This window comes from Monodon monoceros, unplaced genomic scaffold (genome assembly GCF_005190385.1).
Source record: "Monodon monoceros isolate NGI ecotype Baffin Bay Population unplaced genomic scaffold, NGI_Narwhal_1 Super_Scaffold_19, whole genome shotgun sequence".
NCBI lineage: Eukaryota > Metazoa > Chordata > Mammalia > Artiodactyla > Monodontidae > Monodon > Monodon monoceros.
The window spans coordinates 31,136,929-31,262,330 of NW_021703775.1; the positions used below are offsets into that span (position 1 = coordinate 31,136,929).

The 125,402-nt window shown below is 38.8% G+C and overlaps 3 protein-coding genes across 5 annotated transcripts; 2 read left to right on the forward strand and 1 right to left on the reverse strand.

The window, feature by feature from the left end:
* The first annotated feature begins 19,816 nt into the window (after nucleotides 1-19,816).
* On the forward strand, nucleotides 19,817-78,511 carry PPP3R1 (protein phosphatase 3 regulatory subunit B, alpha). 2 transcript variants are annotated; one of them, XM_029231760.1, is made up of 6 exons: nucleotides 19,817-20,260; nucleotides 52,479-52,518; nucleotides 69,083-69,259; nucleotides 70,324-70,383; nucleotides 71,927-72,111; nucleotides 76,390-78,511. In XM_029231760.1, exons 1-6 carry the CDS (start codon nucleotides 20,258-20,260, stop codon nucleotides 76,435-76,437), a joined length of 513 nt encoding a protein of 170 aa, XP_029087593.1. In that variant the 5' UTR covers nucleotides 19,817-20,257; the 3' UTR covers nucleotides 76,438-78,511. The 2 variants fall into 2 exon arrangements, with proteins under 2 accessions (XP_029087593.1, XP_029087594.1); XM_029231761.1 differs by lacking the exons at nucleotides 19,817-20,260; nucleotides 52,479-52,518 and adding an exon at nucleotides 68,232-68,307.
* Nucleotides 78,512-82,672: 4,161 nt separating this feature from the next.
* Nucleotides 82,673-92,644, reverse strand: PNO1 (partner of NOB1 homolog). 2 transcript variants are annotated; one of them, XM_029231757.1, is made up of 7 exons: nucleotides 92,325-92,644; nucleotides 91,941-92,090; nucleotides 89,230-89,313; nucleotides 88,976-89,036; nucleotides 88,622-88,739; nucleotides 84,119-84,189; nucleotides 82,673-83,424 (listed from the first exon to the last, which is right to left on the reverse strand). In XM_029231757.1, exons 1-7 carry the CDS (start codon nucleotides 92,529-92,531, stop codon nucleotides 83,357-83,359), a joined length of 759 nt encoding a protein of 252 aa, XP_029087590.1. In that variant the 5' UTR covers nucleotides 92,532-92,644; the 3' UTR covers nucleotides 82,673-83,356. The 2 variants fall into 2 exon arrangements, with proteins under 2 accessions (XP_029087590.1, XP_029087591.1); XM_029231758.1 differs by lacking the exons at nucleotides 82,673-83,424; nucleotides 84,119-84,189 and adding an exon at nucleotides 85,720-86,987.
* A 335-nt stretch (nucleotides 92,645-92,979) lies between these two features.
* WDR92 (WD repeat domain 92) lies at nucleotides 92,980-120,457 on the forward strand. The gene is made up of 8 exons (XM_029231756.1): nucleotides 92,980-93,235; nucleotides 103,771-103,871; nucleotides 106,377-106,507; nucleotides 108,811-108,912; nucleotides 111,653-111,768; nucleotides 112,488-112,622; nucleotides 115,254-115,351; nucleotides 119,508-120,457. Exons 1-8 carry the CDS (start codon nucleotides 93,053-93,055, stop codon nucleotides 119,713-119,715), a joined length of 1,074 nt encoding a protein of 357 aa, XP_029087589.1. The 5' UTR covers nucleotides 92,980-93,052; the 3' UTR covers nucleotides 119,716-120,457.
* The last annotated feature ends 4,945 nt before the right edge of the window (nucleotides 120,458-125,402 follow it).

Consider the following 125,402-nt stretch of genomic DNA (forward strand, 5'->3'; position numbering starts at 1 on the left):
TCTTTCATACTACCCAATACTGATGATCAAGGACCCTCTGTTATTTACTCTTGGCTAGGATCAGTGATTTTTTGGAAGACAAAATTTGGACAATGTATGTTTTTCTGACTCTTGACACATTCAATCTCTTTCTGTTTTTTAAAAGTCATACATCAGACTCCTGTTGTCAAAGTTTTATCTTTTGAAGAAGAAATCACACGAGGTGTTTATCAAAGCTAACTGAGTTGAAGTCATAATGGCTAATTCTGGCTCATTCTTCTAATCACAACTTACTTGGTTAAACCAGTAAATGTGCTTTATTAACTGAATATTTGAATAAGTAGCTGTGTATACACTGTGTTATCAATTATAAAACTTTCTATACTAGTCACTGGTCGATCTATAACTGGGAGGGGTATCTGTGTTTCAACCAGTAAGTCTTTACTGAGTGCCCTTTAAACACTCAGAAGAGGAGATTGTAAAATAATCTGTGGGTTACCTTACAAGTTACAATGTTGAGACAAATATCTAAAAGTAAAACCACAATAAACATGTAAATCACTTATCTGCTTAGGGAGAAAATCTTTTATTTTCTTTGTTGCTTTTGATTTTTATTGTTTTTATTAAATTCCATTCTTAATCCATTTATAGGAACAATCTGAAATTTACTAAGTAAATTTAGAACTCAAAGTTGGAAGTGTTAGTACTACCAACACATGATTTGTGATTGCAGGTCCTGGAAACAAATAGCTAACATTTTTGAGAGTCTCAGGAGGACACATAAACCACTTTCCCTCAACTATATCAATCTGAAGAGAAGCAGAAATGTTTTTATACGTAAGGAACGAGTCTCTTCTTAACTTGGAAACACACAGGGCTCTGATTCCAACCTTCTCTGATTCCCTTTTCTGGCTGGGCAACTTCTTCCACATATCCCCAGGGTAAGTCGCTTGGCCTCATGGAATCTTTGTTTCCCTGCCTGTTAAAAGGGGAGGAGGGGTAATAAAGCTGTTACCACAGGGTGTTGGTAAAAATTAATTAATATTTATAACGTGCTCCATTAATGTCCTCAGGTAATTCATAACTCAGAATTATATGGCACTTGATCACTGCTTAAAGTTTTTCAAACTGTCCTTGGTTTTTCGATTCAGGCAAAAAATATAACAAATCCTTATACTTCAAACAGTAGGGTTAAGCGTAGGAACACTTGTCTTTCCTAGGAACAATTATTTTCCTGAGGTGAAAATATTAGCATGTTACAAAAGCTTATTTCCTCAGCTTTAGACTATGAATAGAGTAGCTTTCATTTATAGCTGATAAAAGCCAAAGGAAGAAGGTTTTTTTTTCTTTATAAAACCCATTTTAATAGCTTATTCTGCCATCTTTGGGGATGTTTTCAACTACTTACTATTGAAAGGGAATTGGTTCGTCTATTTTACAGTGATTTAAGTCTAGCATTTAAAGGACATCCAAGGGGTCGTTTGGTTGATGTCTCCTGCTGCAGTAATGGTATTGAGCACTTACTCTGCAAAGCCACATTCTCGTATTAGAGATGAGGAAACCGAGGCTCGGTGAGCTAAATAACAGAGCAGAGATTGAAACCCGCACAACTGGACAGTCCATGCTCTTTTCACCACCTGAAACAGCCACTTCTAAGAAGTTATACCAAAAGTTCCCCTGCTCTGTACAGACATGCGTTTCTTCTCTGTCCCCATCTTCTCTCTGAACTTAAAAATTAAACTAAGATATTCTAACAGAACTTCAATCCCATCCCCAGAGAGCCCAAGAGAACCTCCAAATCATGTGGTAAAACTTACTTTGAAGGATAGACAGTTTATCACTTTAAAAAAGACACTTTGGGGCTTCCCTGGTGGCACAGTGGTTGAAAGTCCACCTGCCGATGCAGGGGACACGGGTTTGTGCCCCGGTCCGGGAAGATCCCACATGCCGCGGAGCGGCTGGGCCCGTGAGCCATGGCCGCTGAGCCTGCGCGTCCGGAGCCTGTGCTCCGCAACGGGAGAGGCCACAGCAGTGAGAGGCCCACGTACCACCAAAAAAAATTTTTTAAATAAAAAAGACACTTTTATACATTTTTATTGAAGGAAAAATAAAAGCTACCTAAATCCTTTCTTGAGAATTGACTTAGCCCACTCAGTCTTAGTAATTTCTTTTATCGGATCAAAATGCATGTTATATTATCAGTCTTTAAACTTTGTATTGAAGCATAATACACATATAGAAATAAAGTATACTTAATTTTTGAAATGTCTAAAATCCATCCCATCTTCACCTTGTGAAGACAAGATGCCATTTCACATCTCAGAAAAATGTATATAAGGAATAATGAGCTCTAATGATGTATAAATTAGCTCATATACCTAAGAGTGCTTTGAAAGGTTAAGCTCATTATTTATATTAAGGCATTGTTGGTAAAGCATTATTATAATTGCGATTATCACTTACATGATAATATATTTTCTTATGTCTTTGGACAGCAGGCAAGACAAGATAAAGATAATTAAACAGTTGTAGGCACACTATCACTATCTTTAAACAGTGATTAACAACCTATACAATGTATAAATACGCACAAAATTTACCTCCACATAAATGGAATAAATCATCTTCGTTGCCTATTATTGGAATGATATGGCCTTAAAGTGCAGAAGTACCTAAGAATTTGAATAGCAATTGAGAGAAGTCAGTCTTAAGTAGATATTCATCTTTGTCCTTTCCTTTTGACTCATATTCCTGTTTAATATTCACTCACAATTAAATGGGTGGAGAGCCTTTATCAAACTCACATCACTGTTGTAGGCTGGTAAATATCAGACCCCCAATTATGGAGACTCAGTGATGCTCCTGGACTGGGAACACATATTTATTGAAATATTACCCATGAGCAGAGGTCTTTTATTGTAGTTGGTTGCACTCCTCTTTTCTCTAGACAATGAATCAACTCAACCCTACCTTTAACTTAGGTAGAAGGACAATAGGCCACCAAATATCCTGCCCTATGCCAAGACTCAAATTAAATGAAAACAAAGTAGCCATTCCCCATATACTACCTTGAAAGATTGGCTTGGACTTAATCCCTATTCTCAGTGTCTATTGTGGCAGGTACAACATCTAAGCGGCCCTCTGGGTACCATGTCTCAGCTGTGCAGCTCCCTTCTGGTCATGGGGCTCTGGCACCATTAGCAGAAAACACCCCGAGGAGATCCTCTGAGGGCCTGAATTCATCTTTTGTCTGCCTGGTGAAAAACATAATTCTTCTCCAACAATTCCCTTAGGGTTTTCCCCAGGGAGTAACATATAACACTAAACCAACTCAATTTGAAGGACAAGTTAGCTAGATGAGAAAAAAAACAATGTTCCATAAACTTACTGACTGAAACCTCAGTAGTTTGAATTTAACCTGCTATTAGAAGTTGATTAATTATACTCATAACACTAAACCCTGGCTGTAAGATTTCAGGGAAAAAAATCATATTTTTGAAGAGTATTAAATATAAATGCAGGTATTTAAAAGATCATTAAAACTTTTTTATTTAAGAGCTTTGTTGAGAGTAACTTATTTATGAAATTTATAGTCCAATATAATGACTTATTTAAATCATTTGATATTCTAACTTCTCTTTAGAGTTGAAATTTTTACACTGTTTCAGTTCCCTCCCAAATTTATTTATATAGAAATAAGTTTGGGACTTCCCTGGTGGTGCAGTGGTTAAGAATCCGCCTGCCAACTCAGGGGACACGGGTTCGAGCCCTGGTCTGGGAAGATCCCACATGCCGCGGAGCAACTAAGCCTGCGAGCCACAACTACTGAGCGCACGCACCACAACTACTGAAGTCCGCGCGCCTAAAGCCCGTGCTCTGCAACAAGAGAGAAACCACCGCAAGGAGAAGCCCGCGCACCGCAACAAAGCAACAAAGAATAGCCCCCGCTCACAGCAATGAGAGAAAGCCCGCGCGCAGCAACGAAGACCCAATGCAGCCAAAAATAAATAAATAAAAGAAAAAGAAATAGGTTTAAAGGTCTTCATTTTGTAAACATTATATGGTCGCAGAATTTAAAAAATAAAACAAATAACCAATTTAAAAAAGAAGTTACGGGGTGAGGGTTGGAGAGGAATTAGAATTAATCCATTGGTCATATAATACGTCCTCCTGCTAAATCAGACAGAGGAATTCCGGGTCAGTGGATAAAAGCTATTCCAATTTCCCTTATAAATGCTTGCTATCACTTTAACAAATCCCGTGGTGGGAAAGTGCTTTCAAGTATCCAAAATCAATGATCAAGAATGAGGGGTCATTATCTGCATAGAAACACTGTATTTTTGGTACAATTAACTCAAAAATGAAATTCATAAAGAAACTAAAAATAAGTAAACAGAAAGTCTTTATGAATCTATTTCAGAGACAAGTCTTTTGACTAATTCAGAAAGTATTGGCCTTCCCTCCCCTTCCAACACTCACTTGATTTCCTTAACTCATCTAGTTACATAACTGATTCTAAGACTTGTAAACAAACAGCCCCATTGCTTGACAATTCTGGATCTGTGGGTTTGTACTGCTGTTTCCCTGTGGAGGTTGAGAGTTGTGTAATGATTTATTCTTTCCCCGCCCCTGCCTTCTTTTCCTATTTTGCTCCTTTTTTTTTTTTCTTTTCTTTTTTGTCAAAGTAGGTTAAAAAAAAAATCCAGGGGAACTAAGTAAGTGTGAAAACAAACCCTGGTGCTACAGGATTGAGGCCACCAATTTAAACACCCTAGGTGCAAGGAATGCAAAATGTGAGGGTCTCATACTCAGATGAGCTCCCCAGAAGGAGACTACTAATATGTAGTAATTTTCAGCATCCCCTGGACTCCAAATCATATGTTTTTGTATAAGGCAGCTTTAATTCCCCTGATTTCCCACGCATGAAGCTCTTACAGCTTCAAAGAGAGCTCTGCATGCAAAAGGTACATGGGGGTGTAGTTCAGGAGGAGAATGGGGCTAGTAGGCAGAACGTGGGTGAATTAACATTCAGGTCTATGCTTTAATTCCAGTGCTACCTTCCAGTGGTGTACCCCAGTTATAACACTGACTGCTGGCAAATTAGAAGTTTTCTATTTCGGTAATTAGACCTAATCAATTACCTGGAATTAAAACACACCTAATTCCACCATAGAGAAGTTAGATTCCAGATTGGTTCTTAGGTTGTGGATTCGATTTATGTTTGATAGCATCGGTTAAGAACAATTTATAATATGGCGTGTGTGCCATGCACACACTGTGTCACTGATGGAATCTTCAGGAAACATTTTCATTGCGTAATAATTTAATACAGATAAAATAAATACAGAATAAATTAAGTATTTTGAGTTTTTAAAAATCTAGAAATTTATGCAGGCTTAAGTGAAGGAAGACAACAGAGCCTTTAAATACCTTAAGTGATTACATGAAATTTTAACTAATTCTCCTTTTGTGTGTGTGCTTTTCTTAGGAGACCTTTATTTATAAAGATTTTCAAACTGTCTTCTCTCCCATTTATCACCTACTCTTTTAGTGGTACGGGCATTCTAAATTATTTCTACGCCAAAGATTCTCTTGGAACATTAGAGTCTAATCTACTAGTAGACTTCCTTCTTTAAAAAAGCTCCAGGGGACTTCCCTGGTGGTGCAGTGGTTAAGAATCCGCCTGCCAGTTCAGGGGGCCCAGCTTCGATCCCTAGTCATGGAACTAGATCCCACACGCCACAGCTAAGAATTGGTGCAGCCAAATAAATAAATATTTTTTTCAAAAATTATTTTATCATGGGAACTTTTTTCTATCAGTATATTCCCTAGCTTTAGTTTTTAAATTTATTTTCAGGTGTATATCCTGAATAAGAATGCCTGATTCTCTCTGACTTTGATCCATGTGATCCTGGTTGAAATGAAAGTGGCAGGTCCCAGTTTTGCAGTCACTAAAATGAGATTCTGAAGTGAAATAGTTACTGAGCCCAGGAAATAAAGAGGATCCTCTTTGTTCTCTCAGAGGCTGCAGTTGGAGTTTGCTGGGTTTTGTTCTGGCAGGTTCACAAGGTCTGTTAGAAACAATGGAAGCATAGACCTTTAGAGCTGGAAGGAATGAGGCTTAGTCCTCATTTATTCTAAATCCTTCATGTTAGAGATGTGAAAATGCATCCCAGATAGGGATTGTGATCTCGAGAGGCATGTTTTCTATTTTTATTTTTCTAAAGCCATTTTTAAAATTCCGGTTCAACAATATTTATACCCTACTAACACACAGGGACCCCCAAATTTGTTGTGATTACTCCATCCACATGGTGGAGGAATTGGAGGGAAGGACTATTTTGCTCCCCTGAAAAAAGTGAGCAAATGCAGAGCAAAACTCTGGACAAAACTTAAGGACCTGGATCTGATTCACCAACCTCCATATTAATAAAATACACTCTCTGATGTACTTTATATAATCACAAACTCCAAACATGAAATATAAAAATAAAACAGTATTATGGAGGACTACATGTTCAAGCAAGGAAACCATAGCTGGGTTTAAAATGAAAAAAAGATAGTTTAAAAATTCACTTTCTTCGTATATCTGCTTCCTGTGTATCTTGGAAACACATTTATTTACTGTATAAACAAAGTTGTGATTTTTTTAAAGTTTACTGTTACATATGATTATCTAATAGGTAGAAACACTAGTTGAGAAGACAGAGGAGAAGATTATATTTCTGCTATTTCTGCATAATACCCCATTCCAAATAAGAAAAAAATTCCAAATGAGAAAAAGTTGGTGAGTCTGTGGTCATGAATGTTCCCAAATGTATCCATGATTTGGCTGTTTTTACAAAGTCAGAGAAGTTGGACCATTGTCTTTTCCCTCATCTCAACTTCTGGGCTTGCTATCTGACAGACTAAAGGCTCAAGTCATTGGTAGCTTTAGTATGGCCTTCTGGGATGATTCTTTATGGAGGGAATTGACCTTTGTTTAAATATGCTTCTTAGGCTTAGGGTTGGGGCCCTGGAACCATTGTTACCAGAGCTCTCCAAAGCCTAGTGTGTTACATGAACAAAAGAGTTACAAGACAGAATGACCTTATTTTATTTGATTATTAGTTTTTAACTTTTTTATTGGGGTATAGTTGATTTACAATGTTGTGCTAGTTTCTGCTGTACAGCAAACTGATTCACTTATACATCTACATATATCCACTCTTTTTAGATTCTTTTCCCATATAGGTCATTACAGGTATTGAGTAGAGTTCCCTGTGTTATATAGTAGGTCCTTATTAGTTATCTGTTTTATATAGTGTGTAAATATAAATCCCAATCTCCCAATTTATCCCTCCCCTCCTTTCCCCCTGGTAACCATAACTTTGCTTTCTATATCTGTGACTCTATTTCTGTTTTGTAAATAAGTTCATTTGTACCATTTTTTAGGTTCCACATATAAGTGATATCATATGATATGTTTTTCTCTGTCTGAATAACTTCACTTAGTATGATAATCTCTAGGTCCATCCATGTTGCTGCAAATGGCATTATTTCATTCTTTTTATGGCTGACCATTGTGTGTGTGTGTGTGTGTGTGTGTGTGTGTGTGTGTGTGTATACATACACTGCATCTTCTTTATCAATTCATTTGTCAACGGACATTTAGGTTACTTCCATGTCTTGGCTATTGTAAACACTCCTGCAATGAACATTGCGGTGCATGTATCCTTTCAGATTACGGTTTTCTCGGATATATGCCCAGGAGTGGGATTGCTGGATCATATGGTATTTCTATTTTTAGTTTTTTAAGGAACCTCCATACTGTTCTCCATAGTGGCTGTACCAATTTACATTCACACCAACAGTGTGGGAGGGTTCCCTTTTCTCCACACCCTCTCCAGCATTTAGATCCTATTTTATTTTATTTTTTTGATAAATTTATTTATTTATCTATTTATGGCTGCGTTGGGTCTTTGTTGCTGCGCGTGGGCTTTCTTTAGTTGCGGTGAGCGGGGGCTACTCTTCGTTGCGGTGCACGAGCTTCTCATAGCGGTGGCTTCTCTTGTTGTGAAGCACAGGCTCTAGGGGTGCGGGCTTCAGTAGTTGTGGATAGTGGGCTCAGTAGCTATGGCTCACGAGCTCTAGAGCACAGGCTCCGTAGTTGTGGCACACGGGCTTAGTTGCTCTGTGGCATGTGGGATCTTCCCGGACCAGGGATCAAACCCGTGTCCCCTGCATTGGCAGGTGGATTCTTAACCACTGTGCCACTAGGGAAGCCTAGTTATTATTTTATTTTAAAAGGAAAATCAAACACATAAAAACGGTGAATGTGTGCATACACACACACATACACACACACACACACACACACTCACACAGGCATACACCATGGTTATGCACCAAACAGCAGTATAACATAGTGGTGAAAAGCTTGAGTTTTGGAGTCACACAGACCTGAGTTCTACTTCCAGGCCCAGAACTTAATCTCCACTCTTCTTAGACCCACACAATTATTTTCAGTCAACTAAAAAGATTAAAAATATGGTACGAGTTTCAAAGTGCTTAAGTTTGTATCTTTACAAATTGTTCATACTCATTCCCATGCCCTTCCAGTAACACCTATGATTCTCTATACCCTGCTAACCAGCCAAGCTCAGATCCCTTCTTGCTTCACCAACGCTTGGTACTGGAGCACTCTTTTGGGGTTCACAGTTCTTAAACTCAGTCTTTATAGGGCCTAATTCTTCCACCCACCACTGTGTAAACATCCTGCAGACCCTGCCTGTCCAACGCCTATTCATTCTATGACAGGAACATGCGCACTTCAGCCACTAGTTGATTTGAGTCTGCTGAGCCCCCTTTCCTGATCTCAACCCGCTAAGTCCTTACTCTTAAACACACACCCTTTGAGCACCAGGACCACTTTGTCTTCGTCCTCCAAAGACCAGTCTTTTCCTCAAGGCATCTGCTAAAGGCAAATGATGAATTTCAACATCTCTGGTGTCCCGATTAATGAGGTTTTATTCTACACTGAAAATATCCTTTACTAATCAGATCTTGACATATTTAGTTAACTTAAAATGACTATTATGCAAAAAGTTTTCATTTTATCAAACCCTTCTTTATCCTATATCATTAAGAAGAGTTTCCTGTATTGCTGCATAACTTAGAAAAGGTAAAAATGAGAGATATAGTCACAGTTTAAAAGGACCATAGGGTTTCAGCCTTCTCTGTTAGAAGAAAGTCTTTCTTCTATAGCATCAAAATTGTTTTGTAGTGAATAGCAGATTAAAATATATCATGGTGGGTTGTGCTCTTACTTTGCAATTTATTCAACTGCATGACGGACAGGTTCTGTTCAGTCATAGCCAAGTATTTCCCCAGCATTTAGACATTGCAATCAATTTTAAAGAAATTTCTGTAACCTGCTTTCTGCAAATAAAGCCATCCTTTGGCTCTTTGGTGGATACATTCTAATTGCTAATTTTAGTGTTTTATAGAATCCCATAAAAGGAAACAAGGAAACAGGGAGACCCAGGGACTGACTGTGGGTTGGAAGAGAGTGTAAGGTGAGGATATCAAAGCTCAGAGCTTGAGATTAGCGTAGGGGCGAGAAAGGAGGGGGTGGTGAACAGGAAGAGCACAGTTAGAATCTAGATTTCTGGGTGGACCTGGACGCAGTTGTTATGCTGGACCGGAGGCTCTACTGTTTCCTCCTTCTATTACTCTTCACTGTTCCCCACTGCCTTTTGCAGAGTCCTTTTGTTTCTTGGCAAACTGTGCTTCTAAGGCTACTGATTCTGACGCTGGGAGAGGACAAGGATCCTGCTAATTGTAAATGCTTTGATAGTGAAAGAGAGAGTCTTGTCTGCTGAGAAGAAGTAATTAATGATTATAGTAGTGTCTTGCAACTAATATGAGCAGCTATTTAAGAAAAAAAAAATGGAAAAAGCTAATTGAGACTAAGCACAATCATCATTGACAAAATTTGTGTCTAGGGTGGAATGGGCCCTGAAACTCAATTGCTTCTGGGCAAAGGTGATCTGCTTGTAGTTAACCTCTCTCTTCTTTTTGATTTGTCACTCAGAGTGGTTAAGAGAATGTTATCTGATTTTATGACGACCTGAAGTTGCTCTTTAAAATCACGGAAAACAGAATTCACTGGACGAAACTTATTTACCAAACATTTCAGCCTTACTCAAAAATATACAACATTTTAATTCAAACACTTTCCTAGAAATACAGTCAACTTCCGCAATCTGACAAAATGCATAAAATATATCTACACTGCAATTACAAGCTATGACCTTGAGAATTTTAACACTAGTTTAGTTTGCCAATTTTACGGAACAAGTTCCATTTTATAGTATTATAAATTTTTTGTACCTCATATATGTTCATAAATTCTTTTCAAAAGAGGAGATTACTTTTTAAAAAGCATACTCAATTTTTATGATACAGTCTTGAATATGCAGGCATGGTTCATTTACTGAATATTCTTAATTTACAACATTACATTGTATGTTTTTATTTCTTTAAAATATGCCTTTTTGGGTTTCCCTGGTGGCGCAGTGGTTGAGGGTCCGCCTGCCGATGCAGGGGACGCGGGTTCGCGCCCTGGTCCGGGAGGATCCCACATGCCGCGGAGCGGCTGGGTCCGTGGGCCATGGCCGCTGAACCTGCGTGTCCGGAACCTGTGCTCCGCGACGGGAGAGGCCACAGCAGTGAGAGGCCCGCGTACCGCAAAAAAATAAATAAATAAATAAAAATTAAAAATATGCCTTTTTGTTTACTCTTACATTTTCTGGAAGAACAGCATTATAGAGAATATGCTAGTGAAAAATTCAAATTTTTGTTCCAACCAGTTTGTCCTGAAAAAGCGAATTTCTATGATAAATTAATCATTACAAGGAAAACTGATATAACTAGTCAATTCTTTTTTTATAAAAAAGATATTTCTTTTTAAAAAAATTTATTTATTTATTTGCCTGCATTGGGTCTTAGTTGTGGCACATGGGATCTTTCATTGGGGGGCGTGGGCTTCTCTCTAGTTGTGGTGCATGGGCTTTAGAGATTAGTTGCGCCGCGGTATGTGGGATCTTAGTTCCCCGACCAGGGATCGAACCCATGTCCCTGCATCGGAAGGAGGATTCTTAACCACTGGACCACTAGGGAAGTCCCCAAAAGATATTTCTAATTTAAAATATTGCACAAGGAAGAACCCATTCCAGCAGAAAAACAGAATGCGAATTAACTACCCAGAATGGATCTTGGGCTTATGACTATATTTAGTTATGATGTTACTTTTGTTGAAGCAGATTGTTTTCATGTATTCATAAAATGTAAATGTAGAGGAACTATGTTGCAGTTACATTTATGTACAAATAATAGGCTGGTTTAATTTTCTGTAAGTTACCTTACTTAGGATACCATGGAGAGAAAGAAAAATATGATATACATTTTTGTGTAATTTTTTGAGTAGTGTATGTACTTGATAGAGAAGAAACATAAAGTAATGTGTATCCCACATACCATTTTATAACCATATACATTGTATAGGCTATGTGTGCAACTGATACAAAATTATGACAAAATAATTCACACAGTTGACCCTAGGTCATTGACAATTTCAGAAGGTATCTTCAGCTGTTTTCAGTCTCTGAAGATTTAATTTTTGGTTGCATGTATAGTTCATTACCTGGCTTTGATGCAACATTTTCATACGTTACTTTCCTCTTCATTGAAGAATATGATTGACAGATCAGTTTTGCTTCTCTTTAAGGTCAAATGAAGTTTTGAATGAATTGGATTCGCTATTCAATAGAAAACAGAGTAAGTAGCCACTGTCAAGTCAGCCTTAATTAACACATACTCTGTAAGTAAATAGTGGTTGGTAATTTACTAGATAGTCTACCTTCCAGTTTAACCATTGAATATATATTCTATAATGTTCAGCATAGGAGAGATAGATTAATTATATGAAAAAAGTTCTTACTTAACTAGAAGGATATTTATATATTAAAGGTATGAACTTTTTAATTGTCATCCACATGTTATTTCCCCCCCATATGCAGAATGGAAAAATCATCTTTAAAAATGCCACAAACAGAATCAAAATTCAAACTACAAGCTTGGGGGAAATCATCCTAACACATGATAAGGGGATCATATCCTTCATATACAAAAAGTTTTTATAAATCACTAAAAATGACAAATTTCCCCAAGAAAAGTGAGCAATGAACAGGTATGTCACAGGAATATATTCTCAGCAGTTGAGTTAAAGATCAAAACTTAAGAAAAATGTTCAATATTACCAGTAAACTAAGAAATGCAAATTATGATGAGGTGCCAGTTTTTTAAAAACCTACATTTAAAAGAAATCTCAGTACATAGTTTGTACAGTTGTTGTGCACTGCTGGTGGGAGTCTACAATGGGTACAAACTACAATGGGTACAAACTTTCTTGAGAGTAATCTGAGACTCTGTCTCTATGTCTCTCTCTCTATATATATATTGTACAAAACCTTTAAAATGTTTACACCCTTTGGTTCTATAATTCCACTACTATGAACGTATCCTAAAAAAACAATCAGAGATGTGCACAAAGATTTACAAAAATGTTTAATATACTGTTGTCTGTAATAGGAAAAACTGAAAACAACCAAAATCAAGTTTTAGAGTCATTAAATAAATTATGGCATACATTAACATTAGTGAATATATAAAAATTAAAAATCACATTCTTGAAGAATATGTATAGGTGTGGGAAAATTTCCAAAATAGTAAGTAGAAAAATATAAGACAGTAGGTCCCAATTTTTAACTTATATATTATATACACTTATATATTATACATACATAATTTTTTTCCTGTGTATATACATAGAAAAAAGATTGGATACACATCCAAATATAAATAATGATATCTCCTGCTAACATGATTACAGATGATTTTTCTTTTTTGTAATTTTCTGTATGTAAAACGTTTTCCATAATAACCATGTTACTGATCCAATGGTTTTCCCCCAGGGGCCATTTCGAATTAAGCTCTTCCATTTATGTCACTAAACAATTACCCAGGGTCCAGTGGCATGCAAAAGCGAGAACCAGGCTTGCTCAAAAGTGGACCGTTCAGAGTAGTTCCCTCTAGTGGAAACGATGGAGGTAAAGGACAGGTTACTAATGCCTCGTATTGAGCTTCAGAGTTCCCCACTCTCCACACATCCGTCTAGGAAATGCCATCCTAAGCTATGCCCCAGATATGGTTTACCATACCGTAAGGGCACGGTTTTCCCTTAATGGCACTGCAATGGCATTGCATTGCCTCCTCACTCCCAGGAGAAGTCTGGGGGCACTTCTGAGATCTGCCATCTAAAATGAGTAATCCCTAGTACCTGTGGGTTATAATCTGCAAAACACTGTTTCCTTTTCTAGGGCTTAGCCTGATCCTTGTGTGCCTACCTTTTCATATATCAGCTGGGTTAAGTCAGTGAATGGATATTCTATGCCAAACCAATCTTGTTTTGCCAGCTTACTCCTTTCCTTTCCTTTGGAAGCCAAGGCCTACCTTGAAAATTCCCTGAGAAAAACCCTGGTCATTGAAAGAAGAGGATTCAGTATGCTGTATGCTCGAAGTCCTGATTCAGCACTAAGGAATGTTATTTTTAGATGGAATATAAAACTGAAACCCTGATCCCTTATTTACTAAAGATCTCTTAGGAATCTCTGTGAGATGACAGGTTTCATACTTTATCCCTTATACATTCGCTTTGCATTTTAAAACTTCTCTATAGTGTCCTGATTGCTACCTGAAATCTGTATTAATGCTGTGGGTAAAATATGGAGATCAGATTACAGTAGAAAATAAAACTCTTTCGGGCTTCCCTGATGGCGCAGTAGTTAACAATCCGCCTGCCAGTGCAGGAGACACGGGTTCGAGCCCTGGTCCGGAAGATCCCACGTGCCGTGGAGCAACTAAGCTCATGTGCCACAACAACTGAGCCTGCACTCTAGAGCCCGTGAGCCACAACTACTGAGCCCATGAGCCACAACTACTGAGCCCATGAGCCAAAACTACTGAAGCCCGCGTGCCTAGAGCCCATGCTCTGCAACAAGAGAAGCCACCGCAATGAGAAGCCCGCGCATCGCAATGAAGAGTAGCCCCCGCTTGCCACAACTAGAGAAAGCCCACACGCAGCAACTCAGACCCAACTCAGCCAAAAATAAATAAATAAATAAATTTTAAAAAATGTCTTTAATGAAAACAAAGTAAATTAACTATTAATTCTATGCAGTTGCTAAAAATATTTTTATAACTTTAAATTTTTTATTATGTTTGTCGCAATCCAGTTAGATGTTGAAAAAGCTACGTTAAACATTTTAATATAGAATATATGCATTTTTTGTCAGTAAAAGTACTGACAATAATCTTTAAATTTTTAATTTTTCAGTCTCTCTCTCTTTCTAATATATCCACATTGCAGTTTTTTCCTGAGATTAGTACATTTTCATCATTTCATTTTCATCATTTCAGATATACTTTTCTGTTTTGTGTGTGTGTGTGTGTGTGTGTGTGTGTGTATTACATGTTTGTTCAAATGCCAAGGGCACCTAAGCTAGTTTCAATTAACTTGTATTTGAAATTTGCTTACCCTCCTAATAAACAAACATTATTTACTGGTTGGTGATGAATATTTTCAGGTAAAGGACTTCGATGAGTGCTGTTCGATAGGACTTTTTTTGATGGCCAGTATGATACCCATTAGATATACAGTTATCAAGAACTTGAAATGTAGCTAATGAGACAGAAGAACTGAATTTTAATTTTATTCAATTTTAATTAACTTAAATGTAAACAGCCACAAGTGGCTGGAGGCTACCACACTACACAACACAGACTTAGATTTAAACAACTATCCAAAATTCATAAATGGAAAATTCATAATTCATTCAGAAGTGGACTGGAGCCAGAGGTGGGATTAGAAGTAGGGTCTCACTCTAGTGCTACACATTGTCTTGTGTGGAGCATGTGGGGATAATGTGAGTGTGCAAGTATATATGAGAGTTAACAAGTATGACAAACAGGTTTTCTCTAGTGTGATATCTGTTTTTCATTTAAATCATATTTTCTGTTATGTTTAGGTAAATACTGTTTAGGTAAATGCTATAAGGTAAATACTCTTCGTAAACTAGTAAAATGGAAATACTATCAGAGTCCAAATAAATGGCTTTTTCTTGGTCCTCATTTTTATGTGTAAGAGAGCAAAGAAATAAGAGAATTCTAATTCAGAAAAACTATTTCAAGACACACTCTAGGACATCTCAATGGATATGCATGAATGTAAACCAATTCCCTGCGCTACTCCATCTGTCTTGGTCCTCTTTGACCACACTGCTGGACCACCCCTTTCTCTTGAACCCCTCTCCTTCGGCTTCCTGAGCATCCTTGCTGGGTCTCCTGCCCTTCTGCCTAGTCCATTTTCTTTTCTGTCACTTCTTTCTGTTTCAGCCGCTTAAGTGTAAATGTTATCTTTGGTTCTGCCCTTGGTCTTGCCCTATTGCTTCTATGCTTTCTGATTTCTGTCCTCTTTCTCATGGTTTCAACTGTCATCTTTATGCAGATAATTACTCAATTGTAATGTACTTATCATATAGAAAAATAATCAGTATAGAAATATAATAAAGTGCATCATGTAAAAGGTGTTAACATATTGCCTTTAAAAACACTGGATTTTTTGTTCAGCACATGGAATTAGATGTGGATTTAAGAGGTTCCGGAATAAATCTCTGGAAGCTCCTTCACCCCCTTTCCTTTTTTGTCCAGTATATAATACAGGAATAACTTATACAGCCAATTTACCACACAATTTTTGGAAACTTTTCCTAATTAAGAAATATTTCTAATCTGGATTTCATCTGAAAAGTAAAATAGAGAAGATTTTATTTTGAACAGATTCAATATTATTAATTCTCTTTACGGGAATTAGAAAAGTTGCATATGCTCCATAATTTAAAAAGTAGTTATGCTTAAAATTAAAAAAAAATATTCCATCCAGCACTTGGTATACATTTCCCTTAAACTCATTAATTCATAAAGCTATATATTTTTAACAGCACTGTTTTCTATCATTGTGTTTTTAATAGCAAATACAGAGTTTCAGCTACATTATAATTTAAGTAGGCTTTTGTTAAGAAGGCCATTGTTTATAGAACTCTCTGTGAAATGGTTTCTATGGAGAAATGAGTTTCCCAGATGGAACTCAGAATCCTTGGCTCAAACCTCTGCTGCTTAGCAAGAGGGGAGCTAGCCACTTCCCTGCCATCTCAGGTGCCAAGGAACCTTTGCTCAACCACACCTTGGAGCAGGGGGCTAGCTGGCATCCCTGCTTTCTTCTCAGTATAAAAAGGGATTCTGGGAAGGAAGGTGATTTCTTCCCCATGCAACCTTGGTGCCCACAGCAAAGAGAATTGTGTGTGAAACTAGGTGGCAGAAAGGTACAAAATATTCTTAAATCTTGGCTTCTTGAGCTGGGACATATATATTTTATCTAGGAGGAGAGGTAGACGTTTCCTCTAAATGTATGTTAACAGATGTGTACTAAAAAGGAACAGACATTACTGATAAGTTGTTTTAATTGAGTCTCTTTTTCAATTGGCATTTTCTTCCCATGTACGCGTATAAAATTAAATGTGGTTTCTCGTTAACATTAGTCAATATAATCATGAATGAAAGTAGGTATTTTAGGGTAATACTGCACTGGAATATCTTAAATAACTACAGAAGTGGTAATTTAGCTCCTCTGCCACTCTTATATACGATATATAAGTAAATAACAGCAATCAGACCTTTATTATTAGGCAGATTTCTGGATATCACAATGATCTGGATAAAATTACCTGTGACATATCTAACTTCTTAAAGATAACCATGGAGATACTGAAGCCTAAAGCTGCTGTGGTCAAATATGACTGTAAACATTACTCTCTCTCTTCCTTAAAACTTAAAAAATTTTTTTTCTACTTAGCAACTTTATTACGATCTTGGGGTCCTTTCTTTTTCTTATCACTAAGTGAGGGGACATTTGAAGATTTCAATTACAATCTCTATTTTTCAGTTGATTCCCACATCTCTCTCCCTTTCTACCCTGCACCTCCGGCTTCTTTCTACTTGGGTGCTTCCACAAAGATATCTCACCAGCAACACAGATTTAGCATTTTAAAATCCAATCTCATCTGTTTCACTCAGCAATCAAACTTCTCCTGATTTCTTTATTTTTCTCAATGGTAACACTATTTTCTGTCATCCAAACTAAAACTAGTCATCTTATATTTCTCCCTCTTCTTGTTCCCTACACCTGCTAAGTTGCATAGTCAGTCCATTTTTACTCCATGTCTTTCCTATTGACCCCTTCCTTTGTCCACCATTGGTACGTCTCATTACTGCATGCCTAGCTGTTACCATTCTTGTAACTGGTAACTCTATCTTAAGTGTCTCTCCTTCCAACTCACCTCCATAATGCTTCCCAAGAATCATCTTTTGGTTGCTAAGTTTTCTAGGAATAACAATCCACTTATTAGATATGTCCTTTGCCTCTTCACTTTTCTAATTATTTAAAAACATGTGCGTTTTTGGCAGGGCTATTTGGTACCTGTTGCCTTAGTGGAAAATGACAAAAAGGAGAGTGATAATTTATCATACTTTCTTTTTTGACCTCAGGGGAAAAACAAGGATATTAAAGGTGCATTTTGGATTTACCTCTCTTAATGGATTCCGAATAATTTGTTTCAGTGTCAGAGTTACCTGCTACGTGTCTGTATTTTATGCAGTATACACAAAGCTGGGAGAATGTAAGTGGTGAACTCTGGTACCTTTGCAGGATGGGAAGAAACAAGTGAACTGGCCTTGTGTCTCTTGCTTTCATCAGTCACAGAGGCTAACCAACCTTTCACAGTGCTGAGCTCCTGAATTCCTGATTTAGGTTCACAATAGATATCTGTTAAATGATTATACTCTGAATTGGCTCAAATCATGACAAAATTATGGGTTACTCTAAACCTACTGCATCCCATATAGCTCAAATTCCTTCTTAGTATTTAATCCTCAGTCAAAATGATAAATTTGATTTTCACTAAATATGTCTGAGGGACACACAAACGCAGTTACAGTGATTATATTATCTCTGAGATGTGGAGCTGAGGGGGAGGAATGCTTAAAATATTGCACTTTTAAAAAATGAGCCTGTCTTAATTATATGATGAAAAACTAATTAAAAATAATATACCTAGAAAACGTAAATGACAATTTGCCTTAGGGATTTCCCCCTGTTTTGGAATACATTTTAGAATCTAAATAGCAATATATCTAAGTCAAGACTCTTAGATTAAACGGTGGAAGAAACAGGGTCATTTCTTGGCCTTTCCTTGATACATTCACTGTGTGATACAGCTTGTCATCAAAGTTACTTTTCCTTATTTATTCTGACACGGAAACAAAGTAGTTCTTAAAGAAACGGGGGGGGGGGGGGGGGAGACAGCGCACATCACTGAGCTTCTGTTACAAAAGATGAGTGCTTATCACAGCGCATAAGAATAAAACTCTCACGTAAGGAGCTTTAACAGACTGCCTTTAAAAACACTATAGCTTTTTATAAAACTACTCAAAAGGATTTGTCGATAAGGAGTTTCTGACCACTCAGTAAACATCTCTTGCTCTATTTCACTCACACAAACGCACACACACACACACACACACACGCACGAGATTATCCAGACTTGAAAAGAAGTGGTTAAAACTGTTGCAAAATGTTTTCTTCATTATGTTTATCACACCTCTCCTGGCAGCTTTTTCATAACTCTCCTCCTTATGCTTTTCTGTACTCCATTTCCCACCGCTGTCTGAATTTTCCGGGAATGCTAATTGCCACCACAGTGGATACAACACGACTAAAGGGGCAAGTGGTCAATCTGTTTTATAGCGTTTTTCCAAAACAAACACTGCCTCCCCGCGTCAAAAGGTAGCCAGGAGGGTTTAAGGAAAATCCAGAGCTGGCTGACAAGGGCTTTGCGGCAGTGGGAAGCATCCCCTCTACTCGGTTGTCCTGTGACTCCCAGCGCCTCAAGCTGCGGCCAACTCTGGCTCTTCTGTCTTTCCAACCCGGCTCCTGACTGCCAACCCATATTGGAGTGTGGGCCTGCGGGTGCTGCACCGGGGTGACAACTGTCTAGATGCGACATGCATTCTGTAGGGGGTCCAAGCCATCCCATTGGTGCAAAGATACCTGTCTTCGAGTGCAAACTGATTCCCTCTAGCCCCAGGACCGGGATTGTCTTTTTTTTCTTTTTTTTTTTTGGTGAGGAACCTGGGTGGTTCCGACCTTAAGGCCGCTCATCTGCTCCTCCTCCCCAACGAGGCTCCCACTCCAGGGTCCAGGGCTCCCTTCGCCCGGTGCTCGCGCACCCCTCGCATTTCCTCCCTCCCCGGGCACCCTCGTATTTCCTCCTTCTGCTCCCGGCCCTGCCTCTCTCCCCTTCACCCTCCAACCCCGCCCGCCTGCAGCCACATGACAGGAAGGGCTCCGCCACACGACGTCACCAACGTCCGCGCCCCCGCCCCCGCGCTCCCCCCGCCCCGCACGCAGGGGGCGACCGGCGGAGGGCGAACGTGGTCGGCGCGCTCCGAGCTCCCCAACCAGAGCTCGCCAGAGCGCCGCCACGGCGGCCGCCGCCGAGCCGGCGCGCGGGTTCCCGGATGTGCGGCGCTCGCAGAAGCCCCGCCCCCGCTGCCGGCTCCGCGCGCGCCCCCGCCCTCCGCCCAGAGCGCCGCTGCGCTCCGCTTTCCCCTCCCTGTCCCGCCCTCCCCCTTTTTCGTGCCTTGAGGTTGCGGGTCAGCGCGAGCCACTGCAGTGAGTCCGTTACGGCTCCTGCGCGGGCGCGAGCACGAGCGCGAGGCTGCAGCCCCCGAGCCTCCTGGCCCCCTTTCCCCCCCGTTTCTGTCTCTCACCCTTCTCGCCGTCTCTCCTCCCGCGCTCTCCTTCTCTGAATCTCGACCTTAATTTCTCTTTTCCTTGCTCGATCCCGCGTGTGCCCAGTCACCCGGCCGGCGCGGTCTCCGCGGCGCCGCTTCCCCTCCCCCAGCCTGCACCCCCTCCCCCGCGGGCGTCCCGAGGGCCGCAGCCGCCCCAGCCGACCGTAGTTGGGCCGCCGCCGCCGCCGCCGCCGCCGCCGCTTCCTGCGGGAGCCAGTCTGAGCGCCGACACTCCTCCGCGCGAGCGAGCCGCCGACCGCCCAGCAAAATGGTGAGCCTTTGGCTTCCCCACGCACCATCGCTCCCCGCCCGCCGCTTCCAGGGGCGGGGGCGAGTCCGGACGCCCCGGGGCGGCTTCCCCCGGTGGAAAATTCGAGAGACCCGAGAGAGCCCCATCGGCCCGGGGGCGGCGGGCGGCCTATTGACAGCACGGCGGGGCCCCGCCGCCCGCCCCCGGGCCTCCGCGGGGCGCCCCTTCGCACCCCCCCCCGGCGCCCCCGGGATTCCGCCCCGGCCTCGACACCCCGCTGCCTGGGCCGTCCGCTCCGGACAGCCCTCAGATCGGCCTGCCTTCCCTTTCTCCGGACCCTCTTCCACGTGGAGCCCCCCCTCACCCCCAGACTCACTCTCTCAAGTTCGGGGAGATTCCGGAATCCTGTGGAAATCATGTGTGGCAAATGGCCCTTTATATAAGACCCACTTTCTCTCCAGGGCTGCTCTTTCTCCCACTCATACTCTGTTTTCAAGCAACGAGCCTTGGAAGGAATTCTGCCTTACTTCCCCCTCTCCAGTTCGTGTTTATTTCACTGCTGTTTGCAAACGTACGAGGTTTTTTGTTTTTTGGTTGTTTTTCGCTGCTACTTTACTCTGCAGTGGCGAACCGGAGAGGTCTAAGGTGTAGATTCATGAAAACAAGTCTAAATTCGGTTTGTGATAAACGGAGATACTTGTTTTTTAGTGCTTACTTACTGCCAAGGGTTTTTCGTTTTCTTTGTTACCTTCGTAAGTCTCTCCTGTGCTGATTGTTTTTGAATCATGGCGATTTAAATTTGTCTTTCCTTAGCCTCACATTAATCCCTAGGTAGAATTCACTGCTGTAGTGTTTCCGACCGACGCTAGGGGTGTGTCTCCCGCCTCTGTCACTGTAGCCAAGAAATCAACGACGCCCTTTTAGCCTGTTACCCTACCGGTTTTGTCGCTCCGGCTAGCCGGTGCAGTTTCCTCTTTGTAATCAAGAATTGCATGCATAGTAGAAAAAGTATGCAGTGCTTTTTCATCTATATCAGATATCCGAACAGGTGATTTGGTCGTTAGGCTTTTTCTACAAGTCTTTAAACAGTTGTCCGAAGATTTTTCGACGGATTGCTTGGCGTAATGTCTTGCACCTTGTAATTGCATTTATTTCACCTTGTGTGTAGATATTAAGCATTTCAAAATAGAGCGGTGGGTGAGTGAAGAGAGAAATTCTGTGGACTGCAACTTGGGATCAATTTGTGTGATTGGGGGGGAAGAAAGTGACATTAGTCAAGTAAGTCAGCTTTTATTTAAAACAGGACAAATGATTAAGTGCACCTATTAGTGTCCTTAAAATTCAGATTAGGAGCAGACTTAATAAACGATTAGTGGTTTTGATATGTAGAGAAAGTTTTACCCTGCCAACTTCGGAGGCAGCTCAGAGACGATTTTGGCCTTCCGAGTCAAAACTTAGGCTTTTCGAGACTTACAGAAAACAAGTTAGAGCGGAGCCATTCATAGTGCAGCCTTTTTTTTTTTTTTTTTGCATAATCTTTTGGAGTTATGAATTGAACTTTAGTGCTTTAATACAACTTCTCTATACATGTGTTTTACCTGAAGGTCCAGATCTTGAAGATCTTTGTCCAGTGTTTTTACCTTTATTTATAAATGATACGTTTTGAGGAACAGTGACCTAGTCTTGTTGTTTATGCAGTGTATAGCAGAATGATCTGCTTTACAAATAGTTTTTTTTTCTTGAACAACAGGCTGAATTTTGAAAATTCTCTTTTAGGTCTTAAATTTATCTTCCTGATACTCAGTGTTTCCTTATTTTTCAAAAATATTTTAAAATCACCGTATGAGATTTTTTTCTTCCAGGTCATTATTTCTCTCTTCTTTACAGTTTCCTTTTTAGTATTTATTTTCTGATTCACTCTTGGCTTTTTTTCCTGCCGTCCTCTCAATAACATTTCAGGACATAATTTGTTGTGACAGTGGCCCCTCAACTTTTAGGATTATGTTGGTCTGCTGAATATAGCACTGGTTCGAAAGTGTCAGGACTGTAGCTCAACTCTGCCATATGGAATATTGATTAATTCAAATAAATTGGACTTTGGAGTGATCTGGTTCATTTATCTTGTTAATTGGGCATACAGTTCTGAAAACTTTCATTCCCTTTGGAAAATCTTTATAACTTTTACTGAGTGTTATGGACGTATATTTTTGTCAACAGATTTTAATTTATGAATATCAGTGATTAATTCAAGTAAGGGGAAAGTAAAAAGGCTTAGAGATTGAATTGAGCCTATCAAGAATCTTTTTTGACAGGTACTAGTTTTACTTGCTACCTTAAAAGTAGCCTACTTCTTGTTTTCCTGTTATATCCCTTCATCTCTATTTGGGTCATATTAAACTGTTGAGCAGATGGGCTGAAAATTATGCATATGCATATAAAAATGTGAGTACTGAGCTCCAAAGAATTTTTCTTGAACCATTACTGGTCAGTTGTCTATGATTAAATAAATAAATGGATGTTTATTTATTGAAATAAATATATCATCACAATATTTTCTCTAGGTAGGTATGTATAGTTTTAGATAGAGTACTTAAGTGTTACACACAGAGGTAAAATAAGAATAAAATAATCAAGTAGAATGTTTAGATCGGTGTGATTGAAAATAGTCTCTCAGTAATTTTTGAAGGAGTAAATTTTGTAGGGGCATTTTTAGAAACAGTTAACTTTTTATGTATCAGATGTAGTTTTTACTATGTCATTACTGTAACTCAGAAATATGACCAGGTGTTTTGGTATCTTTTTTTCGTTGGAATAGGTAATACAAATTTTGTTTTGGATGCATATATGAACATAGTGCATAAATAATTAGCTATTCTTTTAAGTTTTGTTTCTTAGGCCAACCTTACATATCATAAGTGACCTTTTTTATGTTTTTGTGTTTTTAAACTTTGTATTACAATTATCTCCACCATCTGTAAATAGAACCTAAAACACATTTATTGCTGTCTACAATAACTGCACTTGGAGTTGTACACAGCATATTTTAGTTTGAATTCTCTGACCAAGAAAGGCTACTTCAGAAAAAAGCAAGCAACCTGTCTTATGGCCAGCAGAATTAAAATTCAGATCAATCATAAAGAGAAAATTTCTCCATTTACTATGTCCCATAGTGGTTAAGAAAATAAAAGGGTTTAGAGTACAAGGCAAAGAAGCTGACTAAGGGTCAGTCAGCAATGAGAGAGGGACAGACAAGTGTGCGAGGATCAGGCATCTGTCATAGGTTGTAAGGCAAGCAAAAGTACAAGGCAGTGTAAGAAGTCAGCTTGGGCCAGGAGGATTAAGCGAGTCAGACAGACCTTGGGCCCAGAGTCGGGGCAGTCTGCAGGGATTCGTTCAGATGAACAAATACTTGTAGGTTTCGTCTGCATTTCACTGGTTACTCTGCCAGGTTGTGGAGGATATCAAAATGATTAAGGCAGGTTTCCTGCCTTCATTTAAGTAGAGAACATGAGACAACTGCCAATAGGTGTGAAAGAAAGTTAGCATGTTACCATATGAATAATATACACAAAGCTGGACAGAAATTGAGGAAAGAGCAAAATCAGTTTCTTTGGGGATTAGGGGAAGTTTTATGAAGGAGGTGACAATTGAGCTGGGTCTAAAAAGATTAGCATTGCAGTAAGCAGAGTTGGAGGTAGCTAGGAAAAGACTCTAAATCCTGGAGCTAGGAAGAGAGAACATAGATTTGGAGCACTGACACTCAAAATGTGATTCCTGGACAGCATCAGCATCATCTGGGAACCTGTTACGTCCCACCCTGAACCAGCTGAATCTATAACTCCGGGGCTGGGGCCAAGCAGTCTAGATTTATATACCTCTGGGTAGTTCTGATCTATGCTAAATTTTGAGAGCCACTGTTTAGAGAATAGCATGGAATGCATTTATTTAAATTTTAGTTGAGTGTCTGTTAATATACCTAGCATTGACTATACAAACAGAAGACATAATTATAGTTTCCAAGGAACTTAATCAACTAGGTGAACAAGACAATTATTATGCAGTGTGATATGTGCTATTAACAAACTAAACATGGGGTCCTGTAAGAGCACATGGCAGGGGAGAGGTGTAATCCAAACTGAGGTGGGGATTGGATGGAGAGATGAATGAATGTCACTCAAAGAAAGCTTCATGGAAGAGATGGTGCCTGAGCTGAGGCTTAAAAGGATGAATATTTAGCCAGTGGGAAAGACACTCTAGGTAGAAAGCTTTATGTTTAAAGCCACTGAGGCATGAATATATAAGCCAGTTCAGCATGGCTGGAGGGTAGGGGGGTAGGGTGGAATGGAGAGGCAGAGTGGTCAGGTAGATTGATGCAGGATCCTAGAAGGGTTTGCATATCACATGAGGGAATTAATATTTTTTTCCTTAAAGCCTGTGGGAAGTTATTGTTTTCAAGCAGGAGAATGACATCGTCTCATTTACTGTTTTAGAGGGATCAATCTTATGGTCATGTGGATAAAATAGGATAGCTGAATGTAGACATGGGGACCAATTAAAAAATTATTACTGTAAAGTGAGATATTAAGGACCTGAAAGAACGTAATAACAGTGCAGATGGAGAGGAGGGACCAGGTATGAGACACATTTAGGAGGCAGAAGATAGGACTTGGTGACTTGGATTATGGGGAAGGAAGGGGTGAATCTTGCTGTGGCTTCTGGCTTGGGTGACCGGATAGATAAAACTGCCATCCACTCAGCAAATATTTATCAAGAGCGTATGTACTTGGGTAAGATTTGATTCGAGGGATACACTAGAATGCTATTCTGCCCTCAAGAAACATCCAGCTTTCTGGGTTGACTGTTGTTTCATCTCTAGTCTTCTCTCATCATTTGGTAATTAATGCTCAGAATGCTATGTTGCAAGAGTCTAAGTTCAATAAGATAGAGTGTTGTGAAATATTAACAGTGCCTGCTGCATAGATACCGTGGTCTAGGAGATAGCAGAAGGAACCTGACAGCCTGGAGGTAGGAAGAGGCAGCATATGTTTGAGCAGTGATTCCCAGAATATGGATCCTGAGCTAGCAGCATCAGCATCATCTGGAACCTTGTTAGAAATGCACATTCTCTGTCTAGGAGATACAGGAGAAGTAGATTTGGAGGAGTGGTGATGATTTCTACCTTGGACATGGTGAATTTAAAGTAGTCATGGGGGGACTTCCCTGGTTGCGCAGTGATTGGGAGTCCACCTGCTAATGCGGGGGACAAGGGTTCGGGCCCTGGTCCGGAAGGGCCCCACGTGTGGTGGAGCGGCTAGGCCCGTGTGGCATGACAGCTGAGGCCCGTGCGCCTGGAGCCCGTGCTCCGCAGCAGGAGAGGCCGCGGCGGTGGGAGGCCCGTGCACCGCGGCGAGGAGTGGCCCCCGCTCGCCACAGCTGGAGAAAGCCCATGTGCACCAATGGAGACCCAATGCAGCCGAAAATAAAAATTTATATAAAATAAATAAAATAGTCATGGGTCACCGAGGTGGATATGACCAACAGGTAATTGGCTATATCTGGATCTGGAAGAGAAATCTGGGCTTATATTAAAGACTTGAGTGTTGTGTGTATTTGTTCTAGGTAGTAATAGAAGCCATGAAGCTGAATGAAATCCCATAGAGAAAGAATATAAAACGATAAGAGAAGAGGACAAACCCTAAAGAACACTGCATTTAAGAGGCAGGTAGGAGATGAGGAACCTGTCAGTGTTGTCTGAGAATAAATAGGTATTTGGAAAATTAGCAGAGTGATGTCATATTTGAAGGAGTCAGCAGTGTCTAGATTTTGCGGAGATCAGGAAAGAGAAGAACTTAAAAGTGTCTTTTGGGGACTTCCCTGGTGGCGCAGTGGTTAAGAATCCGCCTGCCAATGCAGGGGACATGGATTCGAGCCCTGGTCCAGGAAGATCCCACATGCTGCAGAGCAACTAAGCCCGTGTGCTACAACTACAGAGCCCGCGCATCTAGAGCCCGTGCTCGGCAACAAGAGAAGACACGGCAACGAGAAGCCCACGCACCGCAACAAAGAGTAGCCCCCGCTCTCTGCAACTAGAGAAAGCCCACGCGCAGCAACAAAGACCCAATGCCACCAAATAAATAAATAAATAAATAGTGACTGTACCAATTTACATTCCCACTAACAGTGTACTAGGGTTCCCTTTTTTTTTTTTTTTTTTTTAAAGTGTCTTCTGGAAGGATCAGAAGAGTTCTGGTGACTTTGGCAATAGTACAGAAAAACACCATTTTGTACTGGTAGCAAGGAAAGCAAGGATGCTGTGAGTTGAGTAGTAAATGGGTGGCCAGAGATTGAGTATAGACTTCTTTAATGCTTTGACTTAAGGAGAGATGATGTAATCTAGAAAATTTAGGTTTGAGGAAGAATTTATTTTGGGGGTTAAGGGAACAAGCCAGGAAGGAGGGAGCAGTTGAAGACTCAAAGAGAAAAGATGGAATTCTTAATAGTTTGAGGGCCCCAGGGAGGTAGGAGGGTATATGAGTCTCCTTAGACAAGAGAGACTTTTCTCATCCATTAACATGGGAGAGGAGATAAAAATGAAAACTATTATAGAGGTTATAATCTTTGAGACAGCAACTTCAATTAAGTCCTAGGTAATGAAAATAAAATTGCAAAGAAATGTAAACTGAGAATGCAGAGGCCTTGTCTTTGTCTTTTCATTGTTATATTCCAAATACTTGATATATGATAGATAATTAAGTAGCGTTTGAAGAAGGAACATGTGGACAAATAAGTAGAATAAAGGAGTAAGTGCTGATGAGACAGTGGAGGCAGTGAGCGTCTGTTTTGAGACATTTATGGAAAAATGGACAAAGAAAAGTTAACTCTAGTGGTTTACAGTTGAGGTAATTCTTTGCAGGATAGGAGATGTCAGTATTTTTATTTTTATTTTTTGGCTGCGTTGGGTCTTCGTTGCTGTGTACGGGCTTTCTCTAGTTGTGGTGAGTGGGGGCTACTCTTCATTGCGGTGCACGGGCTTCTCATTGCGGTGGCTTCTCTTGTTGCAGAGCACGGGCTCTAGGCACATGGGCTTCAGTTGCTGTGGCACACAAGCTCAGTAGTTGTGGCTTGCGGGCTCTAGAGCGCAGGCTCAGTGGTTGTGGCACACGGGCTTTGTTGCTCCGTGGCATGTGGGATCTTCCCGGACCAGGGCTCGAACCCGTGTCCCCTGCATTGGCAGGCGGATTCTTAACCACTGAGCCGCCAGGAGAGTCCCAATGTCAGTATTCTTTAGAGTTAGAAGAGAAACAGGGAGAGGGATCTGTGAGGAAGAGGATGATTAGTGGAATGAGCCCTAGAAGTGGTAGAAAGAAGATGGGTAAAAGGAAAGGAGGGACATCAAAAAAGAGGGAAAAAAACAAGGTGAGGAGAGTAGGCCATGACGACAGGTATGTTTTAATAATGGAGTTCAAACTAGGTGACCTAAAATCACCTCAGCAACTGGGGATAGTTTGAGGCAAGATCATCTGCTGAAGTTGAGAATGAGGCTGAGGTGAATGAGATGAGGTTGAGGGTGAGGAGTATGGAAAACAAACGATTACAGTATAGATTTTGAAAGATTTGATAGGCAGTTAACAGGGTATTAAGTAAACCTTATTAAATAGTAGGTGGACCCAGGACTTAGGAAATTAATCTAGGAAACAGGAATTTTAACAAGAAACTAGCTTAATACTTTGTCAGTCTTTGCGTTAGTAATTTCTGATCAAATTACATAGTTCTAAAAGGAACTGTTTTCTGAGTTCAGGTTTTATGGTAAGGGGAACATCTAGTTGAAGGTTAATACTCTTAAAACTTTTGTAAAGTTCTAAGCACACAATACATTTGCTTAAAAAATAATACCACACTGAAAGGTATACAGTGGAAAGTCTTTCCTGGCCATCCATTCTCCTTGTGTTGATCATTGTTAAGTTTCTTGTATATTCTTCCAAGAAGTTTTTTTTGGTGTGTTCCCCCCATCCTTTTTTTTTAAGCTATGCCAGTGTGTGGATTTATTAATCTTTTATAATTTAGCTTTTATTAAGTAAGATTAAAAAGGTCAGACTTAAAGAGATTTTTAATGATGTCATGCTCTAGTTTACAAATTACAGGCAGTTTTATTCCAAGGTAAGCATTGAGTCAAAAACAACTCAGCATAATTTTTTAAATTAGCTAGCAATTTCATAATGGTTGAGGTTGATACTTCAGCTAGGGTCTGAACTATGTCAATATTCTTATGAAATTACTCTAGGGAAAATACTATTTTACTAGAACACTTTTTGTACTTACTTTTCCACTTAGCACCTTATTAACAGCATGGATAACAATTTTTTAAATTAAAAAGAGAAAATGATCTCTGAAGTGTAGTGGAGAAAGCATCTATTTTATTTCAAACTTGCCAGATTAAAATTTCTTCCTCACTTTTGCCCTTCCAAATAAACTTTTTATTCAACAGTCCAAATTCATTTTCTCCCTTTCCTGATTTTTCCTTGGACTCCCATATCCACTTGTGGTCATGGGTTGACAGTAATTATAGCTAATGTATAGATCTGGTGCAGGAATGAAATTTTGAAATGAAATGTGACTAATTAATGTTTCTGGGTTTGTCTTTGGTTTTTATAGTCTTGTACTATAAAAATATTTAAAACATTTGAAGATTTCGATAGGAAATCCTTTAAAGTTTAGCACAGGTAATTCAGCAAGTCATAGGTTCTTATAGGTTACTTTCTCAGAGTTTTGTTTTGTTAGTTAAAGCCCTTTCTTACCAGTATCATCAGGAGGGCCACGTGGTAGCCCCATTGCTATCCCAGAAAACATTTCTGTAAATGAGATAGCACTTTGACTTGTGTTCTGGGAGCATTATTAAATTCATCTGTGCTCTAGCCAGGTCTCTCTTGACTTTTGTGAACAATACAGAGAATTCATTTTTACTTGTACGTTAGAATTAGGTATGCAGGACTTCCCTGGTGATGCAGTGGTTAAGAATCCGCCTGCCAGTGCAGGGCACGCAGGTTCAAGCCCTGGTCTGGGAAGATCCCACATGCCACGGAGCAACTAAGCCCATGCGCCACAACTACTGAGCCTGTGCTCTAGAGCCCACGAGCCACAACTACTGAGGCTGCATGCCACAACTACTGAAGCCCGTGCACCTAGAGCCCGCGCACCGCAACGAAGAGTAGCCCCCACTCGCCGTAGCTAGCGAAAGCCCGCATGCAACAGCGAAGGCCCAATGCAGCCAAACATTTATACATACATACATACATTCATTCATTAAAAAAAAAATTAGGTATGCAGTTTAAAACCTAGGGATGAGAGTGTGAAGCACAGCCACCTACAAAAAGAGTCAAACCTTTACCATTGGCATTGTTAGAGCTGTCTGTTAGCACTTTTATTTATTTATACTTTATCTAGTTTCAGGGATGGTTTTCTTTCATATGCTCCTGAGTGCAGTGCCACAAGCAACCTCCTATTATAGGCATGCAGTAAGCTGGCATCCAGCTTACTGCATGCCAGATTGTAAGGCAGTCTTTAATTATTTGTTTATAAGGTAATCTTTAATAAAAATTAGAATGTCAGGAAAAACAAGTGCTAATAGGTAAATAAGGGAAATCTGTGATTTTATGTGTGCTCACGTTGCAACTGTTTTCCTAATAAATAGGATTTCATGAATTATAAACTAGCTCATAGTAATCTTTCTCAAATAGTGAATTTATGAATGAACAGGTATACTTCAGCTCTGCCTTCCTATCTAGCTGTCATTCTTTCGTTACCGTCATACTTTTGACTCATCTGTATTTGCTTATTTTCTTGTTTTTCAGTCTTCTACAGTCTAGATCTGTGATGTCCAGTTCAGTAGCTGCTAGCTACATGTGGCTATTTAAACTTTAATTTAAATGAAATAAAATTGTGAATTCAGTTCTTCACGATATCTGCGTTTCAAGTGCTCAGTAGCTGCTTATGACTAGTAGTTACTGCATTAGCGCAGATATAGAAGATTTCCAGCATTGCATGAATGTCTGTTAGATAGCACCGGTCTAGAATGATTTCGCATCTGCATTCCACTGAAACTTACTATGTTGGCAGTACTCTTCTAATTATCAGCATGAGTTTGGGAGTTGGGAAGATTTGACTTTAGATTCTGGTTCTGCCATTTTCTAGCTGAGTGACCTTGAACAAATGCTATAAACTCTAGACCTTGTTTAGTACATGTGTAAAATGGGAATCACAGCACCTGAGATAGTGGTGACAATAGAGAGTGTCTGGAAATCACTCATCAAATGTATTTGGTTCTTCATTCTTCTTACTTGACTTCTTTGTTATGTTGGGCCTTGTAGGGAACTCTTCAAATTCTCTCCTCTTCCGTTTTTTGTAACGTTTGCTAGTGGCTCCTCTACCTCTCTGACCATTTTTGATCTTTGTTGCTTGCCTCTCATCTGGCTTTGGTCCAGGGCCCTCTTAAATATGATTGTATCACTTTCCCATTTAAAATCTCATACATTGTAGAGACTAAATCCTTAGCATAGCCTGTAGACTTCATTCGTTCTACTTGCTGTTTACTTCAGCTTCTTCCACCATGTTCTGCTTTCTCTATACTGTAGCCACTTAAACCTTACATTTATTCAGTATTTTATGCTATGTTTGTTCTTCCATCTGTTTATTCTACTCTCAGAGCCTTTTGCATGGACTATGTTTGGAATGCCTCAAAAGTGCCTCAAGTAAGTGACTGAGCCTCCCACCCCCATGCCAGGTCAGGCCATGTTCCTGTGTTATACTCTTTTAGTACCTTTTATGTCTTTGTAGCACATGCTTAATTAGCTCTATGGGTGTTTGGCTGTTTTCTGTCTCCCCATGATATAATGTGAGTTCTGTGGGAGTGGGCATCATGGCTGTCTTCTTCCCTCTTATACCCCCCTAACTGCCAGTGTAGGCTCGTATATATTATATAAATATTTAGTGAATGAGTGAATTGAGTAAATGCATGAATTCTTTGTTTATTCTCAAAGTTTCATCATCTATGTACTGATGATTCATAGTTTCAGCCCACATCATTCTCTTCTTCTCTAGTCCAGAGCTCTAACTGCTTACTTTATATTTATCGAAATAAGGATGTCTGTAAGACGCCTCAAACTCAACATAACAAAAACCACATGCATTATGTTATCTTCATATTCATGCTTCATTATTCCCTAATTTTCCTTAATGGAAACAGTATCTGTCCATTCACTCCTATCTGGAAACCTGGTGCATATGTTTTACTCCCCTTCACTAGTACCTAAAGCAGTCATCAGTTACAGCCTGTACTAAAAGTATGACACAGAACACCTCCTGACCTGGTTTGGAGGTGGGAGGCTTAGTCACTCACTCGAGGGGCTTTTGAGGCATTCCAGTCTGGCTCACATACTGCCCGTAAAGAGGAAAATGTACTTAACAACGTTCCCAGCATATCAATGCTTCCTGCCGTAAGCAGTGGCAACTGAATCTAAAATACACCAACACAGGTGAAAGCAGCAAGCTACTGAAGAACAGAGTTCTGTGTACTCTATCCATACACCACATTCTTCCTCTTGACTGATTTTGGCCATTTATCTGTGTTGAAAGAATTTATTGCACATTTCCCCCAGATGTTTGTGCATTTTTTCTTTGTTTCTGTAACTTAGCTTCAAATACCCTTTACACTTTTTTCTATTACATTTGATCCTCGAACGACGTGGGTTTGAACTACGTGTGTCTACTTAATTAACACGTGAATTGTTTTCAATAACTACAGTACTGCGAGCGTGGGGGTTGGTTGAACCTGCAGATGCGAACCGCAGATACCGAGGGCCGACTATGGAGCTGGAGCATCTGCGGACTTTGGTGTCTGTGGCAGGTCCTGGAAGCAATCCCTGTGAATACTGAGGGACAGCTGTACTTTGTTTGAGCTGTGCCTTTAGAAAGTGCCAGGCTTATTAGTTACTTAGCACATCTTTAACTATGTTAATATGCTTATTAGGATTCTTGTTGGTTTTGTTAATGCTCTGGTTACAGAGTTGCACAGGTTTTGAGTGTCTTGCTTCCAACTCTTTTCCTTAAGCCATGTTATTTTTAATGTGCAACTGTTTGTTTTAATGTGTAGTTTTAAGAACATGGAGATTTTTCAGGAACATAAGTATCATGTTATGGTAAGTGTGTCCTGTCATTTAGATCCCCAAATATCTCTTGAGTCAAATTCTTCTTTATCCCCGCTGCCACTGGCATCATTGCAGTTTCGTTTATTACTCACCTGGACTATTTCTATAGCCTACTTGAGGCTTTGCTCTTTTTACCTCCCAAGTTCTCCTTCATTCTGTCTTCCATACTGCCACTAGGTTTTCTTCTGAAAAGGAAATCTAGTGTCACTACCTTATTTTAAAGTCAGTGACATATCTTCAGAATTAAACATTTAAACTCCTTTTCATGGCACTCATGTTCTGATCCTTATTTCTAGCCAGGCTTATGCTATAACCAAGTCAAACTACTTGGTTCTCAAATGCCTCATCATTTTTTACTTATTGGTGCCTTTGTATGTACTTTTTTTTTTCCATCTGAATGTCCTCCTGCTTGCTTTCTCTGTCTGGCAAACATCAAGATCCCGTCCCAGTTGCATTTCCCAGCTCCTCCAGGCAATCAGTGGCCATTTGTAAGTAACTGTCGTTATAGTACACCCCATATTTCATTGTGTTTCATTGCCTCCTCTGCCAAGCCATACATTTTTATTCATCTTGGTAAAGCCAGTTCCCTGTGTAGTATCTCTCATGGAATGTAAATGCTAATGCAGGATGGGTAGGTAGGCACTTGTCCTGGTGGCTTGGGAAGCTGAGGTGCAACTGAATTAGTTATATCTGTCGTCTAGGGATAGGGAGGTCTTTGAAAGTCCTGTGAATAAACAGTTAGAAAGCACAAGTGTGTTAGGCACAACGGGAAAGCTACCAAAAAGGAAATTGCTGTTGATTCTAAAAGTTATAGGACTCTTTTATGCTTTAAGATTCTTTTTACATATCTGAGTAAAGTGTCAGTTATATGTGAGTGTTACTTTCATTTGTTAAATGGTAAGCAAACTTTTTCATAAATAACACTCAAAATTTATAAAGAACGTTTAATTTTGTTTACTTAAACTGATTTATCTTAACATTTTCTAGATGTATTCTAGAACAGCTGGTAAAGGGGGGCTGAGACTCTAAACCTTTGATTTCTTAATCTAGCAAACATACTACATATATCAAACATAGTGTTAGGTGCAGAGATGTCAGGAAAAAATAAATAGCCCCGAAGACTTCACAGCATAGATTGAGTCAGGCATGTAGAGAGAAAATTTTTAATACACTGTAAGTGCTTCAGTAGAGCTATTAGAAGGTGCTAGATTTCTTCTGGTCACTCTGCTTGCCCAGTTTAAACTTAACATATAGCAGCTCTTTGGACATTTTATTATTCATTTTAGTCACTTTACTCATCTCATAGAGTTGTATAATGTCAAGCAGTTATTTAAGTGCTGAAAGAATACTGCAAGCCTTTTGTTGTTGATTATGGTGCTTTTTTTGAAGTGTAGTTGATCTACAGTGTTGTGCCACTCTGCTGCACAGCAAAGTGACTCAGTTAGACTACTCATATAGACATACTATTTTTATATTCTTTTCCATTATGGTTTATCGATTATGTTGCTTTTAATGCATTATATTTGATACTATGAGACATACTATGATGTGGTAGAACACACATGGGATATAGAATTGGAAGACCTATACTGGAGGATTATATATATATATACATCTGTAAAATAGCCACAAGACTGCCTGATTTAGAGTTCTGGTGGGTATTGGGTAAGTTAGTACCTAAGATGTTTGATAAAGTGCAAAATACTGTTTACATTTTTAAAAATCAAACTACTGAAAACTAGTATGTAGTGTTCTAGGCAGATCTAGCTTTCATAATCACTTCATTCTAATTTCTGTATAGCTCTGTCCATCCAGTAATGTGCTTATTGACAAAATAGAAAATGTATCAGAATGTTTTGGATTACGAGTAACAGTATCCTCCCATCTAAAAGTGGCCTAAATAATAAGGAATGTATTATTTCACAGAATAAGAAGCCCAGAGCCAGACAGTTACAGGGTAGTTTAGCAGTTCATCAGTTCCATCAGAGACATAAGTCCAGTGTACTTTACAGCTCTGCGTGTCAGGAGAGGGCTGTCATAATTTGACACTACCATCTGGCTGAAGAAGAGCAGGGGACACTTCCTCAAGTTCTCTTTATTAGAGAGGAAAAACTTTCTTGCAAGTCTCATAGCAAGTTCTTTCTTAGGTCTCGTCGTGTTTTTCATGTTTCTTGCATACCACAAAAAAGACCAAATTCCTTATTCAGGCAGCTGAGTTTTTATTAGCTGGCTAGCTTACTTTACATCACCAGAGGATAGGCCTTATAGTACTAAAAACAGCCTCATCAATATTTTATTTGGTACTCGGAACAAAAGTCGCAGATTTTTGATGGGAACATTGGCAGTGAGAATTATATCTGGCTTCTGATGTTATACTGTACCTCTTCCCTCACCAATACATAGCTGCCACCCCGTGTTGTCAGTCTCGTTAACACAAATATTTTCTGTACCAAGTTTACCATAATCAAAATCGTAGATCTGATAAGATACTTCTACCCAGAATATATAACAAATTCTTAAAACTAAACAATAAAAAGACAGCCCAACTAAAAAATGGGTAAAGGATTTGAATAGACATTTCTCCAGAGAAGACAAACAGATGTCCAGTAAACACATAAAAAGATGCGCAACATCCTTAGTCATTAGGGAAATACAAATCAAAACCACAGTGAGATACCACTTAACACCCCACTAGCATGGCTGTAATCAAAAAGACCAGGTAACTGTTGATGATGTGGAGAAATTGGAACCCTCATAACATTGCTGGTGGGAATGTAAATGGTTGTAGCTGCTTTAGAAAACAGTTCCTCAAAATGTTAAATACGGAGTTGCCGTAAGACCCGGTAATTCCATTCCTAAGTATATACTCATAAGACATAAAATGAAAAACACGTACACAAATGTTCCAGAATAGCCCCCCAAATGGGAACAGTTCAGATGTCCATTAACCGATGAATGGATAAATAAAATGTGGTATATCCATATAACGAAGCATTATTTGGCCGTAAAAAGAAATGTATTGATTTTTGCTTCAACATGGATGAATCTTGAAAATATTCTGCTGAGTAAGAGAAACCAGTTACAAGAGAACACATATTGTATGATTCCATTAATATGTAATATCCAAAATAGGCAAATATGTAGAAGAGACAGAAAGTTAGACTAGTGATTGTCTATGGCTGGGGTGAAGCTGGGAAATGGGAGTGACTGCCAGTGGATGTGGACTTTGTTTTTGGGGTGATGAAAATGCTCTAAATTTAATTGTGGTAATGGCTGCAGAGCTCTGTCAATGTACTGAAAACCACTGAATTGTACACTTTAGATGGTTGAATTGTATGGTACATGAATTATTTCTCAATAAAGCTATTATTTAAAAAAAACCCTTACAAATCTGTAGTAATCAAAACAGTATGGTGTTGGCATAAAAACAGACACATAGATCAATGGAACAGAATAGAGAGCCCAGAAATAAACCTATGCATCCATGGTCAATAAATTTATGGCAGAGGAACCAAGAATATAAAATGGGGGAAAGGACAGTCTCTTCAATAAATGGTGTTGGGAAAACTGGACCACTATCTTACACCATACACAAAAATCAACTCAAAATTGTTTAAAGACTTGAACATAAAGCCTGAAACCATAAAATTCCTAGAAGAAAACATAGGCAATAAGCTCCTTGACATCAGTCTTGGCCATGATTTTTTTGGATATGACACCAAAAGCAAAGGCAACAAAAACAAAAATAAACAAGTGGGACTACTAAAAAGCTTCTGCACAGCAAAGGGAACCGTCAACAAAACGAAGGAGACCTACCAAATGAGAGAAAATATTTGCAAATTATGTATCCAATAAGGAGTTAATATCCAAAGTATATAAAGAACTCACACAACTCAATAGCATAAAAACAGTCTGATTGAAAAATGGGCAGAGAATCTAAATAGACATTTTCCCAAAGAAGACGTACAGATAGCCAACAGGTACATGAAAATGTGCTCAGCATCACTAATCATCAGGGAAATGCAAATCAAAACCATAACGAGATATTACCTTACACCTGTTAGAACGACTGTTAGCAAAAAGACAAGAGATACCAAGTGTTGACAAGGATATGGAGAGAAAGGGACCCTTGTGCACTGTTGGTAGGAATGTAAATTGTGACAGCCACTATGGAAAACAGTATGGAGTTTCCTTAATAAATTAAAAATAGAACTACTGTGTGATCCAGCAATCCCACTTCTGTGTATTTACTCAAAAAAAATGAAAAAACTAACTCAAAAAGATATATGCGTCCCCATCCATTGTAGCATTTACAGTAGTCAAGACATGGAAGCAATCTAAGTGTCCATGGATGGATGGATGAAGAAATTGTGGTATATATATTTGTATATGCAATGGAATATTAGCCATAAAAAAGAAGGAAGTCTTGCCATTTGCAATATTATGGACAGACCCTGAGGGCATTTTGCTAAAATAAGTCAGAGAAAAACAAATACCTTATCTCACTTATATGTGGAATCTCAGAAACAGAAACAAAACCCCAAAACCAAACTTACCCATAACAGGTAAGAGTTGGTGTTTGCCAGAGGCAAGGGGTGGTGGGTGGGGGAAATGGGTAAAGGTGTCAGAAGGTACAAACTTCCAGGTATAAAATAAACAACTCATGGGGATGTAATGTACAGCATGGCAACTATAGTTAATACTGTGTTGCATATTTAAAAGTTGCTGGGAGAGTAGATCTTAAAAGTTCCCATAATAAGAAAAAAAAATTATTAACTGTATATGGTGTTGGGTGTCAGCTAGACTTATTGTGGTGATCATTTTGCAACGTATACAAATATCGAGTCATTGTGTTATACACCTGAAACTAATATAATGTTATATGTCAATTACTTATATCTCAGTTAAAAAAAAAATACTTGAGGTGGTAGGCCTGATTTGGCTACCTAACAGATTATTACTTCTAATTTCTCCTGCAGAGTCATTTCTTTTGACTGAACGTTCCTTATTTCTTCTCATTGTTATCATCTGACATCTTTCTGGATACTACAGTTTTTCATTCAGAATTTAAGTACCTGTGTCATATTGTCCCTCTAGGTTCCACTATCACTTTGTCTTCATGTACACCCTTGCTTTAGCAACATTAACCTCCATAACCCCATATACTTTCTCTCTACTAAAACTATATCCTATGGCCATAGGCAGGGTGGTCTCTTACCATAATCCAGAACTCTTCCACAGCTAGGACTTTATTTCCTCTGTTTTGAGATTATTTTCTCAATTATAATTACTGAAAATGCTATGACTTTAGAGTTTTCTGTTTTGGGATTGTGTGTGTTTTTAAATTAAAATATAGTACCAAATTAGTATTGTTCTCTACAAGAAGTTGTTGGACAGTTTGTTTCCATGTAAAGTATTCCATCCCTTTACTCCTCCTCTTCTCAGCTGTCTCCACCTATCTCACACCCTCTCATTGTCATGTTTCTGTGATTGTTACTACTGTGTTAGATATATGAACAACACATTTTTAAATGGCTATGTGTGAGTTGTCAGCAACAAGCCACTTGAATTTAAGTGTTCTAAGTTGGGATGAAAACAGTTTCACTAACTTACTTCTTCTCTTGTATAATACAGAAAGCGTGTGGCTTTATGATATATTGGTAAGAATACTATGGGAATTATATTAGCTTGAGTTCAAATTTGATCTCTACTACTACCAACCGTGTGACCTTGTGCAAACTGTTTAACCTTGACATCCCATTTACCCAGAAGATTGTTGGGAGGATAAATGAGAAGGTATATAAAGTCTCTAACAGAGTACCCAGCACATAATACTTTTTTTTTGTATTCTGTGATGTTAACTTTCCTTTTTCCATCCATGTCTATGTTCACAAAGCTAACTTTTAAAGATTGTTTTCTAGATCCATCAGTTTTTACCTTTAAAAAAATCTATTAGAACTTGACAGAGTAACAACATTTATTGTATTGCATTTTTAGTTTGTTTGTTTGTTTGTTTTCATGGAAAGGCATTTTATCAGCAGTGTGTACATGTCAATTCCAATTGCAGGGACCTCCCTGGTGGTGCAGTGGTTAAGAATCCGCCTGCAGTTAGGTGCAGGATGTAATTCACAGAGTCAGAGTGTTAGAGGTTAGCTTTGTGAGGGACAAATCTAGTTACAGATAATACAGACTAGTAACAGTTACAAGATAACTAGGATTGATTAACTCTTTCAGGCCAGTTTATGCTGCTTCCCTAGCCTGTTCACTCTTCCCTTTATTTTCCTTGTTACCAGGAGAGGAAAAACCTCATTTCTATTTTTTGTTGCAACAGGAGCATTCCTTCTTAGATAATGTTAAATGTGTAAGTGGTAACGTGAAATATTTTTAACAGTTTTTCTCAGAGTTTTGAAACAAGGATCATAGTGCAATAGGATAGAATGTTATTCCTTGAAAAACTTTGTATGTGTGTAGAGTTAAGAAGCAGTTGTACATTTATGATTTAATAAAATAATTCTAAAGGAAAAAAAAAATCTGCCTGCCAATGCAGGGGACGTGGGTTTGAGCCCTGGTCCAGGAAGATCCCACATGCCATGGAGCAGCTAAGCCCGTGCGCCACAACTACTGAGCCTGCACTCTAGAGCCTGCGAGCCACAACTACTGAGCCCATGTGCCACAACTACTGAAGCCTGCACACCTAGAGCCCATGCTCCGCAACAAGAGAAGCCACTGCAATGGGAAGCCCGTGCACCGCAATGAAGGGTAGCCCCTTCTCGCCACAACTAGAGAAAACCCATGCACAGCAACGAAGACCCAGTGCAGCCATAAATAAATAAATAATAAATAATAAATAATTTTAAAAGAACCAAAGTTAAAAAAAAATCCCAATTGCATGTTTAGTTTGAGCTAAAGTAGTTACTGAAATTTAGATTGGTACATTTAAAGTAGCTGAAGGATTTTAGAACTTCATGTAAATTGTCTTAATTTGAAGAAAAGTAATTTCATTGTTAGAATAAAACCAGATGAAAAGAGCCACCAATTAAGATCATTTTAGAGATAGTTTTGTAGGGCTAGTGTTGGTAATTACTCTTTGTGTAGCAATCTGCATAACTAAGAGTTGTTACTGAGCAAATTAAGGTTACACCTTGCCTTTTTAAAAAAAAAATGTATTTATTTATTTATTTATGACTGTGTTGGATCCTCGTTGCTGCGCATGAGCTTTCTCTAGTTGCAGCGAGCAGGGGCTGCTCTTCCTTGCGGTGCGCGGGCTTTTCATGGCAGTGGCTTCTCGTTGTGTAGCGTGCGCTCTAGGCACATGGGCTTCAGTAGTTGTGGTACATGGGCTTAGTTGTTCCGTGGCACGTGGGATCTTCCCGGACCAGGGCTTGAACCCGTGTCCCTTGGGGTTCATTGGCAGGCGGATTCTTAACCACCGTGCCACCAGGGAAGTCCTACACCTTGCTTTTAATAGTATGACTTACATAAAGTCTGAACCTACACCCCAAAATGGGAATAATTTTTATTTGTCTCCTTTGTGACTCTTAACTCCCTCTTAAAATTTTTCCTTGTATGCTTTCTAGAACAATATAAGAATATGATCCATAATAGAAACAAAATACTATATATGCTCTATTGTAGTCTAAGAAAACGTTATGGAATAATATAGATTATGATAAAGCCATAATGGAATATTAAACTATTAAAATAGATCCTTATTCTACTGATTCTCTTTCTGTATTTAATAATTTGCTTTATTCTTAGTGAATTTCTCATATAATTTTTTAAGTGTTAGTATTCTCCTATTTTTTATTTCATTTTCCCTTTTTTAATGGACTCTCCTTTTAGTGGTGAAGGCTGTTATCTGTATGCTGATAATTTCCAAAATCGTATCTCTTGTCACGATCTTGCCCCTGAACCCAGGTTCTGTACTTGCTGGATATATCTACCTGGATGTCCGTAGCCCCTTTACAGTTTCAAAATTGTATGTTTGGGGGACTTGAGAATCTGCTGTGTTTATACTTTGATCATGCCTAGCATGTTGTATGACACATGGATGGGCATTTCCCCCTCTCCTCACTAATTGTTCTGTTAAAGAGTATAAATAGCAGGCTCTTTACGTGCATAAAAATACTTCAGAATATTAATAAAGCAATATAAAAAGTTATAAATTCATATAGTAAAGCTATATTTATATTCAGACAGCTCAGTAAAAGAATAATCTGGTGTGTTATGAATTAGTCATAGTGTAAAATAAGAGATGAATAAGTTAGACTGCATTAAAATTAAGAACTTTTCTTCATCAAGTTGTACCATTAACCATTCTCCGCTAAAAGAATCTTGGGCTCCTTGGAGAAATAGCTGATTTCAGGACTGGGGCAGGGAAAGTACAATGTATACTTGGAACGTCTTGTGCCAGAAGGTTAGGAAGGCCCATAGAATGATGGGAATACATTAAAAGGACACAGGAACCAGCCTGAAGGGGAAGGTTCCCACTGGCCAAATGTGGGACAATTTAAACATCAAATTAGATAATGATAAAAGATTATAGCCCATTGAAATAAAATCCATTAAGTCCACACTGAAATACCTAAGTCCATATAGATAGGGAGGAAAAAGAAATCTTTCCCTGCAGGAGGAAGCCAAGTAAAAAATGTTGAAGGGGGCTTCCCTGGTGGCACAGTGGTTGAGAGTCTGCCTGCCGATGCGGTGGACACGGGTTTGTGCCCCGGTCCGGGAGGATCCCACGTGCCGTGGAGCGGCTGGGCCCGTGAGCCATGGCCGCTGGGCCTGCGCATCCAGAGCCTGTGCTCTGCAGCAGGAGGGGCCACAGCGGTGAGAGACCCGCGTACCACAAAAAAAAAAAAAAAAAAAAAAAATATTGAAGGAATGATGAAATTAGAAAACTATCATATGGCAATTGTATCAGTTGCCTATTGCTTTGTAACAAATTACCCCAAAGTGCAATGGCTTAACACACATTATTTCACAGTTTCTCTGGGCTTAACTGTGTTCTCTGCTTCATGGTCACTTGTAAGGCCTTGGGTTTGTGGTCTCACCTGAATGCTTGACGGGGAAGGATCTACTTCCACACTCATTCATTGGTTGTTGGCAGCATTCAGTTCTTTGTGGGCTGTTGGCTGGAGATCACCCTTCGTTTCTTGCTCTGTGAGCTTCATTAAAGTGTGCAAGCTGAGAAAGTTATAGAAAGACTTGTTGGCAAGATGGAAGTCACAGTCTTTTGTAACCTAATCACAAAACTGATGTCCCCTTGATATTGTCATACTCCATTGGTTAAAGGCAAGTTACACAAGGGAAGAGAATTATACAAGGCTGTGAATATCAGGAGGTGGGAATCATCTTAGAGGCTGGCTATCCCAGCAGCCATTATAATATAATTGATTCAGACAAGAATCATCAGTGGATGTTTAAAATGAGTGGATGAAAGTTTGAGGAGTAACTTGGATCTTTACATAGACTAAAAATATCTTCCCACAAGATGTATTAAATACAAAGAGGAAAATGCAACTTTATAATGGAGAAATCTGGCAGAGCTTATCTAAGTGATCAAAGTTAACATTACCAGTAATGAGAAAAACCAACATTATCTTTTTCCTGATATCTGGGAAGAACACATTACCACCTTTTTGGTATTTTACCAGAGGGGTATAATCTGAATCAAATCCTGAGGAAGCATTAGGTAAACCCTTTGAGGGACAGTCTACAGAATAACTGGCCAGTATTCTTTATAAATGTTGAAGTCATGAAAGATATAAACAGACTGAAGAATTGTTCCGATTTAAAGTATGCTAAAGAGAGCCATGACTATTGAATACAATACATGATCCAAGATTTGTTTTTTCTATAAAGAATGCTATTGGGACATACGTATTGTAGAATAATATAGAATATTATTATGGAACCATAATAAAGTATTAGAACAAATAGAAAATAGATCCATAGTCTACAGGTTTTGTTGCTGTATTGGATTGCTTTCTTTTTCACTGGTGAATTTCTCTTCAAATGCTAATACTCTCAATTTGCAAAATTTAAATATGATCTTTGGATTGGATCCGTAGTTTTCAGAGTGGTCCATGTATACCCGGGAAATCCCCAAGGCTCTTTCAGGGGGTCCATGAGGTCAAAATGCTTTCATTATAACACAAAAATAATGTTTGTTTAATCCACTCTGTTTACATTTGCACTGATGGTGCAAAAGCACTGGCTGGTAAAACTGCTGATACCTTAGCATGAATCAGAACAGTGACACAGTACTGTACCAGTAATCATTGTATTCTCTGCCATGCAATTGCAGTTTTAAAAAATACCAGTTTCACAATATCCTTGGTAAAGCAGTAAAAAGTATTAATTTTATCAAATCTAACCACTACATGTATCTTTAATACCCTGTATGACGGAATGATATGTATAAATCATCACTTCTGCATATGTAATTTATGGCGGTTGTTTTAAGGGAAAACAAGCACTTATGTGATTTTTAAGCTGAAGTAGCTATCTTTTTCATAGAACACCAAAATTGCTTGAAAACAACTGACAAAATCTGGTCATTCACACTTGAGTATTTGACAGACAGTTTCTCAAAAATGAATAGTGAGGCTGTCATTTCAAGGAAGATAACTGACACGTGAAACATGAAATATAGAAAACCTCAGCAAAGAAATAGAAGATATAAAGAACAACCAAATGGCAATTTAGAACTGAAAAACAATAATTGATACAGTGATGCAGTGTGTAAACTCAACAGAGAGCAGTGTGTAAACTGATGCAGTGTGTAAACTCAACAGACAGAGGAAAGAATCAGTAAACTGGCAGATAGAGGAAAAGAAATTACCCAGTCTGAACAGCAGAAAGAAAACAGACTGATAAAAATAATCTACAGAGCCCCAGGGAACTGTGGGACTATGAAAAAGATTTAACACTTGTGTCATTGGATTCCTGAGAGAGGAAGAAAGAGGGCTTCTATCTCAAGAACCAAAAAGAAAGAAAAATCTACCCAAAGGAAGGGAATAAAGAAAAGTGAAATTGAAAACAGAAGAACAGTAAAGCAAATCAATGAAAGAGCTGGTTCTTCAAAAAGCTCAATAAATTGACAAACTTCTAGCAAGACTGAGAGAAATTAAAGAAAAAACGAAGTTATCAGTATCAGGAATGAAATAGAAGGTATTGGACTTACCTGGTGGCGCAGTGGTTAAGAATCCGCCTGCCAGTGCAGGTGACATGGGGTTTGAGCCCTGGTCCAGGAAGATCCCACATGCCGCGGAGCACTAAGCCTGTGCTTCACAACCACTGAGCCTGTGCTCTAGAGCCCGCGAGCCACAACTACTGAAGCCTGTGTGCCTAGACCCTGTGCTCCGCAACTAGAGAAGCCACCACCATGAGAAGCCCGTGCACCGCAGTGAAGAGTAGCGCCTGCTCGCCGCAGCTAGGGAAAGCCTGCGCACAGCAACGAAGACCCAATGCAGCCAAAAAGTAATAATAATAAATAAATTTTTAAAAAAGAGAAAGGTATCACCATAGACCCTGCAGATATGAAAAAGATAATAAAGGGAATACTATGAACAACTCTACAAACATAAATTTGACAACTTTGATGTATGGACCAGTTTCTTGAAAAATACAGACCACCACATCTCACCCAATATGAATTAGGTAGTTTAGCCCTATTGCCTTGATACCAAAAAAAAAAAAAATCCCAAGAAGAAAACTGTAGGTCAGTATTACTATATCAATGTAGATGCAAAAGTCCTTAACAAAATATAAGCAAATAGAATTTATGGCTCATTGCAGGCAGGGATAGAGCAGGGCTGCTTCACTATTTGAAAATCAACTAATACACCATATTAACATGCTAAAGAAGAAAAATTACATGATCATATCAGTTGATGAAGAAAAAGCATTTGATAAAAGTCAGGACCCATTCATAATTTGAAAAAAAAAACATTTAGGAAAAAGATACTTAGGGGGAACTAACTCAGATAAGGAACATTTATAAAAACCTACCTTATCCTTAATGGTATATTGGGAGAATCAAATTCTTAAAATTTCAGTTATTAAAAAACTTAAGATTTTTACTTTCCTTGATGCTCACTTTTATCTTTTAAGCATTTATATGCACTTCAGATAAGCAAGCAGTTACTCTTATTACTGAAATAATATTTATACTTCACAAGGAGAGTCTATAACCAAATAAGACAATGCTGTCACTTCTTAAAGTCTGCTAGATGAAGATGAATGTCTAAATATTCTGACAGCATGCCCTTTGAAAATATTCTAAACTTTACAGTATGCATCTATAAAATTTATTTTGGTTTTCTCACATCTTGACAGTTTAAGATCAAAGAAACTCTAAACAAAATGAGATAAAAAGATCCAAAAATATTTTTTTCATTTCTTTGCCAGAAAATTTCTTTAGAACATATTTTCATATTCTTACTGATTTTTTTGTATACCAAAATTGATAAGCATAATAAATTTATTTTTAAAATGCTGAATAATATGGACTTGAGGAAAAAGAATCAATCCAAATGTCTTTATTTGCTGAAAGACAAAGTTTGCCAATTTACCACAAATCAGTTTTTTTTCTAGGATAAAGTCAGACCATCTTAGTAACTTCTAAAACAGATATTCTTTATTCTCAGAAGTATAAGACAAGCGTTAAATCTTTTTTATAGTTGCACAGTTCCCTGAGGCTCTGTAGATTATTTTTTTCAGTCTTTTTTTCTTTCTGTTGTTCAGACTGGGTAATTTGTTTTCCTCCATCTGCCAGTTTACTGACTGTTTCCTCTGTCAGCTCTATTCTGTTGAGTTTACTTACTGCGTTACTGTATCAATTATTGTTTTTCAGTTCTAAAATTGTTATTTGGTTCTTTTTTATATCTTTTATTTCTTTGCTGAGGTTTTCTATATTTCATGTTTCATGTGTCAGTTATTTTCCTCAAAGTGACAGGCTCACTGTTCAACACATTGATGCTTAAAATTCCACTTAAACCAAGTTCCTTAAGGCTATGTAGATTTTTACATGCAACTGTAAAACTCTTCCTTCAATAAATTTAGGATAATGTTAAATCTGGCTAGGGATATAAAAAGATAATAAGAGATTGTTGCCATCCTGGACTTTATAATCTGAGAAAGGGACTAAATAACGGATGAAAAAAATTATAAGGGTCAAGATTACTAATAAATAGTTTCTGGTTCCTCATGATACTACAAGATAATCTGAAAAAATATATAATTTGTTATCTTGAAATGCATATGTGTCTTATAAAAATAAAGATCCCATATGGTTTTGGAATAATAGCATGACCGGAAACGATATTGTTATTTTTTAAGAAGTGATAAGATTTTTATCTTAACTACAGACTTAAATTTATGTGTTCTGAAACAATTCCATTATACCTGGGACTCTTATTAAGTTTTTAAAATCAGCTTTATTGAGGTATAACTTGCCATATAATAAAGTTTACCAATTTCATGTATACAGTTAATGTGTCCTGATAAATGTATATAGTTTTTTAAGCATCACCACAATCAAGATGTAGAACATTTCTGTTACCCTCAGATGCCACTTGGTACCCCATTGCATTCACCCTCCGATCCGTGGCAACCCCTGATCTTTCAGTAACTATAGTTTGCCTTTTCTAGGATTTATAAATGGAATCATGCTGCATGTAACCTTTTGTATCTGGGTTCTTTTAACATAACTTTTGAGAATTATCTATGTTATGTGTATCAGTAGTCTTTGCCTATCCATTAGTGAGTAGCACTCCATTGTTTGGATACACCACAGTATTATCTATTTGACGGCTGATGGACATTTAGGTTGTGTCTTGTTTAGGCTATTAACAATAAAGCTTCTATGGACATTTGAGTACAAATCTTTGTGTGGCCATGTTTTCATTTTAGTTCCCACCAGCAATGTATAAGAGTTTCATTTTTAGTTGACACTTGATGTGTCAACATTTTCCTTTTAGCTACATGTACTGTATGTCTGGGTGTTAGTTTTCTATTGCTGAGTAACAAATTACCAAAAACCTAGTAGCTTAAAACAGCACCTGTTTATTGTTTCATAGTTCTGTAGGTCAGAAATTTAGCATGGGGTCTTCAGGGATCACAGGGCTGAAATCCAGACTGAGTTCTTATCTGGGGGTTTTGAGGAAGATTCTGTTTCCAAGCTTATTTACATTATTGGCAGAATTCAGTTCTTTGCCGTTGTAGGATTGAGATCTTTGTTTCCTTGCTCACTGTCAGCTGGAGGCCACTCTCAGCTCTTAGAGACTCACTCCATCTTCCTGGTGTTGAATTCTTAGGCTTTGAATCTCTGACTTCCCCTCTCTCTTTTTAAAAGGCTCTTATGACTAGAACAGATCCACCTGAATAATCTTATCCTAAGATCAATTGTTTTGGAACCTTAATTACATATACAAAATCACTTTGCAGCAGTACCTAGATTAGTGTTTGAATAACTGGGAGATGTTTATATACCAGAGGCTGGAAATTTCAGGACATCCTGGGATTCTGCGCAGCACACAACCATTTGTTCTACATTTTCAGTAACACTTGGTATCTCTGTTTTTAAATTTTAGCCACACACAAACACACACTAGTTGCACATGTAGTGGTATCGCATTGTAGTTTAAATTTTCATTTCTCTAATATCTAATGGTGTGAAACATCTTTTCATGTGCTTATTTGTTATGTATATATCTTTTGTTGTAAAATATCTATTCAGATCTTTGGGGGTTTTTTTCTTTTTTTTTCTTTTGTATACTGCTATCCATTTGTTTTAGCATCACTTGTTGCAGAGGTTTTCCCTCACTGAATTACCTGGACATCTTTGTTAGATATCACTTGACTCTGGGTGTTTATGTATTTTTTTTTTTCATTTTATTCTGCTCCATTGAACTTTATGTCTACTCTTACACCACTGTTACTCTGTTGATGACTTTAGATTTATAATAATTCTTCAAGTTTTAAGTCCTTCAACATTGTTCTTCTTTTTCAGATTGTTTGCTGTTTATATCCTTTGCATTTCCATATACATTTTAGAATCAGTGTATTGACTTCTATAAACTATTTTACTGGGATTTTAATTGGGATTGTTTTTTATCTGTTAATCAGTATGGGAAGAATTGCCATCTTAATGAGTCTTCTGATCTATGCACATGATATAGCTTTCTGTTTTTTTAGATCATCTTGAATTTCTCTCAGTTATGTTTCATGGTCTTCATTGTACAATCCTTGCACATATTTTACTAAATATTTTGTATTTTTGATGATTTTCTAAGTGAACGGGATCCTAATTTCATTTTTCATTGCTTGCAGAATGTAGAAGTACATTCAATTTTATATATTGACCTTGTATCCTGTGACCTTGTTTCATTCATTTATTAGTTCTGATAGCTTTTTTGTAGTTTGTCTAGGATTTGTCTACATGTACAGTGATGTCATTTGCAAGTAAAGGCAGTTTAACTCCCTTTTTCCAATCTGTATGTCTTTTATTTCTTTTGTCTTGCCTTATTGCACTGGTGCAGATAACTTTATGTTGTTCCTGATCTTGGGGAGAAGGCATTCCTTCACGATATTAAGTATGATGTTAGCTGTAGGCTTTTTGTAGATAGCCTTTATAGACTGAGAAAGATTCTTGGTTTACTGAGTTGTTCTTGTTTTGTTGCAAAGGGGTATTTAAATTTGTCAGATGCTTTTATTCTATCTGTTGAGATGACCATAGGTATGGCATTTTTTATTCTGTTAGTATAGTGAACCATGTTAATTTTGAATATTAAACCAACCTTGCATTACTGGGATAATCCTCAGTTGGTCATGATTTTTATTCTTTAAAATTTTTTTCTGGATTTAATTTCATCAAACATTGTTAAGGATTTTTCCATCCATGGTCATGAAGAAATATTGGAGTAGAGTTTTCTTTTTTGTAATGTCACTGTCTGATTTTGCTGTCAGGGTAAGCTGGCCTCATAAAATGAGTTAAGAACTATTCCTTCCCCTTCTGCTTTCTGAATGAATTTGTATAGGATTGGTATGTTTTTCAGACTTTGAATATATGATAGAATTGACCAGTGAAGCCATCAAAGTCTTTAGTTTTCTTTGTTAAGAAGGTTTTGTGTGTTCTTTTTAACTCCAGTTTGGTTTATTTTAATAGCAATAGAGCTGTTCAACTTTATTTTTTTCTTGAGTCAGTTTTGGTAGATTTTATTTTTCAAGAAACTTGTCCATTTCATCTAAGTTATAAAATTTATTTTCATACTTTTTTTGAATATCCATTTATTTTTCTTTTAATGTCTGTAAAATCTCTAGTGATTTGCCTGGGGTGTTAGTTATTGACCTTTTCCAAAAAATGAGTTTTGGTTTTACTGATTTTTCTTTCTGTTTGTCCATTTTCTAGTTCATTAATTTCTGCTTTTTTTCTCTTTTTCCCCTTGCCTTGGGTTTAATTTATTCTTTTTCTAGCTTTTTAAGGTGGGAACAGATCACTGTGTTTTGGACTTCCCTTGTAATAGCGTTTTCCTCAAAAGACTGCTTAACCTGCATCCTTTAAATTCTGATAGCTTCCGTTTTTACTCTGTTCAGAATATTTTCTGATTTCTTCTGTGACTCATGGGTTATTTAGAATTGTGTTGTTCATTTTCAAATATTTGGATGTTTCTAAATACCTCTCTTGCTTAATTCCATTGTAATGAAAAAATATATTCTGTATGGTTTCAAACCTTTAAAGTTTATTGAGACTTTTTTTTAGGCTCAGAATAATGTCTGTCTTCGTGAATGTTCATGTGCAGTAGAAAAGAATATTTTGTTGTTTTAGGACATCTTGGTTGGTAGTGTGTTGTTCTGATCTTCCACAACTTATTTTTTCCTTTGGTCTACTTATTTTCTGTTATTTACTGTGAGAGAAATGTTAAAATCTCCAAATATGACTGTCTATTTAACTTTCAGTTCTCTGTATTTGACACATTTAATTTTGAAGCCCTGTTATTAAGTATATACAGTTGGCCCTTGAGCAACAGATGTTTGAACTGTGTGAGTCCACTAATACAGGGATTTTTTTCAAGAAATACTGTAGCATCGATACTACATGATCCAAGTGAATGCATGGATTTGGGTATCTGCCAGGGTCCTGGAACCCATTCCCTGTAGATACTGAGGGATAACTATATATGAAAGGGTTCTGGGACCCAGTTACAATGTATTTTTCCCTACACATCCACAGAATTCTCAGATAGCAGCTGGGTGTCCTACAATTCAACTCAATTCTGACGCTATCTAGAGATAGCATCAGCTTCCGCAGGTTAAGGGCTCAGCCCTACAAGACTGCCCCCTCCCCCGCTCCTTTAGATGCGAATTGCAAGTCCAGGTTGTTACCTGAAGTTCTGACCAACCGGTTATAGATTGGAGGTTCCAACAACCCCCACCTTGAGTTTGAGTAATTTGCTAGTGCCACTCAGAACTCAGAGAAACATTTTACTGCCTAGATCACTGACATACTATAAAAGGATGTAACTCAGGAACAGCCAGATGGAAGAGATGTCTAGGGCAAGGTACATGGGAAGGGGTGTGGAGCTTCCATGCCCTCTCCAGGTGCTCCAGTCTCCCTGCATCTCCACATGCCCCCCAACCAAGAAGCTCTCCAACCCCATCCTTTTGGTTTTTCTGGAGGCTTCATTAGATAGGCATGATTGATTAAATCACTTATCAGGGGTGATTGAGCTCAGCCTCCAGCCCAGCTTAAATCATTGGCGAATGGTTTAACCCCTAGCCTATCTCTCTTCCCTAGAGATTGGAAGGTGGGACTGGAAGGTCCGACCTCTAATCACATGATTGGTTCTCCTGGCCACCAACCCCTACCTTTAGTCCTTTCCTATAGTCACCTCATTAACATAACAAAAGAAATCTTTATAGCTCTCCACACTTGAGACATTCTAAGGAGCTCTTGTACTAGAAATGAATGAGGACCCAAGAATATTTCTCATTATATATCACAATATATTTAGGATTGTTACATCTTCCTAATGAATTGACTCTTTTAAGGTTATGAAATAGTCCTTTTTATCCCTGGTAATATTCCTTGTTCTGAATTCTACATTGTCCAGTATTCTTAGCCACTGTATCTTTCTTTTGATTATTACTTGTGTGGTATATCTCCTCCTGTCTTTTTAGTTTCAGCCTATCTGTAAAGTAGATTTCGTTTAGATAGTATATAGTTGTATCTTCTTTGAATTGGAGTTATTAGACCATTTACGTTGAACGTAATTAATATAATTCTCAAAATGCTTGGATTTAAATCTACCATCTTGCTAGTTACTTTGTATTTTTTTCCTCATTTGATTTTTGATCCTTCCTATTTATCTGCCTTTCTTTGGATTGAGTATTTTTATGATTAATTTTTTTTTTTTTTTGCGGTACACGGGCCTCTCACTGTTGTGGCCTCTCCCGTTGCGGAGCACAGGCTCCGGACGCGCAGGCCCAGCGGCCATGGCTCACGGGCCCAGCCGCTCCGGGGCACGTGGGATCTTCCCGGATCCGGGCACGAACCCTTGTCCCCTGCATCGGCAGGCAGACTCTCAACCAGGGAGCCACCAGGGAAGCCCTGGAATAATATTTTTTAAAGGGTATTTTAAAAATTTAGACATGAAAGAATATGTGAGACAGTAAAAGATAGGAATCATGGTAAGAATCTTAAGGTCAATTAAGTAAGGTGCAAAATAAGTAGAACTCCATCTCCGCTAATTAATAATGTCATTTTTATTAATGTTTGCTACTCCTGTCTCTGTTTTAATATATATTTGATGTTTAAAGTGACCTAAAACTAGATTAACCAGTTAAATTATCTGCTATAATTTTCAAGGAAAAGGCTAATTATTGTCAGCAAGATAGGAATTAAAGATGCTAATTTACTGATAAACTTTTCTCAGACCTTAAGTTTACTCAGAATAAGAGATACTTTTAAGAGTTTAAAAGCTAGCCAGCCACACTAAAATGGTACTTCTTATTTCAGGCGGCACTCAATAACTTCTTAGGATACATAGGTATATTCAAATATCAATATTTAAATGTTAATCCCATTGTACACTTGCTGCTAGACAGGGTCAAGATTAGATAGATGGGATATAGGATGCATGGTATACTCAATCTATTGTTGAACTTTAAAAATTCAATTTGTATTACTTTAAATTCTGTAGACTTTTAAAAAGATTTTCTTCATGATTTTTACTTTGTGTGAGTCTGTTATACTTGGAATTTTTACAGTTTTAGATTTAGAACTACTTCTGGTTCCATTGCTAATCAAATGGTGTGAACTTTCACCAGCTTAACTTGACCTCCCTGGACCCAGTCATCAAGAATTTTAAATGTAGGCATTGGGTCAGGTCTGTAGTTTTTCTAGAGCACTTTTAGGTAAACTTTTTGTAAATTAGGAGTTCAGGTGAATTATATTAGAGTTTGTCCATGAGATAAGACTTCTCATGAAAAGAAAAATTTGGAGTTCAAGTGGCTGGCTGTCTTACATTGGACCTACCTTCCTATTAATATTTTTCTTATTTTTGTTGCATAGCGTACAGAACATTCTGTTTCAATGCAGGTATAAAAGGATTTTTGTTTTCTTAACAGCTTTGCAGTCTCAGTAAACTCTTCAATTAAATAGAAATGGCAGGAGAAGCTTTATTCTGAGCTCTACCCAAAAATGAGTTCATCCAGCAAGACAATTAGTGCACTGACAGCCTGTAGTGTGTTAAAATTTGATATACAGTATGTTTAGGGTGTTAAAAATATTTAAAATAAATTTTAATCAAATCTTTGCATAAATCTTAAGTGACAGGGCCACAACTCAGGCCTGTTTAATGCAAGAGCTTTTTCTATCATACTGTATAATTTTTTTATCAAAAATATTTATAGATCTAGACACATTTCGTTTACGGCTTATTTCCCAATGTTTTGTGACTCAGAATATTTAAGTTCAATCTTTTAAAGACATTTGTGCCAATTTTATGACTAATTTTTTTTTTTTTTTCCTCCAGGGAAATGAGGCAAGTTATCCTTTGGAAATGTGCTCACACTGTAAGTCAGATATCTTATCAAGAACGTCTTTTATTTTCACATTCTATGTATGTATGTATGTAAATCTTACGCCTCTATAAATTTATATAGCGAAGTTAGCCCTTAACCACTTTAAATGGCAGTGAATTTGACTTAGAGCGTTTCTGAGTTACCAGAATAGGGAAAGATTTTTTTATAGACCTCTTTATTATTAATGTCTGCACTATGTTGTAATTACAAACCGACCCTCAAATCTCAGTGGCTTAACCCAACTGAAGTTTTTCAGATTAACAAAGCTGCAAGTAAACAGTTAACTTACTTAACTTGTGGTTATGTAAAATGAAGTGCTTATTGAAGGCAAAACTGAGAGACTAAAGAGCTATCGTACAAGACATTTCTGGGGAGGAGGAGTATAAGAAGTGTGGGTGGGCTGGCTGTTCTGACTATACTGGAGAACATAAAGAAAGAAAATGACAATCTTAGAAATTCTTGATTCAAGGATCAGAGGACCAGGGAGCTTAAATAAAAATCAAAAGGTCTCTTGTGTGAAAGTACAATGATTGGGGAAGAGGGAGATCATGAGAATTGGAATGGGGACGCTGGTAAGTTTAGATACCGTCCTGAGGTCCCAGAATTCCCAAACTCTTCTGAACCTTCCTTGCCCTTTCTGCCATCCCTGTTTGATGAAGCTGGTCCTGCCTTGTTTGGAGACATCTTACTTTGCAATGAGATGTCTCTTCTTTTTTGTCTTATTAAAACCATTTCCCCATTGCTCATTGTTTCATTAGTCTCCTTTATTTTCCCAGAACACTTGTCAGTTTCTTTCATTCTCATCAACACCTTTGCTTGCTTATGAGCTCTGGATAAATGCTCTTCCATCAGCTCTTTTCTTGAGCAACTTCATCGTCTTTCAGATCTCAGCATAAATGTCTCCTATAAAATGTCCCCTCTTTGGAGATGTTTTCTCTTTCTATGCTCTCTTCAGATTCTCTCTAACATGAGCAGTACCCTGTTTATTTTCTTTAGAACAGTTACCATAACCTTAAATTACTTGTTTATTAATCCATTTTATTTTCCATTTTGTAATTTCTACAGTTTTTTAAACTTTTTTTTTATGGTGATACTCTATGACCAATGACCCATAGTTTGGCCATCCGTACTACTATTTACATTTTATTTTACTGTTTTCTCCCAGGCTTTCCTTTATGAATTTCTTATATAATTTTGATCATATGTAGGTGTGTATTTCTGTTTTAAACATGAAGATAAAATGTTGTATCCAGTGTATTGTTAGAATTGACCAAAATCAAATCTAATTATGACTCTCTAGACCAGAGGTTGGTAAACTACTGCCTTACCTACAGTTTTTTTAATAAAGTTTTATTGGAACACAGCCATGCCCATTTGCTCACATTGTCTATGGCTGTTTTTGTTTGACCTCTGAAATGTGGTCAAGATAGAGTACTTACAGACTAGTGCTCCAAGTGTTATCTAGATCTATAATTCTTGTCTGTGCCATAATTGACATGTCAGTTGTATAGTTTCTTTAGAATTGAAAGAGTTCTGCTCAGAATTGTGCCTTGCCACTTACTGTTCAGCTTGAGCCTGTGGTGTTTTCTTCCTGTTGCTAGTGGGCAAGAAGGAGGTGTAGAAGCCTGTAATTAGCTAGGATTCAGGCTGCAAGTAGAGTTGGGGTAGGCTGTTGGGAGTACAGCTCTGAAAAGTATGAGGTACTAGGAGGTTAGTTTTTGTTTCTTGGTCAGGGAACAGAGGTCCTAAGGGGGCAAGATGTCCCAGGTTCTTACCTTCTGCACTCCTTTAAGATCTGGGACTGAGGGTCATTTACCTGATTGCAAAGAAAAATGTACCAGGGCAAAAGGCAAGATGGATGTTCCCCTCGGTACATCCAGGATGGTGAAAGCCAAGTTTTTTTAAATAGTAAGTATTTGAAATAGATTTCATACACTGTTAAAAGCTATCTCTTTCCGTTTTATCTTTAGAACTTAGTAAGCCTTCTTTCTTAGGACTTCATCTGTGCTTTGATGAAATTTGAGCCTTGTCACTAAAGATCTGTACTTGTCAGTGATTGTTCAACTAGATATGAATCTGTCTGAATTCTTCTGTCATCCAGTAAAAATGTAGTTTTCCTCTATTTTCTAATTGGTTTACTAGAATATATTTTATACATGATTTGGATGAATTTGAACTTATTCACATTAAAACCACCACTTTTTTCCCCACCCACACATTGTAGTAAGTCTTTTTTTGCTCATTTGCAAAACTTCTTTATTAATGGGAGAGCTTAGTGTTATTTGTAAACAGCTGTTACCATGTATAAAATGTTAAAACCAATCCTTGAGGCACTTTACTTTTTACACTTCCCCTGTTCAAGTTGTGCTTTCTCTTCCCTTCCAGACCTAGCTCAGGTCTGTGTTCTCTGTGAGGCCTTCAGTAGTCCTCTCACCTTAGTAGTTACTGTCTCTTATGTTCTTTTAGTATTTAAATTATGCTATTTTTTAAAACGGTAGTAAGATTCTAAATTGTATGCTGTAAAGTACTGTTTTTAACCCTGTGACACACAGATAAGTACCCACAGAATGCTTACAGTCTAGCTACTGGGAAAAAGAGAAGAAATGCATTAATTTTTACAGTGGAAACAAACCATTATGAGCAATAAAAGCAAAGGTTCCAAGGAGGGAAAATTACCTTTGGTTAAGAAAATTAAGAAAAGCTTCATGGAAGGGGTGATGTTTGAAATTGTTTTTTGAAATCTATATAAGATTTGAATGCTGATTAATTCTTTCACCTGTCTGGTCATTTGTCCCTTTCAGTTTCCTTAAATTCCATCCAGATCTTCAATATTTTATCTAAACCCCCTGCATAATTCTTTCCAGTACCCTACTTTTAATCAGTGATTTTCATCTCCGAATGCTTAAGAAAACCGAGAACATTTTAAAGTGTTAACCTCATTACCTCCTCACCCCATCACCCCCTGCCTGCCACACACGGAAATTTTCCCATTTTCGTACTCATACTTAATAACTCCTTCCTTTCAATATCAGAGTTTAGGTTATACCTCTCTTATTCAAGGTCAGCCTTGGCACTTGTGCTTTTGATCTCATCCCCTCTCATCTCTAGGACCTTATGTTTTTAGTTTCTCTTTGTTTTTACCTGTGTCTCCGCTTCTTCATTTTTCTTCACGTTACAAACATAATCAACTCCCCTTTGATCGTGATCCTGCACGTGCCTCCCCGTTCTTCTCCTTTCTTTCTCATATTTGAGCTTTGCATGAGCATATACAGTGATCTCCGTTTCCTTATTTCTGCCTGCTCAAATCTGGCTTTCATCTCCTACTACTTTGCTGACACTGTTGTTATTAAGGTCACCTTCCTTGTATTTATTTATTTTGTTTTATTTATTTATTTTTTGGGGGGGCCACACCGTGTGACTTGTGGGATCTTAGTTTGCTGACCAGGGATCGAACCTGGGCCCTTGGCAGTGAGAACACAGAGTCCTCACTACTGGACCACCAGGGAATTCCCATGGTCACCTTCATTTTATTGACACATTGCCTAATTGCTAAATCTGATGGAGTGGAAAGACCTGTAAAATCATTTGTGCTATTTGGGAAAATTTGAGCGCTGGTTATTTAATATCAAGGAATTAATTATTAATAATTAATGTTTTAGTTGTAATAATATTGTGGTTTAAAAGGACAACACCTTAGAGATAGATGATATAAGGACATGGTACGTCTGGGATTCGCTCTAAAATAATTGAAGTGGGTGTATAAATAAGATTCTAATGTGTCAGTGGTTGAAACTGGGTGATAGATATGTGGAATTCATTTTATGAGTCTCTCAACCTTTGTACGTGTTTGAAAGTTTCCTTTATAAAGTTGTTTTTTTTTTAATGAGTGGGAAAAGGTGGGAAATAGCTAAGAGTAATATCAAGGAGAAGTAATTATTTAATTATAGTTAAGTATGGCATGCAGTACAGCAAGCCTTAATAATAAGAGACGGTTGAGCTCATTTTCACCTGTAAAAGATTTGAGGTATTGACAGTGGAAGTGGAAGTGCGATGCCTGGCATAGAGCAGGTACTGAGTAAGTATCTGTTGACTGAATAAGCTAGTAAGAGCTCAGAACTGGACTGTAGAGACAGCTAGCTGGATAATTTTAAAGGCTGTATCTTTAGAAAAACCCAGTAGTTACCAATCACCCCACTTGTTTTCATAAATAATAACAAGTACTTACGTGGCATTAACACATGCCAGGCACTGTTCTAAGCATTTCACATACGTTTATTTACCTTCTTAATCCTCACAGTAGCCTCATGAAAGAGGTATTGTTACTTTCCCCATTGTATAGATGAGAAAACAGGCATCAATAACTGGCCTGAGATCACACAGCAGCAGGTAGAGTAACAAAACCATGATTTAATCTCAAGCAGTCGTGCCCTAGAGTTATATTTTTAATCACAATACTGTACAGCCTCTCTTATCGTAACTCTTACAAGTTTAATGTTATGTTTGTCTACATGAACGATTTTAGGCAAAACTGGACTTGTCTAAGGCACAGTTAGGTATTCTCTGATTTTTTTTTGTCTCTTAATTGAGTGTTTGCTTTTTGTTGAGTTAAATTATTATAGGCCATCGTGACTTTGTTTCTGTCTGTTGGCTAGCCTGTCTGGAGTAGGAAATGTATACTCTGTTGGGGTGATTTGCTCAAAGTTGAGACTGTGGTTGTAACTTGGCATGGTAATTTGGAAAAGTGGCTGAGTGCAAGATACTAGGTTAGATAATTCAGCAGAGGGCTAGATTGGAGCACGGGAGGAAGTATGAGTGGAAAGTCAGATTCAACTAATATTTTTTTACTGTTGATAAAACCAGTATAATTCTGAATAATTTTGATAAAGTTGGTGAACAGAGGGACTATTCTGTAGATTTTATGTAGATGAAAGACTAAAACAGTCTTTTATCTGAAGAGCTTTCTCAATTTTCTTTCGTTAGAAGGTGAACCAAGAGGAGCTTGGCAGCCTCTGAAGGAACGTTTCCCTTTGCATAATGAACTATCTGTAGAAACCTTGAAGACACCTTTAGCCATTAGGACACTGCTCTCATTTTGAGTAAACAGTGTCATTCAATCAGTTTTGTTTCTGGTTTAAATACTTACAAGTGACTTGAAAACAGATATTGACTTCAATTTGTGCTGTTAATTTCTGCTCACAGTCAGTTGCCTCAGGGAGGTTTACATGTTCATATTCTTTACTTAGACTAGGGTTTTTCTTTGTTTTGAAAACAGAAAACTTTTTCACAGAAAAGGTTAATCTAAAGTTAATTTGATTTCCTCCTTCATTTCTGCATTCTTTTTTTTTTGAGTTTGCTTTAAATATTTTACATTTATTTTTTTCTGCATTCTTTTATGTTTTCTTTCTTATATGTACTAGCTTAACTCACTTTTTTTTCTTTTGTTGCTGAAATGATTTTAATCTATAGGTGAAACACTCCTTAAATGATACTCAGAATACATTACAATTTGGTTTTAAGATAGATTTGAGTTTAAAACAGGTCTTACTCACAATGATTCCAGTAAATCAAGTGCTCCAGAACACAATTCGGAGATGTAACAATTATGTGATGACTTCTTAATTGTCCAAGGGGATAAAGATCTTCTTCAAATATGGAAAGAAATTAAATCATTCTGTAGTACTAACCTCTAAGAGTTATTCTCCTTTATAGACTACAATATTATTGTCAGTTTCATATGCTTTTTTTGTTTGCTGTACGCGGGCCTCTCATTGTTGTGGCCTCTCCCGTTGCGGACCACAGGCTCCGGACGTGCAGGCTCAGCGGCCATGGCCCACGGGCCCAGCCAGCCGCTCCGCGGCATGTGGGATCTTCCCGGACCGGGACACGAACCCGTGTCCGCTGCATCGGCAGGCGGACTCTCAACCACTGCGCCACCAGGGAAGCCCTCATATACTTTTACTTTATGAAGAACTCCTGCAGGAAGAAATTTCTGAAGGTCTTCCCAGATATAAACAGCTACATTTTCTGCAAAATATGGCACATCCAGATCCAGCTTCTTATGATCAAGGGGCTTCATAATTGCCTCCTGTGGAGCCAATGGGTTGCACTAAAGGAGAGCAGGCGGGACACTCGCGCCCACCGTCGAGGGCCCAAACCCGCTTCGCTCATGGTTTTGCAGGCCCACGTCCCGCCAGCGCCTCCTGCCCTCCAGTTCACTTTAATTTTTCAGTGATGTGTGTTCTAAAGAGTAATTTCTGGTTTACTCCCAAATCTTTATTTATCATCTCAGAAATCTTTGGAGGAAACTTTTAATATCCATAAAAATTTTATGTCACTAACTTTGAAATTGACTTGTACACTTGTTACTTTAGATTTACATCTTCATAAATGTATCAAATAATTCATGCTGCTTAATCTGCCAGCCATGATTTATCATTTACTTCGTAATTAGTGATCCTGAACTCTAATTTATTTCACCTAGTCCACTGAGAATTACTTATATTCTGTTTTCTTTCAGTAAAGCTTTATTGCTGAGTAATGAAGTATAGTGCGCGAACTTGAACGCCTAGGCTTGAAGTTGCTACCTTGTTTTACCATCACAGTACCTTTTTAAAAAACAATGCCTGGATTGTTTACTGTATTCTAAAAATTTCAGGTTTTTAGATGAGTAGTTTTGAGAAAAGTGAAGTGCTAGCTCTGTTTTCTTTATCCATACTGTCAAATTTTGGCATCATGGTAGCACTTAACAAATTGGTAGTTTCAGCAGTGAAGTCCGTGGAATGTAGTAGTTTCATAGTCTACCACAAAATTGAGTAATTTTGTAGCTGGTATGTAGAAGACAGTTACTTTAGCTGGTTTAAGAAAGCCTAGCTAGCCATTTAGCAAAAGTATAAATTCTTGGATCTCCCTCAGAATGTTAGAGCAAAAGAGATGGAAAAATACGCAAGAAAAGAGGAACTTGGAGAACAAATACAGAATGTGATAGCATCTGTCTAAAAGACATCTCAAAAATTATATTACATGAAATAAAAGCAAAAATAATCAGTGAAATAGTAGGAGAAAATTTTCTTCACCTAAAAAATCGTATCTTCTGATTGAAAGAGCATTCTGATACTCGGGAAGTTTAGATGAAAAAAGATCTCCATTTGGTGTTAACCTCTTTTGTAGTTCTAAAAGTCCAAGAGCAAAAAGAAAATCCTAAGAGCTGCTTGACAGGGAAAAGGTTGGCCTCAAAAAGAATAAGAGTCTCTACTGGCATTGGATTTCTTAGCGGCAGCAATAGATATTAGAAAGCAATAGGGCAGTTAATTCAAAGTTCGTTCTGAGTTCCTAAATCTAGCATTTGATAGCAACCAAATGATTACTCAGGTGAGAGGCCAAATTAAAGACATTTCCAGAAATGTAAGGACTTGGGAAATTTACCTTTCATAGGTTCTTGAATATGTACCCAGAAAAATGAAGGAGCAGCTAGAGAAAAAAGATGAAACAAGATCCAAGAAACTAAATCTCTTAAGACACCAGTGAAGATCCCGGGATAACAACTATGCCAGGGACCTGGAAAGCAGGTGGTTCAAATTAGAGCAAGAAGCCAGAATTGTCTGTGGAAGATGTCATCAAGAAGAAAGTAAAAGTCATTATATAAATTGTATGCTGGAATTTCTTAATGTTAAGGTAAAAGGCAAGGCAGCAAGGGAAAAAAGCAGAGACTGGGGATGCAGTATTACATTCTTGGCGATAAACCAGATTGAGCTCTCTTGAGCAGCCATAAATAAGTCTTTTGACTAAATGGGGCTGAAAGTAAAAGAAGACTCTTGAATATGCATGCTTTTGTGAAAATACCATATTTTGGGGGGAGTTGGTGGTGGGGACTGATAACAAAGCTAAAGAAAAGTGCAACTAATATGTTTAACTGCAGCACATCATAGGAAAAGATAAAAGAAAAGCTTGGAGGATGTGATATAATGGGTTAGGGTTGGATTTGATGTACAAAAACAGTGGAACTCTTTGAGAGCCAGATCTTTTGATTAAGATATGTTACTGACCTACACAGTATACTTAGGTTAAAAGAAAAAAAGTGTGTGACTTTCAGGCCAGGGTTATTAATAACTTAGTGAGAAAACTTGAAGATGTGCTTTTATGATCTTACAAATATATGCTTATTGCATATTCTCATTTGAACCACAATGTAAATAAACCAAAAAGAGAAGAACACCAGCAATACAAACACCTTCAGCGGGAAAACCAGTAGGAGAACATCTTAAAAATACGTTGTTTGATTTTTATCTACCTGAAGTGGAAATATTCTTATTATTCCCTTTTCTCCATACTTGGCCCAAGAGTGCAGGTTGAGGAACAACAGTGTTTAGTATCTCTTAGCCTAACCTTCTATGTTAACTCTTCTGATGTAACTAACAAGGAAAGAAATTAGATCGGAAAGTATTTCAAGAAATCCTGTCGCCCAGCTTTTGCCATCAAGCTTTACAGACTGAGCAACTTACTTAACTCTCTGGGTCTTTATCCTCATCTGGAGTTTTTCATCTCCAAGGTTTCTTCCAACTTTTTATGTTACGTGGCTTTTCTATTACAGATTTTCTCCCGAAACTCAGTGAGCTTTGAAGACAATTCTAAGAATGTATTTTTAGGATTAAGTGTGTAGCTTCTTTTGTGACATCTTTGGACAGTATTCATTTGCCTTTGTGAGTTTTGAGGTGGTGAATCATTTTTGACTGTATCTTTTACCTAAGGTAGGAGGAAGTTAGTGGTACATAGCATTCACATTTTGAAGAAGCATTCTAGAAGAAAGAAAGAAAACACAGTTAACAATATTAGTAACGAAACAGCTGACATCACTTACAGATCCTACAGATGTTAAAAGAATAACTAGGGAATTTTATAAACAGTTTTATTCCAATAAGTTCTACACGTTGGATGAAACAAGACAAATTCCTTGAAAAAACGAATACAGGCAGACCTCTTTTCACTGTACTTCACTTTATCGTGCTTCACAGATACTGTTTTTGGCTTTTTAAAAATTTTTAAACAAACTGGAGGTCTGTGGCAACCCTGTATAAAAGCAAGTGTATTGATACCATTGTTCCAGCAGCACTTGCTCACTTTGCGTCTGTTTTGTCACATTTTGGTAATTCTCGCGATATTTCACATTTTTTCACTATTGTTATCATATTTGTTATGGTGATGTGTGATCAGTGATCTTTGATGTTTCTGTTACGACTTGCTGAAGGCTCAGATGATGGTTAGCATTTTTAGCATAATTTATTAATTAAACTTAGCATAATTTAATTTACCTTTAAATTAAGGTATGTACATTGTTTTTTTTAGACAGTGCTGTTGCATACGTAATAGACTACAGTATAGTGTAAACATAACTTTTATACGCATTGGGAAACCAAAGAATTCATGTGACTTGCTATTTTGCAGTGGTCTAGAACCAAACCTGCGATATCTTCAAGGTATGCCTGTTCCTAAAACTGACACAAAAGGAAATAGAAAATCTTAATAGCATTATATCTATTAATGAAATTGAATTCTTTCCCACAAAGAAAACTCCAGGGCCCAGATGGCTTTACTGGTAAATTCTAGCAAACATGTAATGGAAAAAAATAAAGAATCCTTAAGAAAATAGAAGCTAGCATTATACCGATAGCAGTACCGAAGACATTATAGAAAACTGTAGACCAGTATTCAACATGAACATATGTGTAAAAATCCTTAAATATTTGTAAGTCAAATCCAGCAATATGTAAAAAGGACAACAAAGCATGGTCAGGTGGAGTTTATCCCAGGAGTATGATTTTATCTAGAAATATCAATTAACGTAATTCACTATATTGATGTAATAAAAGAGAAAAAACATCTTCTCTATACTTGTAGCAAAGCATTTGTTTGACAGAGTTCAGTAGCCACTCATGATAAATAGTCTTGGCAAATTAGGAATAGAAGGGAACTATATCAACCTGATAAAGGGCACCTACCAAAAACCTATAGCTAACATCATACTTATTTAATGATGAAAGACTGAATGCTTTCCATGGGGAAAAAAGTAGTTTTTCACTCTGACCAATAGTAGTCAAAACTGTACTAGAAGTTCTAGCCAGTACATTAAGTCCAGTAGAAGAAACGTAATACGTTCAGATTGGAAAGGAAGGAGTAAAGCTGTCTTTATTCTCAGATGACATGGTTGTGTATGTAGTAAATCCTGTTCCTAGAAATAAGAAGGCAACTTATTAGCAAGATTGTAGGATACAAGGGCAATATACAAAAAGCAGTGGAATCTCTCTATAACAGCAGTGAACAATTGAAAAAAAAAATGAAATTGACAAAAATACCATTTATAATAGAATAAAAGCATTGGGATATTCAAGTGTAAATTTAACCAAATATATGTAAGATCTATACATCGAACTATGAAACATCACTGAGAGAAACTTAAAAAGACCTAAGTACATGGAGGGAGGTACCATATTCATAGATTGGAAGACTTTGATACTGTTAAGGTATCAGTTCTACTCAGATTGATCTGTAGATTCAAGACAATCCCAATTGTTTTCAGCAGGGTTTTAATAAAAATTACCAAATAATTGTTAATTCTATATGGGAACACCCAGGTCTTAGAAGAGCTGGCACAATTTTGAAAAAGAACAACGAAGTGTGAGGACAGTGTTCCCTGATTTAAAGACTAAAACATAAAACTGTGGTACTGGCGTAAGATGAATCAGTGGAACAGAGTAGAGGGTATAAACCCATGTGTGTGTGTATTCGAGTGATTTTTTTTTTTTAAATAACTCTAGTCTTTTATTCAGGTATACTTTAAAAACATTTTTTCTTTAATTAATTTATTTATTTTTGGCTGCGTTGGGTCTTCGTTGTTGCGAGCGGGGGCTACTCTTCGTTGCGGTGCACAGGCTTCTCATTGCGGTGGCTTCTCTTGTTGTGGAGCACGGGCTCTAGGCGTGCGGGCTTCAGTAGCTGTGGCACACGGGCTCCAGAGCGCAGGCTCAGTAGCTATGGCACATGGACTTAGTTGCTCCACAGCATGTGGGATCTTCCCGGACCAGGGCTTGAACCCGTGTCGCCTGCATTGGCAGGCGGATTCTTAACCACTGCTCCACCAGGGCAGTCCACTAATTGACTAAAAAAATTTTTTTAATTGGATATTTGACATGTAACATTGTGTAAATTTAAGGTGTACAACATGTTACTTTATACAGTTAATTGATTTTTGACAAAAACATCAAAGGTACCAGTGTAAGGGGGAGCCTTTTGAACAAAATAACTGGAATAAAAGTTTACCCTTACTTATGTACAAAAACATGGGTCATAAATTTAAACATAAAAGCCACAACTATGGAACTTCTAGAAGAAAACATCAGAGAAAATCTTCACGACCACCATAGGCAAGGATTTTTAGTTTATTTGTAAAACATGAATCATAAAAGAAAAAAATGGGTGTCATCAAAATTGAAGGTTTTTGCTCCTTAAAGGCAGCTTATAAGCTGGGAGAAGATACTTGAAATGCCTACACCTGACAAAGGACTTGCACCAATCAGTATAAAGAGAGAATCAGACAACTTTTTAAAGACAGCCCACCTTTTAAAAGGGTACAATATTTGAAGTCACTTAAATGAAGATATATCAGCTGCCAATAACCACATGAAAAAGATGCTCAAGATAATTAATCCTCAGAGGAACGCAGGCTAAAACTATAATCGCATAGTGCTGCCACCAGCAGAGTGGCTAAACTTAGAAAGACTCACAATTTCACGAGTTGGCAAGGAGGTGTAGAGCTCCTGGAGTTCTCAGATATTGCCAGTGGGAGTGTAAAATGGTACACCACTTTGGAAAACTTTTTAACAGTTTCTGAAAGTCAAATGTATGCTTACCCTATGACCCAGCAATTCCAGGAAAACATTTGTTTACAAAAAGACTTAAGTATAAGTATAATATTCTTAGAATCTTTATTCCTAATAGTCCCAAACGAAACAGTAGGAATGTCTGTTAACAGATGAATGCGTAAACTGATTGTAGTATATCCGTACAGTGGACTATATATATACTACTGTGCCATAAAAAGGAAGAAACTACTGACATATGAAACAACTTGGATCAATGTCAAAAACTTAATGAGAAAAGGAAGATGGACGCAAGAGTACGTACCTATGATCCCATTTATGTGAAATTCTAGACAGAATTTAGTTACAGAAAGCAGAACAGTGGTTGCCTAGGGTTGTGGTGGGGAGGGGGTTCAGTGTGTTTGTGATTGACTGGAAAGGACCTTAGGAAACATTTTGGGATTATAGAAATGTGCTTCTGTCTTGATTGCAGTGCTGCTTACGTAGGTGTATATGTTTGTCAAAACCTGTAGAATTGTATATTTAATAAGGCGTTTTTGGAATATCAGTTATTTCCCAAAGTTGGTTTAAAATTTCTTTTTAGCGTTTTGATTACAACTTGATAATTCTTTTGTTGGTGCTGATGTGTAGCTCTTGTATATTTTATAATTAATAATTTTTAAGTGTGTAATAATTTTAATCTAGAAACACCAAGAGCATGTGTTGCCTCTTGCATTAGAAAATTATGATATACCTCTAGAATCTAGACCTTTTAAAGTGCATGAAAGTTTTTCATTTGTAAGGAAAAGACACAGCACATATGCCCATTTTTCATAATATGCCTTTTTGATTCTCTTTCAGTATTAACGGGGCTTTCTTTGCTTTGTTCTGTTAAAGTATTCTGTGTAGAATATAAATATTAGACTGCTAGTGTAATCACAAGGTGGTTATAAAATTAGGCAGTTTTTTGGAGCTGCTTATGAAGGTTTTATCTGCGCCCCCTGGTGGTTTTGATTTCTTATTTGGGATAACATTGGAAATACAGTCATTACTTTTGTAGAAGATGAATTTTACAGAAGACTTTAAAACTTTTAAATTAATCTTTATGTTGAAAAACTACCCAATAGCGTCTATTGACAACACTATAAGGCTTTATTCTTGTGCTAGTCTTTACAAGGTTATTCAATACATGTTTCTCGGGGCTTCTGGTGGTACAGTGGTTAAGAATCCGCCTGCCAATGCAGGGGATACGGGTTCGAGCCCTGGTCCGGGAAGATAGCACATGCCGTGCAGCAGCTAAGCCCGTGCGCCACAACTACTGAGCTTGCGCTCTAGAGCCCGCGAGCCACAGTTACTGAGCCTGCGCACCACAAATGCTGAAGCCCGCACACCATAAATGCTGAAGCCCGCGCACCTAGAGCCTGTGCTCCGCAACAAGAGAAGCCACCGCAATGGGAAGCCTGCGCACCGCAACAAGAGTAGAGTAGCCCCCGCTCGCCGCAACTAGAGAAAGCCCACACGTGTAGCAACGAAGACCCAACGCAGCCAGAAATAAAAATAAATAAAAAAAAAACAACACATGTTTCTCCATAGGTAATTTTATCATATCTGAGAGCTCTTTCCACAGTACCTCTAAGATCCCTTATTAGGGATCTATAGTTTTCATTCTATAGCATAGTTCTAAATATCCTGCCATACAAACGAGATTGGGGCATATCTTCTTAGAAATACATAGTCAGGATGAGAATGGAACATTCTGTGGTGCCAGAAAATAAGGAAATGCTCAAATTGGGGATTGTTGAAAAGTCACACAGGAGCCAGCTTGAGGTAGTACCTAAAGAAGAAAGCTGGAATAATTTGGTTAACAGGTAATGACATTGGATTTTAACCCATAGGATAAAATAAGTACCCATGAATCCATGCTGATACGAATAATTGAATAAAGAAACAAATAGGGAAAGGGGACAGGTTTGTTTTGTTTTGTGTTTTAACAGGAACAGTCCAGTTAATAATGAGGGAAAAAGAAAATCATTATTAGGCAATACCACAGTAATAAAATTTTGCAAACAAGACCTACCTAGATGATGCTTCAATTAGATCAGAGTTTGAGGAGAAAGTAGGATATTTGAATAGTCTCAGAGTATTCTCCCCCAGTATTTTTTTTTTTTTTTTTTTGCGGTAACGCGGGCCTCTCACCATTGTGGCCTCTCCGTTGCGGAGCGCAGGCTCCAGACGTGCAGGCTCAGCGGCCATGGCTCACGGGCCCAGCCACTCCCTGGCATATGGGATCTTCCCGGACCGGGGCACGAACCCGTGTCCCCTGCATCGGCAGGCAGACTCTCAACCACTGCGCCACCAGGGAAGCCCCCCCCCCAATATATTTTAATACAGAGGGAAAGATAGTAGATTTATAGTGGAGAAATCTGGCAGAAACTACCTTGGCCAAGTGATCAAAATTAGCATCACTAGTGAAAAGACATGTTGACATCATGAACCCCTTGATAATGACGCACTGAGAAGGACATATCGTTTCTATGGTATTCTTGCCTCAAAGCGTTCTTGCCCCAAAGCATTCTAATCATGAAAAAAACATCAGCAACTCACTCTGGGAGATATTTTACAAAATACTGGATCAGAAGTTTCAAAGTCATGAAACACAAGGAGAAAAATTAAGAGCTGTTACAAATAGGAGGAGGCTTAAGGAAAAATTACAAAAATGTTGCAAAAATCATAGAGTTCCCAAATATCACTCACCCAAGCTTCCTCTGATGGTAACATCTCACAGACTTAAAGTGCAATTATCATTATCAAAATCAAGAAATTAACATTCTTACAGTACTGTTAAACTATATATTTTAGTGAAAAAAGAAATTGTGACACTGGAAAGTTTTTCTTTTCCAGAATTCTATTCAGGATCCCACATTGCATTTAGTTGTTTCTTTGAAGATACTATTATCACTAGGAGGATTTGATAAGACTTGCTTTATTTTGTTTTAAATTGTTTATGGACTAATAGGTAATAAATTATAAAGTGGCTATTAAAAGAATTTCCTGAAGGAGTAGCCTTGTTGCTACTTATTACTGTTTTACAAATTTGGAGAATTGGCTAAAATTTGAGGAAAATTTATTTTTCTACCATTCTGCTTATTCCTTTTCCTTTTCATTCTGAGAAACCTCAAAATCACCTAACAAGTGGAGTAGCAGCTTGGTGTGTGTGTATAGTAATAACAGTGCTTGAAGAGCCAGAGGCCTGCATCTCTTTGCTACTGTTGGGAATCTCTTACATTCTTTTTTCTAAATGATAAAAAATATATGTATAATAAAGAGAGGTGGTTAATGTTTCTTCATCTGAGAAGATGATGAATGAATAAGCAACCTTTCTATCTCTATTAATATTATATACTCTCTAGCGTTAATATGTCCAGTTGGAAATATTTATTTAAATTTACTGTAGCAACGTGAGCTCTCTAAAGGCAACTTCTTAATTATTTTATGTGGTAATATTAATAAGATTCTTGAAATCACTTGTTAAAATAAGAAACCATCTAGATTTCACATTTATTCCTGAGCATATTCAAGGGTGCAGTGATCTGGGTATGGTCTCAACAATTCAATTTGCTGTTTTCCATGTAAACATTCCATAGTAATACCTATATTATTATAATATATACCTATATTATAAACTCAGACTAAAATATCTAAGTTTTTAATATCTTAAATTTTAGAGACATACATATATGTATGACTATAAGATTAACTATTACAATACTTTGTATAATATAATGTAAATTGAATATGTAGGCACTTCCAACTACTAAAAAAGATAATCCTCCCAAAGGTATCCTTACAAAAAGTGGAAAAATAACATGAGCTTCAGCTTGGCAAAACATATGAAAAGCAGTATCTCTGAGTCACAAGATGAGTCAAAAGGGTGAGGTTTGTTTGTTTTTCGTTGTTCATCTGTTTTAAGGGAGTACGATCCCAAGTAGCAGAAAAAAATCTTTGATGAAAGTTGGTGCCAAAAGTTGGAATTCTTTATATTCTTGTGCGAAGTGCAAAGCTGAAGCACTTAATGGTGCTGCCAAGGTGGGTTGGATCTGTTTTAAAGATCTGTGCCTGATTTTTAGGATATTGGTAATAACTGTAAACGGATAGTAACCTTTAAAAATTTAACCTTTATAAAATTTTTTCTTAAAAATTTAATTAAAATCTAAAAATGCTGGGTTTTCTTTGCTCATATTTGCAAAGAATATCTTTAGAAGAATATTCAAGAAGCTGGCAACGTTGGAGGGAGGCTTTGAATATTGAACTTCGTTCAAACCATGTTCAAATTTTGAACGATGAACTGCTAGAAATAAACTAAATTAAAATTTTACAAGATAAGTGAAAATTAGAGTGCCTGGTACATAGAGATTGATTTAGTCTGCCTGGTAGGAACCACCTGACTCCCATGATCAGCTTAGCAGTGTTAATCTTGTAATATCTTACTCAGCCTACAGTTGGTTGTATGTTATGGCAGGTGCAGACAAACAAAAGGGTAACAAAAAAATTTTATGATATATTTTCTTTGTTATAAGAAATTAGTCAATCGTATATGCAACTCTTTAAATTGGAAATTAAACTCTTGGATAAGTGGTGAATTTTTTTCCTATAATTATCACAAAATCGTTTGGTAAATCTTGCTGCCTCTTTTTGTTTGCTTTTAGTTGATGCTGATGAAATTAAAAGGCTAGGAAAGAGATTTAAGAAGCTCGATTTGGACAATTCTGGTTCTTTGAGTGTGGAAGAGTTCATGTCTCTGCCTGAGTTACAACAGAATCCCTTAGTACAGCGAGTAATAGATATATTTGACACAGATGGGAATGGAGAAGTAGACTTTAAAGGTAAGGAAGTAGTTTTTTTTTTAAACTACCAGTTAGATAATCTGTGAATAGCGTCTTACAGCTCTGTGTACAAAAATGTCTGAAAAATTTAGTTTTTCTTGAATGTGTATTACTGGTTTTCTTATAAAGATAGATTACATTAAAACCTCAAAATCTGTGATATATGAACCTTAATGGGCTAATAAGATCTTTTACTTTTGGGGTCATAAATGATCAAATTGCCCTTTAAGGTAATCTGAAAAATGGGATTTAGAATTTCTTTTGTTGTTCAAAAATTAGTCTCACTTTAGGGAAACTTATAATATTAGAAGCTACATTTTAAAAACCTTTTATAAAAGAATGAGACTTAATACTAAGTCAGCAATAAAAAGTAAGCAGAAGTAATAAGGATATGAGTTTCATCATAGAAAGGATTAATTTAGTGAATCTAAGATTTTACAAAGACAGTAGTGCTTTTGCTAATATTAACCATATGATTCTACACTTTAAAGTAAATAAACATTTCATTTCACCAGGGAATCAACAGATTTTGTTATTTTAGTTTGAGGAATTGGATTATAAGTGAAGGGCTTTAAAACTGGGTATGATTTAGTGTTTAGCAGGCAGTGAAGAAAAATGACCATTTGTTAATGAAACATCCAACAGTTTCTTTAAATGATTCTGAATTTTGGAGCCAGAAATCCAAAATTTTTTTTTTTATGCCAAACAATGTAAATTTTTTAAAGCCTCCTTTTGTCATATTCTAAGAAAAAAGAGTTAAATAGCTTAAAGAATATTTTTTTTGAGTGTTATGCTCTGTAGCGTAAGTATTTGTTTAAATTGATTTGACTTTAGAGAACTCCAGGTTCAGATTAAAATGTATATATATAGAACCTCGTTTGTTGCGAAGTTTCAAATTTTTTCAGTTTTAAACACAGCTAGTAATATGTTCTTTTGCAGCAAGAAAATATCTTTTTGTGAACATGTAGGGGTTTGTGTGTGTGTGTGTGTATGTGGGTATGTGTTGTTTTTCTTTGTAAAAAATTGAAACTTCTGATTTGTAAACATATTTTATTCTTATTCAGAGTTCATTGAGGGAGTCTCTCAGTTCAGTGTCAAAGGAGATAAGGAACAGAAGTTGAGGTGTAAGTATTCCTCTTCACTGAGTTCATTCTCCCTCTTAAGACCACTACCCCATACTGCATTATAACCTCCTTTTAAAATATTCTAAAAGATGTCTTTTATTCTAGATCCTTAGTAAACATAACAAAAATTTTACATTCTGGAGAAAATCCTTTCTGGATATTTGCAGTTTGCGTTTTTTAATGATGTGTCGTTGTTGCTTTTAGTTGGATAGAAGGAAAATAGAATTTCCTTCTACAGCCATATGAATTACATGTCTTAGATAAGAGATTTTTTTTTAAATTGAAGTATAGTTGATGTACAGTGTTTTATAAGTTACAAGTGTACAATATAGTTATTCACAATTTTAAAGATTATATTCCATTTATAGTTATTATAAAATGTTGGCATGAAAGTGAGAAGAAATGCTCTAATATGATTAGGTTAACTTCATTTACACTTGTTGTATTCAGAATTATTTAGCCAGAAGTCCACTATTTTGGTTTATGTAGGCTGCCTCTATCATAGGGAACATCTGATATCTTTTTAAAACATTCAGCTCTTAACTAGAGAGATGTTGTATTTATAACAGTTCTCTGAGGTGCAGGCTATATGCAAACATCCTTTGCAAACGAACTCTTTTTGATATAAATGAGAATAATAGTAATAGCATTTGCTGTCTTTGATTGTGTATTATCTCATTCGGTACTGTCAAGAACCTGAGAGGTTAGAACTATTATTAGCCCCAATTTTATATGTGCAGAAAATGAAGCTTAGGAAGGGTAAATAACTTACCACTAGGCTACACTAATTGGCCAAAGCAGTCTTGATTCCATAGCTCATATACACTTTTTTTTTTTAAGATTTTTTCAATGTAGACCTTTTTTTTTTTTTTATTTTTTTTTATTTTTTTATTTTTTTATTTTTGGCTGCATTGGGTCCTCATTGCTGTGCGTGGGCTTTCTCTAGTTGCGGCGAGTGGGGGCTACTCTTTGTTGCAATGCATGGGCTTCTCGTTGTGGTGGCTTCTCTTGTTGCGGAGCACAGGCTCTAGCACGCGGGCTTCAGTAGTTGTGACACACAGGCTCAGTAGTTGTGGCTCACGGGCTGTAGAACGCAGGCTCAGTAGTTGTGGCGCACGGGCTTAGCTGCTCCGCGGCGTGTGGGATCTTCCAGGACCAGGGCTCGAACCCGTGTCTCCTGCACTGGCAGGCGGATTCAGGGAAGCCCAACATGGACCATTTTTAAAGTCTTTATTGAATTTGTTGCTTCTGTTTTATGTTTTGGTTTTTTGGCCATGAGGCATGTGAGATCTTAGCTCCCTGACCAGGGATCAAACCCACCCCCTGCATTGGAAGGTGAAGTCTTAACCACTGGACCACCAGGGAAGTCCCATAGCCCATATACTCTTAACCATTTTCACCTAAAGACATCTCTGTGTAGGAAGGAGCTGTCCTCATAGTAGAATTCTAATTGTTTGGCAGCTTATTGTTCTCTCTCTCATTGAAAGTATTCGTTTGTGATTGCCTTTGATTTTGCCATTGATTTTCCTTACTCTCTTTTTAGTTGCTTTCCGTATCTATGACATGGATAAAGATGGCTATATTTCCAATGGGGAACTCTTCCAGGTGCTGAAGATGATGGTGGGGAACAATCTGAAAGATACACAGTTACAGCAAATCGTGGACAAAACCATAATAAATGCAGATAAGGATGGAGATGGAAGAATATCCTTTGAAGAATTCTGTGCTGTAAGTACATTCATTAGTTACACTTCATGAAAACATTTTTAATACCGCTTACTAGAGAATTCCTTTATTTTGCCCTAGACATTTCTACTTTTGATTTTGCCTAATTGCTCCATATTCAAGGTTTTGAAATGTTCTTTGTTGTAATTGTTACTGATTTTATTCTCAGTGATTGTCTGATAAAATGCCACAAGAATGGTACTAGTAACTTTTACTTATTATTGGTAGCCTCCCAAATGAACAGCTAGGTTGTTTGAAAATACTTTTGTGGGAAATATGAGTTCATGAGTTTCAGCTAGGAATCCAGAGGCTTGGTTTCATGAGGACAACAGAAATGGAGTCCCTGTCCGTCTTAAACTCAGCAGCTAGGCCTTGTAAAAAGGTGATTTTATTTTTCTGAGCTACTGATGGGTAGTTCTTGTAATCTGGGGCAAGGGCTCCACACAGGCAGGGGCTACAGTTGTGGGAAGGCCTCGACAACTAGCTCTAGGTGGAAACTGGGGCAACGGCTTAGCTTCCAGTGTATTGCTTCTCTTCTTTACTCCTGCCCCTAAAGCAAAGATACTAACTTTTTGATGTGTTAAAAGCAGTTTTAACTGTAAGCTAGAGATACTGAGCAATGCAAAGGAAAGGCAAAGATAACAAAGAAAAAGTTTTGAAAAATTTCAGTCATGACTGGGAAATCTTTCTATAAAAGACTTCCCTCCTCTTCTTCTCATTTTTTACTTAGATGACACCAGGGAAAACAAATTACTTTGTTTGTGTGTTATATAAGGACTTAAGTATCTACTTCAGCATTTAAGTAGAAGTTCACGTGATCCTTTAAGGATCTTTCTTCATCTCAAGGGAAAACTATCTTTGCATTTTGTTTCAAAAAGTAGGGTGGTGCTCTAGTTTAAAGAACACTCGAGGTCTTTTTGGAAGACGTTAGATAGGCTTGAGCCTTGAGATTTGGAACCCATGCCAGGTGGTACTGCTCTGTGTCCTGTCCCTCCGTTGTGTCTCCTCCCTCACTGTTTTTTTAATAAATTATTTATTTTTGGCTGTGTTGGGTCTTCGTTGCTGTGCACGGGCTCTCTCTAGATGCAGCGAGCGGGAGCTACTCTTTGTTGCGGTGCATGAGCTTCTCATTGCGGTGGCTTCTCTTGTTGCAGAGTGCAGGCTCTAGGCACTTGGGCTTCAGTAGTTGTGGCCTGTGGGCTCAGTGGTTGTGCCTCATGGGCTCTAGAGCGAAGGCTGAGTAGTTGTGGCGCATGGGCTTAGTTGCTCTGCGGCATATGGGATCTTCCCGGACCAGGACTCTAACCCGTGTCCCCTGCATTGGCAGGTGGATTCTTAACCACTGCGCCACCAGGGAAGTCCCAAGGAAGTTATTTTTAAATAAGATCACATACTACATACCTACTTTAACATTTTCAGAATACTTTACCATGCACAAATACTATAAATGATCAGTGACAGGGTTAAAGTTGGTGGACTGAACACATCTATTTACTTTTGCTTCCTCTCAAACCTCCACTGAAATTAAATGGGTTAAAAAGAAAAGGTTATAAACCCACAAGGGCCAAGTGAATAGCAGAGAGGATAGTTAACTAGATTTGGCAACTTATAAAGTTGAATGGTTAATTGGTTTAGCAGACAAGAGTAAAAATTCTAAGCTAGAAACTCGGAAAGCTGAGAAGTATCTTGGTTTATAAGGTGGAATCCCTGAAAGGCTCAGTTCCCTAACCTGATTCCCTGGCAGCTAGACTTGTACCCTCCAGGCAAGAGGTGGGACAGCCCTCTTTGGGAAATCTGATCTCCAGATACGGTCTTAACTGATCACTCAAAGTGCAGTCCACAGTCAACAGCCCCACTTTGTATGTGGAGGATCTAGTGCCCTTTCCACAGGAGCAGAGAGCCACGGATCACCAGACATTCAAGGAAAGCCTCTAAAATGGATTATAGAGATGAGATCACACCTGAAAAAGAAGCTTGGAGAAGCAGGCTATGCAAGGCCAGTGACAACTTTCAAAGTAGAACAAAAATCTGTCATGGTTATCCTCAGGGATATAATATATTGGATTTTTGAAACAAAAATTGGAGAATATATAAAAGAGCTCTCGGACATTTAAACTTTGAAATACATTCTAGGAGGTCTAACACCCAGATGCTAGGGGTCCAGAAAAAAAATGCAGGGAAGGAAATGTCTAAAATGAATCAAGAAAATATTTCAGAATCAAAAGTAATGAGCTTCTTTGACCAAAAGGACTTACTAAGTACCCAGCATAGTATATAAAAATGTGGGCCTAGGCACATTGTCATGAAAGTTTAAAACAAAGAGATGGTTCTACAAACTTGCAAAGAGCTAAAGTAGAGGGGTAGGAGGGGAAGGGTGTCATACAAAGAATCATAATGGTGGCAAATTTCTCAGCAGAGTTGGCAACTAGAAGGCAATGGAAGCATTGCCTTCACAATTTTGAGGAACAGTTATTTCCAAGTGAGAACTCTCAATAAACTCAAACTAGGTGGTAGAAGTAAAGACATTTTCAGGTATGCAAGGCCTCCCTTTTTGGGAAACTACTAGAGGATGTGCTCCCACTATAAAAAGGTTATAAATCAAAAAAAGAAGACAGTGTGGGATCCAGGAAGCAGAAGGTCCACCATGAAAGAAGGAAATCCCTAGGATGATGGTGAAGGAGGATCCATAGATGACAGGCCTGGATTGGAGCAGGTTGGAAAGCTCTGGGAGTGATTTCAAGACAGTAAAATTGATAGAATTACATAATATATTTAAGTGCGTTTAGAACAAAGTTTAGGGTTGAATTAATGATAAATACATAGAACACCTGGCAAAGAAAAAGATCAGTTATTAACTGTAGCAAAACAAATGTGCAGGAAAGAAAAAGTAACTATAGTACACAATTCTCTTCTGCTGTAAGTAGTATTCTATATAGTCATAAATAAAATGCTGAATTTCTGCCTAATCAAAAAAAAAGATACAATTATTTGAAGCGTGGGAGAGGTGGGAAGTATACGTGGTAGGAGACAGAAGGGAGAGGTGTGTGTGAGAGTATAATCTTCATCTTCTGTGGTGGGAAGTCAGTGGATGATGCCTAAAACTTTGAATCCAAGAAAAAGCAATGTAGGGGTGTTATTTGGAGACCTATAGGTAAATACTGAGAATCAGCTGAAAATTCTAAATGATTGCCTCTAAGTAAAACGAAATTTGAGGGCAGGATAGCAAACTGCTGTTTTCATAACAGAAGTTGTAGAACTAGCTGGCTGTTTAAGCTTTCTTTTTCAAAAAAAAATTTTTAAGGTTTAAAAATAATACAGATGTAGCTATGCAGAACAACATGGATGAATCTCACAAACAACGCTGAGTGAAACAAGCCAGACACAAAAGATTTCATTTATAAAATGTATAAAAGCAGACCAGAGTAACCGATGGTGTTAAATCATGATAGTGACCACCTCTGGCGGGCGATGGCTTGGGAGGAGGGAGGTGGCCAGTGCGGGAAGGGGGCCACGGAAGAGCCCCAGTGATGCCCTCCCTGGCTGCTGTTTACTTGGGTGTTCGCTCTGAAAATTCATCAGGCTGTGAACATTTATGGTTTACTTTCTTTATATAGGTTATACTTAATAAAACTTATGCCCCAAATAATAATACAGGTAATTGCACTTCACATGGCCATGTCAGTATTCACTGAGGTGTCTGTAACAACTTTACAAGTATTTGACTCCATGGGAAAGTAATGTGCAGAAAATTTTATTCATTTATTACTTTCTGATATATTGTAGAACAGACTGACAAGTGAAGCCTGCATTTGGTTTCTGACAGTTTTTATGGTAACGTCTGGTTATCATTTAATATTAAACTACTAAAGGCCATGTCGAAACGACAGACGAAAGAGTGGGCCAAATCCTGCATGTGGCCTGTTTTGTATGTTTTTGAGCTAAAAAAGTTTTTTCATTTTAAAGTGGTGTTTAAAAAAAAAAAATGGGAGAAGAGAATTCAAGAGAAACTATATACATGGCCTACAGAGCGTGAAATATTTACTGCCTAGCCCTTTACAGAAAAATTTGCCAGCCCTAGTGATAGAACACAAGAAAATGTTATCCTAGGAGAAAGAAGCCATGAAAGTTCTAACAAAAGGCAATGCAGGTTTTTAAAAACAACAGCTTCTGGAAATGGCTAAAGTAGTATGTTTTTTAAGCTGTAGTTTTGGTAAGGTGGTGAGACTAGTACAAAGGAGTCCGTCGAACCTGGTCAAGTTTGATTTGTTCTCTCTGTTGCAGGTTGTAGGCGGCCTCGATATTCACAAAAAGATGGTGGTAGACGTGTGACTCTTCTGTAAAGAGTACCACCCAACACTTTTGCTTTCTTCTCCATCTCTGAAGATCTGCTCAAGACGTCCAGCAATGCTCTCTGTGTATTTAAATGGAAGTATTTTTCTCTGTGAAGCCACATTTTCCAACATGAGCCTCATGAAGCCAACTAAGTGTTATTGAACTCTTATTCTCTCAATAACTCAGTGTAGCACTTTAAAGCTGAAGGACAGCAGCATGAAAAGAGCATATCAATGTGGTGAAGAAAGGGAAGGGGTTGGCTTTTTAATTTATTTTTCTTCATCTTTTATAACAAGAAAGTATCTATATATACATATGTAAATATTTATATATAGATATATGTAGCTTTCTATATGTGTAGTAGGTTGGCTTTAATTTAATATACTTGATTCAGAAGCAAAATGATAGAGTACAAAAGTGCCAAGCAGAACATTCAACATCCTTACTTTTATTTCACACAGTTTTATATATAGATTGAAGATTGTACAATTTGAGCCAGGTGTTAGGCCAGCTATTTTCCTTGTCCTGCCCTTTCTCTTTTGAGAGATTGACAAAGCATTTGTTAACATCTTATTTACCTTGATTACATTTTTGTAACAAAGGAGTTTGTAACTTTATTTATACCTGTGATATACTTCCAGGGACTGTGTCTCATTGCTGCGCAGCTTTGATGACGTCTCTGCTTGAGCAGAAAGTATAGTTCAGCGCTGCTGCTCTTGTGTTCATATAGCAACAGCACAGAGCTTATGGCCACCTCATTCTGTTACTTCATAACTAGGAGCCATTACATTCACTAGATGTCCCTGAGTAAGTGTCAGTTTGTTGTGATTTTATTCGCAAAGGACAGAAGCTATCTGAGGCAATCCTGATTTATCTCGGACATGACTTACTGAAGAGTTCCTGAAATAATCATGTAACTGCTTAGGATATCCGTTTATTTGTTTCATTACATGGGTGGTAAATTGTCATTAAACTTAGTTTAAACCATAAATTTCCTTTCTCTGTTTCAAAAGACTTGCAGCTAATCTAAAACTGGTGGTATTTAATGTGCATGTGTGTATCTCTACACCCACATATACTTATTTATGACTTACATGGGAGAAACCTTACTAATCTCTATGCCACAGAAGAGCAAAATGATATCCAAATTTATACCTCTTACATTTCTTTACCACAAGGCATAGAGAGTGCATAATGGTGTTCTTGATTTGCCCCCATACGTAACAGGTAACTTAATAAATTTGTGTGATATAAAAGTAGTTTACCATGTTCCACCACTTGATATTATCCCTTCCCTTTTCTGCAAAGGTACTGTTGGCTGGAAGAAGACATTCTGGTTAGCTTTGTAGGACTGTAGTCTTTCCCTATATAGTTTTTCTAGAAAACTGGTTTTATAATCATGAGTGGGAAAAGGCAGGTTGAATCAAGAGGAAAGAATCTTAATTTGGGCACACCCGCCTGCCATCGCTGTTCCTTCAACTGAGTGCTGCACGCCATGGGCTCTGTCTGTGAGAGAAATCCCGGTGCTTGGTGTCCTTGCATGACATGGAGTTTTGCATGTAGATCGATTTAAAATATGTACCTCTTGTTTACATAATTTGCATAATTTTAAAACATAATGTTGCCAAACTTTGGAAATGTTAATGTTCAAACTGAAAATCTCCACTACATGTAACTTTCTTCCTCTGGATCAGTACGTGGCTTATAATCCCAGCCAGTGGTTTGATCTGTTCCAGTGTCAACTGCCATGTGCTCTGCTTCAAGGGGGGGAACTAGTCTTTTGTGAATTTTTTGTACATAAGTATTTGTTACAAATATTTTAGCAAATGCTTTCTATTTCTCTTGCTTGTGCATATCTTGGCTGGCATTACAGAAAAATAGTGCAAACATTATTTCCTTACTGGGGACTGAGGGTTTTTTCTTTTTCTTTTTTTTTTTTTTTTAGCGTGCGTGGGTGGGTGGGGAGGGATGGTTTATGTTGAATGTTTAGTTTTTCTTCTGCATGAAACATCATGTTGTGGGATCTCTAGAAAACTTCATACTGTATGAATAAGAAAATAAAATATTTGAAACTTGATGGAGTGTATTCACAGTGGTCTTCAGGCTTTCCCAGCCATTGGATAGTCTTTTTTCACTCTTTCAGATTTTTTAAAAACTCTAGTAAGTTGACATTTGATCTTTGACTATGAGCCATAAGTAAGTCTGCTCTGTCACTGGGTGAAAACACAAGTCATCACAGTGACCTGCAGAACCCGGTGTGTCACCCACCCTCCCTCTGCTTCCAGCCTCCTTTGCCTCCGTGCTTCCCCAAGCCTTTGGCATGCTTCCTCTGTAGGCCTGTGCACCGTCTCTTCGCCCCCCAGGCTACCCACAGGGAATGCTTCCAAGGGTTTCAGCCGTGTCCTGGTTCAACAGGAACTCTCCTGGCCACCATTTAAACACACTCATACACCTGATTCTCCTTTACCCCACTCTGTTTTCTTCCATAGCGTTTAACCTCTTCTGACATGATTCATTTAAGCATTTTGTATTTGTCTTCCCCGGTTATGGAAATGACACGAATGAAAGCTCCCCAAGGGCAGGGATTTCTGCCCCTTGTTCACTGACAGACCTGGTTGCCTAGATTCTGCCTAGTTCTTAGTGTTTAATGAATACGTAATCAATGAATTAGGTAATAGGAGACACCTTGTTTCTACAGGTTGTGATGTTAAATTCTATCCACTACTTTCTCACTTCATAAAAGGTAAGCATCAGTATAACTTTGAGACTTTTATTCATTCAGCAAGTCTGGAGGGCTCCCACGCCAGGCCCGCCCTGTAACAAGCACTTGAGGTTCTTGTGACGGGAAATGACGGCCCACGTGAATTATGGGCTCTTGGTGTCCTATACCCAGAACACCCATATTGTCAGGCATGCACTAGTTATGAGATACTATGCACTGGATTCCTTGGCTCTTTGAACTAGGAGTATAGGTTAGTTAGGCCTAAACCAATAGTTAACATTTTAAACCCTAGGTCTCCCTTTCTTTACCTAGTTCTAATGGTCTTAAGAGTAGAAAAGATGACGAAGTGAAACAGCAATGCACGGAATGGGAGAAAATATTTGTAAATCATGGATCTGCTAAGAGATTGCTATCTAGAATATGTCAAGACTACGACTCAAAAACCACCTGATTAAAAAGTGGGCAAAAGGACGTGAACAGATATTTCTCCAGGATACACAAATGGCCACCACCACGTGAGAAGATGCTCAGTATCACTAGTCATTATGGAGATGCAAACTAAAACAAGATTACCACTTCATGCCCGTCAGCACTGCCATCAGCAAAATAAAAGTGTTGGTAAGGATATGAAGCAGCTGGAAGGCTTGTGCATTGCTGGTGTGGATATCAAATGGTGTAGTCATCGTGGAAAAATGGTATAATGGTTCCTCAAATTAAACACAGATTTACCATATGACTCAGAAATTCCACTTCTGGATACTTGCCCAAGAGGAGTGACAGTAGGGACTAGAAGTGTTGGCACACCCGTGTTCATAGCGGCATAATTCACAGTAGCCAAAACTTGAAAGCAACCAAAACATCCATGACAGATGGATAATCAAAATGTGGTATATACATACAATGGGATGTTACTCAGCCATAAAAGGAAATTTTGACACATGCTGTAACACACATGAACTTTGAAGACATGCTAAGAAAAAAGAGCCAGTCACAAAAGAACAAATACTGTTTCTCTTTTTTTTGTGTGGTACGCGGGCCTCTCACTGTTGTGGCCTCTCCTGCTGCGGAGCGCAGGCTCAGCGGCCATGGCTCACGGGCTCAGCGGCCATGGCTCACGGGCCCAGCCCCTCCGCGGCATGTGGGATCTTCCCAGACCGGGGCACGGACCCGTGTCCCCTGCATCGGCAGGCGGACTCTCAACCACTGCGCCACCAGGGAAGCCCAATACTGTATTTTTTATATAAGTTCCTGGAGTTGTCAGACTCATAGAGACAGAAAAGTAGAATGGTGGTTCCCAAGGGCCAGGAGGAGGGGGAGGTAGAGAGTGTTGAATGGGTACACTGTCAGATGGGGAAGATAAAAGTTCTGGAAATGGTGGATGATGGTTGCATGAGAACGTACTGTCACTGAGCTGTACAGTTCGAAATGGCTAGAATGGTGAATCATGTATATTTTACCACAGTTTAAAAGAAAGAGTAGACAAGATGGTAGAAATCTTTCTGGATACTTTCCAGGACTTAGAAAGAAATGCTGTTCAAGCTCTTATATGTCTTGAAACAATTTTTGTTTTATAGAATGGATTTTTGTTTTGGCTGCATTGGGTCTTCGCTGCTGCACGTGGGCGCTCTCTACTTGCGGTGCGCAGGCTTCTTCTCTTACTGCGGTGCACGGGCTCTAGGCGTGCGGGCTTCAGTAGTTGTGGCGCACGGGCTCTAGAGCACAGGCTCAGTGGCTGTGGCGCACTGGCTTAGTTGCTGCGTGGCATGTGGGCTCTTCCCGGACCAGGGCTCGAACCGGTGTCCCCTGCACTGGCAGGCGGATTCTTAACCACTGTGTCACCAGGGAAGTCCTTCAAACAATTCTCAGTCTTCAGAAATTCCCACATGCTCAAAAATCGCTCGTTAAATTAGCTCACATTTTAAGCTAAAGTCCACTGCCACTTCAACCTTTTACTAACCTTGGGCATTATAAGCTTATCAGCTAGCCAGATCAAATTAGCGAGTCCTTGCTCTCCCAAACCTCCTTCAGATTACTGGTGTCTTTGAATGATTTCTTTCACCAAATGAGTAATGAACATTTGTATAATACAAGCATTTTGCAAGTTGTAGGATGGTTACGTACACTGTCACCGTGTACTCAGTAATCTAACATTAAGCATGCTGTCCCATGGCTCTGGAATCAGGAAAATCAGGTCTCTTTCCCAGATGCTCAATGAACATGAGCTTTCTTCTGTAGATAGGATGAGAAATTGGAGTCCATGTCTTCTGGAACGACTAGGAGGAAACAACAAGGTCTCTTCCCTTACCGGCCACTGAATATCTAAGAAAATACTCCTCTTTCATGCCCATTCCCCAGCCAAGTAGCAATTAATATGTTAATAAACTCTTATATGATGTGTCCGAAACTGTACTAGATACTGACAATCTAAAGATCAGAGGCTTTAGGGTGGGAGGGAGACACTAAAATAATCACAGGTTAGCATGACAGATGCCACAGAAATATGGATAAGCATCGCTAAGGCTTTTGGTTATTAGATTTCATGTCCAGGCCTTAGAGAAGAATTTGAAGAAGTGATTTGATCCAGGTCAAGATCAACTCCCACTGCAACTACCACTGCGATGTAGTCAGATTTATTACCTCTATTTTTTCTTCATTATTCCATTCCAGGAATTAGCTGGGTCTCCTCTAACATTTTGTTTCCCTTTCAAGCCCCAAGCAGTGCTGATTCCCTGGGGGTTGGGGATGTTTGCCCAGGGAGAGGCCCAAAACTCAAGACGGTAAAAGTTCAGTATCCCAAATTTTAGCAACTGCCAAAGAAATATATTTGCTCTTATATTACTGATAGTTGTAACTACGTAAGAAATCTTCAAAAGGAAGTAAATGCAAACAATACCAAAAGATTCCTTCACTTTAACATAGAAAACCCGTGTTTTTCCAATCAAAATTATGCTCTTTAAGAATCAACACAAAATGTTTATGGTTACGTAGCGAGGGTTCATCTCAGCCAAGCGCTTTGGAAACCTGATTAAAACTGTGGACCCATTCCTTAGAAAAGTACACCCTAAGTACTCACAATTTTGCATATAACTTCCTGGACAAAGCGTGGGGGGGTAGGCAAGTACCTCCTGAAGCCTTTGCAGGCTCCAGAGTAAGACAGTCCCGACAAATTCCTTTTCGAAAGGATATGAGTAAAATGACATCAACATACACATACACTCTCCATGCTGTTGTGTTGCCAAAGGATAAAAAAATTACTGCTGGGACATTTCCAGCAATTCCCCACTGGATTCCCACTGTAATATTAAGTATATCTAATCCCAGTGCAATGCACAAAATAGTCTGGGATAGTGGCACACGTAACTAATAGAAGGCTTAACAGCAATACTTAAAAACAACACTTTTTCTAGTTCTTACATGTACTTTCTAATACTCCTATCACTAAAGTTTTGGTTAAGGGTTGCAGAGATGTACAAGAGAATAACATCACACAGTTTAATGAAGTAGGTTCCTTTCATTAAAAAAATGCATAATATAAATCAGAACATTTAGGCAGACACCTGTTAAAACAATCTGTTACATTTGCAGAATATAGTAGTTTTCTTAGGGGTAAAAATATTCTTTTATCATATTTCACCTTTACTACTTAGAAGAAGTATACCCAAACACTGGAAAGGTCTGACTGCTTTCATTAAACACTTATTTAAAAAATAAAACTCCTTCCTCACATCAACCTTGTGATGTAGTCTTTAATTTTACAAACTGCAAAAATAGGTACAAACAGTAGTCTTCCTTGGTCCACAGAGTATATCCAAACTGCTGCTATGACCTGGGTCTAAAATATTCACACACCATCCAGTATTAAGGGTCACAAGTCAAGAGAGGTTTTCTGAGATAATTCTTTTAATTACAACTCATAGAGAAGAAATAACTTTTTATAAATTTATAAACAAAAAACTTAGAAGCTAATACAGAACTGTTTTTTTAAATAAGTTTCCCTCCAAATGAGAGGCTTATAAACTATGCAAATCTATATGTGATTTAAAATGGAAAAAATAAATTATACTTAATGTGCTAGTATAAATAACGGTATCCACGACTGAAAAGTTCTTCACATGGTGTCTGGTGACCACTTGTAGAGGGGAAAGGCATCTTCTCTAGAGTTCAAAGACAAGGTAAAAAGTCTCTGATTTGAAATCAGAATCGGTCTGCCGCTCTGCTAGCCACAGCACGAATATTGCCATAAACCTTTGATGGAGGATTTCCTGCAGGAGAAAATAAAAAAGCTTATCCACACGTATACATATAGATGCTACAATGGAAAATGGTCTGCAACTCTACAAAGGACAGGGACATTTTCCGCTGGATCTACCTTAAATCAACAAAAGAACCATAAAGGAAACCACATAAATATTCTCCAAAGAACATTTTAAATCCTAACAGCCAAAGACCCTGAGTTGTCAAAATGTTTCAAAAAGCAGCCAGTCAGACCTGGGCACAACTGACCTGGGCACCGCGGTGGATCCCACACATTTCCCGAGCAAGCGCTACAACCCACGGGCTCAGACCGCAAGTGACCGTACTTCGTGGTTTGAAAATGGGACTAAGTCAGTCAACTAAGATGACTGACTGATGTTGCTCAGCAGCTCCCTTTTGGCTGAACCTAAAACAATGCTGCCTGCTATTCTGGGAGGGCTCCCTGGCGCACCTCTTCAGGGGACGCAGCGATGATGTAAGCAATGTAATCCAATAAACCCTTTCTCTCGGGTTTGCAGATGGAATCCAAGCAAAAATATTCCTGCTTTCTCTCTGGGCCCACATTTCCCAACCCCCAAGAGTTTCTGCTTGCTACCTTTGTCATCACCCTGACCCTAAAGTGACCTGCAAATGTGATCTGAGTTCCTAAATTCCCTGTTCTTTTCTTTCAGAGAAAACAACATAGGATGAAACTGCTGTTACCCAGGATGAGGTTGCAAATAGCAGTTCTTGCCATCTTGATGTTTTGGAAAGAACCAAGGATGTGAACTTTCCTGCAAGAGATAAAGTGAGACAGGTTAGCAACAAAAAGCATTTCCTTAACGAAGTCCCATGATCCAGAAACTCTGGAAACTCATGGTAGACACAGATGCCTAAATAAAGGTGGTGGTGATGGTTGCACAACTCTGTAAGTATACCGAAAACCACTCTGAAGGGGAATGATAAGTGCATTAATATCCCAGTAAAAAATTATGAGGGAAAGACATAAAAAATTAAAAAACAAAACTCAGTTCTTTAAGACCCTTGGTGAATAATGGCTCCTATCCACTGAGTGCTCTCCAATACGCTAGGGCTTTACATACATGTTCTCATTTAATCCTCGCATGAGCTTTATCAGGCAGAAGTTATGCCCACTTTACATACGAGGAAACAAGTTAGTGACAAATCAAAACACCTGTCCGAGATGACGCACTGGCAGAGCTGGGAATATTAAAGTACCCAGATGCAGGTAATACTGTACTTAGTTAAAACATATTTGTATTTTAACTGCAAAGCTTTCTAAAGATAATTTAGGGACTTCCCTGGTGGCGCAGTGGTTAAGAATCCGCCTGCCACTGCAGGGAACACGGGTTCGAGCCCTGCTCCGGGAGGATCCCACATGCTGCAGAGCAACTAAGCCTGTGCGCCACAACTCCTGCACTCTAGAGCCCGCAAGCCACAACTACTAAGCCCACGTGCCTAGAGCCCGTGCTCCACAACAAGAGAAGCCACCGCAATGAGAAGCCCGTTTGCTGCAACTAGAGAAAGCCTGCACGCAGCAACGAAGACCCAACACAGCCAAATATAAATAAATAAAAATAAATTAAAAGAAAAAAAAAAAGATTTAAGATTCTCTAAATTTCTTCACTACTCTCTGGAGATCATCCAGACCTTTTTACTGGGCATTCCTTGCCGAATGCTTCAAATTAGACTGACAACATAGCATTTTGCTTTTCTGAGCCCATCTTCCAAAATACCAGTAAACTTAGTAAACTGACACCAAAATCTTCGGGGGGGACGTCAAACAGAACCCTCTCCCTTCCAAAGGCTCAGGCATTTCTGAAACGGGGGTAAAAACGAGGCTAAAAACAAGAGAATCAGTTAAAGTCTGTTCAGGATGATCCCCGGGTTTCCTTCCCCACTCCGGGCGACCAGGCAACCACCTTACTATACCCCTCTGTAACTCTGGTAAAATTAAGGGGTGGGGCTGCTCACTGCAGAAGGTGAAAGCCCTGGGGGCTGGACCAGGGGCACCAGGCACAGTGGAAGTAGGAGCATCATGACGAAAACAGGGGCAATGTCAAGCAAACGTCTGCACGATGAGCTGCGAGACTTCCAACTGTCTTCGTAACCGGGCTCCAAGAGTCTGTCAGCAGAGAGACTGGAGAATACTTCTCTGGGGAACCTGGCCTGCTCATTGGGAAAGACCAAAGATACTGACATCAGGGCTTCCCCAAAGAAACAGGCTGGCAATCATCCTAAGTGAAGCCTACAGGCCACCAGCCCCCCACCCCTAGCCCACCCGCAGGCATCCCGAGCCCAGGTTTCTAGTCTGCTCCTTACGGCCCCACCCTTAACATACGACGCCCACACTGAGGAACCAGAATCCGAGGAAAGCACCCAGTGCAAAAGAGTAGAAGGCACAACCAGCAAGCGGAATAAAGCAGTACAGAAACAGAAACTCCAGGGAGAAAAGAAGAAAAACAAACCAAAATAAACCCCCAAACCAGTGAGATTAGAAAAGCAAATTTTCAGGCACTCATGAATGGACCACAGGATGTTAAGAAAACTGAATAGAAGGATTAGAAGATTAAGTTGCAGGAAGGAATTCTGAATGAGAATGATTTACAACAGATTTGTATACTCGGCCAGAATAGAAGACATCTTCCCAACCAGGTCTCACAAAATGTCCTTCCTGTGCTAAGCGAGCTCCAGGACTACCTACACCACCAAAACAAGGAGGACGCAGGACAGAGAATCCAAGAACCGAGGGATTCAAACACCGAAGGGGCGATGGTGAAAGAAGGAGCCGGGATGGCAACTGTGTGCCAGGCAGAGGGTAGCAGTGCTTCTGGCACGGAAGGCTCCAGGAGAGACTTCTAAAATGTCTGACGCATCTGAGTCCACCAAGCGGAGATACAGACCAGGTATGGCTTTCTATTCAATTAGTACGCTGAAATACTGAGAAAGCACACAGAAACGTACGAATTATTTCTCCCTGTGACAACAAAGCTGCAGAGGACAGATAAAGTAACCACAGTGCACCACCTGGCTCAGCTGTTAATATCCTGGGCACCGATTTCATGCTCAGGTAATACTGAGCTTGAGTCGAACCAAACCCACAGTGTAAAGGGAGGGGCACGCAAACGGGAGCGCTGGAAAGGTTGAGCATGTGGGCGGAGGTGGGGAAGTCCAAAAGAGGACTCTTCATCTTTCACAGGAGAAAAGCAACAGTGAATCTGAGGGGGAAAAATTAAGCTGCTATACAAAGATATTTAGAAATACAGAGGAAAAATAATTTTTACAAGTTAGCTAGCTGAACTTGAAGACTTGAAATTTCCTCCCTCAGAGGAGGGGGAAATGGAAGCAGACAGGAGGAATTATTTTAAAGTATGTGTTATGTGTAACTTCGATAAAAACAATATTCTGTGAAGTACAGCATGAAAGATGAGGAGATACAGAAGCAAGGATACATACAGTGTGAGGAGTTTTGCTGCTAAAACAACCAAAGCAATGGGGCAGTGGTTGGAATGGCATACAGGTCCCAGGACATATAGGTCACGTTCTTTCCCATTTGATATCCTGAATGTATCTGGAACAAATGGTTTTCAGTTTTATATTTTGTTCACATCCTACTGTGATCTTTGCCAGGTTTTCAGCAACTCATCAAAAATAACATTTATGGGTACATAACAGTCCATCTTATGGCTGTATCACAACTAATATAAATTGTTGAACATGTGGATTAGCCTAATTAGCCTATTTACAGCAAAAACTGCAAGACAGTACATTTCTTTGCCAGTACTTGGCACTGAAAAAAAACCTACTACTAACCCCCAACAAAATGGAGAAACTTGAAACAACATGCTAATTAAAAGAAGCCATATATCAAAGACTACATATTGTGTATTTCCACCTATATGAATTTCGAGAAAAGGCAAAACCATAGTGACAGAAAGGAGATGAGTGATTGCCTGGGAATTGGGAGGGGCTGCAAAGATGCACAAGGAACTTTTGGGTTGATGGAAATGAGCACAGTGGGATCACAGGACTGCAGAGTATTTGCCAAAAACCCATTGAATTATGTACCTAAAACAGGTGACTTTAATTGTATGTAAACCACACTGTAATACAGCTGTTTAAAAAATTAGTTCAATGAGTAAATTTTAAGTTAACCCTTAGAAATACACTGATACATTTATAAATTATAAACTTAATATGATGCGTTAACCATAACTGGACTAGCAAATCAGTTACATTTTAAAATTTCTAAATTAACAGAAACTTTTAGGGCTGTTTATGATATTTTAAAGTGTGGTAAACATTTCAATTTTTGAAATTTCTAGTTCAAAAGAGTTTTTCCCATGGCTCCGTGGTCCCAACTCCAGGCTCAAGTCATAAAAGGTCAAAATTATAACACACCTGTCTTCAGGTAAACAGGGCCACCAATATAGTGTTAACAGTTTTCTATTTACAGTATAAAAAATAGTCTAAAATTCAGATTCGAAAATAATGGTGAGCCCTTTGGTTCAGAGCAAAGATGAGATGATTTTAAATAAAATTATTTCTGGATTTAGCAGTAGGCAGGTCCCTCCTCCTCTCAGTCAACTGCTTCGTTTCCCAACTTCACGGCATTATATAATCTCTGCGCCATCTGCCAGTAACCCCAAACTGGCAACAGAGCGGCTTCAACCTCCGGCAGGGAAGGGTAATCCCAGCTTGACTTCCTGCACCCTTATTTTAAGCCTGTATCATCTTATTGATGTTCACGTATAAGTGCTCTCTAGTTTTCCCCACAATGTGCAATGCTCACCTTCCTTTTATGAAAGGCCTTTATGTATACGTGCATGTGTGTGTATATACATTTATGTTTTTCTTTCTTAAAGGAAAGCCTCACGATGGCATTCAACACACCTACTCCTTGCTCTCCTCTACTGATTTAATAGATTCTCCTGAGATACTATTTCAATCTTCACCTGTCATATAATTTCTTTTAACAGTGATTCTAAACATTTCCTTCATTACTAATTGAGAAAAAAGCTATAATATCTAAGAGTTTCTCAACTAAATCTGTTTTCAAAGTAGATAACTATTCATCCAGAACCATATCCTGACAAAGATTTAGTGGCTACGTTATACGTAAAACACAATCTTTATCACTTCTTGAAACCAGCAAACGATCAACTATAAATTATGACAGTAATTTTCTCAAGATCACATACTTACACATCAGCCAGAACTATCCGCGTCCGTGTCACGTTCTCGATGGTGAATTTGGTTTTTCCTCCTTTGCCAGCGATTCTTCCTATTGCCCTCGACAGGTGGTCTCCCTTTAAGGGCTTAACTAAATGAGAAAAGCAAGACCTCAGGAGGGAAGCCATCCCAGCATCACCCACTTCCATGGGAAGTTTAATCATTAACCAAATTTCCCTACTGAAAGACATAAAACACGCATTTTTGAAAAAGCTGCTAATAACACAACTCAACTGATGTGACTGGAAAGCTGAGACTCAGGTACAAGACAAAGCAATAGAAAAGTACCATCCAGTAGTTCATATGAAAAGACCACCATACACTCACCATCCGTAATTTCAAAAGACTCTAGGAAGAGGTCATCCAACCGAATGAGGGCAAGTGCGTCCTACAATACAGAAATACACACTGTGAAGCTCTTCCATTCAGGCACCTGCGAATGAGTGTTAAGCTAACTCTCATAAATTGTAGAACTACAACACTCAAATTAAAAAACAAAACAAAAAAAAGCCCAAATCCATCAAAACAGTCATATGGCGTATTTTCCGAGCCCCCATTTCAGATATCATGAAATCACTCACCTCTACCTGAAACCCAAGAAGAAAGGCTTTCACAAAATCAGCTGCTTTTGTCAGAGCGCTAACATCTTTGGTTTCTTTACAAGTCTGTTAAAAAAAAAAAAAAAAAAAAGGTGTGGCTACGGAGCACAAATTATAGCTCGGAATGAAAAAGATAATATTCTAACTAACTACTAGGACTGACCTTTCCAATTGTTATAATTTCCTTCGCTACCACCCTTCCCCAATATATTCTCTATGACCCAGTTTTTGATAAGTACCGTGTTTAATTTTCAAAACAAAACTTTGCTAACTCCAGAACTGGGCAGTGCCCCCCAAAGACTGTCAAATGACTTACTGTACTCCAAGGCTGATCTGACTCTGGAGTTACCAGCAAGATTCCTCCAATGGCTCCCATTCTGAAGGACCTCCATCCTCGGCCCATCCCACCCAAGCTGGTCCTCTTCTCTTCTCCTTCAGTGCAGTCTCCCTGGGAGTCCTGATCTAATCTCCCGACTTCAACCATCATTCCTGTGCTGATTTTTCTTTCCCAAAGCAACAACTCTAGTACTAATTACCAAGAATGGTTTAAGCAGGGGATCCTGCCCTCAAAGAGTTTATTCCATAATCACAGATACAGGTGCTATTCATAAAATGCCCATCCCTGTAAATGATGTGTACTACAAAGGTGCTTGACACACTATAGCTCTAATCTTCATGTCAACCTAAATTTAAGTAAGATAAATACTTTTGTATTTGAGGAAACTCAAGTACCAAAAAGTAAAAAAATAAGATTTGAACACAGATCTGATTCCAAAACCATCATTTCTCCTCCCCCACACAGACTCACAACTGAGTTGAGGAGACCAGATATTTGACAAATTTGAAACCATACAGGGTTGTGTAATGGCACATATAAAACTAGATCCCAGTCGCAATTCTATATGTGACTTTAGGCAAGTCCCATGAATGCTCTAGGTCTTAAGTTTTCTCATTTGTAAAATAAGGAGGTTGGAATGGAAGAGTCCCTACTAGCACTGATGACTTTGGCCAAGAAACTCCTTGGCAAGTTTCCTCACATCTGTTAGATGGGGTATGTCATCTACCTCATAGGGCTGTCCTGAAGACCAAAATGATGTAGTGCCTGCCAAACCACTGCTATGTGTCTGGCACAAAGCAGTATCAACAAATGTCAGTGGAATCCAAACTGATGGTGCTGCAATTCATAAGACAGTTAAGCACAATAAACGTTTAGGCCCTGAAGACAAGACTGAAAAATGGACTGACGGTAAAGGAGAAAGAACTTGAGCTAGACCCTGAAAGATGATGAAACTGAGGAAGAAAAAGGGAGTAGGGAGGAGAGGGCCTTCAGAGAGCAAATCCATCCATAATGATGGACAGAAAAAATGTTCAAAGAGATGGTGAGAGAACTTGGGAATGAGACTCCTACTTGAAAGGCAAATTCAGTCAAAAACTTTTATCTTTCAGAATTACTGAAGATACCAAGATATCAATAAAACCAGTGTGGTCTGAAAATTAATCTGGCTCTGGCATAGAGGATGGAGTGGTGAAAGGAGGTTTAAAGCAATGAGATAAAGGACACTTATAAGCAAACAAGAGGTTTTGGCAGAAAGCCATAAAAACCTGAACGAAAGTGCCAATGGGAACAAAGATGAATTCTAATGTCAAGTTCTGTATTTTAAACTTTGCCAACTATTTAGACCGGTACCTCTCTGCTTTATTCCATTATTCTAGTCCTTCAACAGAGATGAGTCTATACCAGTCCTGATAATGAATCGTTAAAAAGGAAGATATAATTACTTTTGGTCACTGATTTTGATACAAAATTGGCACCCTGAAAAAATCCCCCCGGCTTCCCTGATGGTGCAGTGGTTAGGAATCTGCCTGCCAGTGCAGGGGACACGGGTTCGAGCCCTGGTCTGGGAAGATCCCACATGCCACGCAGCAACTAAGCCCGTGCGCCACAACTACTGAGCCTGCGCTCTAGAGCCCGTGAGCCATAACTACTGAGCCCGTGTGCCACAACTACTGAGCCCATGCGCCACAACTACTGAAGCTGGCGCGCCTAGAGCCCGTGCTCCCCAACAAGAGAAGCCACCACAGTAAGAAGCCCGCGCATTGCAACGAAGAGTAGCCCCCGCTCGTTGCAACTAGAGAAAGTCTGCATGCAGCAACGAAGACCCGACACAGCCAAAAATAAATAAATAAATAATTTTTTTAAAAGACAAAAAAACAAAATACCCCAAAGTTTACTACTTTTATTTGTCTAACTCCTAGACTGACATCATGGAATGAACAAGTGAATAAGTAAATAAACACATTTATACATAATTTACACTTACTCAATACTTTTTTTTTCAAAAAATACCACTAAAATATATAGCACCTGTACTGCAGCAAATACTTTGGTTCTTATTTAAATACTTCTGAAACATGACAACCTCTTTACTAAGCCTTTTCTCAATTAAAAGTCTTCTAAGACACAGCTGGTATTTTTGTATGATTTCAGACTGAACTTATGAGTTCAACTAATAATTGTGTTGTATGCAAATTTTGAAGGCATTTGAGAGGTTCAGACACTAAAATATATTAGAAAACTGGAAGAAAATCATTCAACAAAATAAGCCTCATTAAGGAAAGTCTATTCATGCCTTTTCATCCCCGCAGAAAAGAGAAACCGCAGTATATTTGAAAATAGTTAATATTATCCTCACCCTGATTTCTATATTCCTCGATTTCAAGTTAAAGCGTATCTGAAGTCCCAAATGCTCCACAATAGGGGTAAATATCTTCATCCAGTTCTCTTTTAAGGGAGTATATCTGTTAGCTGGGACTGGAATTTTTCTGGTTTCTTCTTTCCCACCCTATGATACAAGAAAACACAACTCAGGAGTTATCTGGAGGAATAAGGGGTGGGTGGAGATATGAAACAACAGCTGATTATCAAAAAGACCCCTTCAACTGGGCGAATTAAACATCAGGAGAGTCACCTCTCTAAGAGCTTCACGCCACAAGAAGCTTCAACATCACCCAGAGGCCACCGTCCTGACCCGCCTGTGGCCCCTGCCCCGTTCCTGTCCCTCGGTCCCCGCCAGTACCAGAAACCCGTCCCCGGAGAGGGGCGGGAAGACGGGCCTCTTGGCAGGCCGGGCCTCCTCGGTGTCCATGCGGGACGCGTCCCCGCCCTCCTCCGGTGCGGACAGCTGCTCAGCCTGCCGTTTCTTCGCCCGCCGGCCACCTTTTCGGGTGACCTGGGTGAAGCCGGCCTCGGCCAAGGGACTCTGCGCCTCCATCTCGGTTTGCATCCTCAAGAAACTCCAGCGGAAGCTTGCTGCTCGAACACGTGCCGGGCTGCACGGCGCAGGCGCGCCTCGCAGGACCCAGCCTCCGCCAACCAGCCCTAGGGCTCCGCCCCCTTTCCTAAGAAGTCCCATGCAGGGGACCTGGAGCAGGAGTTTGTGTGTGTGTTTGTTGGGAAGAGGGAAGGGCTGTCCTAAAATATGACTGACTCTTATGGTCGCCCTCTGCCCCGCCGCTCGCAGCCAAAACTTTTGTAATCGCTAACCTGTATATGTACGAAAGGTAAAAGGTAAAGGCATAAACAAGTCTGTGTTGTTGGTGAAGAAAAATCTTCTGTGCCTTCAGTAGAGCATCCGGCATTATCTGAGACACCTAAAACCAACTTGCTAGGGCGTCTGGGGGCGCGTACGGCAAGCGGGAGGGACAAACTATCCTTGACGTTTGGAGTCTGGTTTCCAGGTTAGTGTTTTGTCAGGGTTTGTCGGCAGTGTGCCTGTTGGCGGAGGCGAAATCAATCGGCTGGACCATGTCGGCCTTCGAGAAGCCTCAGATCATCACCCATATCCAGAAGGGTCTCAATTACACGGTGTTTGACTGTAAGTGGGTGCCCTGCAGCGCCAAATTTGTGACCATGGGCAACTTCGCACGCGGCACCGGCGTCATTCAGCTGTATGAGATCCAGCAGGGGGACCTAAAGCTGCTTCGGGAGGTAGGTGCCGGCTCGAGACTGCCCAGTTCCAAGATCTGGGACTGCCGTTGGGGGGAGAGTGCGGATCTTGGGGGTCGGGGGGTCTGCATTCCTTTTGGCCAAAGCGTTTGCCCAGCGTCCCCCCAAAGCTCCGCTCGAGCTGCGCGGGAGTAGCTAAGCTGACCGAGATTGAGGAATACTTCAGAGGCAAAACGCTTTGGTTGGAGACTTGAATTCTCGTCGGGCTAGTTCATCCGCGCGCCGCGGGCCCCTTCCTCCAGCCACCCCAGAGCCACTCTCCCAGTCTGGCGCGAGGCCCGTGGAAGTGACGTAACGACTTTCTGTTTAAATTCGAGGCCCTTCTGGGCAGTGCGCAGTTGTTTGTCGAGAGTCTCTTAATAGGTGCAAGTTAGTAAAATGCTTTTTCAGACAAGCAGAGCCAAAGCAGGCACTGGACTGCCTGCTATGTAATTGGAGGAGACAATCTAACAACAATTATTCATTCAACAAGTATCAGCTGATTGCCTGGTATGCCCAGGCATGTAAATGACAACGTCCCCGATATCATGGACTTTATCTTCTAGTGGGAGAGAGAATCAATTAAACAATCAAACCAATGATACATAAAACACAAACCGAGATGAATTCTCTAACCTAAAGGAACGCGGTTCTTTGAGAGTAAGCAAAAACAAAAACTAAAAAACAGATTTAGGTTGAGTAGAAGCTAACTAGGCCAAATTAGGAGTAGAGGATAGTTCCAGAGGAAGCAGCTCAGCGATGGGTGACACATTTATCTCCTTCGGAAACAAAAAGAGTAGTAAGCAGGGACCAGACATTGTAAGAGCTGTAGGTCATTTAAAAGATTCATGCCTTTTTTTGTAAGAAAAATGGGACATCACTGAAGGGCTTTAAGCAGGGTGTGGCACGATCAGGTTTACAAGTTTTGTAAAAGATTACTAGTGAAAGAATTGGAGAATAACTATATTAAATAACACTTTTATACCTGTTTACAGTTTTTAAAAGGCCTTTATTTGGGTTGCCTGAAAAAAAAAAGATCAGTCATACTCAGATGTTTAGAGTCCTAATAGACTGCAGGGAAGTCTGTAACTCCAAGGACCAAAAGCTATGGAGAGAATCTGCTTGGAGGAGTCAGGGCTTTTAGGGCTTAAACTGGTAGGTGAAGGATGAATACACTTTCAATAGGAAGGATTACATTAGAAGGTACATAAGGCTCATCCCACTTTAAATTTCTATGAATGCCGCTTTTCTTGTTCAGTTTGTCTTCTCTAGCCAGGCACTCTACTCCTAAACATGGCTTGTTCTTTTCTACCTTTCCTTATGTTGTTCATCACTTAGTCCCCAGTCAACACAAAGTAACTTTTCTTTACATTGCATTCCTATGGTACTTATTATCTGTGCCAGAAATGTATCATTCTGTCCCATGTACCTCTAATTAGATTGTAAGCTCCCGGAGAGTAAGAACAGTAGTTCTTTCTTTCATGTGTTATGTAAGAAGCAGCCACTCAATAAATTACTTGTTAAAAGAATGAGTAAATTTATGTCTGTAAAAAGATATAACTTGGGACATTTAAATATTGGTTTATTGATCATTAATCACTTGGGGTCAGGAGTTGGAACAAATAGGAAACATTGGAATTGCAGAAAGAAAAGTGAATTATTAGGAACAAATACTAGTCAAAGCTTAACCAGAGAGTATCTATAGACTCCTGACTTCTTTTTATAAGGCTGTATGACTTGGGTACATTTCAGGAATACACTTGTTCTGTAAGAGAAACAGTGCTCTTTGTCTATTCTAGAGATTCTGGAAGATTCTAGCAGGTTTTTTTTTTTTTTTAATAACTTTGCTTTTTAATGAAAGTAATGTGTGTTCATGATAGAATATACCAAAAATATAGATAGGAAAAAGGAGAAAAGTAATATCACCCATCTCAACACTAGGAGTAACCACTTTTTATATTTTTGCCTGTATCCTTTGGCTCTTCTCTTTTTCTACCATAAACTGTCCATTGAGAACCCGTCATTTCAAGGTACTATGCTAAAGAAGAACCAAAGATATTTACAAGGTGAGTCCCTCCTCCTAAAGAACCTACTGTCTAAAGAGAGGATAAAACAAATGCACAAACAAATTTGAGAGCTTACATTGTATTTAGCTGTGATGATGCAGTGGAAGGAATATAGGTTAAATACAATCTCAGTGATTCTCAACTCTTACTGTGCATCACGATCACCCGAATGTGTATTGCTGCTATTGTGGTGTGTGTGTGTCTGTGTGTCTGTGTCTGTGTGTTTTAAAATATTCGTGCCTTGGTCCCACCCCTAGAAATTCTGATGCACTGGGACTCTCGCCTCTAGACTAGAGTGAGTCCTGGACATCGGTTTTTTGTTTTTGTTTTGTTTTTTTTAATCAGTATTTTTTAAACTTCCACCAGGTGATTCTAATAAGTACTAGGGTTGACTATCATTGGGCTAGATGAATTATTTGTTAAAATATTAGGAACCACACTTGATTATATCCTTGTAGAATTCAAAGCCTTGTCCAAGATAAAATGAAGGAAGCAAATAGGTATTTGTTGGTGCCTCCTTATCTTGTTACTAAGCAGATAGATAGGGAGTGAAGGCAGGGCCTTCATATATAGTTAAGCAGTTTGCTGAAGTGCACACAGGTGTCTGGCCAAGGGTTCAAGAGAGAGCTGTAATCCATCTCTGTCTCTCATCAAGCCTTGCGTGTGTGAGACTTCCCTCAGCCCATAGCGGGCACCTGTTTTGCTAATTGGCCCAAAGGACTAGGGGTGGCCCTGCAAAGTGGAATCACAGTTGGGGTTGGTTACACTTTAAGAATTAGTAACAGGCTAATAAAGTTCTGCTTTTTTAGCCCCTGTGCAGCAGAGTTCACTGCCTGTTAACATTTGGGTGACTAAACCTTTTAACGTTAATTAAGTGGTGCCAGGATGTGGCGGAGGAGACACTGACAAGCTGTACTAGACCCACCCACAGACAGAACAAAAATAGCTCTGCTGGGAATTATGGATCCTGGGCTTCCTTAGTCAGGTTAACTTGTTAGGGCAAAGAGAACCAACAGCTAGGTCAAATATGCTCATCACTGATGGTCATTCTCAGTATCATATGGCAAAAGTTAATACATACTAATTTTCTTTGTGGGACAAATTTCATAAAATAGATCTCTATTTTTTTTACCCAGTTTTCCAGCAAGAAAAGTTGTAAGTGTTTGCTGAATTCTTTGCATCTTTCCTTTTCCAAAGGTAAAAGATTTAACAGGGACAGGGAGGGGGCCCTTTTATGAACTATAAAAAAAATTAGCTTCATTCCAATGTCCTCTTAATTTAGCTACTATTATGATTTCCATGAATGTCTAAGGAAAGAGCAAACACCTCTGCTTTTTTTAAGTCCACTTGCCAGCATAGCTCAGCCTTTCTGAGCAAAGTGCAGCCCTCGCTGCAGCACAGATGAAAGACGCTTATACATTTGAGTCTATTTTTCAGTAGGTTTCTGTATTTTGAGTTTAATTTGATTCTTGCAGAACAGGCCACTAGTACCTATAAATCTTTGATACAAGTATACAAGGGTAAAAGAGATTTGATTTAAGGGTGAATCAGGGAAGCATGAATACCATATATTTGTATTTTATAAAGACATGTATACACTACCAAACGTAGGGTAGATAGCTAGTGGGAAGCAGCCGCAGAGCACAGGGAGATCAGCTCGGTGCTTGTGACCGCCTGGAGGGGTGGGATAGGGAGGGTGGGAGGGAGGGAGACGCAAGAGGGAAGAGATATGGGAACATGTGTATATGTATAACTGATTCACTTTGTTATAAAGCAGCAACTAACACACCATTGTAAAGCAATTATACCCCAATAAAGATGTAAAAAAAAAAATAAAGGCATGAATGAAGGTAAAACCAAAGGACACAAATCTGAAAGTAGGTTTAATTCAGGCCTCATTTACTTCACCAGTCTAGTTCAGGATTGGAACATTTCTTTGGTACTTCTGATGACTCAGGTTGACAGAATGGGGGCTACATAAGAAAATGTTTATTTAGTTGATTTACATACAGGCCTGGAGACAACGTAGTTTAGTAGAAGGAGCTTGGAATCTACTTGGCTCTGGGGACCTTGGACAAGTCACTTAGTCCTCCGAGCCTGTCCCTCATCTGGAAAGGGGTGTCTCAAACACTTAGTTTGCAGTTGCATGTGTTAGAAAGAGAAAGGATGGTCTAGTGCAGAAGAGCATCCAGAATAGTGTCTGATACATTAGTGTTCCATGTATGGATGCCATTTTCATTATTGCATATAAACAACACCGGAAACTGTACAGTCTGTCAGGTGAAAACATGGTGGGAGAAATAGGAACATGACCTCTGACAGTGGTTTCTCTCTCCCCAGCGCTAGGACTGAGGGATTAATCCATGTTCATTTATACTTTCATTTAACAAATGTTGAGCACCATCTACGTGTTGAACAAGTTGGGCACGGCCCCGTTCCCCTGGTACTCCTTCTAGAAAGGGAGGAGATAGGTAATTGAATGAATAAAAGAATTTTGTTGATAAGTGAAATGAAGATTAAAGAGAGCGGCAAGTGATAGTGATTTGGGGGTTTCACTTCAGATTTGGAAGGGTAGGGAAGGCCTCTTAGAGGTGGTGACATTTAAACTGAAATCTGAGTTGGGAGAGGACATGATGACCTGAGGGAAGAGCAGTCCGGGCAGTGGGAACAGTAAATGCAAATTCCCTGAGGTAGAAATGACTTCAGTGAATCTGAAGAACAAAAAGCCACAGGTGTGGCTGGAGTGTAGAAGGGGAGAAGCAGGAAATGAGGTCAAAGAGACAGGCAAGGTCAGACTTCAAAGGGCTTTGTACATTTTATATACCACAGGCCTTGGTGCTACTCTTGTGAGTCTGTGCCTCTAAATGTAGATACATGTTGTTTCATTTCATTCATTGTACCACTTTTAGAATCTGCGATGACAAATGTGAAACTAGTATAGGGCCCATCATGTAATGGAATGGTTCCCAGTTTGGTTTCTCCTAAGGTAGGAATTCTCAGATGTGTTCAGGTGTCAGAACATCTGGACATTATGGTGCTGTTTTTAGAACACATGAAATATTGCAATGATCAGTTCCATCTCTGCACAAGGAAGGGTTTTCCCAGTAGAAAAATCTGACTATATTATACATACTCTGATCTTTAGATCACAAGAAGTAACCATACATAAAATTTTTAATCCTCATTTCCAGGCTTTCTTATTGGTTTTTATTAACTAGTATTTCCTAATAGACAAGCTAAAAAAATTACTGAAGAAAACCTAAATTTGAGTAAAACATATCCATTAGCTGTGTGTGTGTGTGTGTGAGAGAGAGAGAGAGAAAGAGAATTTATGTTGGTACTGGAAGATCAGTGGTTCCAGTTGCATGGTTTCTCTATTCCAAAGGGCCTAAAGGCAAAAGTTAGGTAAAGCCATAACAGGAAAGCTTTTGCTTCCCAATTTTTTATTAGCAGCAGTAAACTCTTAGAACTGTGTGCTTACTGTAGGGACTGAAAAGTAGGGGCCAGCTTTTATCTCTTCCATGGCCTAAGAAGAATAGAGATCCCATCAGAGGCTCCCGGGGATAGCAGTGGAATTACAGGAAGCAGAATGCTCTAGCTGGTGGAAGAGAAGAAAATGGGTGACCAGTCTTCCCAGGGCTACTTGGGGAAGAATTTTCCCAGAGAGTTATACCAGTGTATGGTGCAAGCCCTCCTGCAGCTCTTAATACCCGAATCCCTGGAAGCATATTCCTGTCCATCAGGGCCCACCTGTTTCTTGCCTGAGAGGCCTGTCTTCACCCTCTGCCTTAGATCATGGGAGCCATTATCAGTGACTTGGTGCTGGGGGAGACAAATGGGAGGAAGGGGTGGGTAGCTATTTTATCAGTTGGCCTCAGTTGGAAGTCTGAATTAGTTTAGCCAAAAAAAAGTGTGTTCTAATAGTGTGATTAGGTGATTAGCTACAGTGATTAATTAGTTAATTAAGAATGATTAGCTATATCACTACTTTTTTTTTTAAGCAAAGCTTTCCTTTTTTAAAAAGAATTAATTTATTTTTGGCTGTGTTGGCTCTTCGTTGTTACGTGCCGGCTTTCTCTAGTTGCGGTGAGCGGGGGCTACTCTTTGTTGCGGTGCGTGGGCTTCTCATTGCGGTGGCTTCTCTTGTGGCGGAGCACGGGCTCTAGGCAATGGGCTTCAGTAGCTGTGGCACGTGGGCTCAGTAGTTGTGGCTCACGGGCTGTAGAGCGCAGGCTCAGTAGTTGTGGCACACAGGCTTAGTTGCTCTGCGGCATGTGGGATCTTCCCGGACTAGGGATCAAACCTGTGTCCCCTGCATTGGCAGGCGGATTCTTAACCACTGCGCCACTAGGGAAGTTCACTATATCACTATTAATATGTTACTTCAGGTACTTTTATTTGGGGGAGGGGATGGTGAGGAGAACATAAGTGATTTGGAGTTGGAAACTGTCTGCTTTGTTAAATTGACAAAATTTTGATCTCCATGCTGCCCCATTGTGAGATAGGCTTCTCATAAAATTGGAAAAATAGCTGAAATAAATGAATATCAGTTTTCTGGTGTAGTGAATAACTGACGCTCTCTTGGACCACCTGTATTAAAAAGGAGAAAAATAACATTCTGTGGTCTTGTGCTTCTCATCAATATGGTCTTTTACAACCGTGTTATTACAGGCGACTGATTAAACACAATTTAATCAAGGTTTACCGGACAATTCCAAGGAGGCTGTGAATGCTCTATTTTAGACCAGGCTACATAGTAACTGCTAATTTATCCAGATCCCAAACAGTGATAAAGCTCAGCAAGGTGGGAGTTTCCAAAGCCCTGGAGCATATGTTGATGTCTTTTGAATCATGAAGGAAAAGTTCAGTTATAGTTTGTGTTACGTGAATTTTATTTTCTTCTTTGAAAATTGCTATGTATATCCTATGTGGAAATGCCCAACCAAACATTGAAAGTGGCGGGGAAATTATTTTCACAAAGTATGTGAATCGGACCCACCCTGGTGGGGTGGGGGGTTGAAGATTGGCTCAGCAACTGAAGGGTTACAAGAGGAGGTGCCCTAGAAACTGGGGAACTCTGTGGAGGGGGAAAAAGTTCATCCGGATATACTGCTAAGTGAAAAAACATCAAGTTAACGAACAATATATTATGACCCTCTGCATATTAAAACAAATCTATATGTGGTTGTCTATGTGTAGAAAAGGGTCTAGAAGAACGGGGATTACTTCTGAGGCATGTCGAAGGGAAACTTACTTTTCATCCTTCAGTCTTTGGTTTTGTTTGAATTTTTTTTTAATTTTATTTATTTATTTATTTTATATACCAGGTTCTTATCAGTTATCTATTTTATACATAGTAGTGTATATATGTCAATCCCAATCTTCCATTTCCCCCCTGCTCGCTTTCCCCCCTTGGTGTCCATACGTTTGTTCTCTACATCTGTGTCTCTATTTCTGCCTTGCAAACCGGTTCATCTGTACCATTTTTCTAGATTCCACAGTTTTGTTTGAATTTCTACAGGGAACACGTATTACTCTTGTGAATGTTAGGAATAAAAAAATTAAAATAAATTAATTAAAAATTAAAAAAATTTAAAAAAAAGATTGTAAGAAACTAAATAAGAGAAATCGTTTTGCCCTGTTGAGGCTGACAGTAAGTGGAAGGTGCTATTATACATGTAGAGTGTGGTGTGGGGCAGCCCTCAATTCCATATTGCCTAGAGTTTCCGGGGGCCAAGGCAGCCGGACAGGTAGACTCCAAGAGAGACTGATTCAGTGACTTGGGCAGGTGGAGTTTGCATGTGGTTGTTTTACTGATGTGATTACAGTTGATCCTTGTACAGCATGGGTTTGAACTGCACGGGTCACTTATACTCAGGTATTTTTTAAGAGTAAATACTACAGTACTACACAGTTCAAGTTGGCTGAATCCACGGTTGCAGAGGAACCTCGGATACAGAGGGCTGACTATAAGTTATATGTGGACTAACTCCTGTGCTGTTCAAGGGTCAACTGTTATATATAATACTTGGAGCAATAGTTTTGTTTTTGTTTTTTGGTCGCACTGTGTGGCTTGTAGAATCTTACTTCCTCCACCAGGGTTTGGACCCGGGCCCTCGGCAGTGAAAGCGCAGAGTCCTAACCCCTGGACTGCCAGGGAACTCCCAATAGCCTTTCAAATTAAAGAAACCTCAAAAGATTGGCTAATCCATGCTGATAGCAGTGCCTTTGGTGCACACAGGTATACAAATCTCTGTGTGCTGAAGGGGTCTCAGAGGACATAACCATTCTCAGTTTATAGGGTTTTGCAGGGAAAACTATAAGAGACGCATAAGCATTTTTGTTTCTTTAGTCACTTGGAAAGAATAATACCTTCATTTTGTCCTTATTCTTTGAGGATCTTAAAGAAGAATACCACATTAAATGCTGAAATCTGCATATTTGCAAACCAGTGAAGATGTTAGAGGTGGCAGCATTTGAATGTCTCATTAGCGAGGTGAGAGGAAAGGCAAAACTCATCCTTTGGACATACAGGCATACCTCCTTTTATTGCACTTCTCTTTATTGCATTCGCAGATACTGCATTTTTTACAAATTGCGGGGTTTTGGTAACCCTGTGTTAACCAAGTCTATCGACGCCATTTTTCAAATAGCACTTGCTCACTTTGTGTCTGTGTCACATTTTGGTAATTCTCACAATATATTTGTTCTGGTGATCTGTGATCAGTGATCTTTGATGTTACTGTTGTAACTGTTTTGGGGTGCCACGAATCACACCCCGACAAGACTGCAAACTTAATCGGTAAATGTTGTATGTGTTCTGACTTCTCCACTGACTGGCCTTTCCCCATCCCTCTCCCTCTCCTTGGGCTCCTTATTCCCTGAGACACAGCAATATTGAAATTAGCCCCTCAATGACCTCTAAGTGTTCAGGTGAAAGGAAGAGTCATAGGTCTCTCACTTTAAATCAAAAACTAAGAATGTTTAAGCTCAGGGAGGAAGGCATGTTGAAAGCCGAAATAGGCCAAAAGCTGGGCCTCTTTCACCAAACAGTTAGCCAAGTTGTGAACGCAAAGGAAAAGTCCTCGAAGGAAGTTAAAAGCTCTCCAGTGAACACACGAATGTCTCCCTAACATAAAAGTACAAGATGAAGCAGGTAGTGCTGATGTAGAATCTACAGCAAGTTATCCAGAAGATCTAGCTGAGATAATTCATGAAGGAGGGTACACTAAACAACAGATTTTCAGTGTAGATGAAGCAGCATTCTATTGGAAAAAGATGCCATGTAGGACTTTATAGCTAGAAAGAAGAAGGCAATGCCTGGCTTCAGAGGACAAGCTGACTTTCTTGATAGGGGCTAATACAGCTGGTGACTCTAATTTTAAGCCAGTGCTCATTGACCATTCTGAAAATCCTAGTGCCTTTAAGAATTATGCTAAATCTATTCTGGCTGTGCTTTATAAATGGGACAATAAAGCCTGGATAACAGCACATCTGTTTACAACATATTTTACTGAGTATTTTAAGCCCACTGTTGAGACCTACTGCTCAGGAAAAAAATGCCTTTCAAAATACTACTGCTCATTGACAATTCACCTGGTCACCCAAGAGCTCTGATAGAGATGTACCCATGAGGTTAACATTATTTTCATGCCTGCTAGCACAACATCCATTTTGCAGCCCATGGATTAAGGAGTAATTCCAACTTTCAAGTCTTATTATTTAAGAAATACATTTCTTAAGGCTATAGCTGCCATAGATAATGATTCCTCTGATGGATCTGGACAAAGTAAATTGAAAACCTTCTGGAAAGGATTCACCATTCTAAATGCCATTAAGAACGTTAGTGATTCATGGAAGGAGGTCAGAATTTCAACATGAACAGGAGTTTGAAAGAAGTTGATTCCAACCCTCATGGATGACCTTGAGGGGTTCCGGACTTAAGTGGAGGAAGTAATTGCAGTTGTGGTGGAAATAGCAAGAGAACTAGAATTAGAAATGGAGCCTGAAGATGTGACTGAATTGCTGCAATCTTATGAGAGAACATTAATGGATAAGGAGTTGCTTCTTATGGATGAGCAAAGAAAGTGGTTAGCATTTTTTAGCAATAAAGTATTTTTTATTTAAGGTATGTACATTGTCTTTTTAGACATAATGCTGTTGCATGGCTACAGTATAGTATAAACATAACTTTTATGTGCACTGAGAAACTAAAAAAGTCATGTGACTTGCTTTATTGCAACATTTGCTTCATTGTGGTGTTCTGGAACCGAACTTGCAGTATCTCTGAGGTCTGCCTGTACTTTTAAACTATACAAAAATGACGAAAGGAAAAGCATGATCATTTTTTTAAATCAGAAAACGTTTTAATTGCCTTTTTTATTGTGTGCCTTATTTAATTCCCATAATATCGTGGATTATGGATAGCTGCTTACATAAATAATGTATCCTCTCTCTTTCCCTTCTGTCAAGATTGAAAAGGCCAAACCCATTAAATGTGGAACATTTGGTGCCACATCTTTACAGCAGAGATACTTAGCTACTGGAGATTTTGCTGGAAACCTTCATATATGGTAAGATTATTTCATCAGTGTTAAGACATGAGATAAGCAATTTTTTTGATAGTTGTGTTACTCTTCCTCTGAAAGAATTCTAACTTTGAAATGTTTTTTGTTAAATTTTAACTATTTATAAGAATATGACAGTTACCTCATATGTATTTTTAGATTTCATGTTCAATATCCATTTTAAAATACTAACATATTTTTCTTTAGCTGTTTCAAATAATGTTTTTAATATTTATTTCCACACATACTGTTTGGTGCTAGCATTTAATATCCATATTTGTAAACAAAGGGCTCTTCCCCTCCACCATGAAGGATACAGTATATAAAAATGCTCGTGTATAACACTAAAAAATTAGATATCATTTACATTTTAAAAAGATACTTGGCATTACAGAATGAAACACTGTATTTTTGTATGTTTTAATTTTTTAACATAGAACTCTCAATTCATTAAAACTTTTTCTTTTAATGCATTAGCTGAGTACAAGTTTTTAGGAACACATCCGTTGAGTAAATCAAGATAAACCTGTTTCGCATGAGCAAAATCACAAGTGTGCCAAATGCTTTTATAATGTTCTTTTTTTAATAAATGTATTTATTTTTGGCTGCATTGGGTGTTTGTTGCTGTGCGCAGGCTTTCTCTAGTTGAGGCAGATGGGGGGCTGCTCTTCGTTGCGGTGCACGGGCTTCTCATTAAGTTGGCTTCTCATTGCGGTGGCTTCTCTTGTTGCGGAGCGGTGACTTCTCTTGTTGCGGAGCGCTGGCTCTAGGTGCGCAGGCTCAGTAGTTGCAGCACTCGGGCTTAGTTGCTCTGCGGCATGTGGGATCTTCCCAGACCAGGGCTCGAACCCGTGTCCCCTGCATTGGCAGGTGGATTCTCAACCACTGCGCAACCAGGGAAATCCAAGTGCTTTTAATTTTCGTGTTTTACCTAGAGTTATTTCCTCATATTTAAATTAGAGTTGAATGAATTGAAATCCTCTGTAATTACTTTTCAACAATATCTCTTAATCATGTAAAGTATACAGTAATGTTCTAGAGGAACTGTCTTCCCTACATTATGTTTTCTATTGTGACCTTTCTTGATTCTAACTTAGAATTTGCTATTTGTAATTAAATTACATTGATATATTTATCTGTCTTAGAGTCATAATATAACATAGAATGAAGCTATTTTAATTCCCCTTGCTTTAACTACTTAATAATTAAGTTAGCATTTATTAGAATGCATTAGTTTTTACCTGCTGTGTCATAAACTTTCAAAGAACTTGGGAGAGAGACCAGTCTGAGTATTATTTTTTAAAATAAATATATTTCAACACAAGAATATGCAACAAATATAACGGTTGACTATCTCCCTAATAGAGCTTCCTAGTATAGTGCACATATTACTGCTTTATTTTCATTGGTGAGTCATAATTTCATGTTAAAAGAAGTGATGTTTCAAAGTCTGTGGAAACAGTAAAACAGTTCTTTTAAATAGAACCTCAGTCCTGTTTAGTCTCTTGATGCTTTCACAATTACGCCACAAAGATAAACATCATCTCTAAACTAGGCTGAACTTCTCAAATTTTGATTTGCAAGATTTTACTGATAAATCTGGGCCCAGTAATAAATTGGGATTACGTGTCATGAAGAGCTACGTTCATTAAAAAAGAAGAAATATAAGTTGTTAAAAACTGACTTGTTAAAAAGAAATGTGGAAGGAGGCTCCAGTAGAAAAGCAGAAGAGGCAGGGAAGGGCTGGGAGGCAAGAGAAGGGTGTATTAGCATAACCTACTTCAGCCACTCACCCAGCCCTGTAGTGTAGTCTTCAGGCACACATAGGAGTGGGTACTTTCCTGCATTCCCTTCACTTAACTAACCTAGAATTAGACAGACTTCATCCAGTTTGACTATAATATTTATTGTGACCAGCATGATGATAAACTGAAAAACATAACTAGTTGAAAATCAGTGTGGAACTCAGTGAGAAAATATTATTAAGGAAGAAAGGTATACAAAGTAAACACTGCTCATAGTTTAATCTCTCAAAAAATCCCAAGATCAAACTACCAAGACTACTTTGGAAATATTCTAAATCACTTTGCATTTACTCTGTATTTAAAGCAGTGATTATCAGACCTCAGTGTACCAGAAAGTCAGCAGATTTGGGGCCCCATCCCAGATATACTTATTCATTATGTCTGGGGAGGAGCCCGTGAATCTGCATTTATTAACAAGCATACGTGGTAATTCATGTGCAGAGGTCCTAGATCGATCATCTTTGAGGACCACTGAGGAAAGTGGGCTCAGGATTTAGAATTCCAAGTTGAATGATGACAACTCTCATTGAGACCTTGAAAGAAGCTAAAGTGGAGAGGAAAATTTGGAAGTAAGTGTGTAAATTACCTTAACTGCAAAACCCTTATTTTTAAACAAAAATCTCAATATGGCATGCATTCTTAAATTTGAGTAGTATACTAAACATTTGGGGCATGTGTAAGTAAGAAGCTGTGTTCTGTTGTTTAGGAATTTGGAAGCTCCAGAGATCCCAGTATATTCCGTACAGGGCCATAAAGAAATTATAAATACTATAGATGGTGTAGGTGGACTCGGAATCGGGGAAGGGGCACCTGAAATTGTGACCGGCAGCCGAGACGGTAAGTCAGAATATTTTGTGCATTTTACTTTTTTTATTTTTAGGGAAGTCTCTGTGCAACAGTATATTCTATGTGGAAATCTTCCTCAATCCTTGATCCCCTAAACCTAACATTCTACTCTTTTGATAGGCAGGTTTGATTGCGTATCCCTCAGTTGTTTCAGACTTCGGGGGTATTTCAAGTTAGAGGCATAGCACTTACTATTTTAGTTTTGAGCTCGTTCAACTGTTGACAACCATAGTTTCCTCTGAACCCTGAGGATTTAAAATGTCTCTGCAGGTTTTTGAGGCAGCTGTTGACACACTGTGGGTGGCAGCTTTTTTCTTTCCTTGCAAAGCAGAATTAGTACTTGTGAAAATGGTCATATTGACAGCTGCTTGAACACTGCAGTTCTGTGGTCTTTCCGCTGAGCATTGTAGAAAGCTCCAAGAGCTCCAACTCTGCTTTTCCCCCCTGCAGTGACAAACAAGGGAAGGTCTTTCGGTGTCCTGAGCTGTTCTGAATGTAACAGAGTCAGAATTTTTGTTGCTTCACGAGGGGTATGTAAGTGATTTGGTACCTTAGTTGGTTCAGCTAGTTTTTTAGTGGCTGCTCAAGACCATGAGGGAATTGTTTCCAAAGAAAAGTGGAATTTACTTTTCTAATAGTTTCTCAAGAGCAGCTGTGTTTTAGAAATCAGGTATTTTTTTTCCAATCATAGAAACAGCGTGGAATATAGAAGGAAAAATAACAGTCTGCTACACCAGCATAACTATTAGATTTGTTTTCCTTTCCAGTCATAGATACAATTTTACATGTATTATCAGTGTAAATACGATTTTGTATCTTATTTATTTAATGTTTTGTCCTTATGTAAATATTGCTGTTTCCATGTGGTTTTCATAATTATCATTTTAATGACTTCATAATATTCCATCCTGTGGATGTGTCACAGTGTCCTTAGCCATGCCCCTGTTAATGAGCATTTGATTTGCTTTAAGTTTTTGTTTATTTTGGGAGAGTGACTTTAAAATAATGAAGAAACGAGTATCATGTATATAGCTCTTTTGGAATAATCATACTTTATGATTTAAAAAAATTGTCAAACTTTCCAAAGTACCTGTTTACCTTATCAGCTACAGTAGATGAGGTAGATTTCCAGTCTACCCTACCAGCATTGATTTCCTTTCTTCCCCCCAATTTTAGAGATAAAATGGTATTCCATTCCGACTTGTGTTAACTTCTTTCTATATTTGTTTATTAGTTAATTTTGCTTTGTGAATTGTCTATTTGTGTTCTTTTCTCATTTAACTGTTGCAGACTTAATATAAATGTTATCAATTTGTATGAACCCTGTAGAATGATGTAACTCGTCACATTTGTAGGAAATTTATTTCTCCTTGAAGCAGCCTTTTTAATGACCAACTTTATTTTATCCCTGATGACAAGTCTAGTGGAATATCTTCCCTTTTCCTGGATTTATTACCCTTTTTTAATAATTTTTTTACCCTTTTCCTGTTCTCACTTAGGCCTTTTAGCCACTTTATTATGTCTTTGTGTTTCTCAAAGTTAGTGACACTAGCTAGTTAGTTATCCTGTAATTTGCATTAAAATGAGGGAGTTGAAATTAAATTGAGAAGAATTATTTGTTACTTTTGTTAACTCCTTCTTTCTCCTTTATTGCCACGGGGAAATTAAACTTAATTGTGTATGAAATGGTATTCTAAAACTCCAAATAAGAAATCATAGACGTAAAAATTACTTTATCCATCTGCATAAGAAAAATGGCAATGATTATATGAGTAGTAAGGAAAAAGCATTAAAATGACGCTGGCTTTATTCTAAATAAATACTACATTTGTTTTAGTCTTAAACCAAGAAAATAAGACATGATTTGAATTACATAAGAAAAATGGCAATGATTATATGAGTAGTAAGGAAAAAGCATTAAAATGACGCTGGCTTTATTCTAAATAAATACTACATTTGTTTTAGTCTTAAACCAAGAAAATAAGACATGATTTGAATTACATAACATTTGTGTTTGCCTTGTCAATCATATCTTGTTGATGATGACTTAGGGACAGTTGTTGGCTTTTGTGTGTATCTATTAATCGGAAACCAAATCAGGCAGTAACATGTGGGTTATATCTCTGATATTAAGTGCAACTTGCCCAATTGGAAGTCAGAAAAATGTGAATATTTTTCAGGTACTATAACATCTGTAATATCTTCATGTACATAGGAAGCCATATGAAGAGAATGCAGAAAGAAATGTCATCATTCACTATTGAATTTTGCCAACTCACTTTTTTTAATGTCAGGAACCGTGAAGGTGTGGGACCCAAGGCAAAAAGATGATCCTGTTGCTAATATGGAACCTGTACAAGGAGAAAACAAGAGAGACTGTTGGACGGTGGCATTTGGTAAATTACTGAAGTACCCTTGCATTTGAAGTATCAGATTGTAAAAAGGACAGTGCTTCAAGAAAGTCCTAATAGTCTCTTTATAGTCTGTTTTGTGGATTATCTGACAGTTTATTGAGGCAAATAGACATGGTGTTTAATGGCAGCCTCTGGGGCCTAGGTTTGAATCCTCACTGTGCTATTTATTGGTTGTGTGTCCTGGGGCAGGTTATCAAGCTTCTCTGTTTTTTGCTTGCTTCATTTATAAAATGGAAGTAACAAATAATAGTGTTGTGAGGATTCAGTTAGTACATGTAAAGTGCTTAGATATTAAGTGCTCAAAAATATTTGCTATTATTATGTACTTCCGTTTAACTTGATAATATTGACCTAGTTTAGAACCAAATGCCATTAGTGAAACTAAGTAGAGCCTCAGATGCGAATGGTAACCTAACAAATCCTACATTTTACTAGGTACAGAGTATGTTTATTTTCTAGAAAATAGTTATGCCATTACAGAATTATTTCTTATAAAGTTATTAACCATGTTCCTCTAGTAATATACTTAAAATGAGTATTGATCTTGTAGGACTAATTGATGTTTGCCCTTGTATCTCTTACTGAGCACCAAAATTACAATCATTTTTGCTACTAAAGGATGTGGGCCGGGACTTCCCTGGTGGTCCCGTGGTTAAGACTCTGCCCTCCCAGTGCAGGGGGCACAGGTTTGATCCCCTGGTCCAGGAACTAAGATCCCACATGCCACACAGTGCAGCCAAAGATTTAAAAAAAAAAGGAAGAAAGGATATGGGCCATATTTCATTTTAAACCTTTATTTTCTTATATAAGCCAGTGTAGTTAACAGACATAAAAGTGAGATTAAATGATATATGTGAACTGTTTAGCTTTTTATGTTATTTTTAAATTGAATTGTTATTTAATCAGAGGAAAGTTTTAGATTTCCGATTTTAAAAATAAATTACCACTGAAATTGAGAGATTTCATTGTGTGTGTATATTATAATTACTCTGCGTGTATATATATTACAAGCAATAATATAAACTGAAGACATGCACACTTGTGCAGAAATTTCAGTTAGTGTTTAGAATCATCATATAAAAATATATGTAATAATTAAAAAGTAATTAACTTTGGGTCCATTAAAGGCTTTTTATCATTGGTCTAAGGGACATAAGTGCCATTTTAAATGTAGGACGTTAAATTTAAAGAAAGAACATTTATCCATTGATTTGACCATTTTTTGTTTGTTTGTTTTTGTAAATGCCAAGTATGTGCATAGCTGTGGTCATACAAAGGTGAAACAGACTCGTATTCTTGCCTCAAAAAGCTTGTAATTTTAATAAAGAGGGCATGCTATCTACATTAATTATAGTATGAGGTAGGAGTGATAAAAGGTCACAGAAGCATGGATAAATGCAGAAGGAATCCCAAGGGAGTGATAACTGGAGAGGAAGAACATACTAACCTCAGACCAAGGATATGTAGCATTTGAACCACTGAAATTGGGAGGGGATTGCAAGCATTGGGAGGAAAGTACAGAGAAGGAATGGTGGTAGGAATAGCCTTAAAGATGGCACAGGGCCATGGCCAGAGGTGTTTCGATGGTCTGGAGGTAGTGGTAAACCTTTGGAGGCTTTTGCAAGGATGAGATATGATCAGAGCTTTAGGAAAACTGAAGTGGTGTCATGTAGGGGAGAGAGGTGAGTGGCAGAGGGAATATGAGTTCCGAAGCTCTTTGCAATATTCCAGGAAACACGTAGGTTAGATGCAATAAGAAGGGAACAGAGCGGGTCGATTCAGAAGATAATATTGTGGCAAAAGAAATAAAATTTGGCAGGTTTTTTGAGATGAGGAACAAGGGAAAGGATTATTTCCAAGGTGACTGAATTTTGAGGCTGAATGTAGGGTGAATGATGTTATTAATTGAAGAAGTGCCACAGAGGATATGATGGTTTGTAAAGGAAGATGGTGAGGTCAGTTTTAGACATCATGAGTTTCAGATGCTGTCGTGTCATCTCGGTGGAGCCTACAGTGGAAATGCAGAGCTGGAGTCTATGAGAAAAAGGGAGTTGCAAGCAGCAGAGAACAAAGGCATTGGGTTAAGATGCCCACAGAGCCTGGCACCGTTAACAGGGGCTTCCCTCTCACCTAACACATTTTCCTCAGCAAGAGGTACTCTGGAAAAAAAAATCCCTGGATCCGAGCAGGATGTGTTTCACTGCAGATTATAGATTTACTTTGGGTGCAATCATCCATACAACTAAAAATACATCACAGTGCACCACAGCTTATCTGAGGTTTCCTTGCAAAGACGAGATAACACCAGAACAACATTCTGCAAAATATAAATAAGTTTAAAGTAGTTTCTATTGGCATTCAAATATAGTTACTGCCAAAGAAAGCAATGGAAACCTAGCTGTATTTATTCTACCAAATCCTACTACCATTTGAACTGTTAGTCTTTGCAAATAGAGAATAGAGAGAATTTGAAATCCAATAAACACTTTCATATATCCCTTGAGTATACAATCTCAATGAATGAGCTTTTTCTTGTAAACAATATTAGATACCAAATTAATAATCTTGATGTCCTGTCAGGGTTAATAAAATGAGATTCTACCTAATGTGATTTCTTCACCTGATTCGATACAAGTTATCTGTGTAGTTTCGTAAGTTTTTTTTTTAGCAGTCTTCATATGAGCATTTATGAAGGTCTGAAATGTCGTGTTTTGATTTCCAGGCAGTGCTTACAATCAAGAGGAACGTGTAGTGTGTGCTGGCTATGACAACGGAGACATCAAGCTGTTTGATCTCAGAAATATGTCATTACGGTGGGAGGCAAATATAAAAAATGGGGTAACGTACATTTGGATTCTTTCCAGATTCTCTCAATGTGTTTTTACCCACCCTGAACTACTACAAAAGGAAAGCTCCTCTAATAACTCATTTCAGTAAAACCCCTCTGTGCATGTATGGTTTTAACCTTTTGGGGCTTAACCTTGGAGGGTCTGATAAAAACCAGGGATGCTCTCATCAGAAAGTGGACACACACCCAGATGTGGTGTGATGTACCAGGTGAGTCACTACGCCCATGGCCCATCTGTGGACTCCTGTGGGCCATGCAGTGTGGTATTAAAATGACCTAGTAAGAGGCCGCCTTCTGCTAATGTCAGGCAGCTTGAACTTGTAATAGCCTCCCAAGTACTTTCAGGTTTTTGGTTCCCAGGTTGTACATCTTTAGTGAAGAATGTGGTTCCCTCCTGTTTTCTCTAGTCAGCCTTGACTTAACTTTATAAAATAATTACATAATAACAGTAAAAAGCTAAATTATGGCTTTCCAAATGTACCCACGAGAACAGGGTACCCTAGATGATTTTGTGGATCTTATTAACCAAGAAGAAATTTTTATAGTTACGAGTATTTGATATATGGATTCAAAGATAAAGTGATTATTTAAAATGCTTTCTTTCACATGAGCTGATAATGTTAAAGTTGTTTTACTTAGTTTGAAAGAACCTCTTGAATAATAATCGTTGTTAAATGAATGATCACTAATAAATATTCTCTATCTTCAGGTATGTAGCTTGGAGTTTGACAGAAAAGACATAAGTATGAATAAGTTAGTAGCTACGTCTCTGGAAGGAAAGTTTCATGTTTTTGACATGAGAACACAGCATCCAACCAAAGGTTTTGCTTCTGTTTCAGAAAAGGTAAATATGAGGGAAATGTCTTTCTATGAAGAGGAATATTCGCTATAGCTTGTTTTAGACTGATAAATAGAATGAGTCACCAAGTTCCTTCCAGGTTTTTATATGAAGGGAGCTATTTTTAATATATTGTAGGATCTTGACAAGTTTTTCTGTGCAAAGAGTACTTTTCTAAAGTTTGTCAATTTTAGACTTTTTTTTTTTATTGAAGTGTAGTTGATTTACAGTGTTGTACCACTCTCTGCTAGACTTCTTGATTATAATAAAGGCCTCAGTTGGTAATGACTCTTATTTTGTAGTTTAGGAGCAATCGCAAGAAAACTAGCTGGTTTAGGAATTTGGTCAACAAAACCTAGCCTGGTGTTTCCTAATAAATATATATTTGTATTAATACCTAATTATATACTTTTAGGTATATGTCAATATATATTCCATACTAATTATATACTTTGCAAAGTATATCAACATATATACATTATGTCATTTCACACATTTTATTTTTATATTCCAGTTTGATATATTAAATGAGATTATTTAAAGTGCTAATCACTGTGATTGGTACATAGTAGCAATGTAAATATAAATTTATTTATTCATACATACATATATGCATACTTTGCCTTGTTCCAAATAGTATTTTAGGTAGCTTAGAGGGAAACATTTGGTATTACAACATTAGAAAAATTGATGAAGAAAGCTGCACAAATGGAAAACACTGGTTTAAAAAACTGAAGTTGATGTCTGGAGTAAGGGGACTGCATAAAATTCATGCTGAAACATCTTGTCATTTGCAAGAGATGTGTTGGAAATGTCACTCTGAGCTTTCTTGAATATAAAAATAAAGAAAAGTCAGTTATAGATTTGTAGTTTCCATAAGATCAAAATATGTAAGTTGCTCAGGAAATAAAAATTCACTCCCTTGCTCCCTTTCCCTATGTCATGGAGTCAGTAGTACTTCCCAAACCTTCCTATTTTGTCTTTTTTCATTATTAAAATAATTATTATTGCATGTAGATTACTGTTACTGCCTGATGAACTATATTCTTAAGGTAACTAACTATACACTATAATATTGTTTGCCTTTGTCATTTCAGAAGTATCTATCCACAACATAAAGCACTTACTAAATTGTTCCAAATACAAGTGCAACACATTTCTCATTAACGGGAAATTATAGTGTGTCTCCAAAATTTTTTTGTTACGTTTAGTTAATCCAGTAATTGCTAAATCTGTCAAATACATGACGGTGTATTTTAACAAGTCATTTCCCCTCTTTTTGCTTTTTATCAACTTCCAGGAGAAAAAGAGAAGTTTAAGCTACAAAACAAATTAAGGTTTAACAGCTTGAACCTAATCACTTGAGGACTCACACACTTAAAGTGTGCATTTTGAGATATGTGTTTTTCTCTGCTAATGGTAATTCTCTTAAAAGACTATTAAAATCAAATGTCAAGACTGATCATCAACTAAAATGCAAAGTGTCTTATGTGTGGCTTAGCTCAAGTTGGCTGGTCTCATTGCTTCTATAAAGCAGAAGTCTTTCCTCCCTCCCTCCCTCCCTTCCTCTCTCTCCCTCTCCCTGTCTTGTTAAATTCTCCACAGTGAATGTAGCATTATTAGGATTGATTTGCAAGCTGTTAACCTTCATCCAGTTGCCATTTCTATCTTTTTGTTTAATATGACTGATAAAGGCCTGGGCTTATTATAACCATAAACACCGTCTATAAGTCCTCCTGGTACTTATTTTGAAGACTAGACAAGTCAAATAGTGTAAATTGAAGGTAAGACTCTGAGAGCTTTACATTAAAATTCATTCTGTTTATGGGAACTCTCAGTACTTTCCACTCAGTTTTGCTGTGAACATAAAACTGCTCTAAAAAAATAAAGTCTATTAAAAAGAAGTTCAATCTATCCTTTTTTTCCCTTTAGGAAGAAGTATTTCTTTGTATTTTGAGGCTTTTTTCCTCCTTAGAGTGAGCTAGAGATATTTAAATTATTTGTGTAATTTGTATGATACTATAAGGTTAAATGTTAAGACTTTTAATCTGATAATCTTTTTTTTTAATCCAGCAGTACTTTGTTTTGTAAAACAGTAAAGAGGAATGGTTCTTTTCCTAATTCCTGATGGGCCCCTGTAACTCTCTGTAGCCATTGTAAAGAGAAGTGCCAGAAAATAGTTAACTTTTATAATAGTAACTATAATTGAAGTGATAGAAGCTGTTGAAATTGTTGTTGAAGTGATAGAGGTAAAAATCTTTTTTTTTTACAGGTTTCTCTTCTAGGACGGTCTTTTTTTCCTCTATTTTATTGAAGTGTAGTTGATTTACAATGTTGTGTTAATTTCTGCTGTACAGCAAGGTGATTCAGTTAACATATATATACATTATTTTTCACATTCTTTTCCATTATGGTTTATCACAGGATATTGAATATAGTTCCCTGTGCAATACAAGTAGGACCTTGTTGTTTACCATCCTGTATATAATAGTTTGCATCTGCTAATCCCAAACTCCCAATCCATCCCTCCCTCACCCCTCTTCTCCCTTGGCAACCACAAATCTGTTCTCTGTGTAGGATAGTCTTTCTTTATCATATAAACTTATAAACCACTTGTGTGCCTCTCATTCTGTTCAGGCTCATAAATCTACTGTGTGGCAGGTCCGACACCTACCACAGAACAGAGAGCTCTTCCTGACAGCGGGAGGCGCCGGCAGCCTGCACCTCTGGAAGTAGTAAGTCCCTACCAGTGCACAGTGCTCCTTTTTAAGTTACTTGTGGGTGTGAAGTAGGATTCGATTAAACTTTTTGTCTGTTTTTCCTCCTTTGACTTGGTTCATTTTGATATGATTTTAAATTTCATGGTATTACATAAGCATTACTCTCTAAGCCTTTTTTTTACTCATATACTTATTTTATACTTTGTAAATATTAACATTCTTTTGACACACCAAATATGTATTTTAGTGACATCTTCCATATATTAGAGTAGCTCACGAACAATTCTTTTCATAGATTTGAAATCATGCTTTTTGCTAGTTTTTTTAAAAAATAGGAAAACTTTGACCAAAGGCTTTTGTGAAATATTATAATTCAGCCATTAGAGCAGTACCTCTAGAAGAAAGGAAGAGGGTTGAAATTCTTAGTTTTGGTTCCTGATAATTGACTTGCCCAAGTTCAGGTAACATCACTATGATAGAATGGACACAGAGCATGAGGACCCTGATTGGTCTCCAGGAAAAACCTTGTCATTGCGTTTGAGCATCAACCCTTACTAGATATTTGCCTTTTCCAGTGGAATTTTCTCTTTCCTATAGATTCTCTCTTCTTTTCCACTTAGAAAAGACCCTTTAACATTTCTTTTAAGGTAGATTTAGTATTGATGAACTGTTTTAGTTTTTCCTTGTCTGAGAAGTTTTTTTTATCTCTCCTTCTCTTTTAAATGATAATCTTGCTGGGTAGAGTATCCTAGGTTGCAGATTTTTCCCTTGCAGAACTTTGAATATATCATGCCACTCCCTTCTGACCTGCAAAGTTTCTGCAGAAAAATTAGCTGATAGCCTTATGGGGATTCCCTTGTATATGGCTTTTTGTTTTTCTCTTGCTGCCTTTAGAATGTTTGTACACTTAATGTTATCCCAGAGATCTCTTAAACTGTTTTCATTTTTTTTAAATAAATTTATTTATTTTATTTATTTATTTTTGGCTGCATTGGGTCTTCATTGCTGCACGTGGGCTTTCTCTAGTTGTGGTGAGCGGGGGCTACTCTTTGTTGCGGTGCGTGGGCTTCTCATTGCGGTGGCTTCTCTTGTTGCGGAGCATGGGCTCTAGGCTTGCGGGCTTCAGTAGTTGTGGCTCATGGGCTCTAGAGCACAGGCTTAGTAGTTGTGGCGCATGGGCTTAGTTGCTCCGCGGCATGTGGGATCTTCCCGGACCAGGGCTTGAACCCATGTCCCCTGCATTGGCAAGCGGATTCTTAACCACTGTGCCACCAGGGAAGTCCCTGTTTTCATTTTTTAAGATTTGTTTTTCTTTTTGCTCTTCTAATTGGGTGATTTTCATTATCCTATTTTCCAGATCATTTATGTGTTCTTTTGTATCACTTACTGCTATTCATTCCTTCTTGTATTTTTTTTTTCACCTATTGAGTTCTTAATTTCTGATTGGGTCTTTTTTTTTTTTTTTTTGCTGCATTGCGCCTTTGTTGCTGCGCACAGGCTTCTCATTGCGGTGGCTTCTCTTGTTGCGGAGCACGGGCTCTAGAGCACAGGTTCAGTAGTTGTGGCTCACGGGCTTAGTTGCTGCACGGCATGTGGGATCTTCCCGGACCAGGGATCAAACCCGTGTCCCCTGCATTGGCAGGTGGATTCTTAACCACTGTGCCATCAGGAAAGTCCCTGATTGGGTCTTTTTATGTTTTCTAGTTCTTTGTTAAAATTTTCACGTGTACATCTATTCCTTTCCCTAATTCAGTTAACATTTTTATCTGGTAAATTATTTGTTTCATTATTTATTTTTTCAGGGGTTTTCTCTTGCCTTTTCAGTTGAGTGCAGTTCCTCCGCCTTTTCATTTTGCTTAACTTTCTCTGCCTCTATGAATTTAGTTGAAATAGTTACTTATTTAAGTCTTAAAGGGGTGTTCTCATATGGGAGGCTCTTTGGTGAGAGAGCTGGATTTGACGTGGACACAAGTTACATCTTTGGGGTGTGCTGGCAGCTATCACCCTGGTCGGAGATGTAGCTGGAGATGGAGGGGCTAGAGCTGGAGCCACGTATGAGGTGGGATGTCCCCTCTGTTCAGTGGCCATTATTGCCCTATCAGGGTAGGGATCTGATCCCAACTTGCTGGAACAGAAGCCAGGAGGGTCGGCCCAAGCTAGCTTTATTCTCTTTAAGTGTGTTTTTTCCTCCACCGGCACCCTTGCCCTGGAGTGGGAAGGTGCTGAAGCAGGTGCGGCCCGTGCGGGCTCTCGGCTTGTGTTGGCCACGGACCAAGGTCCAAGCTGTCTCTAATGCACTTCCTGTGTAGGCGCCCACAGTTGTTTTCCCTTGCTCTGTTCAGATGTATCCACGGGTGCAAGTCCCCTTTGTCCCTCACAGCTGAGCACTGTCCCCAGCCCCCTCTGCCCCACGCTGTTGTGGAGCCACACTGCAGGGCAGGAGGGGCCTGTGTAGACTCTTGGCCTGTGTCGGGAGGGGTGAGCTGTGTGGGGCAGCGGCCGCTGTCAGAGGTACAGGCCGCTTGTGGTGTGCTGCTTGAGTGAAGAGCCAGCAAGAGGCACTGCTGCCCCACCGGCCTCCGCCCTGGGGCCGCTCGCCTCTGAGTTCCAAGATCGAGTCTTTTCCCTGATCATAGCTGCCCCAGATCCTGTTCCGTGCTGTGCCGTGGAGTCAGTGGGGCTGGCGTGTTCACTTGTCTTGGGCTGGGGCACATGCCAAGGCAATTGTGGGAAACCAGCAGCTGCTAGGGCAGACCTTTCCGCCCTGCCTTGGGGGCAAGCCAGCATGTGGACGCTCCTCACGAACAGAGCCTAGGCTTCTGACAGCCTTCCTGTTGGTCCAAGCGGCCCTCCAACCAGCCAAGGGGGCTGGTCTCCCCAACGTAGGATCTGGGGACTGGGGGCGCCAAATCTGTAGCTCTTATCAGTCACTCCCCAGGGCAGGCGTCCGCCTGTGTGTTCTCCCTTTTCCTGAGTCCCCTCCCAGGGGCACAGGTCCTGACCTGATAGCTTTTCTTCCCTTTCCACTTACCTGTATCTCTCTTGCAGCCCTGGTTGTACAGGAGCCCTTCTGCCAGTTTCCAGTTAGTTTTCAGTGAGCTCTTAAAACTTTAATAGATGATATGGAGGATTAGAAAAAAATCTTTATGTTATCTTTTAAATACTAAATAACTGCAGCCTCTGCCAAGAGACATGAAAAATGTTCTGTAACTTGTTTATCCATCTGAATGTTTTATTCCTTTTAAAAAATTAAAAGGGGCTTCCCTGGTGGCGCAGTGGTTGAGAGTCCGCCTGCCGATGCAGGGGACGTGGGTTCGTGACCCGGTCCGGGAAGATCCCACATGCCGTGGAGCGGCTGGGCCCATGAGCCATGGCTGCTGAGCCTGCGCGTCCGGAGCCTGTGCTCCGCAACGGGAGAGGCCGCAGCAGTGAGAGGCCCGCGTACCGCAAAAAAAAAAAAAAAAAAAAAAAAATCAAAAGAAGGTGTAGGGTCTGTGAGGAAGAAGGAATAGAATGTTATCTGCTTATCACTACTTCTGTTTCTGTTCTGCTTCTGAGTTGCTTCATGCCTTTTAAAGTCTTGGTCTTTATTAGCACTTTTGAAATAAAGGTAGTATCATAGCTGATACCTAACAGGCTTTAAAAGACCTTCTGAGGAGGAATACCCCTGTATCCCTCCATGGGGGAGGGGTGTTCCATTTTTCCCTCTCTCAAATCTAGACCAAGTCATAGTTATGAGCTGTTAACCTTCAGCCCTTCTCATTTTATAAATTTATATTTTCAGCTGATAGAAAATCAAATGTTCTAGGAATCACTGTTTTCTTTTTTGAGGCAGTGATATCTAGAGCACCAAGTCAATTTATTAAAGAATGCGAGATCAACGTAGAACTTTCATAGTAAAAGAAAAGATACCTACTCATGCTGAACAGAAATGATGTTTAAACGTTTTTAGTAGATCGAATGCTTCTTTATGAGACTTTGGGGGGTTGGGATTGAGGTTGAAATATTGTCTCCTTATTTCCATACAACTCAATATTAGAAAGATGCCTTAAGTATTTATCAGTTCCAGTAGTCAAGTGAGAAATAAAAATAGTTATTGGAGTATATGTATAAGAATAAAGTGACGAATGCTAAGACTTATCTCCTCTTACCACTTTGATCTTGTTTTCAGCGAATACCCAATTCAGCGGTCAAAGAAAGATTCCGAGGGTGTAGAGATGGGAGTTGCAGGTTCGGTCAGCCTTCTGCAGAATGTCACATTGTCTACCCAGCCCATTTCAAGTTTGGACTGGAGTCCAGATAAGAGGGGTCTGTGCATCTGTAGTTCATTTGACCAAATGGTAAGAGTACTGATTGTTACAAAACTCAACAAAATTTGATCTGAAGACGTTGGACTTGAAACCTTCCAATGCAATACTCAGAGAATTTAGACTACGTTCTGGGATCCTCTGATTCTCATTGAACAAAGTGGGATTTGACGATGAAAAAAGGACCCAGATGCAAACCTCTGGGCCAGCATCCCTCTGGGTGAAAGGTGAACGGTGTGTCCAGCGACCGGACTGGATGGTGGTTTGCTGTTGCACATGGGGGCACCACAGTCTCCAGCGCCAACTCTGTTCCTCTCCCCTCTATTTCTAGTAAAAAGTTGAAAGTTTTCTATATTTAATTATTTTAAATTCGTTTTGCATCCCTAAAGTTCCATATTCTATAATAATACTTGTGTTGCATTTTAGAGTTTACAATTTTGTAGCAGTGACTTAATTTGGTTTAAAATAGTTTGCCTTGGTAAGACTATTGTGAATTAACCTTCATAAATAAATACACTTTGAGACATTTCAGTGTCAGTAAATCTCTGTAAAGAACATTACTTTATAAAATACCAAAATGGCATGATCAGCCAAGATTTAGGCCATTGTTTTCGACCGTTTAACTCATAAAATGAAATACTATGATTGACAGAGACCTCTTTTTTAACTTAAAAAACAGGAGTTGAATTCCTGAGACTTTCTGGTTGTTGACTGTGGTTATGTTGTTTGAGATGTGTAAGATTGTGGGGCTTTTGTAGCCTTGTTTTTTGTCAAACTTTTTAATATATTTTGTGAATAAATATTTTGAAATCTGTAGAAGTTTTGATTCTTTTTTTTTTTATAAATTTATTTATTTTATTTTTGCCTGCGTTGGGTCTTCGTTGCTACGCGCGGGCTGTCTCTAGTTGCGGAGAGCGGGGGCTACTCTTTGTTGCAGTGTGCGGGCTTCTCGTTGCCGTGTCTTCTCCTGTTGCGGAGCATGGGCTCTAGAGCGCAGGCTCAGCAGTTGTGGCTCATGGGCTTAGTGGCTCAGTGGCGTGTGGGATCTTCCCAGACCAGGGCTTAAACCTGTGTCCCCTGCATTGGCAGGTGGATTCTTAACCACTGCACCACCAGGGAAGCCCTAGAAGTTTTGATTCTTTTAACAGGAGTAATAAAACCAACACAATCCCTTCTTTTGCTTTATAAATGCTTAATAGGTACCTCTTAAGTCACTTTGTTTCTCCAGTGCCCACCATGTCTGTAGCTAAGCTCAGAGGAATTGAATTCATCACCCTTTAATTAAGCACCGCCCCCCTTTCAAGAGACAGAACCACCTAAAACATTCATAAAATTCATGTGATTTCGGGGGTTCTTGGAAAGTCACTTGTTTGGAATATTAAATTCAGAAAATTAAACTTTAAAAGAAATTCCCAAAGTGTTTATAGAGCAATACCATGGACATAATTATGAAAGTAAAAATTAAATTGAACTTTAAAAAAGCCTATCCCTGATGGGTTTTGTTTTTAATTTTCAAAGAAAAAATGAAAATTTTGTGAAATTCTTTTAGAACACTTATAGTTGGTGATATAAGTAGAGAAGCTTAAGTCAAAAACAATAAACACTTGAATTTCATTAAATCTAAGATGTCATTGATTGTGAGGTTATCTTATACCACTGAGAAAAATATTGCCAATGAAACTGATACAATGCTTTCTTATCGCTTAGCATTTCTTTAATATTCATTGAATGTTCTTTTAAACTTATTTAGATGTAGGTGTTTTTCATTATATTGTACGTCCTTTAAAAGGAAAATATATACAAAATAAATTGCGTATGGTATTCCTCAAATTTCTTCCTACTCAGAGGAAGAAATTTTTGAATTGAGTCATTAATGTTCGTGTTTTTTCTTATAATATTGTCAAATTGTTGGTGATGGAACACTTCTTTAAAACATGCTTCTCTGTTGTCTTCAGGGAGTCCCTTGGACATCGGGCACATTCTTACTGCAAGTTTGTCTCCCCTCTTCTTTTGTGTTAACATGTGGCACTTTGCTAGGTGGGGTGGTAAATCATGGAATGTTTTGGTAAGGAACCCCAGGAATAATTCTCATCATGGCCTTCCAGGCAAGGGCTGCTTCATGGAGAAATGTTTTTCCTTTGGTCACCAGATTGTCCCCTGAAGTAGGTGAAGCATGTAGGCTTTGGATTTTATAAAGCTGGCTTGTGCAACGTGAGTATAATACCACCATCTGCATTCAGATGCTATGGCTAGTTTGGAAAATAAGTGGGCCATTGGCTTTTAGCTCTGTCTAAAAGGGACTGGTTGCTTCTTTTTGCCCAGGAAGCCTCCTCCTGGAATGTAATCGTGTTGTGCAGCCCCACCTTGTTACTCTGGATTGGATGAGGCTGCTAGGCCCCTGTTTGCACGGAGCTCTCCCTTAGAGCTAGGCTGGACCCAGCAGGCCCTCTAAGTCGTGTAATAAGTCCCTATAAGGGCCTGACCCTGCTCCTCAGAGCGCCTGGGCATTGGGCACATGCTGCCCTCAGATCTGTTGGGACTTGCTGACAGAAGTCCTGTCCCTCACCCAGCCTGCTAAGGACTCAAGGCTGCTAGAAGATGTCCCCTGCCCACTTGACCTCACACCCCTGGAGTGGTGAGAAATCCTTTGGCCCGTGGACTCCCCACTCCATCTTCCCTGTGGGGCTAGCGTGGATAAGGGACAGCACGAGAACTCATTTATTTAGAATCTGTGACACTGTTTAGGGATCTAGAGGGAAAATAACCTGCCCGTCCTCAACCTAGAACCAGAAAAGTGGCTCTTAATCAGAACAGCACAGAGGGAGCAGATGCATCTTGGCCTCACAATGCCACAGCTATTAATGCAGTATGCATGGGTTTTGCATATTTTGCATCAAACATCAGCCTTGAAGGGAGGAACAGGCTTTTGACTTTGTGTTCTTAAATCACAAAGAGAAAGTCAGGATAAACACAACCTCTGCTCCCAGGGAAAACACAGCTATGGCTGTGACCACATATAGCGGCATTTATACAATAGTGCTGGAGCAATTTTCTTGAAGGATTTTTTTTTTAGCAACTGACCTTTGCTTATGGTGTCCTGATCCAGCTCCATCCTTAAGAATAACACCAGGTCACCCAGCGTTGTCCTTCACACAATGTTCAATTAAGCGTTGATTGGTGATAAAAATTATGAAATAATGACAAAATGAGTAAAAATTCCATCTTACCTCTGAACTGTTTTCTCAAAATACCTCTATCGATGTAGAGGTTCAGCTGCAGGTAACTAAGAACACAAAATATTTGTATTTTTCTTTTTTATAAAAATCTAGGTAGGCAGTCCAGGCTGCTATGATGGCTCCATAATGATGAGAGACCTGGGTTTCTCTTTCTTGTTTTTCCACCCTCCTCATGATCCACCTTTCTCCTCAACACCCAGTGTGGCTGCTCCGGCTCCAACCATCACATCCACATTTCAACCATCAGGAAAGTAATGCCCTGCCACTTTAAAGAACACCACTTCTGCTTTCATCCCACTGGCCACGGCTTGGTTACACCTACAGAGTAAGTCTGAGAAACATAGACTTTATTCTCTGCAGTGATATACTCAGCTGACAGCTGGGAGCTCTGGTACCGAGGAAGACAGGGAAATGGGCATTAGGAGACATAAGTGGATTCTGCCACATAGTCAAGCATAAAGTCCCCCTGGGTAAGTTCTCCCATGAAGTGAAAACTATGGAGTGATCAATTCATGTTGCTTTAGGCCAGATCTGGGTCTTGGCACCTAATAGACCCTTTGGTTTCTCCTTCAGCTGGTATAGACAAGATAGAGTAGAATCACTTGTTTTCCTGACCTGTTGAATCATTTTATTATCCTTTACATACATTCAATGGAAGTACAGCCCAGTACAAAAATATGAAAGGAAAATTCCCCCTAAAAAAAACCCAAAGAGCCAAACTCTAATTTTCTACCCTAAATCTCTTTTCTTGGGAATTTATTTTTACTCAGTAACAATTTACTTCAAGTCTTAAGCGCTCTTTCCATCCAGGGCTTGTCCAAAGACACAAGCACTAGAACATGAATGAATTATTTTAACTCATGCATTTCTATAAATTCACAAAAGAAACTTGAAGGGAAAACAATATGTTTATGATTCAGTGTGTATTGGTATCTACCTAAAATCACATTTGTTGATGACTTAGGTGGACAAATTTTATATTTATATAGGAAAAATAATTTGTTTCTGTCTAAGGAATGTCCATCACACAAAATGATTTCGTCCTTTCTCTGTAGAACAGCCAAAAGTTTCCTGGCAAATATTGTACTTTGGGCTTTCGGTTTGCCAAGGCACCATCAGATCTGCCTCTGCTCAACTTTTAGTGAATTGTCTTCCCCGGGGAAGGAGGCACTCTCGCCCAAGGCTATGCACTCTCCCCAACCCCAGGCCTTTGCTGTAACTAACTAGCCTGTGGCACGCTTCCGCCTTGTGGAAAAAGGTGGGCATTGCAGACCTTTCATCACAGAAGAAAATGGATTTTGCCTTCACATGCACCTGAAAAATCTTCACTGTTCAATTCACAGTAGGCACACAAGTCACATTGGACCTTGAGAAAGACATTATCTTAACAGAAATTTATCCCCCAAATGTGAGTGTGTTTATTACAAAAAAACCCAAAACACTTCGTATATAACATTGCATAACATGGCTATGTTTGTTTTACACAGTGGGTTTATTACTCAAAAGTTGTCTAATTAGCTTTATTATAGTGTCAACCGTACTTTTAGCGCACCATGAGAGCTGACTTCCAAGAGGAGACATCTGGCTTTTTATAAAGTAAGGAATCATCTTATAAAGTAAATAAATATGCCTCCACCCCCCCCACCAGTTCATTCTGTAAGTTGTTTGTAACGTGAAGTATTTCTTAAAGTAAGGAGTACTTTATGCCATTACTTAACTTCCTGCAGTCGTTCTAGAATTTTCCCCCACCTTGTTTGGGATCTGCATGGGATATAGTCATTGTTTTTACAAGCTATTTCTTTTTTTTTTTGGCCACATCTTGTGGCTTACGGGATCTTAGTTCCTCAACCAGGGATTGAACCCGGGCTCACAGCAGTGAAAGCGCCAAATCCTAACCACTGAACCGCCAGGGAATTTCCCTACAAGCTATTTCTGAATGAACAAGTCGATGAGCGGGAGGCCTCCACCTGCCCACTTTCGGCGCCGTGGACCACAGAAGCTAAAACAAGCAACATCAAATCCACAGTGCGGTCAAGAGGAACTCACGGTTTTCCCTCACTAGGAGGCTGAAGACGCTCCCACTTCCTGCTCCTCATTTTAAATCTTCTTCAACTTTTCTTCTTTGGCCTGTTGACTGAAAGAAAGCCCACCACCTAAAATTTGAGAATGATGTTTTATTTGGCGGACTTTCTGAGGACTCAAGCCCAGGAGGCAGCCTCTCACGCACTCTGAGGGACTCTGCCCCGAGAGGTAAGAGAGTAGCCAGGATACACAGGAGTTCTGCAACAAAGACCGGTTGTTGGAGCATCAAAAGGCTACTGTTGGGCTTCCCTGGTGGCACAGTGGTTGAGAGTCCGCCTGCCGATGCAGGGGACACGGGTTCGTGCCCCGGTCCGGGAAGATCCCACATGCCACAGAGCGGCTGGGCCCGTGAGCCATGGCCGCTGAGCCTGCGCGTCCGGAGCCTGTGCTCCACAACAGTGAGGCCCGCGTACCGCAAAAAAAAAAAAAAAAAAAAAAAAA

Excerpts from the sequence above, each read along its gene's own strand:
- PNO1 (XM_029231757.1), bottom strand. The coding sequence starts at position 92,531 with ATGCAAACCGAGATGGAGGCGCAGAGTCCCTTGGCCGAGGCCGGCTTC. Across the intron at positions 89,037-89,229 it reads TTCTTGGGTTTCAGGTAGAG|GACGCACTTGCCCTCATTCG; the intron begins GTGAGTGATTTC and ends TCTGTATTGTAG. Across the intron at positions 88,740-88,975 it reads GTCTTTTGAAATTACGGATG|TTAAGCCCTTAAAGGGAGAC; the intron begins GTGAGTGTATGG and ends TTTCTCATTTAG.
- WDR92 (XM_029231756.1), top strand. The coding sequence starts at position 93,053 with ATGTCGGCCTTCGAGAAGCCTCAGATCATCACCCATATCCAGAAGGGT. Across the intron at positions 106,508-108,810 it reads TGTGACCGGCAGCCGAGACG|GAACCGTGAAGGTGTGGGAC; the intron begins GTAAGTCAGAAT and ends TTTTAATGTCAG. Across the intron at positions 112,623-115,253 it reads TTGCTTCTGTTTCAGAAAAG|GCTCATAAATCTACTGTGTG; the intron begins GTAAATATGAGG and ends CATTCTGTTCAG.
- PPP3R1 (XM_029231760.1), top strand. Across the intron at positions 70,384-71,926 it reads TAAGGAACAGAAGTTGAGGT|TTGCTTTCCGTATCTATGAC; the intron begins GTAAGTATTCCT and ends CTCTCTTTTTAG. Across the intron at positions 72,112-76,389 it reads CCTTTGAAGAATTCTGTGCT|GTTGTAGGCGGCCTCGATAT; the intron begins GTAAGTACATTC and ends TCTCTGTTGCAG.